The sequence below is a fragment of the Emys orbicularis genome, chromosome 15, assembly GCF_028017835.1.
Source record: "Emys orbicularis isolate rEmyOrb1 chromosome 15, rEmyOrb1.hap1, whole genome shotgun sequence".
NCBI classification, from domain to species: Eukaryota; Metazoa; Chordata; order Testudines; family Emydidae; genus Emys; species Emys orbicularis.
The window spans coordinates 29,147,072-29,253,495 of NC_088697.1; the positions used below are offsets into that span (position 1 = coordinate 29,147,072).

General features: G+C 47.4%; 5 protein-coding genes across 6 annotated transcripts; 3 read left to right on the forward strand and 2 right to left on the reverse strand.

Moving 5' to 3' along the window:
• Positions 1–4,924: 4,924 nt before the first annotated feature.
• LOC135889185 (alpha-1,2-mannosyltransferase ALG9-like) lies at positions 4,925–59,068 on the reverse strand. The gene is made up of 18 exons (XM_065417008.1): positions 59,009–59,068; positions 58,018–58,204; positions 57,011–57,167; positions 56,573–56,776; positions 50,169–50,307; positions 49,832–49,966; positions 48,243–48,313; positions 47,019–47,107; positions 45,654–45,789; positions 45,004–45,091; positions 43,974–44,079; positions 36,637–36,759; positions 34,169–34,323; positions 31,318–31,447; positions 29,897–30,044; positions 27,457–27,586; positions 18,061–18,191; positions 4,925–5,569 (listed from the first exon to the last, which is right to left on the reverse strand). Exons 2-18 carry the CDS (start codon positions 58,190–58,192, stop codon positions 5,446–5,448), a joined length of 2,241 nt encoding a protein of 746 aa, XP_065273080.1. The 5' UTR covers positions 58,193–58,204; positions 59,009–59,068; the 3' UTR covers positions 4,925–5,445.
• A 7,503-nt stretch (positions 59,069–66,571) lies between these two features.
• CFAP68 (cilia and flagella associated protein 68) lies at positions 66,572–69,620 on the forward strand. The gene is made up of 3 exons (XM_065417452.1): positions 66,572–66,796; positions 67,761–67,827; positions 69,445–69,620. Exons 1-3 carry the CDS (start codon positions 66,572–66,574, stop codon positions 69,618–69,620), a joined length of 468 nt encoding a protein of 155 aa, XP_065273524.1.
• A 2,359-nt stretch (positions 69,621–71,979) lies between these two features.
• Positions 71,980–78,346, reverse strand: CRYAB (crystallin alpha B). Of its 2 annotated transcripts, none has more exons than XM_065417201.1 (3): positions 78,149–78,346; positions 73,126–73,248; positions 71,980–72,183 (listed from the first exon to the last, which is right to left on the reverse strand). In XM_065417201.1, the coding sequence occupies exons 1-3, from the start codon at positions 78,344–78,346 to the stop codon at positions 71,980–71,982; spliced, it is 525 nt and encodes a 174-aa protein (XP_065273273.1). The 2 variants fall into 2 exon arrangements, with proteins under 2 accessions (XP_065273273.1, XP_065273272.1); XM_065417200.1 differs by having other exon boundaries at positions 73,126–73,263.
• A 5,603-nt stretch (positions 78,347–83,949) lies between these two features.
• On the forward strand, positions 83,950–86,072 carry HSPB2 (heat shock protein family B (small) member 2). The gene is made up of 2 exons (XM_065417437.1): positions 83,950–84,043; positions 85,633–86,072. Exons 1-2 carry the CDS (start codon positions 83,950–83,952, stop codon positions 86,070–86,072), a joined length of 534 nt encoding a protein of 177 aa, XP_065273509.1.
• A 12,120-nt stretch (positions 86,073–98,192) lies between these two features.
• C15H11orf52 (chromosome 15 C11orf52 homolog) lies at positions 98,193–104,562 on the forward strand. The gene is made up of 4 exons (XM_065416922.1): positions 98,193–98,227; positions 100,428–100,468; positions 102,029–102,075; positions 104,311–104,562. Exons 1-4 carry the CDS (start codon positions 98,193–98,195, stop codon positions 104,560–104,562), a joined length of 375 nt encoding a protein of 124 aa, XP_065272994.1.
• The last annotated feature ends 1,862 nt before the right edge of the window (positions 104,563–106,424 follow it).

Here is a 106,424-nt window from a genome sequence, read left to right on the forward strand (position 1 = left end):
TGGTAGCACACGTGAAACAAAGGACCTGACTTGAAATGCACCTAAACTCCCGCCTTAGGACACAAGGAGAAAAAACTTGCTTTGCAGAACCAATTATTTCCATCAGTGTATTCTGGAACCTGTATCTCTCTCTTCCCCAGCATTCCCCTAGTCAATGCTCCATATCCTGGCAAACAAAGGAAAACTGGATGATCTAATACAGAATTAAGCTACAGATAGAGAGCTGTTGGCACATGCCTTGAGTGTGTTGGGAAACACTAGGCTAAAAACACAAATGGATGAGTGAGTCTTTTAACTGCAGGGCACCCCGAGATTCCTTTTGCACCCCCTTCTTCTCCCCCAAATACCCAGCTCTTCCAGCACGTTTTAAAATGGTGGATAGGGTCATAAACCATTGCTGTGAATGAGCAGCTTGACCCTTCAAATAAAGGGGCAACAGTAAAGTATTGCTTTTTCTCCTTCACCCCTGCATGTCCCCCACCACCAGCCATGATGACCTCATCACCTCTCAGCCTCACCAGGCGCCCTGTCTTTCGCTCACTCACCACCACCCCAAATAGACAATGAAGATACAATGGGATTTTGTGGGTGTGAAGCCATGCACTATTGAGAGTTGACACATTACTGTGACATCTTGTGTCTCAAATCAGCCAGTCAGAATGCAGCAGAGAACCTCAGTCTCCCAAGCCAGATTCCAATGAGTTCTTTCTCCATCCATAATATCTATGAAGTATCCCTTCCTCATCCTGAGACTGGAAACGGACCAGGGAGTCAAACTCAGATTGTCTGCATGGCAGGACAGAGCATTAACCTGTGAGGCAATGGGTCTGGCCTTCCCCCCCCCCCCCCGAGTCCTGGTTCCTGCCTGTGAGTTGCTGAACCTACCGTGACTTGATAAAGACTTGGGAATTGGATGGAAGCAGTTTAGCAATTTGCAGGTTTAACCCTTCACCCCTAAGGCTTGCAAATCAGAAGACCTTACTTTTTTTTTAAATGGGTCATAAATTAACCATATGAAAACTGTCTAGCCCACAACTAGATCGCAAAGTTAAATTTTATTAGGGTCAAAGGGGAAAAAAATTGTATAAGTACCAAGCAATGAAACCTTTTACAAAGGGAAAGCCACCATTTTTGAAAATCTCTGCAAATCCACATTTCAAAAGCAAGATAATTTATCCTGAGAAAGCAGGAAGGTGTTAGGAAATCCTCAGTACTGCTCTTTCCCTCCCATCCCAACACCCGCCACCCCATTACACATGAAGACACAAATTGTGCAGCGCGGCTTCCTCGGGCAGCTCATTCCACTGAATGCATTTATTTAGAAGTAATCTTCTCATTATTGACTGTTATTTGCTTAAATGTCAGCACCGTGCAAAGCCCAACAGCTCTGACCTATGAATTATTAACAGAAGAAGGGAGCCTTAACATTTTCCTATCAGAAAGTTCACCTGTTGCTCTGTATTCCCCATGATGAAAGCACCGCTAAGAGCAGCGTTACCTTTCCAGAGCAGATGGCCTCGTGTGGGCATTCCAAATGCCTCTGCGCTGCATTACAGCTGCAAAGGAGCTTCCGGAGACTGCTGTGCTAGGTGGATGTGAGAACACTGCTCCAGCAGGAAAGGAAGTGAGCGAGACCTGAGGTTTCCTAGACTCTGCTTTCTGGGCCGTATGTGCAGAAAGCAGCTATAGGGTTGCTGTGCTCTCCCCGGTCCAAGGAAAGATGGTTTGGGGGTTAAACCACTGGACTAGGACCCAGGAGATGTGGATTGGATTCCCATCTTTCCCACTGACTCCCTATATGACCATGGGCTAGTCCTTGATCTCGCTGCGCTTCCCCTGTGAAATGGGGATAATAATGCTTCCTTTGTCTGTTTAGGTTGTAAATACTTCAGGACATGGGATCAACCAACACAATGGGGCCTCTGTCTTGACTAGAGCCTCTCGCTGCTACTGTAAAGCAAGTCTGATACCACCACCTATGAGTGTGCCTGGCTTCCCCTTCCATTAGATGGGAAATCAACATCTGTTAACATGACCCAAGTGCAGTTCTTCATACAGCAACAGGGTAGTTGCTGCCCTTTTCTCGGAGATGCTGATCACTCCTATTTAATGTCAAGCTGTCAGGGTCCATAAAAAGGAATTAAAACAGTGGAAGAAAGGGTGGAGCAGCCACAATCACTGAAAACAGATGTTTCCTGGACTATCTTTTCACAGTAAACATGACAGTAAAGGCTGGGACAGTGAGACAGCACCAAAGAGAGGTACGCAATAGACTTTGACTGTGTTCCTTGTTTCCATTTATAGATGGAAACACTGGGGGGAAGCAGATAGGAGGGCAGTTTTGGTTTAGATTCACTGACGTGACACCACAGAGCCTTATTAAAGGAATGTTAACATTTTGGGTGGGGAAACCATTCAAAAGAAACAAATAGGAGCATTAAGCAGACATTCAGTGTTGACCTGCAACACTGCAGTTTTGTCTCCCAGGCAGATTTACCTAAAACGTTTAAGACGTTAGTTTACTGTAAAGACTGGGATTTTTAACAGGGAAATTCCAATGTTGTTATACCAAAGACGCTGTAGGGAGAGAGACTATGTGCACAGGACAAAAAGCACCCCTCTACAGAGGGCAAACCCAAACCCTGTCTGCCACGTATGTCCCACGTAAGCCTTCAAAACAGGATTTAAATAATGCAAAGGCTTTGGGCTGCTCCTCTGCACAGAGGAGAATTTCATCCTCAATGTATCAATCACCCAGGCAACCAAAAGGCATGCAGGGGCTTTTTACCTACCAGGCTTTGTACAGTCTAACATTTGCCTTCAATGTAGTGAAGTTGATTAAAAAACTAACCAAATACAAAATAAAATCAAAACACTTGATGCCATTTCACAGCAACCTCCACCTGCATTTCAACTGCATGTCAGTTCAGTCTGGAGTCCCACATGCCATCTTTTCCCCAGCCAAGTGACAGACACTCCATATGCCTTGCTGTTGATCACAACGGGTACATTGTCAACCTGACTAAAGAAACAAGATCTAGAGAACTGGTTTGTCTAAGTGTGCTGAATGCTAAGCCAAACCTGGGTGGAGGGAGGTTCTGTACCACCAGCTTGCAGGGTGACTTTTACCTAAAGTAACAAGCTCCTCGGGCGTGAAATTACAGCAAAGCAGAGAAACAACACTTACAGCATTTACAGAGTCAACAAGGGAGTCATTGTGGCATTCAGACCTTAATGAGAGCATTAAGGCTCTGAACTGATTGGCCAACCTGCTTTCCTACTCGCTAACCACATGGAAACCTACACATCCACAGCAATAACTAGACAGACTTACAGAAAGACAGAAAGACTCCTTGATGTCATCACATATCAGAAGGAGGCCACTTACTAGCTCCCACAGTCCTGGAGCCCAAGAATCGCCCCCACCTGGCCAAGAGTTTCAGAAGTGACTAGTGATTTTGGGTGACTAATCTGACGCACCTTGAAAGGGCCTGTTTCTCAGAACATGCTGAGCACCACATACGTATTGTTACCTCTCCTTCTCCTCTGCTCCCTGCTGCAGAGTTACCTTTTTTTTTTTTTTTTTTTAAACAAAGAGTTAAATAAAATATCCGGGGAAGCAACCAGCCAACCCTGCAACTGTGCAGGAGGAAATGTAGCCGAGTGGTGACCTAAGCATTTCATCAATACTCATCCCTAGTGAGTGCACGGGACTCAGCAGACAAAGGGAAGTGCAGTGTCCTCTACTACATTTCAAATGTAATTTTCCAGATTAAAGCCATGCATGGTTCTCTCAGGGTTGCACTATTTCCTTTCCTGGCTTCTCCGGCTCTGACCCAATAGTGTCATGTTAAATCAGAGCCACACTGCTGCACTGTCTGCCCTTTTGACCTTGCTACAGCAGCTTGCTCAGCTATTAACCTGCAAACGTGCTGAACGATCCACCTGCCCTACACAGCCACTGGCGTATGCTTTCCATCACATACACTCACTGTTCAACCACCGCAGCCCCCCAACTTCAGCACTGCATCCCCACACATGGACAAACCTATTCACAGACCATTCGCTGCGCCACTCTCTCATACAGCCACATCTCCTCTGCTCTCTCTGGTGTGTGCTATTCACACAGGATGAAATCATAGAATATCAGGGTTGGAAGGGACCTCAGGAGGTCATCTAGTCCAATCCCCCTGCTCAAAGCAGGACCAATCCCCAGACAGATTTTTGCCCCAGATTCCTAAATGGCCCCCTCAAGGATTGAACTCACAACCCTGGGGTTAGCAGGCCAATGAGAAATGGCCATCTATGTGCAGGGGGCCAAGCTTCTGCACCACTAAGTTCCGTTTTAACCCTCGGAATAGGGCTTAGGTTGGGCACAGAGCTTGTGCTGTCTGTCCCTCTGCACTGAGGGAAAGTTCACCCACATTCCCCCTCTCAGGCCCCTGCACAGGTTTCTACGAGACTGATGTAAACGTCATTTTTAATCTGGTTCATAATAAAACTTGGGTATAGTTCAATACTGCATCATCATTCTGGAGGGTCTTTGACAAAAGGGAACTTGTACACATCCTTGTAGATCTGGGCAACTGAATCACAATAATTATTAACCTTTTTTACCCCATAGGCGGTTTCCAGGCATTTTACGCATTGGAGACAAGAATTCAAAGGACATTAAATGTTTCTTTAAACACACACGCACACACGCACACATGCAAATAAATAAGATTAAACAAAGCCCGTGTTTTCACAATATCTAGGATCATAACAAGGAAATCAGAACTCAAGGCAAATGAAATCACATCCCATTAAAACAGATAACTAACAAAAATCACAGTTTGTTTGAAAGTGCAAGTTTCTCCTTGGAAAGTATCTCCTGGACAGGGTGATCCCAGGGATTTTTCTCTATGGTATGGACTGTCTTGTTTGCTGAGATTCTCAGCATTTCAGAGAGTCATTGTCTCTGCTGTGCTGCTGTTTTTTGGGGTTTTTTTTTCAAATGCTGTTCTCTGCAAATAATGTTTCCTAGGAGCAGGCAAGCAGCTATTTAGCAGATGAGGAATACTGAGAGAGGCTGTGAATTTTCCTGGTGCCAGGCAGTATCCTGGCGCACAGTCTAACACAGTCATTTCTTGTTATTTAGTTTTGCTCTTCTCTAGTCTAATAAATAATAATGCAGGGAGCAACAGGGATAATATATTCGTAGGCAGCTGCTGGATTTTCAAACTGTTTCTTACCAAGACGTTCTGAAAATGAGCTCACAGGCAGAGCAGAGACTAACAGAACTGAGAGCAGATGATATACTCTTTACAGCTGGAGGCTTGCAGAGTGAAATCACTGGGTGGGAAACCTTTATTAGTGAATCTTACAAGCATTTTTTTTTCCTAGGAAGGTTTAAGCAGCTGGCCGACAATATTGGTTGATCCTTTTTGGTCCGCAGGTGTGTTGCTAACCTCCTGTTTTTTTCCTGGCTTGCTTTGACTTCCGGGGTTTAAGGATGGTGTAGTTTGCATACGACGTATGCCGCTCGGACAGGAAAGGGACATAGAAAGCACGCAGCAGCTTTGAAGACCTGAAATCAAAAGGGAAAACAGACTGGTTTTAAAGTGATCATTTAGAAGACGTGTTTTGAAGTGCCACAAAAGAACAGCTGATGCCTAGTACAGGGCCTGGGACTAGAGCCTCGTGTCAGTAAGGTGGGAGAACAGCAATGAGACAGACACACCAGGCTCCATTCTGCCTTTTCTTCATCAGTCAAACCAAAGCTGTTTTGTATCAGGATTACCGGCTTTAGAGCAATCAGCCCTACTAGCTCAGAACTCTTTCCCCACTGTATTGGCAGTGATTATGAAAAGATGGTTACTCCTAGATGTTATGGGCCAAAAGGCAGACAGTTCAGCCATGATGAGGTTGCACAGGGCAGTTATTCCAAAACTCCCCGCCCTGGAAGAGCAGCAAGGGAGATGCTAAGAGGCAATAAGTTAGCTGTTTTGCACTTGGCTTTTCCGTTTTCCTAATGTCTACTCATTTTAGGAAGCATGCTCTTCCCCCCCCCCTCCCCCAACAGAATCCCTACAGCAGAGACGGAAAGAACCCCAAATGGCTCTAGGGTTTCAGCATATCGCTCTTCTGCTGCAGCACCTCAAATTAGAGACGGGCTGAACCATCCTGTGTCCTGCCAGGTGACTTGCTGCAGGCTGTCAATCTTCAGAGAGATGTTTACCCCGACCCTCTTGGGTGGGGAACTAGTGTTTAGCAGCAGCACTTTACTACAATTGGACCAATAGAGCACTTGTGTGAGACAGGCTTGATGGCTGTATCAAATTAGTATCCTTTTGTTTGGCTGCTAATTGTTGTAGCACTGCTAAGTTGGTACATTTTAAGTGCATGTATTCTTCCACTGAGCAGATAACTTAAATCCTTGTTTAAATAAGGAGTGCCAAAATAAGATAATTTCCTTCATCATCAGCGCCGAAAATTCCACTGAAAAGACATGCAATCTTTAGCAATTTCTAGAAATTGGTGCTGGGGCAAGGGTGTTTCATTCTGAATACCAAAGCTAATTTTAAGACTTATCTCTTTCAGATTACATTGCTGGGAAACCATCAGCCTTGATAGATGTATAACTAATGCCATCAATGCAAATGCCTGCCAAGTAGCAAAAGGCTGGATAAGCAGCAGCAACGGTCAAATCTGTGATTTATAACATGCTGAGAGGCCAGGGACAGCACACAGATCCAGTGTGTGTTATCTGGACACTCCTGAGATGCTCTATAATTCGAGTAGCGTACTGATAACACAGCCGAGATTGTGGAATCGAATGGAATCTTACTAGTGCTGCTTGTGCAGTGTTCAATTCACTCTATTTAAGGAAAAGGCGGTTGGTGGGTTTGCTTTTGTTTAGAAGCAGCATGAAACATATTTCGAAATCAAAGATGCAGCTGAAAAACAATGACAGGAACTGCCATTGTGAACATAGGCTCCACGTGGATTCCAAAGGCACTTGGAAAATTCAGTGCGTCACACTACTTGGGATCTAATGGAGACCACCAAACTCGTGATCTCTTGCTACTTGGAATACAGGTTTCCCGCAGGGAAAGGCATCACTTATTATTTGTATTAAAGTAGAGCCCACTGGCCCCAATCAAGATCAGGCCTCATTTTGCTTGGTACTGTACAAACACTGAGTAAGAGACAGTCCCTGCCCAAAAAGTTTACAATCTAAATAGACGACGGGTAGGGGAAAGGGAAGCGTCATTATCTCCAGATGGGAAACTGAGGTACCAAGAGACTTGACCAAGCTCTCAGAGGCAGAGCAGAGGATTGAACCCAGTTTTGCCTTAACCAAAGGGCCACACATCCTCTCAACACCCACCATCCCTCTTGTCTGCTTTTAGCCAAGCCCAAAGACTGCCTTTTGGGATGTAAAATGACATTTACTTCATTTCAGAAGGGTGAGAACCAAAAGTTCCATTCATTTTCTGCAATAACATTGGGGCCCTTTGCAAATTATAAAGCACCCCGCATGATCCCTAATGTCTATCAGGGATGGTCTAGACAGTATTTGGTCCTGCCATGCGGGCAGGGGACTGGACTCGATGACCTCTCAAGTCCCTTCCAGTCCTAGAATCTATGAATCCCAAAATAAAAGAACCATTGGAAATCCTCATTCCTCGTGAGATCCTGAGCTGCTGGAATGGGAATGTGTTCTAAGCACAATCGCTTAGTAGCAAATAACTAGGAGGAAGATGGTAATTTTCACATGTTTTGAACAAGGAGCATTCTTTCCAGCTGTCATTTCTCTGTGCTTGGAAATTAAAGCCCCCCCCCCCTCCGTTAAACAAGAATGGCTGGAGGCAAAGGCAACTTCCTCACAAAGCAGTTCTTGCATTTCCTTCTCCGCATCTTGGAGCTAACTAATGAACACCATGTCATTGCTGCGCTTTGCACTGGCATCTCCCCACCGCGGCTGGCAGCCCACTGCCACCCGAGCCAACAGTAACACAACGCTTGGCAGGCACAAACACTGAGATCCCACTATCCTGAAGCTTGGAGCTCACTGTTGAACGGCTTTAGTTTCACTTCATTTGACTCAAGAAAAAAGCAATTTCAAGCTGTTTTGGATGCTTGTTAAAAAACAGGAGCATGAAAAATGAGAGTGAGGAAATTGGCCTGCTGAGCTAGGAAAGTAGCGGAGACCAGCACAATCCCCCAAGCTCTGGGCTTGATCGGGGTAGGGGAGAGCAGCATGTGTTAAAGTGAGGTTGTTTCTTTAATTTCCCATATGAAGCTGGGCTAGAGGACAGAAAGGCAGGGGGCACCCCTGACTGCACTCCTTTGCACACCGTCTGCAGCACAGGGACAGCCTTAATTCATGCAGCCCTCTCCATACTCATGTCATGGTGACAGCAGCTCGACAACAGAGTCTCGTCCTCTGACTCAGAGCCACGTTGACACAATGGGAGCCCATTTTGCCCAGCAGCTGGGGACAGAGAGACTGGTTTTTGAAGCAGCAACGCTCAGTAGCTGAAATCCCCAAGTTAGCACCGGCATAGAAGCATAAAAAGGTAGGGCAGGAAGGGACCCCAAGAGGTCATCAAGTCCAGCCTCCTGCGCTGGGGCAGGACAAGTAAACCTAGACCATCTCTCACAAATGTTTGTCCAACCGGTTCTTAAAAAACTCCAATGAGGAGGATTCCACAACCACCCCTGGAAGCCTGTTCTAGAGCTTAACTGCACTTAGAAAGATTTTCCTAGTATCTAACCTAAATCTCCCTGGCCCATTACTTCTCCTCTTACCTTCAATGGCCATGGAGAAGAATTCATCACCATCCCCTTTTTAGAACAGCCCTTTAACATAGCTGAAGACTTAACAGGTCCCCCCCCACACACACCCATCATCTTTTCTCAAGGCTCAACATGCCCACTTTGTTTAACCTTTCCTCATAGGTCAGGTTCTCTAAACCTTTTAACGTTTTCGTTGCTCTCCTTTGGACTCTCTCCAATTTGTCCACATCTTTCCTCAAGTGTGGCACTCACAACTGGACCCAGCACTCCAGCTGAGGCCTCACCAGGGCCAAGTAGAGTGGGGACAATTACTTCCCATGTCTTATCTAGGGCACTCCTATTAATATGCTTTAGAATGTTCGCCTTTTTCACAACTGCACCACATTGTGGACTCAGATTCAATTCGTGGTCCACTATAATCCCCAGATCCTTTTCAGCAGTATTATCACCTAGCCAGTTAGTTCCAATTTTGTAGTTGTGCATCTGATTTTTCATTCCTAACTGAAGTACTTAGCACTTGTCTTTATTGAATTTCATCTTGTTGATTTCAGAACAATTCTCCAATTTGTCAGGGTTGTTTTGAATTCTAATCCTGTCCTCCAAAGTGCTTCCAACCCCTCCCAGCTTGGTGTCCATCTGCAAATTTTATAAATGTACTCTCTACTCCATTATCCAAGACACTAGTGAAAATATTTAATAGGACCGGAGCCAGGACTGACCCCTGTAGATATGCCCTCTCAGTGTGCAGCGAACCACGCTTTGAGGACTGTCTTTCAACAAGTTGTGCACCAACCTTATGGTAATTTCACCTAGACCACATTTCCCTAGTTTGCATATGAGCATGTTATGTGAAATTGTGTCAAAAGCCTCACTAAAAGCAAGGTATATCCTGTTTACTGCTTCCCAGCATCTACAAGGCCAGTAAACCTGTCAAAGAAGGAAATTCGGTTGGTTCAGCATGATTTTTCTCAACAAATCCATTTCAGCTATTCCTTATTACCCTATTATCCTCTAGGCGCTTACAAACTGATTGTTTAATAATTTAATAATTTGTTCCAGTATCTTTCCAGGTATCGAAGTTAGACTGACCAGTCTATAATTCCCTGAGTACTCTTTGTTCCCCTTTTTAAAGAGAGGGACTTTATTTTCTCTTCACCTGTCCTCTGTGACCTTACCTATCCTCCATGAGTTCTCAAAGATAACTGCTAACTGTTCCGAGATTCCTTCAGCTAGTTCCTTAAGTACCCTAGGGTGCAGTTCATCAGGCCCTGCCAATTTGAATATATCTCATTTATCTAAACATTCTTTAACCTATTTTTTTCTCTGTTTTCCCTATTCTGCATGTCTCAGAGTCATGCAGAAAGACCACTAGCAAGTCCTTGATTCCTATCCCCTACAGCTGTTGACAAGAACTATTCTTCCTTCTACCCCTGCCACAATGTACCTGTCTAAATTACAGAGATGTCAAACTCATGGCCCAGGGACCAAATACAACCCACAAAATGTGTTTAAATGACCCTCATGGCATAATATTCAGAAACTGCACAATCCAAGGTTTTCATTTAAAAACAAAAGTACACTGCTTGGCCTAAAAAAGGGTAGCAAAAACCTTCCAAACGGGATCTAAGTGTAAACCACTGCAGTGCTGTCTTCCTGAGTCTGCTGACAGAAACACCAGCTTAGAGAGACGTGAACTTCCACACCTATTCAACTTCCTTGGGATCTCAGTGCCTAGAGCATTTCAAATGTGAGCAATAACTAGGAATTGTTGCAGGGAAGGAGATGGAGATGACAGAGAAGAACAGAGGATGGGAGAGGAAGAGAAACCAAGGGCAGAATGTCAAGCAGCTCTTTCCACTGGGTAATGCTGGATGCAACAAAACGTGTGCCAAACATAATAAATAATGATCAATTTAGTTCTAGAATAAAGGCCACATTCTACTCTTAATCTCCATGCAAAGCTCTCATTGTGTGTGTGGGGGGGGGGTTGGGGTCTATGTCCCCCTATGACACTTTGTACCTCAGGGGAACACCCAGTACCCCCATGTTCGTCCTTGTAAAATGATTGTGTGGTATCCAACGCAAAGTTTGTCATGTTGGGTGTCTTCGGAAGGCTCATGATGCACTGAAAGCATTGTTGTTATAGTAATGTTATAGGTTATAATTTCATGTATATAGTTATGAGGCTGAAAATGTATCCTCATAGCTTAAAGTAAGCCCAGGCAAAAACTCTCCAAGAGCAGAGAGGCAGTTCACACCTCACCAGGGCAGGTATGAGACAAACCCAGCCCAGCCTCGCCTCACAGGAACAAAGGACGCTGGCCTAGACAGCAACAAAAGGATCTGTTCGAGTGAGTCACCCCCCTTTGTTTGGTCAGTATGGGACCGCGATGAGGTAATGCTCACCTGACTCTCGGGGGGGGGGGGGGGGGGGGAAGGGGGCAAAACCAAGAGGGAAAAAAGGACATGATAAAAGGGAGAGACGTTTGCCATGGTCGCTCTCTCTTCCACCTACATCTACAGACACCACACCAAGCGACTGAAGCGCTGATCAAAGGGGACAGCCTGGCTGAAGGGCAACCCGCCAGCCTGTGGTGAGACGCATCAAAGTTTGTAAGGGCACTGAAAGTGTTCAGATCAGCTTAAAATGCGTTTTGATTTTATTTCATGTCACCAAATCTTATTTTTTGTGCTTTGACTTATAATCACTTAAAATCTATCTTTATAGTTAACAAGTCTGTTTGTTTGTTCTACCTGAAGCAGTGCGTTTGGTTTGAAGCGTGTCAGTGACTCCCCTTGGGAGAACAAGCCTGGTACATATCAATTTCTTTGTTAAATTGACGAACTCATATAAGCTTGCAGCATCCAGCAGGCATAACTGGACACTGCAAGATGGAGGCTCCTAGGGTTGTATCTGGGACTGGGGATATTGGCAAGTGTCATTCGGTTGCACAATCCAAGATGCAGCTTACATGCCAGAGGCTGTGCGTGAACAGCCCAGGAGTGGGGGTTCTCACAGGAGAGCAGGGTCAGGCTGGCTCCCAGAGTCAAGGATTGGAGTGACCTATCAGCTCACCAGTCCAGATAACACCAGAGGGGAAGGTCACACACCCCGCCCCCAGCATGGACCATAACTGTGGAATTCAACTCTCTCTGCAGAGTGAATTTGACATCAGGCCTTTAGGGTCTTTAGAGCAAGGTGGTGTTTGTGCCCACCAGAAACGTGGGGGTTTTAATACATGTTTGCTAATGGAGACTGCTGGCTCTGCAGGGCCGTTTTAGGATCTTAACAGAATTAAGAAAGTGGAAAGGAGAGAATTCACAGTGACTCCAGTTATCTAGCCAAAACTAAATGAGGAACCCTAGAAAAAAGAACAGCTTTGACACCAAGAAATCACAGCTTGGCGCTTAAGAGGCTTTCCCCAACAAGGCCCGTCTCTTCAGACCACTTACTTTTGCCCGGCAGGTGGCGGCACCAACGTATCTGGCCCTCAATTACAAGCTAAGCTTTCATGTTCATTAAGCCACAACCAGTTTCTAGCTCAAGGGCACTTTGTACGATACGACACTGAAGCACAAGGCTGCTCTGTGCTAAATAGCCACACGCACTAAGGCAAGTCTCAGAGGCTTTGTCTACAACAAAGAAAGCAGGAGTTGTAATTCACGGCTGGTGCAGTTCCATTAGAAACTTAATTTAGATAGGGCTCAAGCATCTTTACCATCTGTTGTCAAACCCAGAGCTTCTAAGACAACAGGTGACATGTGAAGGGTGGGGGGAAATGGATGCAACTGAATCTATACCATTTTCATATATATTTGCTTCTCTTTATTTGTCCACCTGGAGTTTGTGGGTGTGGCCTTGATCAGCACAGAGCTCCTATTCAGCAGGCCACTAGCTAGATCAAACCCATGAATTGTTACTCTACAGTAGAGGATAAAGGGTCTAATCCGATGCTCGCTGAAGTCAACGAAAAGCTTCCACTGACTTCAATGGCCATTGGATATGGGCCCGAAGTGTGAATGGCTACGTGTGTGCTCCCCTCCACCCTTCAGAGATTTGTCTTGTTTTGAGGGAGGAGATTAAATACTTTAGGAAAGAAAAAGCTTTTTTGCTAACACATCTGGCAGCCTGAATCTCTCAGCTCAACTGAAGGTCAAATGCCTGCCAAAGATGGAGTTTCTGAAGTTAGCACTAGTAGGAAGAAGAGAAGGTAATGGAGGGACAGGAGGCAGAGAGGGAGAAAGGAAGCAAAGTTGGAACTCTGCCACAGATACAGGGGTTGGGATATTGTGGTTATCTCTGCACACAGGGAGTCCAGGAGCAGAGGCATAGCCATGACCGAAGCTGTCTGTGCCCTACTGCAAACCTATTAACATTTGCATTTCTTTGAGGTGTAGAAAATTCCACATTGACCGTGAACTCAAAAAAGGAAATAACCTTTTTTAAAAAGCCTCATACTTGATATTGAGGAAAGCAGCATTAAATGGTATAGGAGAGTCTCTTACCTATCAAACAAGGGATATAATATTTTAGCACAAGGTGACTGGATCACTCATCTTGCATTCAGACTATTTTACAATGGAAAACATAAGGGCAAGAGCAGGAGTGCCTGGAGCTAGCAAACGGCTCAGCCTAAAGAGCCAGAAAATATATGCTCCTCAATTGGGAGCTTTAATATATTTCCCCTTTTCTATGCCAGAATGGCAGCACTCAGCCAATACAGAATTAAATGGACCTGGACAAAGCAGCTGCCTGAGTAGCATAATTAGTTGGTGGCTCGGAGCGCTCTCTAATTCAATTAGCAACACCATTTATCAGAGGGAACTGAGATTTACATTTGCACTTGCTGACGTCAATGTGAGAATCGCAGCGAGTCCCAGAAGCCTGCAGTTCAGCAGGCATGAATTGAGCTGCTGGGGTCATTTATTTTCAAAGAATAAGAGCTGGAGTTGGAAGGGTTTTTAATATGCCTCGCTCCATGGCCCTGTGCTGCAAACCTGTAATCTGAGCTGACTGCTGCTTCCCTCACAGCTCAGCTCGAGGTGATGCCTTTTTTTTTTTAAGCTGCATTTTAATCATGCTTTTTACACTTACTTCATGTTTAGCAAGGGCTGCTTCAGCATTGTTTGTGTGGAAGCAGGTGCCGGATTTGATACACGCGTCATTGCACCCGGCTGAGGGCAGGGAAAATGCTCGGAAATGAGCAGTTTGGGTTTATAAAGGAGGCTCCTGAAACACCTTCTCTGACCCCGTGCACAGGCCTCTGTGCATATATGCGCACGTGGGCTTTTCTGCACAGACTTCCCTGTGCTGCACTCAGTTGTGCAAGTTTTTACACAGAGTTTGGAGGTGAAACGTAGGCAGCTCCTCTCTGGAAACTGCCCATAACTATCAATAGTCCTGCTTGAGGTGGTCATTTTATAGCCAGATGTTTTTAAACCCAGCCCGACAGGAGAACACCACCCTTTAGTGACCTGCTAGAAAAGATGAGGCGCACACACATAGCTCATGTCACCAAAACGGATTCATCAGCCTGCGCTGTCCCTACTCTGGGGAGCCTGTACCTTCCACCAGTTCCAAGTGCCTTCAGGGCCGAGTGGCAGGAGGAAGGCTGCATTAGATTCTATTTAAGCTTTCTGCAGGGGCATTCACCTAACCTGCTGGAGCTCCTATAACCCGCACGTCACTGCTCCTCCTGTGTGGCGAAGTTCCCAGTCCTGATAATTACCCTCTCAACTGCAGCAGGGACAGCACGAGTTGGATTTGTCACTTCAAACAAATAAACAAAAAAATTCTGTGCCTTCAGGAGCAATTGCCACAGCTTCTCACCCCCAGGGAGGATGCTGGCACCCAAGATAGCAGACCTGTGTGATCTCTCACATCACTCCCATCAGCACTAATTCACAGGACTGGTTAGAAAACATGCACTGCATCCCTGGAATAGTCCCTTGTTGCATTGCTCTGGTGCCTACAGTGACATTCACAGCTGGCACAGAGAATGGGCAAGATGAGACACTTGCTTTACTGGCCAGATCTGCTCCCCAGCAGGCTTGGTGTTCAGCAAGGCTAGGCATATTATGTCCAAGACCAGTGAGAGCGAGCAAAGGAAAGGCCTACTTAAACAGCAGGCAACGTAGCCACAGAGTCGCAGAGAGTAGGACCCACCAGGAGTGCCCTCTTTGCAAAGGGGAAAGTGTAAAGTGGATGCTCCAGTCTCCACTCTAGGCAGTGGAATGTAGGGGCCACACCTGGGTTTGCAAGGTGGAATGGACTCCATCTCCTGGAGACATTCAACCCTCAACAGATAGATCTGCAGATCTATGTTAGCAATTAGTTCACCAGCCAGTTGGTAACAACCCAGCTCCAGTCCTGAAATGAGCTAGTATCCAACTGGAGAACCAAGAGCAAAAGCATGGTGCTTCCTAGCCACTCCACTGATATTATAATGAATGCCTATAGTGTGAGCCAAACAATACTATCTATCTAAGGCACATGTCTGGTCCCCCTCACTGCAGTGTCTAAGCATATCACAATCGCTTACCTATTTATCCTCACCAGACCCCTGTGACGCAGGGCAGTGCTATTCTCTCCACTGTACTAATGGGAAACTGAGGCACAGAGGCTAAGTGACTTGCCCCAAGTAACACAAGAAGTCTCTGACAGAGCAGGGATTTGAAACCAGCTCTCGCAAGCTCCAGCCAATGCCCTACCACCTGGACCATTCTTCCTCTCTGACTAGCTTATGACTGGGAGGTTAAGATGTAAAAACTTTACAAGCCAGCAGGACAAAACCAAGAGCTTTAGAAAAGGCATTTGCAAAGCCTTTTCCTGCCAGCGCACTAGGGCCTGGCAAGCGCAGCAGGGCCCTGATTTTGGCTGGGGCTTCTAGGTGCTCAAGTGATACAAGTCAATAATGGGAATGGAGTAGATTTAGAGCTAATAAGCCTTGTTCACCTCTCTGTGCCACAATCACTTGAGTCAGCTTTGCAGAATCCATACTTGAATCGAACATTTCCCTGGTCAGGCAGGCCCTGGTTCAGGGCACAGTTTAGCCTGGTTCCCTCAGATTAAGTCTTTGGGGTTTTGCTGTAGGGTCTGTATCAGGAGCCTCTATGGTGCTCAGAACAGTGTGTGAAGTACTTCAAAACTCCTGGGAAAAGAGTGCAATCAATAATGAACACCATGCTCGCTGTGGGGAGGAGTGCTGGAACTGCTGGCTACTCCACTCACACCCTGCTGAACGAGACCCCCTCTGCTGCCCATTCCCTCCTTTATGTGCACCACGCACTCCAGCCGCACAGACTCTGACACTCTAAAGTCCACTTAATTGGTGGGAGGACTGCCTGGCACAGCGCATCCTGAACCATGTGAGCCATCAAGGTGCACAGCAGGCATGCAAATCAGACCTGCTGCTATGGCAACCTGGCCTTCTGCACACACAAAGGCACCGCACCTCCTTTCTGCTCAAGCTGTGAGACGCTGATAGGGAACAGCGCGGAGAATTTCAATGCAGCAGGAGCGCAAGCAAGAGAAGGGAGGCTGCCCAGAGACACACATGGGGCCAAGACTCCCACTGGCTGATTATTTCTGATCCCCTGTCAGTATGTGCTGCACGAATCCCTGGCACCACTGCAGTCCCCTCCCAGGTGAAAAGAGCTCAATAAAGAGCAGTGGGGTCCTTTGTTATGGGGTGAAGGAAGCCAATTACCCCCCTGCCCCGCCCTTAGACAATCTGTGCCTTTGTTCTAAACGCTCAGTAACTTCTCAACCAGAGCGCGCAGGGTCCAGGCTGAAGCAGGTGTCGAAGCGCCAAAGAGAGAAGAGACACTGTTGTTTTACCTGCCTCAAGAGGGGCCTGTCTATTCTTTATTATTCTGCAGTTTTACCTGATTGATTGATTGCTAAAGAGACCGTGACGCCGCGGTTACCGTGCTCCACAGCTTCCATGAGTCTCCCCCTTCTTCTGGCAATGTCACAACAAGTCTCTGTCTGCTGCTGCGACGCTGCCATTCCTGTACTATGCCACCCCTCCCAATGGAAACAGCATAGCACGGCCTCTCACTGCAAGCTGGATGCAAAGCATCATTTGCCAATCAACAGTGACCCATGTTGAAACTGTCCAAGTGAGCCTACCAGGGCAAGGTGAGCACTCAGTCATTCCATCTAGTTTAAAACCCTGAACAGCTGACTGATCTGATACCCAGCCTCTGGGCTGCCATGCCGTACGTCTGGGTTTGTTACTTGTCCCCTGGTGTCACATGGTGGCTGGCTCTCAGGATTAAAATAGGCCCAGATCCCCTATGCCAGAGCAGGTGCTCCCAGCCGAACCAGCTAAGGTGGTGGGGCTGCACCTGGGCTATAGAGGGTGCAGGGAAGTCCAATGAGGTCAGCACTAGAAGTGGCACTGCTGAGTGAAGCTGCAGGAAGAGAGGGTCTCCTGCAATGGTCCCAGAGGAAGGGACAGTACCTCAGGGAAGAGGGGCTATGCCTAACCTAAGGCCGAGTGGAAGATTGTTTGTTTGTTTATTAATTTAATTAAAAACCGAGATCCATTGGGAAAAGCGCATTATTGCAGCTTCCCATCACCCGACTGCGTTAGTTTAGAAAACTTTAGCAGATCATCTGTCTTGTGCACCAAACCTGTCCTTACTAGAGAACCATGGGCCAGCATGTGAAAATAAGAGGGTACTGGATTCTGGGTTGCTGCTTTTGAATGGATCTTTCCAGCAAATCCCTCTTTCCATCGCATGACAGCTGCCTTACCACACCTTTATAAATAAGCATCCAAGAAGCATTTAGAACAGGGAGCTACTGCCCCATAGGGATTGCACGTTCACTTTCAACCTAATATAACCAAACACTTCCCACCCCAGAGTAGCCTGGAGGATGCTGATTTCACGCATTTCTTCTCCTCCCAACAGCTTTCTAACAATTCTTGTTCAAATAAAAAAGAAAAATACATTTCAGCCAAAGGCGGACGCTGAGCTTTCATTTTAAAAATGATTTTAACCCATTGAGGTATTTCACCGTAGAAAGCAATATTGGCCACGAGCACCAAAGCTGTATTAATACCACGCAGACTTCCCCATGTAAATGCCTGTCCCCATGTGTGGAAAGGTGCCTTTCCCAAGAAGATCATTTCAAGGTAACTCCTACCATTGCATTTCTCCTACCAGTATATGGATCGCTTCTTTCATATGCAGAAATTCAAACAGAATTAGCTTATGCACCTTTCTGCCCCCGTTCTTCCTTCCCAAACTTGTGAAAACACTTACCTGGAAGTATCCAGGAATGGTTTGTAGGCAATGCTGATCCATTCTTCTTTGTTGGCGGAGTATCTCGGCTCCCTTGATGTTTCAATCGCTCTATCTAAATCCACCAGGTAATGGCATTTGGAAATGTCAATCTGCAGGGAGAAAGGAAACCTTATACTTTATGTAGTGAGGTGCATTCTTCACTTCCTATCCTAAACCACAGTGTAAACATTCTCATGCACTGTTGAACCACTACCACGTTTCACCCCAGAGCTGGTGGCATTTCAGTGGTGGGGTAAATGCTCTTTCAAACACAGTTAGAAAACTTGGTGAAGTGTTTTGGATCTATTGAGATGAAAGATTCTATAGAAATGTAAGATATTACTACTACTGCTGCTGCCAGGGGCTGCTTCTCTAGAGCAAAGAATACATACCCTGTGTGAGCAATTTCAAGGAGGATGACCTCCCTCAGGCCACTTATTACCATAATGCAGAGTGAAGCAAGCATTCAGCAATGCAGCTCAAACAAGTGCACGGAGCAACCAGAAATATAGCTCACATGAGCGCACGGGGAAGAGAAGTGTTTTTCGGGAGACCAAAGAAACAATAAATGTGTGGAATCTGGCACGTGCACCAACAGTTCCTGCGCTGAAGAACTTACAATCTAAGTGAAGCCAACAAAGTCTTGATTCAACACCCAATGGAAAGCCTTCCAATGGCTTCAATGGGCTTTGGATCAGTTTGCATGCGAGCACAACACCCACCGCAGTGCCACATGTACGACAACTCATCTTCATCCAGAAAACATCACGTCTGCCTGCTCTCAAGAAACAAGATTCTCGCCCTCAAACTCACTCTCAACTGGCACGCACACACAAAAAACGAGCCAGAAGGGAACAAGGACTTCAACACAAAGCCAAGGTGTTAGGAAAGCCCCGCTGTCTCTGGGCACACGCAGTGCTTGCCCTAGGTCAAGCGATGCAATTACTCAGGGTCTAAAACCCCACCTCAAACATACGTCGCCTTTTCAGATTAGTAGCGGAGTCATAACGACACAAGGAAACACCAGGGGAAAGGCAATGAGAGAGAGTGAGAAACTACAGGCAGCAGCAGCTGTGGCCAAACTAAACACAGCCTGTTCTCGGAGGCTGGCGGGAGAGGGATTTCATCAGAAAGTATCTGAACAAAGCCTCTTCCTTAACTGCTCTGGGGGCTGTTAAACACCACACCTCACCATTCACTGGAGCCCGCTCCAAAGCCAGTGGAGCTGTGTAAATGTTAAAACAGGCAGGGACTGAACTCTGCACTGCGACTGCAAGGACCAGCCCTTTAGGCCTCTCCCCTCTGGCAAGCTCAGCCTGACTAGTGAGCGAGGGAACTGGAAATACCCCACTGTGGGTGGCTAAGCGGGTGTTGCTGAACTGGCAAAGGTGAGTTACCTCAGAAATTAATGTGGGGTCCATGGGCCGTGATGGGGCAGACCAGGCTGGTTCGGAAGGAGGCAGAATGAGGCTCTTGGCAGCTCCGCTGTTTGCAGGAAGGCCCAGGGAAGTTGAAGTGGTCATGGAACCGTCAAGGGAGACAGAGCATCTAGTGACTAAAGGCTCAGAGACTTGGGGGACCCCGGTTCATTTCCCAGCTCAGTTAAAGACTCCCCATGTGACCCTACGCAAGTCACTGCCTCTCTCTATGCCTCAGTTTCCCCTCTGTAAACTGGGGACAGCACCTCCCTACCTCACATGAGGATACAATCTATTCGTGTCTGTGAGGTGCTCGGATCCTACCGTGGCTGGCAGTTCGAGGAGGCTGAGGTTCATCAGCAGGTAATTGCCCCTGAGTAAGCCAGAGTCTGACCCCCACCTCTGGCAGATCAGGAGGAGCTTTCACTGAGGCGGCTCTTCCAAAGCCATTTCTCCATCATCGCACACTCCACTTCCCAGCTGTGACAGTCAGTGGGGGATGGTCGCTGTGTCTCCTCGGAGTAATATGGACCTCAAACAAGGTGAAACCCAACTGAGCAGCCACTCTTCCCCGCTTGCCTACAAACAGGGCGAGAGCCTCAAATCCGTCTGTGCAAATGGGATGCTCCTCCTGCAGAAGGAAGCACGTCGTGGGCTGGCATCGCAACCCAACTCCTCACTGCTTAGTGATTTAAACGTGTATTGCCCCCTTCCTCAATGTATAAGAAACGGAATTCTAGAGTTCAAATGCTCGCACAACACTAACTCAGCTATATTGCACAGTCAATATAATTCACGAATCACAAAAATCACTACATTACTGTTTATTGTTTACCATGCAGGATGTGCTATGTAGCTTAGCTAGCACAGTGGGAGCCACCTCAACTCTAGGAATTTCCTAACTTTTGATTTCTCAACTTTAATATTTTCGCATTTTCTGGGCTAGATTTGGGGAGTTATTTGCTATTCAGTTCCACTCACTGTTCTAACTTGGCACCAGCTCTCAGATTCTTGGGGTTTCCAGTCTTGCTAATTCTCATGATTTTACTGTGAGCACTGCAGTATTTGGTACAATATTAAAGTCCCAGATGCTGGAGTTGGATGAGTATGAGAATCTCAGCCTTCGCTTAAAAAAAAAAAAAAAAAGGTTTCAGAGTAGCAGCCGTATTAGTCTCTAAGGTGCCACAAGGACTCCTGTTCTTTAAAAAAAAAAAAAAAAGTTTCTAGGTCTCACGGTTATGAAGAGAAGCTTGGAAACGACCTGAGTGTACTCTAAAGGCTCAAAATGTGTAAAGTAAATAAAAAGAATCCAGTATTTACTATTTTTTGAAATCTCATTTTTAAGATAGACTCGTGATTTTTGTTTATGCTTCCACTTGCAGTGGCTCTTTACTAGCACAAAATGTCAGGCTGACATTTCCATTTCATGCTCTCTAGTCTGGCCTCCCGTAAGTATGTATGTTGCAGTTACTATCATATTTGCAACATATCTGATTTTATGCAAAGAGACCATGGCTGCCCAATCGATCTCACATGTACACAGTAATCCGTTAACCATTTCAAACAGCCAGACATTTGTGCTAATCCACAGGTACATTTGGCTGGAGCTTAAGTGGATTCACAGGAAATAAGAAGTATTTCTGGCAAGATGCTCGCAGCCTGGCATGACTGTGCTACAACCTGATGGGGTTAATGCATTATTAATACCACCCTGCCTCGCTGCTGATCCTCATCACCACATTGCTTGGAGTGGACATCACACTGCACTTCCAGGATCATATGGACACAATATTGTTGCATTCATGCCTTTATCAGCAATCAATGATGCAAGCAGCTGCTTTGCCCTTACAGAAAAGTTTGGCAACACTCAGCTGAATTATGAAATTGTATACAAGGAAGCAACACAACAAAACTGAATTACATTTGTGACCTCCCAGTAAATGAACTGCAGGCAGTGTCCTCAGGGGGCCTTGGTTATATAAAGATCCCCTTCCTGCTGGGAAGACCACTCCCTGATACGGACTGGCTGTGCTGTTCATTACGCCACTGCTGCTATTCCCTCTTGCGGCATCTCCTACAGGCACACTCTAGAGGCTGCAGGCAGAGAAAGGTTGGCTAACGCAAAGATGAGCTATCAGCTATGAAAGTTCTTTAGCACTATGACAAACTTTATTTAATAAATAATCCTAGCTCACGAGATATGTTCTATAAGAGGTAGTTCAAAGATTAGTTACACTGTGTAGAAAACTAAAAAGGACGGGAGAGCGGTCAAGCAGTTAGTGCGAGAGACCAGTAATAAGGACCGATGGGTTCCATTTCCAACTCTGAGAGGGGAAGCTTATCTAGACTAGAATTTTCAAAAGTGCCTAAGGGATCAAAAACTTAAGTCACATTCTCAAAAGTGACTTAGGAGCCTGAATGTCACTGAAAGGCAATGGGACTCAGGCTTGCAATTGCTCAAGTCACTTTTGAAAATGGAACTTAGGCAATTTTTAAAATTCTACTTCTAGTGTTTAATACAGAGGACTGAAAATCAGGACTCCTGGGTTCTGTTCCTGGTTTTGTGACCTCTGGCATGTCATCCAACCTCCCTGTTTTCCCCTCTGTCAAATGGAGTTAGCAATACCCAACTATCTCTTGGAAGGGCTGCCAGACTTCATTAATTAAAATGTATCAAGTGCTTTGAGATTCTTGATAAAAGATGCTATAGACATAAAATCAGTAGTAGTATTCTGCAATAGTTTGGCTGCTTGAATTGGGAAGGAGGCAACAGGAGGCTTAAATACAGTTTATATCTAATATGTAAATTGCCAGAGACTTCCTCAAACTGAGCAGAATCAGAGGCAGAATGCTGTTCTGCTCAATAAAAAAATTTGCAGTGCATAGTACCATTTTCACTAGACAGCTGGGCATTTTTACTGTGGTGAAGCCTGAGGGGAAGGGGAAAGACACACAAGAAAGGTATTCACGTAAAAATGTGAACTTTCAAATGATGACAGCAACAGCTCCGTTGTGATTAACTGTCATCATCCATGCACCTGATGGGATAAAAATATTAAAAGGCTGCTATGTCGCTCCATCTAATCTGGGCACCATTAGATCAGCACAGAACAATGAAATTGACGAGCAATTGAAAATGGCAGCTGATTCCTCCTGAACGCCTCGCTGATGTCTGAGCCGGTGCGCAAAATCCCACAGCTAGATGAACAGGAGAATAAAGCAGTCTCTCTCACACTCTGCCCCCACCAATACAAATAAGGGCACCTACCACCAAAATGTAAAGAATGCACTATGGAGTACAAAGCGACTTCTCGGGGCATTTTGTGCTGGGTCAAAGTCCTACTGTGTTTATCTTTCTGTACAATTCGATAAGGACCTTTACAAAATACAGCATCCAAGCCACAACTGTTCTGATTTATTATCCAGTGCAGAAAGGCGCCAGGTGCCTATTACTGGCAACTGAGGGAAAACACTGCCCAATTGGTGGCATAAGATCCAGCTCCCTGTTTAACTCCCAGCAGCTCTGCTTAGATTCTACACTGTAACCTCATGTCCATCCCACGGCACATGAAGAGGACTCCATGGCAGAATTCCCTAAGCATAGATATCCATGGGATAATGGCCCCCTGGGGATCCAGACACAGTGATCTGAGAGGGGCTTACTGCAGCACCTGCCTGAGACACCAAGGTGGGGTGGGCTGGAAGGGACAGATCAAGGAGTCAGTCAGCAGAAGAAGGAATTTTTCTGAGGGAGGACAAGTCTATTTGAAAGAGCTGGGGAAGGAAAGAATGAGTTGGAGAAGAACAACAGCCCGGAGGGACTCAGCGAGATCAATGTTTAAAGGACGTCCCTTGTTGAGCAGGGGCCTTAATAGGAGTCGGGGCAATAATCGCAAAATTCTGGTAGATCTGGGCCCCTTTCAATCTCAGTTCCTGCCACCGTATAGAGGGAGGTCTGTATGTAGTACTAAGGGTGTCGCTGAGTGACCTCTCTTTAGCAACAATTTCTCTTCCGATTAAAAGCAGCTGAACACAATCTGAACTATCACTGCTCAACAGCGAACCAAAGTAACAGAGTGCAGGAGTCTTGTCAGCTCAGGGAAACACAAAAGGAACAAAAATGACATAAGAATCATCAGCTGTTTTAGGAAAGGAGCAAATACCATCAGTCACTATGGGAGTTTGTCTTATTAAGGAAGATAAGTGATGAATAGGGAAGTGTAAATAGATTTTTCATTAATCAAATCAAAGGCAAGATGCGCTAGGCTGTGTTTTCAACAGCAGCTCCCCATGAATTAACCTTCCTGAATAAACTTTGTTAGAGGCAGCAGAGAGCAGGTATATGTTGCCTTGGAAGGCTGGGTTTCTTTTTCAGTTTTAGTCCCTGAACCGATCCCTTTCTGGGCTTTCTGCAGTGTGCTGCGTCACAAGTGTCTCTTGCAAACTTTCTTGAACATTTTAGAGTCACTTTACTGGAGAAACACTGGGGTTTGCAGTGAATTTATGTTGAAAACAATTTAATTAAGGGGAGACCAGATGGCTCAGTGGCATCACACTGGCGCCCCAACTGAAATTACACTGCAGGAAACTCAGCTAAGAAGAATATTGAATCAACTTCTTGCATTGTCAGAGGGGAGAATAGAGATTTTTGCTTGTTAGATATTTTGTTTTTAAAGCTATACAGAGTCCCTTTGAGAGAAACAAACTGCCGCATAAAACAATCCGAAAATACCAAGATCTAACACTCCCCTTCTTTTCCTGGATGCTCCTTCAATAGGACTGAAGCTTCCAGTTCAAAAGATTTCTCAGAGACACACAATATATTTCCCCTCTACAATCCTGAGTGGCTTTTACTTTATTCTGGTAGGTTAAGCATAAGCTAAGGGTGAAATCCACCTGTGGGCAGAGGGACAGCACAAGGCCCATGCACCCTATTTTGGGGGCTTAAATGGAACTTAAGTGGTGCATAGACCTTAAACAGGCCCTTTCCACAGGGAAGAATTTCACTTTCAGTGAAAAGAGCCAGGGGCAATTTTAAATGTACAACCTCCCCCGCTCCCTTGAGTCTTTTTTTATCTGGTGCAGCTGCTCTGTAAAGTGATGCAAAAGAACTGGGTTTAACCACTTCCTGAGTAGCAGCAGGAGACAAAGCATGCTAAACAGGTGGAAGACACCAGACTTTTGTCATAATGCTCCAATTGCACGGTCCTCGCTGGCTAATGGATGGAACAGAGCGGATGATGGTCTGACCACACAGCGCAATACAGGAGCTCGCTCGCTCTACCATAGGCAGAGCGGAGTTAAAATGTGTCCTGCAGAACCCAGAGACACCCTATCCAAACAGCTCAAGTCAACAACTTTAACATGAGGCTAGCTTAGCCTTTAGGTCCTTGATCCTTTTCTAAAGATGGCCAGGCACTCGGTGGGGAAAGTAAAAACAAAATATAAAGAAGTCTTCTCCAAGGTCAGGAACTTCAAACAAAAGTTCAGCTTTTAGGCCCTGTCTATGGTACCTGCCAACACCTCCTTGTAAAAGATGGTATCAATCAGCTTCACCTTAACCCACAGTTTCAGAGAGAAATGCATTTAGGATCCGACAGGACAACTTGCATGAGTAAGTGCTACTCAACAAGAGTAAAGGAAGCAGACTCAGATCCTTAATGCCTGGGAATTTTGAAAAACAAGATGGTTAAATCCCTCTTCTCCCAGGCACCATAACAGAAACCTATGACATGCCTTGTGATTTCCATGCAATTCAGCAACAGGAACTTCCACTGGAGAATGAATAATCTAATTACTCCAACTGCACTAAATTCCTTGTCTTGTCCGTAGCTTGGATAAGGTCTTCATGAAACTGTCTGTCTTTAGAATCTGGGCATGCCACAGCTACTGGCAGCTCATTTAGTTCTAGAGACATCCCAGTTCTCCTGGTATTATTAGCAGCTCAGAATCAAAGGTTAGTTTTAAAACCCCACTTAAAATTTACATCAAGTAGCTAATTTCTGTATTTCTCAAAGTGGCTGCATTGAATAAACATATCCCAGTCCTTCTTCCTTGCATCAGAAATAACAAAATTGTAGGGTGACATTAAGAGACAACCATGAAACAAAAATGTGTTTTGTTTCATTAGTCACAGACTGTGCACCAGCCAGCTGTCTGCGCTAAAAATATGCCAGAGTTAAAGATTTTGTAAATTAAATGCACTGCAGTAGACAGCTCCTCTCAGGTGGGAATCCGCCTCCTTCCCATTTCCAATAACCATGTAATAGATCTTAAAATAACAGAGCCTGAATCCTGAAGATTAATTCTTGCTTTGTTACCTATACAATTTCCTCTAATGTTGTCCTATCAGATTCAACCCTACTCTCGAGATCAAATCTGCAGACTCTGCCATGCTGCCATTGTGAGCCAAGATCCTCAGCTGGTATAAATGAGCATGTGTGCATTGACTTCAATGGAGGTATGCAGTTTACATCTGGTCTGCTAGTCTGAGTGCTTCCCACAGAGTCACGGACTGCACCGAGGGCACCCTTCAAAGAGCTGAGAATGGAGGAGGAAAGGCATCCTCTGCTTCTTGGCAGTTCATCTTATTCACCCCTTTCGACAAGAGAAAGGATGATTCCATGGTTAGAGCAGTCACCTGGGACCCAGGTTCAATTCTTGACTGTCACAGACTTTGAACAAGTCATTTAGCCTCTCTGTGCCTCAGTTCCTTGTTTCTAAAATAAGGCAAGTAGCATTTCCCTACCTCGCAGGGGTGTTGTGAGGATAAACACATTAACGATCACGAGGCACTCAGATACTTCAGTAATGAGTGAGGGATAGGAGGGATAGATGGATGGGCAAACATTCATAATGCAATACTCCAGGCATTCCCACTCGTAATGGTCAGGTGAGACAGAACTGTATTTATCTACGCTCAGAATTATTCTGATCTCAGAAAAAAGGAATAAAAAACATATTTAGCTTGGCACTCCTTTCTAGACAACATTTCAAGTAAAAGGAGATAAAAAGGTCAGCTGAGCAGCCTCCCAACTGCACCAATATATATGGTCACTACAGCCAGCTGCTTGCAAACACACAACAAACTAAAAGCTCCAGCCCAAAGCAAAACATAACCGCAAATAAAACATGCAGATTATTGTTCAGATACTATGGAACCCTAAGACAGAGACAGCTAGTACCTGTATCTATGTCACTTAAACACTCTAAGCTGTGCCTCCAAAGAAGCCTTGAGGGGGGAAAAATGGGGAAAAGGCTGGGTCCTCAGAAAATTGCTTCTGTACTTTGACTTAATCTGCTAAAGAATTCTACAACAGGCCAGCTGGCAAGTGGTATTTTTGGTTAAGTAACCCGAGACAACCAGGAAAAGGAACAAATACACCATACTGATGCAGGTTATCTTAACAGATTCCTTCTGAAATCAGCGGTGCCAGGGTCCCAATTGTTTCAGGTGACGCTCTGGACTAAACAGCTATTTCTTCTGTTACAAACCTCTCGGGCAATTTTATTTACTTAGTTTTAACAGGTCCCAAAGTGCAAAGGAAAATGTCACCCACTCACTGCTCAATGACCAATACATTTCATTGGTGCGGGTGGGGAGGTGGAAGAAGAATTTGAAAGTACTGGATCAATCTGAGCTGTTATCTGGAATCAGAGAGTGTAACAGTACAATACATCAGAAATTGTAACTACTGGGAATTTTCTGGTTTGTTTTTTTAAATAATCACTTCAAATGAAAACTAAATAGAGATGATTTACAAGTAGAATTCAGACATCTAAACAAACAGATTTTGTTTTGGGACACAGCCATGCAAACAGATTTTTGTTGTGGGTTTATACAGCCCCAGCACAATGGGGTCCTGGCCCAGGATGAGGATTCCTGGGCGACTACAGCACTACTACTATTACTACTACTAACAATGATGAAAGAAAAAGACAAGTGTGTAGCTCTTACATATCTGGATGGCTCTTCCCTGTTTTGGTCATTCATGTCTGCAGGAATGCTCCGTGTGGCCATTGGTCCCTTGGCAAACGGTTTCGGTAACTGGCCCCTGAACTCTGATGGGATGAACTGGAGCTGCCAACTGCAGGAAACACAGAGAGAGGAAAACCTGAAATGAAACTCTGGGAACCACCAGAATTTTGTAACGAGAAAACAAAAAGCGTAACTAGAGGCTTTCCAGTCTACAGAGCAAACAGTCCTGCTAGAAAAGCAGCAATGGGTTAGACGTATGCACAGAGCCAGCCCCCCACCCACCAAATTCAGTTGCACCTAGGCAAGATGACCCTGTTTGCAAAAAGACTTAAGCACATGGGTAAGAACCACTGAGGTCAATGGGAATACAAAGAGAATATACCCTCACTCTTGTAAATTTCACTTACAAGATGCACTCAAACTTAATAAACAAGTGAACCATAGCTGAGCCATCAGTGGAAACACAAGTGGAACTCCCATACATTACTGCGGCTCATGAAAGATACACAATGCACAAAGGGGAACACAAACCCACCCACGTCCTATGTCCAGACTTCTGTTCCCCAAGCTTCCTTAATGATAAAAACCGTTACAAGACATGGCGGGCATGGGCCAGAACACTGTGTCGGGGAAATGCATTTTGATTGCGGTGACCACTCAAGGAGTCCTGGAGGCGTACTGTCAGGGAGCTGAACTACATTCAGAAACAATGGACTGAAATTGGCATCAGGCCTTTTCCATCCACATTTAACTTTTGAACTTCATTTAATATTTGCAAGTCAAATAATTTTGGCCACATCTGCTAGACCAGAACCCACGCCAGCCAGGAGCAAGGCACTTCAGCTGGTGAAAGGAAGAGCTTTGTTCAGCACGCTCTTGAATCAACACTCCAGCGGTTTTAAGGAATGCAGGATTCTGCAGCCACTTGTGCCCTAATAGCTTGTATTTCAGGCCTTCAAGGACTAATCCCAGTACTCATCTACTGCAACTGCTTCACTGGGGAATCACAAACTGCTGTCTGCAAGCCCGGCAAAGCAGTGGGACGTTTGCCCATGAACACAATCTTTGTAAATAGAACTGTACTATCTTGCAGTTCTGCAGGTTGGACGGAGGGCGGGAGGGCTGTTTTGTTTTTTACCCTTTCCACCTAAAATTAAGGGACATTACCTAAAATTGCTTGGCAAGAGTAGCTGGGATTTTTGGGACACATTCCCAAAGCAGTACACAGGGTTCTGGTGACTAACACCCTATGCTGTTTTGAAGATATACCCCTAAGATGGATGCAGAAAGCCAACTGACAGTGTCAGGAAATGAAAACAATTGGATCTTCCTGACCTCCTTTTAAGTAGCATATATAATCCTGCCCATTTCTTAGTCAGAGGCCCATCATAACGGGAAAAAATCCCCTTCTCCCTTTACAGATGTCCAAAGCTTTTTTCCAAAGCAAAGGCTTTGCTTCTTAAGGAAGCAACAGCTGCCCATTGCTCATGAGCAACACTACAACAACAACCCCGTGTGCCTGGGGGCTGGAAGACCACTTCAAAAAGTAAAGCATAATTCAGTTTCAAGCTCCCAAACAGAATGGCTGTGAACTAGAGTAACTGAAAGTACATCATTTCAGAATGAAGAAAACAACCTTGACAGGACCCCTGTAAGAATCTGAATTGCACATGGCTCAACGAATTAATTAATTTAAAATATTTTGAACATCTGAAAAGCAAACAGATGAGTCACTCTTTCCAAGATCGCTGGTACACGTGGCACAAGTCTGAGGGCTTGGCATTATGGACAGCTTGTGAGATGAATTCTTGTCAAAACTATCCTACAAACTGCATCCTGAGAAGCATATTCTTAAAACTAATGGTTTTATGATATTTCCATGCAGCCCTGAACTTGTGCATTAACTACATCTGATGCTTTGGAGAACAAATTGAGACTGTAGCTGTACCCTGTGGCCTTGAAATTTTATTTCAGGATGATAATTGTTGCCTTTGGGTCTCCATAAAGTTTAAAGGAATGCCGTCTGCAGTCTAACCTGAATTCCTATGTTTCTAGGGAACCCTGACCACAACAGGTGAGTCACCAACAGCCTCGCCCCTAAACATAGCCAAGCAGACATGGACAAACAAACCAAGATGGAGAATTTGCATAGAAGGGATTCAGTGGCTAAAAGACCTGGAGAGAGGAGCCATCAGTCGGGTAGGGCTGATAAATCTGCCTGTCATGTAGCGTCACTCGGAAGGGCAGGCTTTGTTTCTGAAATTACCGCCATGATATGCACATCTTGCTCTCACTTTGGCCCCAGTTCAGCAAGAGGCCTAACTTCAGGCACACAAGTTGATGTCAGTGGCATGAGCTTCAAGCCGGGCAGCTGCTCAAGTATCTTGCTGAATCAGATCCTTTATGATGAGCAACTTACTTATCTGGAAGGAGAAAGCTGCTCGGAAATCGGTACCACTCCTTCCCCACACAGACATTAACTGGCCTCCCCTCTGGCACTGTGTGAATAGTCGGATCAGTGGCAATCCTATGAAATTCTGGATACAGGTCCAGAGGCCCATGGTAGCCTACAGAGGAGGAAGATAGCGAACAAAGAGTGAAAAGGCAGGTGGTATTCTCACGGCTTGACTTGTTTATATTTAAGCCTCCCATCAAAATGCTGGGAGGGTTTGGAGTACATACCCAGCTACCTAGCTCTGGTATCTAGAGAGCACCCATCCCAATGGCATCATGTTCCATTAAAACTAACGCCAACCCACTTGCGATATTACAGCAAGGCCAGCTTCAACTTCTGCCACATTGTCCACAAGAAGCTGCCAAAATCATGAACATTCCTGTCCTCCTTGTTTAATAACACGTTGATTTTATTTTAGGACTTTCCCAAGCCACACGTTTCCACTGTTCAAGGAGTTTAGCTTAACTGAGAACATAAAAAGGGAGATTCCACAAGGGCTTTGTTAAAGTATAAAAGTTCATATCAATCACAAGCCAAGGTTTGCGAACCTTGGCTTAATGAACATAAAGTGATTGCTGGATGACTGTAACTGAAATATTGCATGTGCACCCAGAGCAAAGGATGGGCATGTAGTAAAATTAAGAAATATAAAAATAACACTATAGATAAATATTCATACAAAGCCTCAAGTGCTTTCAGGGCCTTCTTAACTGATAGCTTCATAAATAAATAAAATAATCTACACTAAAATGTAGTTAGGATCCAAATCCCATTTCAGTACCTTGCTATAACATGGCACTTTTATCACCACTCTCCTGTCACTACTGTATATGGCTTCAATCCTGCAAATACATATGCCCAGGCTTTACTTTATTTAGGTGAGAAGCTCCAGTGAAGTTAACAGGACCACTCCTGGCCCCAATTCCAGAAAGCACATACATGCATACTTAACATTAAGCACATGCTTAAATCCATCTCCATGCAGGAAAGCACTTAACCACATACCTAAGTACACGCTTTACATGCTGAAGTGCTCTCCAGAGTATGGCCCCACATGTGTAAGGATAAGTACATATGTAAGCACCGGTCTACACACAGATAGGATACTGGTATAACTATGTTGGTTAGGGTGTGATTCTTTTTTTCTGATATAATTATACCCGTACAAGCCCTAGTGAGGAAACCGTTACACTGGAATAACGGTGCCTTATACTGGTACAGCTTATCCCCTGAGGTGGAGGGTTATTGCACCTCTATTACTATATTGTATGATTAAAGTAGAACAACTTTTATGCACAGAACAAGCCCTAATTCTTTGTGAAGTGCCCTCTGGACTGTCTTGCAACTGTCTGGGTTCAAGAACAGGACCATCCTAAAACACCAACCTTTGAATAAAGCCACAGAGCGCGAGAGTGACAAGAGTCCAAAGAGAAAAACCGTCCCCAGAGCCAGCCAGTTGGAGGAGACTGTGTAGTGCTCCAAACGGTAACGCTGGAATGCGAAGTGGTAACATTTCTGAGGGGACAAAAAAGTATTAACGTCATTAAACCTATGATGCAGCTGAACAGAGATCCAGCCCAATGCCCCTGGGGAGAGAGCCACCTGCAATGGGGAGAACAAGGGGTTCCAAATAGAATGCAAGATGTGATTAATTTAAAGGGACACTATCAACTTAAATTCTTTGGAAACTAAATTTAAAAAAAAACATTTTCTAATAAATCCTCTATAACTGACGTAGCTTCCACAGTCAGTGAATGTGTCTGCGGTCTCAGTTTCTCAAACTTGGCGCCTCAAAAAAATGCCTAGAGATTCACTTGCTTCAACCACATCCCCTTCTTGGGAATTTGGTTTATGTAAAGAATTGTTCAACTGAACTCATCACAAATACTTTTCAACCCTCTTTTCCAGGAGTTCTTCCTTACTGGGCATCACAGCCCTCTCCAAACCAGGCCTCCCGCCTGGCAATTCCCCCAAACCAGTCCCAGCTGAGATTTCTACTACTGCTCTCTGTGGGTGCCTCTCGCCAGGCCTTCTCCCAGGCCCTGGGTCTCTCCTTTCTCCATCTGGACTGGCTCCCTCTTTAAAGAAGTTCCATTTCCAGGTTTCTGTCACACAATACTTGGGCACCTGCCTGAACAGCAAGCCACAGCCTGAAATAAGGTACAGGGATGTGCAGGACCAGCGCATTTGCAGCAGTGTTTAAATATAGCCCTGCCTGACCTTTTCTGTTGTTGTTAACCCCTCTAAGGGCTTTTCTGCTCTTCTATAGATGACCTAACAGGTCCTTCTGGGCAGACCCAAAAGAAACAGTATGTAACACACTCGAGTTCTGCCCCTCCCCTCTCTCCCCCATGCAGGAGGGATTATTCACTTCCTGTCCTAAAATGGTCTCTACTCCTCTTGCATCATTTGCTTTCATCTCATAGCAGCCGTGGGATTGTTATTTCACTGTCAAGCTTGTATGGTTAGCAGGGAAGCAGTTTAAATTCTCAGATGGCTCCTACATACTGAAAGTAAATCAAGTGGTGTTAAAATATGCAGAACAGAGATACACACCAGAGTATCCTGCAGCCATGTTTGGCAGGTGTCCCAAACCACTGCGTTCTCAGGGGCCTTCCTACTGCACATAGCAATCCTCAGCCAGGGCTATAGAACTGCTAGTATTACAGGGCTTGATCCTGGGAGCAGGTAGCTCAAGAATTGCACATTAGCAGAGCTTGCGCGTGGGAAGAATTGCAATAGCAGGGAGTGCTGCAGGTCAGGATTGTGGGACACTGGCAGGGCTGGATAAGGGGCCAGGGACTGCAATAGCAAGGGATACTGCAGGTCAGGGTTACAGGGAATTGGCAGCACTGGGTAAGAGGCCAGCACTGCAGTAGCTGAAGGTGTGTTAGCAGTATTGGGAGTGGGGCCTGGGACTGAAACAGCAAGAGGTATTGTATACCAGGACGGGAGGTAATGGCAGAGCCAAGGGGAGCAGCTGGAAGAGTCTACTATAGAGACTAATGACTGCAAAAAATAACTAGATAAATTCATGGAGGAGAGGTCCATCAATGCCTGTTAGCCAGGATGGGCAGGGATGGTGTCCCTAGCCTCTGTTTGCCAGAAGCTGGGAATGGGCGACAGGGGATGGATCACTTGGTGATTACCTGTTCTGTTCATTCTCTCTGGGGCACCTGGCATTGGCCACTGTCGGAAGACAGGATACTGGGCTAGATGGACCTTTTGTCTGAACCAGTATGGCTGTTCTTATGTTCATTCATATGTATTTTTTGTGGGTAAGAAATGAATAATTTCAGCTCTGTGAAAGCTTCTACTGATCTGGAACATTTTACTCTACAAAGTGTTTTAATCTACATTTATTAAACACTTTTTTAGCTCTTTAAAAATAGCAATTTCCTCATGCCTAAACAATACCATTTTCCTTTTAAATAAGGGAATGGTGAAAAACTTGGGTTACAACAAGGACTTCCGAATAGCCCAGCCACAAAGATCAAATTTCATGGCTTTATAATGCGATCACATGAGATGCTTGTCTGGGATTGCATCAAATGATGAATCTTTCAGAACATTTGGGCCACCGACTATTCCAGATTGGGCAAGGGTTGTTCTCACACCATGTGAGAGAATTTCTAATGAAGGGCCGTTGAGATGTTTCAGTGCTAACGCAGAACACCCAGGAAATGTCATGCATATTAATATTTGGTGGTAGCACTTGACATCCATAGCCTACTGTTCAGGCTAATCCAAGATTTTTACATCATTAGCACATTCTATTCATACATTTATGCCATTTGGGGAGGGAAATCTCCCCAATTTTGCTCCTGCATCACTGCTTTATGGGGATCGAATGATTCTGCACAAGTTCTCAATCAACCAGAACTGGAGGATTATGTTTAGCCAGCTACTTTGTAAAAGCAGCAAACACATACACATTTTAACTTTAGAACGGTTGTGTTTTTTCAATCCCAGGGCTTTATGATCAATCTATGTGCCACATTCTGAAAACTCAAACCCCGCTAGCTAACAATCAGAAACAGCTGACTACACATCATGCTCTTGGAGTTACACTACGGGCACTGCAGAACTATGCAGATTACTGCAGATTATGTTGCAGCAGCAGATGTTCTGCAGATGTTTCCAAGCCTTCAGGAGCAATGATATAGAAGTCAACTGGTAATTAAACCCCCGTTAGGTACCAGGTTATAAAACGCAGCACTTCCCACTGAAACCCACCTGAAGGGCAGAGAGAGCCACAGCTCCACAGAGACAGATGAGAGGATATATGGGAAACAGAAACCTCTCCTCTTTGTGGGGTTGACTGAAGAAAATCAGGATCCAGATGTACATAGGAGCTAGCGTAAGCCAATATGGGCGACCCAGATTCTGGACTGAAAGAAGAATAAACCAGTGAATCAAAGCTCATGAGACTAGTGAAATAAAGACAAGGGCTTTCCCTCAGTTTTCATTCTCTCTCTCTCTCTCTCTCTCTCTCGCTCTCAAATGGAATGTTTCACTATTCAATCCCAAGCAGCACTTCCACTCTTCATATCATAGCCAAAATAGCAAGAAATCAGTCAGGAGTAAAGCTTGCTTAGTGCATTTCTGTAGGCTTCAGATTCCTTAAAGGTCCCAGAATGCAGGGAAGCCAGAGCCCAAAAGAAGAAGCAGGATCTGGATAACGAGCCTATAACTAATCCCAGGAAAAAAAAGACAAAAATCCATCATGACCTGAAGCTTCTGAACAGGAAATCAAAAATTCCTGATATTTGTTTTGTTGTACTATACTAGCACATCCAGGGATCAGAGATAGAGTCCTATGAAGCTTATATTCCTAATTGAAGTGGTTGTTTAGGTACTTGTATTTCCAAAACCCTTGTTGCTTCATTACAAAAATAACAGTGCATGTAAGATCTCTCAAGTAACTTTTGTGTGTGTAAAACAGGAAGAAATTAATTCAAAAATAACAATAATTACCCTGAATTTTAGTCTGACGAGATTGCTCAGTGCAACTTTAAATCCTCTCACCCCACCCCTCCAAAAGCTGTAGTGTTAAACAAATAAGCATAGAGGCATTTCACAGACAATAAGAACAAAGCACCCAGAAGAATGGCTTCTGCTGTTAGGTACACATGTGTTAGGTGAGCAGCAGGAAACCTGCATTTATAGGATCTCCAACTGAGCTTTTACTGGTTTCTGACAGTATGTCAGCCACATTCAAGGAACAGACACAAGCAGCACCCTCTAGTGTATGCTTTTAGGAAGATATATTACAATGCCATTTCTTAACAGAATTCCATACATAATCAGAATCCTAACAGGAGACGCTGATCACAATGCTGCTATCTGCCCCTAAAATTTACCATGTGTCTATCCTTGGGAAAAATGTGTTAGCAGCAGCCAGGGGAAGATGCAACCACTGGGTTTTTTCTTCTTCCACTCCCCCGCCGCCCTGGTATTTTAGAAGAGCATCTTGCCAAACTGCATGAGTTAAACTGACATCCTTCGATTTAAGAGAAACCCAGTATGAACTGGACAACGTTTTGTTTTTTCACAGTGTAATTTATGAAGTGTTCACTTTGAAAGTGATCACTTTGAAAGTCAGATGTCAGACTATCATAATGGTCCCTTCTGGCCTTAACATCTATGAATCTAAAATCTACCAAAATGGGATTTAATTGTATAATTTTGTAGCAGCAGCAGCACTTGACATGCCATATTTTGGGCTACAATAAAATTTATGGCCACCCCTACTAGCCCTTAGAGCAGGGATATGTAATAGGACTGAGAATTTAAGCCTCATTTGTTCTCTTATGAAGGTAAATATTCAAGTATTTCAAGGAAAAACTATCATTTCAATGGCATAGCTGTGAAATGGTACATTAAAGTGCAAGAGACTTCCTAATTCAGGAAGAAGTTTTTCAGAAATCTGCCCTACGTGGGCTCAATCCTGAAAGGTGCAGAGTGCCTTCAACAATTCATACAAGTGCTCACTACTCAACTTCTTGCAAGATCATGTTCCATATGGGCAGCATCAAGGGAAAGGGGTAGCTTGTAGGGATTAGAATGGTTTATGAAGAAATAACCCGAAAAATCCAAACTAGATCCAAAAAACCCCCAACCCTGTTCTCTCAAAGCTCTCTTCTGAAATGTCCTGGCAGTTGCATTTAAAATAACAGTAAAAAAAAAAAAAAAGTGTAGAGAACTGAGGGCTGACACTTCCAGTCGAAGATAAGATGGAGATAACTATGAGTATTTTTTTTCCCCTAAAATTTCTGTCAGGGTTATTTCTATAGCATTTGCATCTGTGGCTGAAGAGTGTGCGGTTGTACAATTTGTCATACTTACTCGGCGTACTTCAGCCTTGACAGCACAATGCTCTTCAGAGGAGAGGGAGGCGCGGGGAATGAAAGGATCATCCTTAAAGAGTCATGACCGTGTTCCATCCCTTGCCGGATGCTACTGTGAGCTCAGGTGTCATTTGCAGCCTCTGTCTCCAGCCTGCACCCATTGTAGGGTAAATAGTGCAGTGCAAATAATGAGCTCCTGGAACCAGGCTGTGTTTTTGTAAAGAGTTCCCTGACCCTGATTTTGCTTCCAAGAAAGAAAAGCTGCATATACAGCAGATAAGCTCTCTCCTAATTTTCAAGGATCTGGGAGACATGTGCTGTTGGAGCTCAGCTCTCAAAGACCGCAGCACTCACCGTGAAATTTCTGTAGCAGACATTCCATGAGGGAGGTCAGCGGCAGGGCAAGCAGGGCCAAGGCAAACGCCACGTTGAAGTTCAGGAAACCATTAATAAAATAGAAGGACCAGGGCTCAGTACCTGTGGGGGAGGAAGGGAGAGAAACAAAAGATAATTAGCGTGAGTGCCTAAAAGGACTAGATGTTATGGCAGCCCCATTCTCTCTCTGCCAGACCATGATCAGTGATCAGCAGCTTCAGAGATCGATTCTCTCTATACCCCATGGAGCTGAAACCAAAGAATGGGGTGAGGAGCATCTTACAGTAAGAGAACCAGTGTGGCCTAGAGGAATGAGCATGAATCCGATTTGAGCAGCTCCTGGGTTCTAACCCTAGCTTTGCCACTGATTTACTGTGTGACTTTCTAAGTCACTTCCACCTTTCTTTCCACAGCTAAGAAATGGGATAATGATGCCAGGAGGATTAGTCAATAGTGATTTGAAGGTGCTAGAGTGCCAAGTGCCAAGTATTACATCGCTCCATGCAAGTAACTTCACTGCTTTTACCTTTGGGGATTAACTGAAAACACATACACAACATACTGTCTCTTCCTTTCCCCTTATTAACGGTTAAGCCTCAATGTTATACCCACTGCCTGCTGTTCATGAATCCATGGGACATTCTAACCATCAGCCCCAAAAGAATGGGCGCCTCTCAAAATGCAAATGCACGGCAGTGCTGCCGTGATGCAGGACAGCCACCATCCCATTCTGAAAGCCTATGTGATGAGAAAGTGGCAACTAAAACGGACAAAGTCAAGAGATTCTGCTTCTCCAAACCAGCACCCACTGCAGCATAGAAGCTTCTCAAGTGAGAGGCAGCCACAGAAGCCCTGGATGTTAAGAGACTGTTACTGTCGGGAGCGATGCTGTCTCACAGGCCGCCAGAGATATAAAACTTATTTCAAACAAACAAGAGCTTGCATTCACACTTTATCCACCCAGGACACCTGCTGTAAAGTTCATCTACCTGCTAGTTACATACATCTTCAGTCGCTAAAGTTTCGCGGTGTCAATTTGTTTTTCCGACAGTTTAGCTTTAAGAATAGGACACAAAAACATTTGTTCAGTAAACAGTTCAACCCCTCCTACTGGTTGTTGCAAGCTTCGAAGGATGCAAAGTGACAGAAATTCCAGTCTGACTGTCATTCGTTTGTACTCTTAATTCAAGATGCTTAAAATCCTGAACAGTGGGGAATGCCAGTTCCTCTCTGCACGTTTGCCACCTTCTTGGTATGATTAGCGCAATCAGTCAGTAAATGACACGCGGGGGCTTTAATCAATGCACTGTTGTGACATGTGTCACATGCCGTGGCAATTTCCTGCAATCAGAGCCACTTAAAAAGGGTCTGTGTTGAAATTAATCAGACAACTGAAAAGCAGCAAGGAAAACCTGACACCTCTGCAGCTTGTACAACTAAATACGACTAGAAGCTGAACTCATAATGTCAGCAACAAGGAGCAGGAGTTACCAAGGCAAAGCCCAAGCAACTCACTTTATTTGGGAATCCTACATCCATTAGCACAGCAGCACTGGAAGCAAAATGAAATTAATGTTCTGTAGTGTTGTTGTTTTTTAAATGGGAAAGGTTATCAGAAATTCACCTTCAGTCCCCATCCACCCACATCATCACCTTCAAAGTCTCAGGTGAGTATAATTCTCAGCCTGCTGCCAAAGCCCAAACATGGGACACAGAATGTGACCAAGACTCAAAAGGATGAACACACAACAATTATCCATGCAGCAAATTTGCAATGGCTATGGGATTTCTTCCTCCAGTGTAAATAACCCTTTCCATGACCTCTGTTTTAGGATTCTTTATTTCTGATGTCTATAATTTTGAATAACCAAAGTGAAAGGGAAACCAAATGTGTGCAGAATGTAGATAACTTTGAGACTAAAATGAGTGGCTCCCCCTTGGAAATCGGGGACATTTGAGAGGTATGTACGTAAGAGAAAAGCCCGTAACATGGAGGGGAATTAAATTTAAACAATATTATTTGTATTACTGTAGCTCCTAGGAGCCCTAGTCATAAGACCAGGATCTCATTATGCTAGGAGCTGTACAGACACAGAACAAAAAGACAATCCCTGCCCCAAAGAGCTTCCAATCTCAGTATAAGAACACGACTTAAGCTGTGTTGCTTATGTCCTACTGCTCTGAACTGTGGTTATAGCTGAAGCATGTTAGTTAACATTCAGGTAACACATTGCAACGTGCCTCAGTTTCCCCAGAGGTAAAATGGGGATAACAACTTACTTTCTTTGTAAAGCACTTTGCGATCTACTGATGAAAAGAGATATATAGGAGCTAGGTATTAATTAACTGAAATGATTACACCTTGTGAGAGGGAATCTTAAAAGGAAACTCTCCGATTTCAGGGGGAAATTTAGAAAACGTGGGAAGAAGAAATATTCAGTATACTCAGAGTGGTGAATGGACTCCCTGTGGGAGAACTCTATGTAAACAAGGGTTCAGTTTCTTCCCAGCCCGTCGGCTACTGGACTCTGTACTGCAGTAGCAATGCTGATGTGGAAGGAGTTGTGACATACCAAACACAGGGCTGCTACTTCAATGTTGGATGGAGCGCCAGGGGCATGGGCAAGCAGGGTGGGAGGAAAGCCCCTCTCGAAACACACCTCTTCTCTGCAAGGGGGTTGTGTGCCTCTCCAGTGTCCTAGCATATCATTGGCCAACACTGCAGCAGCCTCCCCTCCTGGGATCTGCTTTAATAACCCTCTTTAGCACACACACTATCTCCGAGGAAACCCAGTCCACCTGTCCATGCCTTCCCCTCTAGCTTAATTTATCCATCTGTACCAGACGCTATGAACCGTCTTTTAGGTGTTCACAGCCCACCGGCCAGGGCCAGGGCAATGTTAGCCCTCACCCTCAGGGTTCAGAATTTCTTCCTCTAGGTCACAGGGGTTCAGGCAGTTGTTAGGTTTTTTCAGGCAATGGCCCAGGGAAGGCTAACAGCCACCTGTAGCTATTTCCAATGGAGAGATGCCCTGTTCTATTCAGGTCTCTCCCCGTACCTGGGGAGGACAGGACCTGCCTATTACATCCTGTTTTTCCCTTCCCACCAGGCCTTGCTTTAGCCCACAGTCACAGGATTTGGGGGGAAACCAGGGTCAGATGAGAGCTGGGCCTAGACTCCTCTTAGAAAGGCACGGCCACCTCATGACAGACCCCAATGACAACGCAGAAGACAAATGGCCTGGAGCAGTGCTTTGATGTAGAGGCCCTTTCCCTAAGTTTGCCGCAGCGTGACTGAACTGCCTCTTAAGGACTAAGAGCTAGAGCCTTTTCTCCGTGTCCAAGGGCACATTTACTGCTGTGGCTCAGGAAAAAAAGCCAAATCAGGCAGGAATAATGCGTCACACGGGCTAGTTAAGTGACCCGCTGACGCACGATTTTATGTAGAAAATACAAGCTTGAGGCATGGTGGCTGTGTTGACTCACGCGTTCAGAGACATTCAGTCTCTCCGCCTCCCAGTGCAAAATGCCTTTATTTTTGTCATTCACAAAGGCACAAGGTGACTTGAGACACGACAGCAATGAAAAGAACACCACACACAAGGAGAAATCCTGCCTCTGTTGGTGTTCTTCGGGGATGGGGGAACTATCCTTCCACAGAACAGTAGGAATAAGCTTCCCCAGCGTGACATTCGTAAGACAAAGGACTGGAAGGGATCTCCCAAGTCATTCAAGCAGAAACAGAAGAATAAACCATGCAAATCATATGGACTCATTGTGCCACGTCCAGTTTATCAGTGGTGGATTAAGAGAGAAAAGCGACTGCAAGTGGTAGAAAAAGAACAGTGCAGTATTTACAGTAGGGCCCACTGATGTAGCAGGCTGCATATAAGGAGAACCCACAAGAGTGATTACTAAGCATCCCAGAGCCAGAAAATATTCAGCCTTGTGCTCTACTTCAGGGGCCATTACAACCTTTAAACTCAACGAGCCAGATAAAATAGGTGGTTCTTATTAATTTGTACTCCAGTAGCACCGAGGAATCCTAGCCGAGGACCACGATCCCATTGTGCTAGGTGCTGTACAAACAGATGCAACTCCAGTGAATTCCCCAAATGCTTCCGAAGTGTAACCGCCTTACAAGTCACAACCAACGCTCCCCACATAAATGGGACGGGCTCAGCAGACGAATCCACAGGGCCAGGGTCACGAAGGAATAACTCTCATTGTTCTCGGTACTGCTCAGCTAATAGTTCTAATGATTTTCTCCAACTGCTCATCATCTTAGAGCCTCGAGAATTCGGATCAGTGACATCTGCATATGAGCCACTGTCCCCACGGACATAGGAATCTGATAACTGACAGTGGAATCTTCACTACAGTGAGTGCCTGCATCGGGGGGGAAATAATATCTAGAAAAAGGAAAGAAAATGCTCTTCTTGCCTGCAGGATCCCAGCTTGTAAGCAAGAAAGATATACCACCATGTCCAGATACCACGTTTATGGATGTGCAGAACAGGAGTCAGGTTAAAGGGAAGAGAATGGTGATACCACTGTTCCCTGTCATCTGTCCCCACCCAGAGTGTAACAGCCTCTCCCTCAGGTACTATGTACTAAAGGGGTGTAGCCTGTGATCACACAATCTGGGAGGAAACCAGAGTCTGAGGAAACTGAACCTAGACCCCTCATAGGGTATGTCTACACTGCAATTAAACACCCGTGGCTGGCCCGTGTCAGCTGACTCAGGTCACGGGGCTCAGGCAATAGGGGGTATACAACTGCAGCAGAGACACTAGGCTCAGGCTAGAGGCCAAGCTCTGGGACCCCTCCAGCCCAAGCCCAAACATCTACACTGTAAATTTACAGCCCAAGCCCTGTGAGCCCGAGTCAGCAGATACAGGCCAGCCATGGGTGTTTAACTGCAGTGTAGACATGCCTTTAAAGGCCCAGCCACCTCATGAGAGACTCCAATGATATCAGCAACGGGAATGCAGGGGATGATAGGCCAGGAACAGCGCTTTAGTCCTGGCACTAAAGATGGTGCAACCTGGTGCTTCATCAGCTCCCAGTAGATTTTTATCCTGTTCCCATGAAAGCTGGGACAGCGTTCCAAAGCCGACAGAACTTGCCTGGCCTTTTCATCTCCCTGCGTGGCGTGACTTTTCCTTACAAATAAACATTATAAAGCTTTCTAAACATATAGCATTATGGCCACACAGCATTAAGCAGACATTTCACTGAGGCTCTTTTATTCATATGAAGATGTTATATGAGTGTCACTGTGCACAAATACTTTAGAATGGATTGGTTCCCAGAGGACACCAGAAATAGCTCACACACAAGCACAGAAAGGTCGAGGATGAGCCCGGCCAAACCAAACCCCATCAGCAAAAGTGTCTGAAGTTTCCATTACATAGGAGTCACTGCAATACATTTCAGATCGTTATTGCAGAGACCAAGGTCCCTGGCAATACTTGCCCTGTTGTACCTCAAGAAACCAATCACCGGGCTGCCCCACCCAGAAATGCCCTTCTATCTGAGTGATACTCCCGGGACCCGTCAGAAGTTGCCAGAGGCAAAGATGGCATTAGAAACTATTCACTGCCGCAGTCTGGCCCGAGCAATATCAGATGTGCAGTGGGATCTGTATGACAAGGGCAACAAGGAGATCTCGCTGCTTCCTCAGACACCCCCCAGTCTCCTCTAGTCAGGCTATTTAACTGCAGCTCTGTAAGCAGTCTCTTTAATGATCCCTCATTTGAACTGATCTTAACTCCCTCACAAAAAACTCTCCCTTCATTTCTAATAGCACCAGGTCAGCTGGGAGCCAGGAGCCCCCTTCTGAGGAACCTAGGAATTGCCAGACTGGCTCAAATCCCACATCCATCTAGCCCAGTATCCTGTCTCTGACAGTGGTTAGCACCAGATGCTTCAGAGGAATGTGTAAGAACCCCTTGGTAGGCAAGTGTGGGGTAATCTGCCCCAGGCCCCAATTAGGTCTCAAATAGAGATCAGCCTAAAACCTGATGCAGAAAGTTTTATTACCCTTCCAAAATTTTTGTTATCTTTAATTATGACAACTCGAGATGTTCTTGATGTCCAATCCCTTTTTGAATTGTGCTAAGCTATTAGGCCTCAGGAACCTCCTGGGTCATTCAGTTCCACAGACTAATCGCACCTGGTGTGAAAAAATTTGCTTTGATCCGTTTTGAATTTTTATCACCTGAACGAAATCCTAATCCTGTCTCTGCCACTGACTTCCTTTGCGATCTTGGGCAAATCACTTTCCCTATTCTGTGCCTCAGCTTTCTGATCTGGATTCTTACAGTACCAACCTCAAAGGAAATAGGTGGGGAAAGGTGTTATAGGCTCCATGAAGAGCTATATTGGGCTAAACATTATTATTGCTCCCCTTCCAGAGTCAATGTCTGCCACTTGTCAGGAGCAATTTTTCACCCCAATTCATATGTCTGAGAGAAACGAACAGAGTAACTCAATCAAGAGTAACTCATACAAAGCCAAAGCCCATCCTAACTCCAGCAAGACTGTCATAACAAACAGCAACATGCAGAATTAATTAACCTTTATCTTTCTCCAGATTCCTGCAAATGCCCTTCTGGTAACCTCTCTTCTGCTGCATGTCAGCAAAGCTCAGACCATGCATTGTCACAGAAGCAAGGAGATCCCCAAGACACAGAGTCTGTGAAGAACTGATGAGAAGCGAAAGGGCTCAGGGGCTGTGCTCTCAGTTACACGCCAGACGGACTCCGCACCCTGTCTGGATGAGACCGAAACAGCCACAAACAGGATTAAAGCTGACAAACAGACTCACGCAGCACTCTCTTGCTTTGGTTTAAGAGTGTAACCAACATTACTCAGACAGATAATGAGTCACACAGCTCTTTGGTACAAACAACCACTTTGAATAACGCTTATAAAACATGTGGAGGAAAACATAACTGTACCTTGGGGAGAATCTGAAATTTACAAAATTGGGCACAAATGAAATACGATGTAGTCACATTGGATCTCAAACAGGTTTGCTGCTAAGAGTTCTCTGCTGTGAAGCGTAGGCTGCTGAGACATCCCGTGATGTCTTTGTGGTGCACCAGAACTTCAAAGCTAGAAACTCATCCAAAGCAACTTAGCTTAGAATTCAGCAAAACAAACAGGAAATATAAAAATGCGCGTGGTATTCCTGACTCAAGAGAGACATCCAGTGGCAATAGACAGGAACTGCCTCACTGGTGAGCTTGCTTAACTGCATCAAATGAGCCCTCACAGCACACCCCGATATTTTGTTATAACGCACTCACCGTAAAGATCAGGTCCGTGAGGTGTGAAGACATTGTATAAAACAATGTTGAGAGGAGTGATTACCAGCTTCCCATAGTAATAGCTGTCAACAATCACAAGGGGAACCTGGAAGAAAGCATTTAAAATTCATGTAGCACTGGCAGCTTTGGCCAGAAATTCCAAATCAATGAGGGGCTGCCCAGTGTAGTGTCTCTGCCAAATTTCCATATTTGTGCCAGGGAATAAACAGCCTCCCAGCCCCCATGCTGCACAAACGATAGGTATATGATGCCTGGCTCTAACTGACAGGGCCCCTGCAAGACAGGCACAGCTATTCGGTGCTGCAGCTTCTTCCAGGAGTATAAAGGGTTTAGAGTCCACACCAGACTGCATTCATCATGCAGCAATGAACTGGAGATGCTGAGTGCAAAAGGGGAGTTTGGTTCCTAAGCCCCTTACCCCTCTGAGACTGGACAGTGAATGGCAAAGGCTTTGAGCAGTATCTCATTAACCAAAACAGCCTTTAGGGCAGAGCATTCAGCAGCAGCAGCCAGCATTGGCATGTGCTGCTTTGGGCAGCGGGATACGTGTTTTGTCCATCCCTCTGCGAATCAGGTAACAAGTACCATACCTGGCAGGATGCCCCCGCTCTACACCCTCTGTACAGGTACTAGAGACTGACTTTCAAGTTCTGATTAAGACTGATTCAGCTAGAGACTGGAGGAACAACAAGCAGAGACTAAAAGCCCTCTGGGAGCAGCAAAGGGAGGTCAGTCCTCTGCAGGAGAGGCAGGGTGAGGGGATCATTGCATGGAAGCTACACAACTTCTCGGCCTTTGAAATCACCTGTAAGAACGAGGGGAGTGAGCCAGGAACAGAGATGTTCTTAGGAGCAGAGGGTGAGGATATTGAGCTCAGGGAGATTCTTGTTAATAAGAACCTCAGCAGACACTGGGCAAGTCCTCTGAAAGGGCTCTCCCTGCAAATGAGCCCTGGCTCTGTTACAACCCCAGCCCAGCTCCTCCATTGGGCTTTATTACAGGAACTTACCAAAAACAGGATCAAGGCCACCAGACACCAGTTCAGGAAGCTCTTCCACCTCCGCTTTATTATCAGCAAGTCAATGGCAATAGGTAGCCTGGAAAAGACAACATCTGCATCAGGGACCCTTTTCAATCCAATAATCACCCACCTGCCTCACCTTGAGAATCCTTACCCCCTCCTCCCCCCAGGCCCAGGAAGACAGTTAATGGGGGAGAGGGAGGGAACAACGGACTCTCTCCCATTAGTCTCAAGCCAGGAACTGACTTCCCTGCCAGTCAATCAAACTGTTCCTTTTTCCGAGGGGACTATTTCAGCAAATCTAACAAGACACCTCTGAATGGATTGTCAGCAGCAGGGATCAAACCTGAAACGTCTGGATATTAAAGCACAATCCTTGATTCCTAAGCTAAAAACCCCAGCTGTGTTAGCCCAGTCCATGGCAAGCACATTAAACCTCTGTATGTGCCCCAGATACCACCCCAGCACTATTCTGAGAGCATGTGGGTTATACAAACACCACCTAGACTCTGAATAACATGTACCACATGGAGGCAGGGTTTTCCTAATGGTGCCACAGCCTCCCAGCCAGACAACTGAGCACTCAGCTTTGAAAAGCACAGAACCTCTGTCGGGCCTCTGAGCTTTTCTCTCCTTACCCAAGAGCTGCACTGAAAGGCCAACCCACGATGGCTCCAGCTGCCACGCCCAGCACGGCTATAGAGGTCTTATCCATATACCAGCCCGTCATGGCAACCACTGTGGTGTACATACAGAAACTGCTGGGGAGGAAGGCTACAAAGCAAAGAAAGGAAGAGGTCAGCTAAACTTTCACGTAGGTAAAATACTGCATAGGGTCAACTTAAGGCTCTGGAACAGGCAGAGTACAGTCTGCTATAAACACTGGGAATGAAATCCTGGCCACACTGAAGCCAATGGCAAAATTCCCACTGATTTCAACCGAGCCAAGATTTCACACCAGAAGTCCTCCAGTTAAGCGCCTTCTCACTCTATTCTGCCAAGATTAAGACCAGAAATATTTCCTCCAAGTACTAAGGTCCCTTTGCTCATAACCTTCCACATTCCACAGTGGCAGCCCAGCCAGACCACCAGCATTTGCAGATATATGATTACCCATAACACTTGCTCTATTATCTGTGTCCTTTCTTAATCGGAAGGACAATATGAACTTGCTCACAGGGCAAATGGAGATTGGGATGGACTGGGCACGGGCCTCGAGAAACCAAGTCGGAATATGGGGAAATGAACAGGGAATGAATGAGAACTACACGAATGGTGCTGGAAAGGGCCTTCTAGCCGTCATCGTAAACAAAGGCAGTGCAGAATAGATGTCAGACATCATCTAGCTGTGACGCCTCCCCTCCTTCTGAGGCCACGTCAGCACCAAGTGCAAGAAGCCATTGCTCGAAATGACTTCCAATTGCCACCTTCGCACAAAATGTCCCTTCACATGCACACAATACCCACCCCAGGCATTTTACAAACCTGGGTTGCAATGGCTGGCTTGGCAGAGACCATTTAAATGATGGGGGTACATTAAGGCACATTATAATGCCAGCCTACCGCAAGATAATACCTTTTCTCCCCCTGGTTAAAACTGGGCCACAGGCCCACGTGGAAATTTCAAAAACACTTAAGGAAAATAGTCCCAGAATGACTAAGACCCAGTTTGAGAGCAAAGAGGTTTGAAAGGCATGGCTCACTGAGACTGGGGACTGCAGCCGAAACAAATACAGCCAGGGAGGAGGAAGATAAAGGAAAGAAGTGAGTGGTACACATCTGGGACAACAGCTGCTCTCTGGCCAGGTTTCCCATTAGAAATGTCTGAAGCAGGAGAGCAATGGATTATCCATGTCAAGCACTGGGCATTGAGTTATGGGAACATTTTAAGGTAATGCTTTAAAAAAAAAAAAAACAACCTGCAGTTGAGCTTTTCCCCTCCGGACCCACCCAGGCATTACTGAGAGTGGGTCACTCCTGCACCTGCTGCTGAGCAAGCCTACCTGCAGTGGAGCAAAACATCCCAGTGCTGAGAATTAAGAAGGCCAACATCAGCCGGCTCACATGCAGCCCAAATTTCTTACACACGGCCCTAGGGAAGCAGAGAGAATATCAGACACAGTGCCATGGAAACATCTTCTGTGCACGAAAGAAAAAAAAACACTCTGCACAAATTAATAGCTACTGCATGCAAGGCTGAAAGCAGCTCTTGGGAACCCCGAGCTGGAGGGCTCTCACTCCTCAGCCCCTGGAGACAAATGGACGGAGGAAGAATGGATACTCTGAACCCATCTACACTTGGATTTCAACCCCCTGCATAGCTACGCCAGTGCAAACCACTACTGTAGAGACGGTAGGCACCAGGGTAAGTTGCACTTGTGCGAATCATAGGAAGATAGGAATTGCCAGACTTGGTCAGACCTGTGGCCCCATTGAGTTCAGTATTCTGTCTCCACGTGGGCTTCACCAGTGTACATAGCGTCTGCACTAAGGGTTTGTATTGGAGCAGCTACGCCAGTAATTGCTATTCCAGAGTACACCAGGCCTCTGTTTTACCAGTCACAGTAGCTGGCCACCAGTAGCACCATACCAAACAGTGCAGTTTGCTTCCCAGAATCAGGATCAATGCCATCTCATGGCTGCTGCCAATGGAGATGCAAAGTGGGACAATGATGGCTCGAAAAGAAGTGGCAGGCTAAGACTTCCCACTTGGACCAGCTAATTGCATGTTCAGGCTACTGCTTTATGGAGCTGCAAACTCCACTGGAGTTACCCCTCAGCTGGGATCAACAGAGCCAGGAGACAGAGAACTTGGGGGTGATACTGAATTTTGAAGCTTTCCAGTGCATCCCAGCTGAAATCACCTACATAAAATGAAGTCCGCTATTTCCCCTCTTCGACACACCCAGTACAACTCAGCTCTGACAATTCTGCTGATGTCAGTGGGAACGCTGTGCACAGAGCCTGAGCCAAATGCTGGAGTTAAGACTTACTCCGTGGACCTCAGAGCAGAATTTGGCCACAGTGGCAGGATTCTAACCAATGTTTCCCTATGAATCTTTGCTGGATACGTATTTTGACAGATTTCAGTGTGAAGCACTATAATCCACGTGAGACGTTTTTATATGGGTTTGTGGGTATATTTTCAGCCCTCATTGTCAGTAGCAATAACCATCCTTGTTGTTCACACTGGGCTATTCACTGAGCAAATAGCTTCATCTACTCACTTATAAAAGTAAAGCTCACAAATGCAACTCAAGAAGGCCAAGAGACATCGCAGGAAATAAAAGACGAGAACCTAGGAGAAACATTCAGAGTCAGAAACGGAATTTATAAATGGAACTGAAGTGCCTGCTGGTAAACCGTGCAGCAAAAATGTGAAAGGCTAATACAAGATGGAATAACTACTGCCATGGTGAGAACCCCACAAGATCTACTTGTTAAATGATGGAGCCAAAGTCCACTCAATGTGGTGCCTGATCCCATACCCACAGATATCAATGGCAAAGTTCCCACTGATTTGAAAGACACAGGATCTGGCCCTTTGACACTAAGGCCAGGTCTACACTACCGCGGTAGTTCGACGGCTGGCAATCGAAGTTCCGGGTTCGATTTATCGCGTCTGGTCTGGACGCGATAAATCGATCCCAGAAGCGCTCGCCGTCGACTGCGGTACTCCAGCTCGGCGAGAGGAGTACCGCGGAGTCGACGGGGAGCCTGCCTGCCGCGTGTGGACCGCGTCTGAACCGCGGTAAGTTCGAACTAAGGTATGTCGACTTCAGCTACGTTATTCACGTAGCTGAAGTTGCGTACCTTAGTTCGAATTTGGGGGTTAGTGTAGACCAGGCCTAAGTCCTTTATGGCAAAACGGTGAAAAAGAAATGACTCCATGGAACGGGACCCTGGGCTAGCCTGCCCTTTCCTCTTTCAAGTCTTGAGAACCGAAGCCTTAACTGCAACATTACAAAGGGAAATTATCCCAAATATCCACCTGCTCTATCTTATCCAGCGATCACACACGCACACAAGAGCATCTCGGTACTAAGGGGTGGCGCTATACATAGTGTGGCAGATAAGTACCCAAGCAACATGTTTTTTTCAAAATGCTTCTTTTTCACTTTCTCATATCTACGTGTTATGCGAGAAGTGCAGCATACTGACATTTATATTTTGATTTTAAAAATGAAACCATTAAAAAAAAAAAAAACATTGCAAAAGCACTACTGGATGAAATTTCCAGAGCATACAAGTGAAATCAGTTACATATCTTCCAGGAAGCTTAACAGCAGGTTTGAGACTATGGTTCTCTTAGACCAGTGGTTCTCAAACTTTTGTACTGGGGACCCCTTTCACATAGCAAGCCTCTGAGTGCGGCCCCCCTTAAATATATAAAAAAGCATTTTTAATGTATAACACCATGATAAATGCTGGAAGCAAAGCAGGGTTTGGGGGTGAGGCTGACAACTCACAACTCCCCATGTAATAATCTCACAACCGCTTCAGGGGTCTCAACCCCAAGTTTGAGAACCCCTGCCTTAGACTGCTTTGAAAAACACAGTCTTTATGTCAAAGTCTGTGTCCTGGCCTGAATACATGGCTACTTTCAAGAGGCACCTTTCAAACAGTTTCTAGCCTGCCTTTGGTTCATGAACCCTACTAACCCTATTCCTTCTGCACCCACTTAGACACCCCTGTGCATGCACAAGCACGCTAATTAAGAATTCCAATGCCCTTTGTGTCAAACAGTTGCTTTCTTTGATACAGACGAAAGGCCAGATGATTTCTCACAAGCAAAGCTTCGACACAAATGATTTACCTTATTTGTCCGTAGAACTCGAGCATGGAATAAGGCTGGCAAGGCATGAAGCCACAGATAAGCATAGGAGCGAATGGCATAGACTGGAGAGTATTCCCATGTCTGGAACCCTTTCCCATAGACGAGGTAGTGCATCTACAAATCCCATTTAAAAAAAATACAGGTTAAAAAGAGGACACATTTTTGCTTTAGCCATTAGCAAACAATAGCATAAAAAGATTGATATGTTGAGGGCACAGATCAGCATGAGGCAGCTGTAGGCAAATCCATATCAAGAATCTGAGCAGACCAATTACAAAGCCTCAAATTCCTCTACTAAGGAGAAGAAGCCACTCACCGGTTCCCAGTAGTTAAACGTCTCATCACAATCGGAGATGTTACTCAAGAGGGCAGCGCAGAACCGAGCTGAGATTAGACACTTGAAAGCTGTGGATCCTTCAGGTGCCCAGACCTGACCCGCCTTGTTCCCGGATGGCCTAATCAAGAGCAAAGAACTAGTGTCACAAGGACTTATTGGAGTGGATGATATAAGGTAACAGGATAAAGAGCAGCAAGATGACACAGGACAAAGAACCCAAGAAACTGGGAAATCCACACAGAAAGAGTTAAGACACTCTGGGAAGCAATGAATATGTCTGTACTCCCTCTTCAGTATCCTTAAAACACACACTGAGCGAATCTAAGTCTACAGCTCTTTGCACCCTCCTTTCAGATCCTTCTGCTCAGGGCATGATAGGCATCCTGTTCATTACATTTAAATTCAAGTTGGTTTATCCATTTACACATCTAATTAATGTCACTTCTTAAGACATTTACTTGGTTTAACTGACCCTCACCCAACCAGTGACCCTTTAAAGACATTTTCCTCAGTCTATTTTATGTACTTACGTGGCCCCACCACTGTTGTATCTGAACAACTCACAATCTTGAATACATTTATCCTCACAACAAACAGGAGAGTGTTCTTACCACCATTTTACAGATGTGGAGGTGAGGCACAGAGGAACTAAGCGACTTGCCCAAGGAAGTCTGTGGCAGAGCAGGGACTTGCACCCAGGTCTCCAGAGTCCCTGGCTAGTGCCCTAATCACTGGACCATCCTTCCACCCCTTGAATCCCCGTCCCAGCGCTTACCAGACCCAGCCCTACTAGGCTGTGAGGTTGGATGGCACCCTGGCACCAAGTGATACAGCTACATTTCTAACTATACTGAGGAAATGTACATGGCCAAAGGCTCTGTTGGGTTTTTTTGTATTTTTCGTTACTGCTGTTATACTTACTACAGATCAAACCTAGTTTTGATGTCAGTGAATCCATTCTATTGGGGTCCTTGTACCGCACCCACCATTGTGGCATCTCAGCACCTTTATGTCAAGGATAGTCCAAACAAATGCACGCCAGATCAACTTCTACCCATTGGGTCCCTCTGGTATAAGGGGCGGCTAGAGCTAGACTCTGGTGAAACCATCCTGCAATGTTCAACAAGTCTAGCTAGATGCCAGGCTCTGCTTGCAGAAACTGAGCCCTGGTGCATTCACCGAGCAAAGCCCATGCTAATGCCCCAGTCCCAGGCTACCCAGGGCCACCCCACAAGGCTTTGGAGACTATCAGGTCCGTTCATAGGGAGACAAGATGGGTGTGGTAATATTTGGGTCCAACAGAATGTATTAACTCACCCAACCTGTCGCTCTCATATCCTGGGGCCAGCACGGCTACACCACCATTGCATGGGTCACCATCATGATTTCTTTATCAGGATAGTGTGTGCCGTCTATATGCAGCCCACTCGCCAGGGGTGGTGGTAGGGTGTCCACTCTGCACCTGGTCCATGCCAGCCCCAGGGGGCCGGGCTCCCCTGCACAAGGAGGGGGCTGGGCTCCAGTGCCCGGGGGGGCGGCTGGGCGCTGGGCTCCCGGCCCGGTGCCTGCCCCTTGCACCCCGCGGGGACAACCCCCCCAGCGCACCCCCTACCCGCGCCCACACGGCCGGGCCCCTGCCCCCAGCCGCCCGTGGGCAGTCAGCCGGGCCCTCAGCCGCGCCGCCCGCGTGGCACCTACTCCGCCTTGGCCTCCTCCGGGGCCGGCCCCTCCTCTCGCGGCCGGACCGGGTCCCCGCCGCCTCCCCGCGGCCGCTGCCGGGTCCCTTTGGCCGCCATGCCTAGCTCGGGCAGCAGCGCGCCGGGCTCCCCCTGCTGCTCGCGGGAGGCACGGGCTGAGGCCGGCCGTCGCCATACTTAGTGCGGGCAGCCCCGGGCGCAGGCTGCAGCCGCAACTCCCAGCCGGCCCCGGGAGGCTCTGTGCTCACCTCAGCCGGGCTCCGGTCCGCTCCCTGCAACGGGCACCGGAAGGCGGGGGAGAGCGCCCCGCTGTGCACTGAGCGTGCAATTCTCACCGTGCAACGGGGGGGTGCATAGGAGAGCAGCCCCCCCGGGCACGGAGCATGCAATTCTCATTGTGCACGGGAGAGTGCGCAGCTGTGTGTAATGTGCGCCATTCGCTCCGTGCAAGGGAGAGCGCACAGCTGTGTGCAATGTGCGCCATTCTCTCCGTGCAAGGGAGTGCGCGGGAGAGCGCGCAGCTGTGTGCAATGTGCGCCATTCTCTCCGTGCAAGGGAGTGCGCGGGAGAGCGCGCAGCTGTGTGCAATATGCACCATTCGCTCCGTGCAAGGGGGTGCATAGGAGAGCGCGCAGCTGTGTGCAATGTGCGCCATTCTCTCCGTGCAAGGGAGTGCGCGGAGCTGTGTGCAATGTGCGCCATTCGCTCCGTGGAAGGGGGTGTATAGGAGAGCGCCCCGCTGTGCATTGAGCATGCACTTCTCACCCTTCAAGGAGGTATATAGGAGAGCACCCTGTTGTGCAATTCTCTCCCTGCAACGGGGGAGGAGGGTTGCATAGGAGAGAAACCCCACTGTGCAATTCTCATCATGCAAGGGGGTATAAAAGATGCCCCACTGTGCAATGAGTGTGTGCAAGTCTAACCCTGCAAGGGGGTGTAAAAAGAGCACCCCTTTGTGCAATAAGTCTAACCCTGAAAAGGGGTGCACAGGAGCACATGCTACTGTGCACTAAGTGTACAACAGTCTGTGCCAGGGGACAGGTGCAAAGAAGAGCACCCCATGAAGCATGGAACTGAGTCTCCCTAGGCCAGAGGTGGAGGTAGAATGCCTCTTAAGTAAACCACCCCCCTCATGAAATTGAAAAATGCTGGGAAGATTCAAAGCAAGTTAAGGTTGTTTAGTGAGAACTTTGTCTTTTATTATGATTATTCTAGGCACCATAGGATGATGCTACCAGTGCTAGAAATCAAGTGATTTCTTCCTAAACCTGCTGCCCCCAAGGTTTGTTGTTCATGTGTCATTCTCCTTGGCACTCCCAGTCTTGCACCTGTTATCAATTCCTAAACTGTGAACAAAACTGTCAAGAACTAGGATCAAATAGGGTGTCATGTTTCCAGCTCCTCCCTGCAGGGGCTGCACCTCTTAGAGACTCAAAAGATCCAACTTCAAAACCCTTAATGTACCTACCACTGCCTTAGATGATGTAGCTTCTGCTCTATCCCTTCTATAGAAAGGGATGCTACAGATCTGAGGCACTCTTGGGTTCAGATATGTGTTGACTTCCTGTAGTGAGACCCCTTGAGCCTCCATGGCTTGACAGAAAAATGGTCAGACATTTTAAACAAGTAATGGGCAACTGTTGAAGTTTTCCTGATAAAAGTGGCTATCGATAAGTGGTTCCAGCTCAATATAATCAAGCAACATTTAGCAGACTTGTCCAGAAAGTTAACGTAAACCCACCTTTGGCACAAATAAGCAGAGTCACTTCCAACTCCACCTTTTTATGGGAACCTGGTAAAAGAAAACACCTACTGAGATCTGGCATTTCAACAGTCACATACAGTCAGACAAGGGGAAGGCAGCTGGACTTTATTTTTTGAGAGCAGAATTAAAGGCAGGTATAACACATTTTAAATTAATCTGCACAGCCTTTATAAGAGGCAGAATTTGGCTAGACATAATAGTAACACACCGTGTTTAGACCACACAATATGAAGTCCAGGCTTCCCACAGCAAAGTGAATTAAGGGTGCTGTTGATGAAGGTCTGAAAATAGCATACAGTGATCTACCTAAGAGTTATGTGCAAACATTGCTGTATCTCCTTTCTAAACTGCATCTGCATCTCTGCCACCTGCTGATGAGTAAGAGCCTTGTCACAGGACTGGAAGGTTAGTCTGTAGCAGAGGCTGGTTTGTCCAGTTTGTGGATGCTGAAAGCTGTCAAGGAGCTGGATGGACACGACAGTTTCCTGTGACACACACCTGGCAGTGGTGTGAAATGCAACTTCGTCAAACTGTTCCCACTCAGAAACCCAGAAGCTGACATCATGCACATAGGAAGGTGGATGGAGGGAAAAGCTCTTGAAAGGTCCTAACTCTCCTCCAATAAACTGATTTAGGAAACGCTCATCTAAGGTCCACAGCATTCGCCAGTCAGAAATTCCACAAATTTGCATGGTTAGCAGGTCAAGATTTACTGATGCAAACACAATGCCCACTTCACTGTTTATTGGCCCGCAGGGAGCTGCTGATATGGCTCCTACGCAAGAGCCATTGGCTTTGGAGTCTGAAGTGTCACTTTTCACACAGATGAAATATTGAGTTTTATCAAGCTGAAGGTCAGGCATGACTGAATCATTTAACTCAATTGTTTCAGAGCTTTTTGCTTCCTCTACTGGGGAGTTCAATGTAAAACACAAAAGAGATGGGAGCAGAGAACTTACAGTATTTTTAATATTATCCATAAGCATCTGGATACAGCTGCCCTCTGTACCCTTATCAACTGCACACACAAAAAGAGTCTCATGAAAAACAGGTAGAGTGTGAGGAGAGATCAGACACTTCCTAAAGACAGGCCCACTGAGAACATGCAGAGTCCCAGGGAGAAAGCTCAGCCTTTGTATCACATCCGGAACATAAACCAGAAGGGAAGATCTAAGGTGATAATGTTCTGAGAGCTGGTCTCCTTCCTGAGCCTTCATTCTGTCATCTTGGTCTATGTCCCTGCAGAAATGAAGGCCAGGAAATAAGACCCCTCTTGCTGTTCCCTTACCTATAGGTTCAGAGCTTGGATTTTGCTCTGTGTTAGGAATGATCCAAAAGGCATTTGACTGAGAAACAGTGCTTAGGTGGCCGTGGTGCAGGAGAGAAAGGGAGCGGTCAGCCCTTTGTAATGGGAAGGTTTGGCTGAGTTGAGCGATGAGCTTTTCATTTATAGTTCTTACAGGATGATCTGAATTGGTATCTAGGAAACCCCTATTAAAAACAAAACAGCAGATTACAAGTATAAGTACAGTGATTTTTATAAAAACATTTTCTTTTGTTTATAATTAAAGACTTCTCCAAAGTGATCTTAATGTTAAGTTTGCTTTCAATAGCCACTTGGACAGGGAAAATCTTTAGTCATGGTGGCATAGTTATTACCAAGACATCTGCAGGACATAAGGGTGTGGGTTAAGAGTTGCAATTGAGGATTAGTTGCACTTCAGCTGGTGGAAGGGGGAGGACTTTCCTAGCAAGTATCAGCTGACTTCCACTATTAGAATTACAAGCTTATTTAAGGACACCAATCAAAAGTATGTTAGCTCTGGATATTTTCCAGAATATGAACCAGTTTAGAGAGACTAAAAACTTGGTTATAGTTTTTAATCCTAACTAGCCTTACTAATATTAGCACAGACTAAACCACCTACAGGACTGCTCCCAAATCACTGCACAATGTGTAATTAAAACTTCACTCTTCTACTCCTGTAGATAGGAACAGTAACATCCGCTCTTCTGAAGCCTTACGCTAAGTGGACCATAAATATGAAACCAACATGTAAAAAACAAATGACCAAATTTGCTCTTTCCCTCTAAGAGGAAATGGAATTTGGAACATTTAATGATTACCTGTCTCAGAGATGCAAACTGATCATTCATGCAAGATTGTGGATTAAGTTAGCAGTGGACTCAACCATTGTCTGGTTTTGTTCAGCATGGCCCAAATGCAGCCTGGTGAATAAATCACAATCAAACCAGATATTGGACTTGAACACTTACCTGTTAATTTTATCCACAAATATTCCTGGAACCTGGAAGGAAACCCTCTTGCCCTCCAGTTCAGTTTGGCACATCACAGGCCTGGGATGTGGAAATGGCAAGCCCCGAGTGAAGATGTGGTTTAATGCACCTTCTACAGAGAAGGATTTATCCTGACTCCTGGCAACACACACACACACACAAATGCACCATCTGGTAAAGTAACTGATATTTGACCAATATTAAACACAAAAGCAAGTGACATTGAATGACTAGTAAACTGATAAGATTGAGTCAGCATAATGTTGTCTACATTGCAGAAGTTCTAGCGTGCAATCTTTATCTAAGCAAATAGACCAATCATAGGATGTGGACTCTCCCCATCCCCTTAATATTACTGGTTCCATTTGGAAACAGAAATGCTAATCCTGAGATTGAAGATACCATTTTTCTGGCAGATACTCTCTCAAAAGGCAAGAATTTCACTGTTTCTTATCTATCCTACTAAGAGATAGAAGAGAAGTATATTGTATTTTTATAGAATAAAAAATATTAGAGGGGGTTTCCTCCACAAGACAATGCTCTGGACTATGGTGTTGGGCACTATGGAAATACCCAAGGAGCAGCATGAATATCAATGACTTTTTGCAGTATCTATAAGTTACCTGTAGCCAGTGCACTTATATCCATGAACATCCTCTAAATTGAAGGGATGAACATCACTCAAGATAAATCCTGCTCCCGCTGCCATAGCCACAACTTGCCAGCTGTTGTGCCACTCTCTCGTTGGCTGATCAGCAGGCGTCCCTCCCTGCCCTTTGCAAAGAGCCACATGGACCTCTCCCTTCTCTGCGAGCACATCTGTGCAGCTAGAACAAGAACCAGCTGGTAATACTCTTGCAGGACACTTAGAAACAGAACAGTGACAGTAAAGTACATGGGGAAAAAGGGCCCTTTCTAAACAATGGTTTTTAAACAGTCCCAGAAAATTGCTTTGAATTTAAGGCACTAGTTTCAGGAACCAGCACACAGCTTCTAGAAAGTGGCTCAGCAGACCACCTGGTAAGAGATAGGTCTGTGCTACTTAATTTCACTTTACTCACCTACAGAAAAATTTTGTAAGAAGCTCTCTATTCTTTGTAACCCCAGCTTTCCTCCCACAGTGAGGGAAATTGAAATAAATGCAATCAAAATTTCTCTTTGCTGGCAAAAAATAGTCCTTCAGTTTGGTACAGTCCACACAAAAACAAACTTCAACCCCTGCAAAAGTAAAGAAAAGCACGAGAGCAGGGGATTTAACATGATAGAATCTTCATTGAAAAGCCCAGAATATATACATAAGTAACCAGGTAGAAAGGGAGAGAGTAGGGTTGGGTTATTTTAATGGACCTTTCAATCTGTCAAACAGCTTCTACTGTTGGTCATAAAGGTGACAAGTGAAAAGGAAAAGCAAAATCATAGACATTAAGAAAAGTCCTACGTAGTCCCATCTAGTTAATCCCATAGGGGCCAATGCAGGATTGTTCCCCCATTATATTTTCTAGTACTTTGCACAATCCAGTTTTAAATATCACTTGGCATTTCCTTTCTTCTTTCCTTACCCCCACTGGAGGTGATGTTAGGAAGTTAAGCCCCCTTTTACTTCTGCTGCTGGTGGTTTTTGTTGTTTTCTTTAGTGTGATTCTGATTAGATTTGAAGGTATGAGTATTTGGAGGGTTCTTCACTCCTCTGAGGGAATTTCTCTAGAATCCCCCTCATTTCTTCTGGGGAAATGTTCTCTGGTCTGAAATTGATATTTGAAATGCCTTAATTGTGCCTACAAAACCATCTCCTGTTTTAGTAACTTTGTTCTTTCCCCAGAGGCCCTTTATCATTGTTATGACCAATAATATTGTTCAATACAGGGATCTTGTTTCAATAGCTGTTAAAATGCATTTCCTGTGGAACAATTCCACAGCCTGATAAATCTCACTGTCTGGAATAATTTCACTGTATTTTTTCCTTTTCATAATTTTATCCACTCCCTCAGTTACTCACCCAGACAGCTGTGGGGGATACTTAGCATTCAGCACAAAATGGCAAAGTGATTTCCTTTGGGGATTTCTTTACCTTTCCCTCTCAGATGCTGTATGTTAGTTTTAGCAAGTGCCTGTCTGGAAACTCTCTCTTCGCTCTCATAGCAAGTGGCAGTGATACGAGTCTCACGATCGCTGGCATTGCACAAGGAGGCAGAGAAGGAGAAGTTTCCTTCCCCGACTAGAAGGAGTCGGCGGGTGGGTCTCATGGTATCAAAATCCTATGAAGTAGGAAGATGGGTCAGGGCCCCCTTGTGCTGTCACAGTTTCAGCCTCTAACAAGAGGCCTGGTAGCCTCATGCATTACAAGGGGCTGCCAAAGTGGGGGGGGGTTTGAGGCCGTTTTGGGACCCACCATTTCATCCCCACCGTCCCCCGTAGAAAACAGACCTTCGACCTCTCCTCATCAAAAAAGGCCCCATCTGCACCATCGCCCACCCCACCGCAGCACTGGGACGGGAGACGCCCCCTTGGCCCACCCCACCGCAGCACCCGCCCACACTGGGAGGTGAGACGCTCCCCCCTCCCCGCCCCACCGCATCGCGGCGCCCGCCCCACGCTGGGCGGGAAGACGCCCCCGGCCCACCCCACCGCAGCACCCGCCCACACTGGAAGGGGAGACGCCCCCCCTCCCCGGCCCACCCCACCGCGGCGCCCACCCCACGCTGGGAGGGGAGACGCCCCCGGCCCACGCTGGGAGGGGCGGCGCCCCCCCCTCCCCGGCCCACCGCATCGCGGCGCCCGCCCCACGCTGGGAGGGGAGACGCCCCCGGCCCACCCCACCGCAGCACCCGCCCACACTGGGAGGAGAGACGCCCCCCCCTCCCCGGCCCACCCCACCGCGGCGCCCGCCCCACACTGGGAGGGGAGACATCCCCCCGGCCGACCAGAGCCCTGGGCTCCCAGAGAGGGGGTAGGGCGGGCACCCTAAATTGAGAACTCTCAAGGAGCCCGAACCTCTCCCAGGGACCCGTCCCGGGGCCTCTCAAGGGGCCCTCATCCTACGACGCCCCCGCCCCACTCACCAGTGCAGAGGCCGTCGCTCCCCTGGTCTGCCAGTCTCTTCGCGGTGTGATTTGCCTCACTTCCGGCGCGCAGCTAGTGACGTCAGACGCGTTTCCCGGCTTCCATGGGAACAGGCTCGGCTCCGCCTCTCCAAGCCGCGCTCGGTTGTCGCGTCGGGACCAGCGGGCGAGTCCGCGCAGCAAAGCGGAGCCTCCTCTTCCCGGGCGGCGCGTAACGTCCCGCCAGTGACTTCATCGCCGAGGGGCTACGGGGCGTGGTCTGTGACTTACGGGCGGGTCAGGGTGAGCCCAGAGGAGGGGCCTGTAGTACAAGTGGGCGGGGCTGGACCTAAGAGGCGTGGCCTGGCTGCGCGTGGGCGGGGTTAACTCAGTGGGCGGGGCCTGTAGCCCAAGGTCATGGGGTTGGGCATAGGAGGTGGGTCCTGGGTGCAAAGTGGGAAGACTGAGCTCAGTGGCAGAGGCCCAGGTTGCAAATGGGAGAGGCCCCTATAATGCAAGGGGGAACTGGGCAGAGATGTGGGAGGGGCTTGTGGCACAAGTACAAGGATCTTCCTTGGGTGCAATGGGCAAGTGGAGCGTTGTATATGGCAGTGACCAAGTAGCTAATGCTGGCAGCCTTGAAGCCCTGTGCTAAAGTCAATATGACTGGCGCCTGCAGAGCTTCTGACCTTGCGAGGTAGGAGCTCTGTGCCAGGAGAGCAGTCATTGCTGCATGGGCACAGCTCACCTTGCAGTTCCTAGGGACTCAGGTGCTTGTGGCTACTTAGTGTTTTCTTTTCTCTACTGCCCCATTGGTTTTGTTTTATTCTTGGTTCATGGTTTTCTTTACAAAGCAAAGAGGGAAATTCAGCACAAAACTCTCCATTAAAGTAATATTGTTAATGTTACATCTCTAAACGAACCAAATTGTGCTCTAGTTCCCTTCCCATTTTAAGGCTAATTTGGCTATGTTGCACATTGGAAATATTTCCTGGCTCATTGTGTAGCTCTGTGACTGTTCATGCTTGTGGCAGGGTTTGTACCCCATTGACCCCCTGAGTCAGGAGGGGTAGGAGGTAACCCTGCCTATCTATGCTTTGGTCCGTTTTCCACACCCTCTCCGGTAGGCCACACAGTGTGGCCCAATGAGCCGGGCTCATCCACTGCTTCTTCCCAGGTGGGGTCACGCAGCCTAGCAGCCAGAGTCACTTCAGCATAGCCCTTGGGCACTATGGCCCAACAGCCAGAGTCCCCCTAAGTTTCTTCCCCTAATGGGTTAATGTGGCCTAGCAGCCAGAGTCACTTCAGTGGGCCCCCAGGACAGTAGGGTAGGGTGGCCTGGAGGTCATCCCACAAAGGTGGCAGCCCAGGCCTACCCAACTCAACCAGGCCCCAACCCAGGGCCCTAACAGCAGGCAGCACAGCTGGCTACAGGTCAGCAGGGAATCTCACCAGAACACACTGCCCTCATTGGGACAGGAGGTACCACTCCCTCACCCCCAGGTCACTTCTTACCTGCTTTCTTGCTGCAGCAGTCCCTGTAATATCACGGTCTCCAGGCTCCTCAGCACCATGCACTTCCTGGGGTTCCAGTAGCAGCTGGCCTCTGGTCCTGCTTTTGGGCTCTTCAGTTCTTGCAGGTAAAGGCTACAAGGGCTCCTGGGCTAGAACCTCTGCCAAGCATCCTTCTTCCTCCACAGTCAGGGCTGACAGACTAGCTCTGCCAGCTTTTATACCTGAGCATGCCCAGCAGCACCTCAGGGGTGGGGCTTTCTCTGCAAGGAGGGAAGAGTTAACCCTCTCATTCCCAATGCGGGGCCGGTCCGCCCCGTCACAGTGCCGGTCCGCCCCGTCACAGTGCCATTAAATGTATCCCATAAAACATGGCAATTTATTATTTGCATTTCCAGAATTTTCAGCATTTCAAGTTGTAACCTGAACGTTACACTAACTTGTGTTTCAGATTTGGTTAAACAATAGTCCTTAGCCCTGCGGTAGCACATTTCAGCCTCAAAGCACTGTATAGACACTAACTTTTCAATGTAATAATCATTCTGTAATACAGAAATCACATGCCTGTTTGGCCTTAGGTTAATAGAGTTTTGCTTCATATAGGGCCTAATCCAATGCCCCCTGAAATCAGTGGAAGTCTTTTAACTGATTTCAATGCGCTTTGGATCAGGTCCACGCTGAGGGGGAGTTAGTTATCTAACTCAAGTGATACATTTTTGAGGATAATCACCATACATGAGGCCTTGTAATGAGTATTGGGTAGTATTCCGGCACTTGGAGATAGCTACTGAGCTAAGCAATAATAGCTGATCTGGCTGCTGATCTGGCTGTCCCTGTGGGTAGCTTTTATGCACCTGTTTAATTTTTAGTCATTGCTAAGTGTCCAGATGCTCACAAAAATTTTCAGAAAACAAAGTGTTACAAGTGTCTCACTTCACAGCTTCACAGTAACTGGTGACATCAGCACTAGTTGATGATAAGGACATGAGCTCATAAACATGATCAAATCAGTTTTTCTGGCTGCCTGCCACAGCTCCTGGTCCCTGCTCCTGCTCCATTGGCACAGCCTTTGGAGTGTTTAACATCAGCTACACCAGCCCAGTAAGGTTGCTGCACTCATGTCCACACCAGTGTGCTGAGATTCCTGTGTGGAACTTTTCTCTGAGACCCTTGGATGAACTGCATAGTTAAGAGTGGGACACGGGGTTTGTGATTCCAGAACAGTTGTGTGCCATGGAGCAGAGTCTTATGTCACTGGGCCCATCGGAGTCCACGGAGTCTGAGGTATTTTTTGTACAGGGCTAGTATCCATGTCTCCCTTGGCTCTGGATCCTTTATAGTGTTCTTTTGAAAACATTAGGCTACTTGATTCTGTTCATAGACTTTTCTAGATTCATTTCCGTTTTCCATTCACCATCCACACATTCTTCGAATTCCTTCTCAAAGCTTCCTTCTTCCAAGAACCTCAAATACTAAACCATCTCTGAAAAGTCCAGCCACCAATCTGTGTGTGTGTGTGTGGGGGGGGGGGGGGCGTTATCTTAAGCACCCAGGTGAAGATCACTGCAGAATCAGGGCCGAGGTTAGCACCACCCTTTGGGCCTCCTGTTGTGTTCATGAGCTGTCCAGCTATTGGACTGTGTCTTCCTTTGTATGTTGTGTGGAGCTGAGTCCATTGTCAACACCTTACAAATAAATTGTAATAATAATGATTTATTTTCTATGTCCAAAACCTCTTTTCTCTGCAAAAGGGCCCAAACCAAAACTCCAGATCCAAACATTGGGATGTTTGAAATCTTCAGCCATGTCCCAAGATTCCTGCTCAGAACAATGTGGATACCATCTGTGTATTTTGCAGTTCTGAGGACACTGTTACTCACTAATTACAAAGACTAGAATTCTCCAGTGTTGGAATTCAGCTGCCTGAATTAGGATCCACTCTCAATCCCCACTCTTATTCACTATCACAATAAAATATCTGGAGACCTCTTCCTGAACTGTGGGGGCAGAGCCCTGGCAGATTCCAGCAGACTGTACCTATAATAATTATAACTATAATTCCATCTGGGGGGAGGAGGGTCTAGCCATATATGATAGTACTTAAAGCTTTCTGTGTGGATTACACAGTATAACAAGAATTGATTTTATGACAGCAACACAGTTACTGTCTGCTATTCTGTTTTGTGTAGCCTTCCAGCTACTATTCATAAGAACGGTCATACTAGGTCAGACCAAAGGTCCATCTAGTCCAGTATCCTGTCTTCCGACAGTGGCCAATGCCAGGTGCCCCAGAGGGAATGAACAGAACAGGTAATCATCAAGTGATCCGTCTCCTATTGCCCATTCCCAGCTTCTGACAAACACAATCTAGGGACACCATCCCTGCCATCCTGGCTAATAGCCATTGATGGACCTATCCTCCATGAATTTATCTAGTTCTTTTTTGAATCCTGCTATAGCTTTGGCTTCAAAACATCCTCTGGTAAGGAGTTCCACGAATTGACTGTGCGTTGTGTGAAGAAATACTTCCTTTTGTTTGTTTTAAACCTGCTGCCTATTAATTTCATTTGGTGGCCCCTAGTTCTTGTGTTATGAGAAGGAGTAAATAACACTTCCTTATTTATTTTCTCCACACCAGTCATGATTTTGTAGACCTCTATCTTATCCCCCCTCGTCGTCTCTTTTCCAAGCTGAAAACTCCAAGTCTTATTAATCTCTCCTCATACAGCACCCATTCCATACCCCTAATAATTTTTGTTGCCCTTTTCTGAACCTTTTCCAATTCCAATATATTTTTGTTGAGATGGGGCGACCACATCTGCACGCAGTATTCAAGATGTGGGCATACCATGGATTTATATAGTGGCAAAATGATATTTTCTCTCTTATTATCTATCCCTTTCTTAATGATTCCCAACATTCTGTTAGCTTTTTGACTGCCGCTGCACATTGAGTGGATGTTTTCAGAGAACTATCCACAATGACTCCAAGTTCTCTTTCTTGAATGGTAACAGCTAATTTAGACCCCATCATTTTATATGTATAGTTGGGATCATGTTTTCCAATGTGCATTACTTTGCATTTATCAACATTGAATTTCATCTGCCATTTTGATGCCCAGTCACCCAGTTTTGAGAGATCCTTTTGTAGCTCTTCGCAGTCTGCCTGGGACTTAACTATCTTGAGTAGTTTTGGATCATCTGCAAATTTTGCCACCTTACTGTTTACCCCTTTTTCCAGATCATTTATGAATATGTTAAATAGAACTGGGCCCAGTACAGACTCCTGGGGGACACCACTATTTACCTCTCTCCATTCTGAAAACTGACCATTTATTCCTACCCTTTGTTTCCTAAGAACATAAGAAAGGCCGTACTGGGTCAGACCAAAGGTCCATCTAGCCCAGTATCTGTCTACCGACAGTGGCCAATGCCAGGTGCCCCAGAGGGAGTGAACCTAACAGGCAATGATCAAGTGATCTCTCTCCTGCCATCCATCTCCATCCTCTGACGAACAGAGGCTAGGGACACCATTCTTACCATCCTGGCTAATAGCCATTTATGGACTTAGCCACCATGAATTTATCCAGTCCCCTTTTAAACATTGTTATAGTCCTAGCCTTCACAACCTCATCAGGTAAGGAGTTCCACAAGTTGACTGTGCGCTGCGTGAAGAAGAACTTCCTTTTATTTGTTTTAAACCTGCTGCCTATTAATTTCATTTGGTGACCCCTAGTTCTTGTATTATGGGAATAAGTAAATAACTTTTCCTTATTCACTTTCTCAACATCACTCATGATTTTATATACCTCTATCATGTCCCCCCTTAGTCTTCTCTTTTCCAAACTGAAGAGTCCTAGCCTCTTTAATCTTTCCTCATATGGGACCCTCTCTAAACCCTTAATCATTTTAGTTGCTCTTTTCTGAACCTTTTCTAGTGCTAGAATATCTTTTTTGAGGTGAGGAGACCACATCTGTACACAGTATTCGAGATGTGGGCGTACCATGGATTTATATAAGGGCAATAATATATTCTCAGTCTTATTCTCTATCCCCTTTTTAATGATTCCTAACATCCTGTTTGCTTTTTTGACCGCCTCTGCACACTGCGTGGACATCTTTAGAGAACTATCCACGATGACGCCAAGATCTTTTTCCTGACTCGTTGTAGCTAAATTAGCCCCCATCATGTTGTATGTATAGTTGGGGTTATTTTTTCCAATGTGCATTACTTTACATTTATCCACATTAAATTTCATTTGCCATTTTGCTGCCCAATCACTTAGTTTTGTGAGATCTTTTTGAAGTTCTTCACAATCTGCTTTGGTCTTAACTATCTTGAGTAGTTTAGTATCATCTGCAAACTTTGCCACCTCACTGTTTACCCCTTTCTCCAGATCATTTATGAATAAATTGAATAGGATTGGTCCTAGGACTGACCCTTGGGGAACACCACTAGTTACCCCTCTCCATTCTGAGAATTTGCCATTAATTCCTACCCTTTGTTCCCTGTCCTTTAACCAGTTCTCAATCCATGAAAGGACCTTCCCTTTTATCCCATGACAGCTTAATTTACGTAAGAGCCTTTGGTGAGGGACCTTGTCAAAGGCTTTCTGGAAATCTAAGTACACTATGTCCACCGGATCCCCCTTGTCCACATGTTTGTTGACCCCTTCAAAGAACTCTAATAGATTAGTAAGACACGATTTCCCTTTACAGAAACCATGTTGACTATTGCTCAAGAGTTTATGTTTTTCTATGTGTCTGACAATTTTGTTCTTTACTATTGTTTCAACTAATTTGCCCGGTACCGACGTTAGACTTACCGGTCTGTAATTGCCGGGATCACCCCTAGAGCCCTTTTTAAATATTGGCGTTACATTAGCTAACTTCCAGTCATTGGGTACCAAAGCCGATTTAAAGGACAGGTTACAAACCTTAGTTAATAGTTCCGCAACTTCACATTTGAGTTCTTTCAGAACTCTTGGGTGAATGCCATCTGGTCCCGGTGACTTGTTAATGTTGAGTTTATCAATTAATTCCAAAACCTCCTCTAGTGATACTTCAATCTGTGACAGTTCCTCAGATTTGTCACCTACAAAAGCCAGCTCAGGTTTGGGAATCTCCCTAACATCCTCAGCCGTGAAGACTGAAGCAAAGAATCCATTTAGTTTCTCCGCAATGACTTTATCATCTTTAAGCGCTCCTTTTGTATTTTCATCGTCAAGGGGCCCCACATCTTTTAACCAGCTACCAATCCATGAGAGAACCTTCCCTCTTATCCCATGACTGCTTACTTTGCTTAAGAGCCTTTGGTGAGGGACCTTGTCAAAGGCTTTCTGAAAATCTAAATACACTACATCCCCTGGATCCCCCTTAATCATATGCTTGTTGACCCCCTCAAAGAATTCTAGTAGATTGGTGAGGCATGATTTCTCTTTACAAAAACCATGTTGACTCTTCCCCAACAAATTATGTTCATCTATGTGTCTGACAATTTTGTTCTTTACTACAGTTTCAACCAGTTTGTCCAGTACTGAAGTCAGGCTTACTGGCCTGTAATTGCCAGGGTCACCTCTGGAGCCCTTTTTAAAAATTGGCATCACATTATCTATCCTCCAGTCATTAGCTATCCTTCCAGTCAGTGGAAGGAGACTGTGTTAAGAATCACTCGACTAATAACAGTAAAAGACTTCAAATAGGAGGTATGGTCTGAGCAGATGACATGGAGTTTGCAATTCACAAATTCTAATCCCAACTCAGACAGCTCCCTGTGGCCTTGGGGAAAATGAGGATAATATTATTCTGAAGGGTCTAGTGTAGTTTTTGAAGCTTGATGAAGCTGAAGAGAACTAAGTGTTATTATCTAAGTAAGGAAAGATAAATTACACACACACAAATTCAAACTAAAGTTTTTGCATCGATAAAATTAAATGGTGCTCTGCTAAGTGAAGGGTTGGGAGCTGCATGCCCAGCTGCCAGGGTGGTGGGGAACGTCTTTCCAGAGCACTATTTTGTCTTTTCAGATATCAGGGACATCCCCAATGTGTTTTGGGGTTTCTGTTCCTAGGTCATGTCCCTATCTTGTTTCTATAACCCTCACCATGGTTCCTTGATACATGCCACCGGACATGCAGAAGTGTGGACGGACTGGAACAGCACTTCCAAGTTTAGCCAGTATGGCTGGAGATGCACCACCAATGAGGATGCTTACTCCAACAAAACCCTTATGGGGAATTGGAACCAGGAGCGGTATGATATCCGGAAAATCGTGCAGCCCAAACCGCTTCCTTCCCAGGTACAAACTTTCTGTTCCTCCTGTCCTTTCTATTGGCCTCTAAGGCCTTGGCTACACTGGCAATTCACAGCGCTGCACTTGCTGCGCTCAGGGGTGTGAAAAAACACCCCCCCTGAGCGCAGCGAGTGCAGCGCTGTAAAGCGCCAGTGTAATCAGCGCCTGCAGCGCTGCACGCTCGCTCGCAGCGCTGCAAGCTATTCCCCTCGGAGAGGTGGAGTACTTGCAGCGCTGCGAGAGAGCTCTCGCAGCGCTGGTGGCGCGACTACACTTGCGCTTCACTGCCGCGGCAGCGCTGTGAATCCGCGAGTGTAGCCAAGGCCTAAAAGTGAAATAGCAGATACCATCAAAAGCCCCAGCCCTACAGCCTCTTTCATTCACTGTATGCCCCACCCTTACTCCATTAGCAGGAGCAAGGACTTGAGAAATTTCCTTTTGCTCTCCAACACCCAGCCTCTAATCCATCACTAAAAAGGCCCAGTCTCACTCAACTCTCAATCCTTTGGCCATTCTCAGTTCCATTACTTTCACCTGGTTCCTGGTGTTCTTTCCTTTGCTGTAAATGTCCTGCCCCTAGCTAGTGACTCAAGGGCAGAATCTATAAGCCACAAGTTACTGTGCAAATTCTGTTACTCCCCGGCAAAGCCATTCAAGTCAGTTTGTGCCATGGTACGAGCCACGCATAACTCAGCAGTGTTTCACAGGCCAGAGCTGTTTCTGCTTTGGACTCATGGTCCTTCCCCTCACCATATCACTGGGCTCCTTGCCATTAATGTTATCAGGTTTCATGTGACACAAACTATAGGCATGTCAGTTCTGCAGTGGCTTTACCCAGAGTGTAAAGAGGGATTATGATTTCAGATGCTTTGGTGAGCAGGCTATTCCTTTAACAGATACACAGTATTTTTTTTATTAAATGTTTGTTTACTTATATTTTGCTGCACTAAACATGGGCTTTTCCTTTCAGTATGCTCACTACTTTGAATCAGTTTATTCGTCAGATTACAACAAGGAAAGGCATCACGGCTCAAGAAGTAGGTGCATGGAACTGAAGTGTAGTCAGTTTGATCTGTGCGGTAGCTAAAAAGAAGTTTTTAAATGACAATCATATGCTCAGAGAAGAAAAAAGAGTTCCAGCGTGTCCGTTCCCTACTGAGTCATGCCCCTAGATCTAAATAGGAGCTCGTATTTCCAGTCCCTCAGGGTCTGTGGTGTTTGTATTTCAGGTGTTCTCTTTATATTCTTCAGACTGAGAGGCTAACAAAATCCCTATTTGTTGCTCCTGGCTCTCTGCCTCATCAGTTTTAGACCCTTACAAACATCTACTCTGCAGAAAACAGCTCATCCCTCTATCTATTCAATCTCATTTTCTGGTTGTGTTTGACGGCTACAAAGACATTTCACTCCAGCTAGGGACATTTTGCTAATCTCTCACCTTACCCGTGACATTGTAGAAGGGACACAAGGAATATTCATATGGGCAGGGCCGGTGCAAGGAAGTTTCGCACCCTAGGCGAAACTTCCACCTTGCGCCCCCTGCCCCCCAGCCCTGCAGCAGCTCCCTGCCCCCCTCCACCCTGAGGCGCCCCTCCCCCCGTGGCCGCTCCCCCCCCCCCCCGCCCTGAGGTGCCCTCCCCGCGGCACCTCCCCGCCCTGCCCAGGGAGCCCTGCGGCAGCTCCCTCCCCACTCTGAGGCACCCCCCAGCGGCAGCTCCCCACCCCCTGGCCCGGGGATCCGTGCAGCAGCTCTGACCCGGGGGAACCCCTGGGCTGCCGGCGGCGCGCTGACCCAGGGGAACCCCTGGGCTGCCTGCCAGCGGCTCAGACTCCCTCTCCCTCCCAGCGCAGCGGCTGCTGTAAAAAAAAAAAAAATTGGGGGCGCCACTTTTTGGCGCCCCCAAATCTTGGCGCCCTAGGCAACCGCCTCGTTGGCCTAAATGGTAGCACTGGCCCTGCATATGGGTATAACATTTTAAAGCAGAACATGCTTACAGTATCATCAGATTAAAGCATAATGGATAAAAACACTGACATTATGGGCCAAATTCTCTCTGGGGAGAGAGATGGGAAGGGAACAGAATTTACAAGAACAGATCAAACTACTACTCCATCTAGTCTGGAATCCCTGACTCCTATCTGTCTCAGAGCACACCTGGCCTTTCCATTCCAGTACCCAACTTCCTGCCCTGCCAAACCAGACCATGGCTCTGTCTAGTCATGTATCGCATCTTTGTCCATGGCCAATACCTGATTCTTCAGAGCAAGATGTAAAAGCTCCATAATGCACCTGTAAACCTGGCAATGTTTCCAGAACTGTTGAGTGGATTGTTTGGCTTTCCGGACTTAGGATGGGATAGCACTTAGGTGCTTTCAAAATCCTATGCTATGGGACCCTAGCACTTTAGATAGGATCTTTCCAATGTGTTCTTCTAATAAAGTAACATGTCCAGGATTTATGATAAAACCCTGGACAGTGCCAACTGGCTGAGAGTGCATAGAATCCCTTCAACCCGTGTTCAGCTTCCCTATAGGCTGGTAGAGGTTGGGTCTGCCCCTGGGTTTGTTCTTCCCGTTGTCTCAGCTGTTCTCCTGACAATAGCCTTCTCGTTGCTTTGCCTTTAACTCATCAGTTTTCTCCTTTCTGCTCTCAGGATTTAAACTAGAACCTCATTGGTTTCCTGGACACCAGCCTGAGCTGGAACCCCCTCCGCTCAAACCGACTGCACGGTCCTGCTACATGATAGATTACGGACCTCCTCAAGGCAGAACTCCCCTCATTTGTGACATGCTGGGGAAAGAACAAGCGGGGGCGCAGCAAAAGCAATAGGAGCAGAGAGAGGCTGTTAACCTGAGATCAGCCATGTGGTTAGAATGACTCCAACCTGTCTGCTGCTAAGGGGCCATCCTTCAAGTTGTAAAACATTTCTGATATTAAAACACAGGGCATCAGAGTGACAAGTAAATGCTTTCTGAGGCTTATGCCCTATTGTTTGTTGCTCCATATGTTATTTCTGCCTTCTGACATTTTAATTTTTACCTTGTACAGAGGACTCTGACATTTCCTTTTGTTGACCGAGTGTGGCTTGACGTGGCATGGTACCAAGACAAATAGACCCAAGAGTGTTTTAAAGATGTAACCGGGTTTCATCAGCAAGTGGCTGCTTATAAGTGTGACCAGTTATTTTTCCATAAAATCTGATTAATTTAATTTTAATTTTATTTCTGTCATTTTAAGACCCTAGGGAATGGCACATTTGGCATCAAAATCTGTCACTTCTGAAATGTTTCGTGTGTCTAGTGAGGCGAAGATAATGAACTATCTGAGAAAATGAAGTTTAGGCTCTAATAGAAATGTCACCACTCATACATCACAGGACAGATCTGCACGTGGCAATTCTCTCCACTCCCTTCTGTGCTAGAGTTACAGACAAAACCGGATCAATGCTACCACTGTTTTCCCTCTGTCAGCATCCCTCAGGGTTGAGCTGCTGGTGACAATTGAGTAAAACTCTGTAGCATTTTGTATCACTCTACAATCAGCTGAACATTTTATACATCAGCTGCTATTTATTGTTTGAAGGGCACTGGCTGCATAGTTTCAGCGTGATGTGATTTGTACCGTGAGAGCAGGACATTTTTCTCTGCTGTTGCTGTAACTGAGTTTACGGCAGCTTTGCAACTGTAACCTGTGTCTGCTCTGAATTAGTTGCAGCTTTTGGACATTTCCTCACAACATGGGCCATTCTAGAGATTTCAGACACAATTTTCCTCCCTTAAGTGTCATCTAATGCCCATAACTAGAGTGCGTTTAGGCCGTCCTGGAGTTTTCGAACCAATTAAATTAATTTCCCCCAGAGCAACTTTTCTGATGCTTGTAAGACACATTCAGCAGGAATCTGGGATTTGTAGAGCTTTGATCCAGACAGAAATATTGAGGAAAAATGGATCGTGCAACCAAGTGGTAGCAAAAAATGACTGCATAAAAAGCGAAACCAGCGTTGTGAAGTGTTCCTTAGTGCCTCAGGCTGGGGGAGACTGGTTTCATGAAGCCTGATGTCCTCTGAGCCCCCACATGCTCCACCAGCTCCTTGAGCCTCCCATTCCTCCATTGTCAGCCTGCAGGAAAGGGGCTGGTGGGGTATATTTAGCTTCAAACTAAACTCCTGCCCTCTCTGAAACTTGCAGCTTGCAGAGTCCTCTGGAGGCAGCTCTCTTCTCAGCTTCCCACTACCCATGTGCCTCACTGAGGGAGAGAATGGGAGCCTGGGGCTAACGTCAGAGGTTCAATCTCCTAGCCTGTGGCCAACACAAACTAGAGAAGCTACTGAGGAGCCCGGAGAGAGATTTTGCTTATGCTGCTGGTTCCTTATCTCCATGCTCAGTAGGAGGATTCACTTTTGTCCCAGTAAGCACAGCAATCCCTTGGGCCTGGCCTAGAGCAGGGAGTTGATGCAGTTGTGTATAATGCAGATCTGTGTCCAGTCCCCCCCACCAATACCACTGTGCCAGTCATATTTGTGAGCATCTAATACAGCATCTTGCCATTTCCAGCTCTCCGGGTTTATTATGCAGGGATCAAATCCTGCAGTCCTGACTCAGTCAAAACTCCCACTCAAGTCAAAGGTGCAGCAAACACCAAGTAAGGGCTGAGCAAACATCAAATAAAATCTTCAGGATTTGGCACCAGAGGTATATGAAGACATTTTAGAGCTGGCTTGGTTATGGGGAACACCTGGTTATGGGGGGCTATGGGGCAGTCTGTCTAAATCAGGCTATGTATGCTTCTTCCTACAGACTGGACACTAATAGTATCTTAGATTGTAAGCTGTTTGGGGCAGGGACCATCTTTTTGGTTCTATGTTTCTACAGCGCCTAGAACAGCGGGATTCTAGTGCATGACTGAGGCTTCTAGACATTACCACAGTACAAATAATAAGTAATTGCATGCATATATTCCAGATGCACAGTCTTACCAAGCTTTTCTATACTAGCAGTGACACCACAAAAAAACCCTAACATTCAAAGACAAAACCACAAGATGCTTATTTATGTTTTATTTGTTAGCAAATGAGCTTGTTCTCTTTCCTTAGCATAAATAAATAAGTATGGCCAGTCAGTACAGCATACGCTGCTTGCATCCAATGGAAAGGTTTTCCTGGATGGAAAAGTCGGTTTCAAACAGCTTCCTACTTCCTCTGGGCCCCTGCGATGGCAGATTTCTCCTCGCGGGTGATGGGAATGGTGCGCTCGGGAACATCGGTTTGTTTCCTTGGTCCATTCACTGTCAGGACTCCATCCGAAGACAGGGATGAGGTGATGGACAGAGGATCCACATCCGCTGGGATCCTGTATTTCCTGTTGAACTCCCTGGCAACGGAGCCATGCTCATCCTTATCGAAAGGGAAGGAAAAGAACAGCCCTGGTTTGATGTGCCAGCTTGATTCCAACTAACAACGTCCCCCCTGAGCTGAGGTCAAGTTTGGGAAGCTCTCGCCCAAAAGGAAAACGTTTCAGAAAGTTTGGAGCATCCCTGTCTGGAGAGACCTTGGCAAAGCGGCAGGGCTAAACTGAATTCACACACTGCACTATGCTGTCCAGGCTTAAACTGGTAGCAGGCTTGAGAACCCTACAAACTTCATTTCATGGTGGGGCTTGTGCTTCCTAATCTCATTTAATCAGATGGCCCTTATTAGTCGGAGTTCTACTGTAGTCTCCAACATTCCAGGCAGAGCAATGGTCAGTACCACCCCCCAGCCATTCCCCAGGCTCTCAGTGTACATTACGGTGCACAGATTCCTAATTGTCTGATCTCCAGTACAGCACTCTATTGGTCCTTTGCTCCTGGGAAGTTTTGACTTCACCCTCCTCCCCAGCTGTCACATGGGTATTAAGGGCACTCAGGTAACCAAGAGCAAAAGTCGACTCTTTGAGTTGAGTGTACAAGCTGCTGTTATGGGGCTTTGCCAGAGTAACATATCATGAATATTAACAATACAGTTAGAGTCTGATACATCATTTGGTTTAATTATTTAAAGTTCTTTTAATTGTTAACTGACTCAATGTTAATTAGTTCAATAATGTCCAAACTCGGGCTTTCCCATCTCTGCGCTCCTGGCCCCTTCCCAACAAGAGAGAGGCTCAGAAATGCTCATTTTATGAATGGTTTTCCACAGCAATAACCTCTGCCCCGCTACTGCCCAGGGTTAAATGATTAATGAAAATGAACAGAAATTATTTCAGAGTAGCAGGCAACAAGGTGGTTTTGCCATCTCGCTAGATCCTTGCTTAACAGGCGCAGGGGCAGTTCAGACTTTACCACAGGGTAGATATACCTGGCGCTCCTCGTGTTTCCCATGGACCTCGATCACATCCCCCAAAACCTTGACTTTTAGGTCCTCAGGAGAGAAATGCTTCACGTCGACATTTACGGAAAACTTGTCCTTCTCCAGTCGCATCTGCAAACCAAGGGGCTGGTTAGAGAAGAGCAGCTCCAATGCTGGCTGTGGGTGTCACCCTGCATCCAAGCAGGTCAATGGAAAAGCGCCTATGAATTTTAATGATGTAGGACCAAGCCCTAGATTGGGAGGCCAACATGCCCTGCCCCTCAAGGGCTGACTAAGGCAGCAGCAGTCTGTCTAACTTGCCCCTTTGTTTCAGTTTTGGATCCCAGTCATGCCAGGTTGTCTCTGTCTACCTAGGTTTTTTTACTGCTGCCCATCACAGTATTATCTGAGTGCCTATGCCTTCTTGTCTTGACTAGTGGAGGATAAATACTTCCTTGTGGTGTGTTAAAGGGGCACACTATAACTGAACTTTTAGAAATTGATCAATAAATTTGCATGTGACCAGTTCTTATTATTTGTTTGTAATTTCTTTTACAGAATTATTTGGGGCTTTCTGCTCCCCTTATTGATATTTACAGCGGTCTTCTCAGCACTGGAGACAATGACTGTGCCCTTGACTCCACCTTGTGTATAGTCAGTTAACATTTTCCCCTGTATAGTCAGAGTCTTGACTAATGAATGTGTCATTGCCAAATTTTGCCACCTAAGCACTCATCCACCCATTTCTAGATCACCGATAAATACATTAAACAGGATTTGTCCTGGTATGAAATGCTGAGACACCCCCTGCTAATCTTTTGCCTTCTTAATTTCCTTTACCAGGTATAGTAAGTGCTGCATTCTGTTGGATGCTCTAGGGTTGATGTCCCATTTCTGAAGTGTACCTGTTTGACTTGAATAACCTCTTGGACCATGCCATTTAGCCAAACTGTTTTCCTTCTTGCCTTCCTGCTTAATTCATTTTTCTTTTGCTGAGGGAGGTACGTGCCTTCTGAGACTGTTATGGGATGCTTCAATAGCCTCCATGCTGACTCTAAGCAGTTCAGTTTCCTCACTTTTGACTTGGGGGGTCTCTGCTTCCTCAACTGTTTGGATTTCCCTTCCTAAAATGTAGTTCCATCCAGAGTGCTGAACCTAATTACACTGAGCTCTCTACACTTCGGTGCCAAGCAACACACAGAAGTTGGTTCAACAGGTAACTAGGTCTGAGCCACTAAGTCAAGAAAATGAAGAGAAAAAAATATTTCCCCCAATATCTTTCAGTTAGAGTAATCCTAGATGTTAGTTGTACCCCGGGTCTGATGCAAAGTCCAATTAAGTCAGAAGATGACCTATGTCTCCAATGGGCTTTGGATGAGCCCTAAAATAGGCACAAACTTTCCAGCCAGCAATGGGACTTTCAAGAGGGCAGTGCCCCTTTAAGACTCTGTTAGTCACTAGTTCTTCAGACTGTCCCTGCATTTTTCTTCCTTCACAGCCTACTGCTCTCAATGCCCTTGAAAACTTCAGACACCCAGGGCCTGTTCTGCCGCTCACAGCCACGTAACTTCAGCAGAGCGACTCCTGGTTTACACCAGGCTGAGAAGAATCAGGCCTGTTGTTTACTAACTCTCCAGTGTGTTTCAACTAGGGCATTGCTATCAAAGCAGCTGTTTTTTGCCTCCCACTCCTAACTGCAAGGCCGGGAGGGATGAATGGGCACTTGTCATGCAGCAATTCAGAGCTGGAGCTGAAGGACATTTACATAGGAATTGCTGCGTGGAGGCGGGATGTTTGTGCGGGCCCCAGGCAATGTGAACTTGGGGCTCTGCCAGCTTCTTTAGTGATTTGTCTGTGAAATTCCCTGGGAGGAAGGAGACTTAGACAAAGGCTTGAGAACTAAGGGACCTAGTGCTTAACAAACGACAGGGGGAACCCATGGAAGATGGCATGGGGGAAAAGGCAGAGGGGATATTGAGGGTCAGGGAATAGGCAGTTTTGTGGGAAGAATTTCCCTGGCTCGTCTCTTACAAATTAACTAAAAAGATTCTATGCATAGTTCTCCTCCGTGTTCTACTGGAGGAACTCCAAGCACTTCTCTGAGCTGAGACGATCAGAGAGGAAGTTGCCAAGTGCTGGTGGGAACTGAGGGTCTGGTGATTCATCATTCTTCATGGCTTCTTTGCATCAGCTAGGCTGCCGCAAAGGGGTTGTAATGTAAGACAGGCAGAAGCTGCCTCTACTACACAACACCCCTGGCAAAAGGAGCTGTTATGCCCAGGCTCTGCCAGCTCTGTGCCATCCCTGCAGCAGCCCCCAGTGCAGGGGGAGTTCTGGAGGTGGAGGGGTGTAGGTCGGCGTGTTCTGACCTCCCAGGGATTTTGAACCTCCCCATATGGGGCTTTTAAGCAAGGGCACAACTTGGACTGTCCCAGCTTGCACCGGTGGTCAGCAGCGCCTGAGTAAGGAAGGCACGCACTATCTCCCCTGGTATGTATCCATGCAGGGATGAATCTGACCTCAGGTGCAGGAAGCAAATGGTCAGAGAGGGGAAATCAGCAGTAGATATGCCCACTGTGCTGCTGGAGCTAGCCAGATCCCATTCTCAATAGACTTCCCAGGAGTCTCTCCAGGTCCTAGTCAGACAACAGCAGGGATTGTGCCACCATCGTTTGCAATAAAGGCAAAGCTGGTTCGTCCCATTGGTTTGATTCCTCTGAGAACTTTCCCTCTAATTATTGGCCTGTGTTATTGTACCAGGTGCCAAGTAAGAAGGCATACCCAGGGGTATATGATGCCTGAACTAAATACAAATGGGGCAAACTTGTTTCTAAAGTCCCACTGGGATCTCTGCATTTACTACTGTCCGAGTGGTGCTAGGTACACCAGCCATCCACTGACACTGTTCTTGGAGCAGATTGGTCCAACAGTGACATATTCTGGGGTGCTGGAGTCACACTGATCTCCTGAGAGGCTACGGAGAGTTGTTCTTTACTAAGGTTTTCCCTACAGCACCCGTTCCTGGATGAAGGCATTCTTCACATTCGGGCTCATTAGAAACATGCGAGCCGAAGACGCAGTGGAGCAGGGAAGCGTGGGAGGACTGTTTTCTAGCTCAACCTTGAGACTGAGAGGAAGATGATCCTCCAGGTGCAGGGGAATTATTTACAAGGTGGGGATGGGGGGAGGGGGGTTCCTTTTGCACCTTTCTTAAAATGCAGTTCTACTCTGCAAAGTGAGTCTGTGCAACTTGGCCCTTGTTATCCAGCACATCTGCCCCACATGCATCCACATCTGAGCTGATTGTCTTAGGAACAGTTTTTAGGACTATCCTGCTTTTAACACCTGTTAGCCCTACAAGGTCAGCACACCCCTGGGAAAGGGAGCCAGAGAGTCTGTTACTATTTATTTCTAGTGTGGTAGCACGTAGCAGTCTCAGTCGTGAACTAGGATCCTAGTGTGCTAGGTGCTGTACAAACACAGGGTTCCTGCAGCATCACCGGAATTATCTGAGCTAAGTCTCAGTTTCAAGACCCTCCATTACACAAGGCAGAGTTTGGCCCACAGAATCTTTGACTGAGGATTATGCATGAGCCCAGCATGACTCTCAGATCTCAGACTTTGCTGGGCCAGCAGTTACAATTAACACATTTTTCCTTGTACACTGGGCAATTTTTCTCCATAGATATCGAAAGAAGAAGGACATGGAGCCAGCCCATCAAGCCAGCTTACAGTCATTTTGCAGAGCAGAACCCCAGTCTGCTTGTCCTTCTGGACTACATTCCGCCAGAAACCTGCTCATACTCAGTTCCCTGCAGATAGGTGCGACAATCTGCTCTCTTCTGTTCAACTAATTAACCCTTTGTGCAGATAGCAGAGACTCTATGGCTTGGCCAATGCCATTCCCAGTCTGATTGTTCACAATTCAGACGCTTCTCAAATGCCTGGCAACCCACAGGTCTCCTAACCTGTGTGAGGAAAGTGAAATCACAGGCACTGCTGTACGGTATCATGTCACTCCTAAGCCTGAGAGTCAGGCACTAAACTCTCGGGGGAGAGGGATACAGGTTTGGAAGTGAGCTCAGCACCTGCACCCCCTGTGCCAGTGAAACTCAGGAGCTGAATTCAGGCTCGAAAAAGGAGTATTCATGCATTAGCGCCTCCTGCTGGGCACTTCACAGAGCAGCGTTGTTATGGTTATAGAGGGGGTGCAGATCTCACCTTCCTAGCCAGAATTAAAACACAAGAGTGAAACAGGGCCCAAGAATGAGGCAGTGGAGTAAGCAGGAGCATCTAGTCCAGTTTGGCAATCAGGCCAGGGAGACTCATGAATCAAGAGGATGCCTGGAGACCCTCAACATCCGTAAGAGAGAAATCTCTACTTCTCCCGTGTGATTCAACAGAAGTGAAGCCCACGCAGAGAAATGGGAGATGCAGATAAGGAATTGTGCCATGTAGCAATGGCTGAAAACTGTGAAAGGAAAGAGGAAGTGTGATCAGGATGGAACAGCAGGGGATGGAGAGTCACAACTCCGGGGCTCTATTCCTTTCTCCCAGAGGGAGTGTGGTGTAACAGTTAGGTAAGTGAATTGGGAGTTCAGGGCTCCTATGTTCTGTTCTCTGCCCTGCTGTGAAATTTCAGGCAAATCACTTTGCCCTCTGTCCCATGGCTATCATAACACTTACCTACCTCACAGGGGAATGGGATGCTTAATTAATTGACATTAGTGAAGCTTTTTAAGGTGCTTGATTCACAGATGCAACTGAGGCACGATAAGTATTATTATTTCACAAAGGGTTTTGCACTGGTATAATGCCAGACAGCGCCTGCAGGGCTGAATCTTGCCTGACACAGGGAGCAGGGACACAAGGATGGCACCTTCAGGTGCTCCCTCCCCAAGGTTTTTTTCTAATAGCGATCTATGAGCAGCTTTCCAGGGGTTCCCGGGGGAGGCAGGCTGGGCTCTCGGCTCCAGACCCAGCCAGAGCCATGCGCAGCAGACCACAAAGCATGTGAAGAGAGAAAAGTTACCTCTGAGAATCCCGTCTCTAGCCAGCTGGGTGTCCTTAGGAAGGGGGATCTCAGCAGGAAAGGGCTGAGAGCGCCCGAGGTAGGGAACAGCTCAGACTCTGAGAGATGCTCTCCGAAGCTCTGGTCAAAGATACGTGTTGGTGTCAAGAAGGAAAACAGGGGTCTGCGGATCAAGGGATGGTGAATGGCGATATCCATCTGTGTTTATCTGGGAGAAGAGTAAGAATTTAGGTGCAGCAGAGTTCTTCAAGGACTGGTATGCCAGGGCTTTTTATACCCACTGCCGTCCAGGCCTCGCCCCCCCCGCTGAACTCTCTGGAAGGGTGATGTCAGGAGTTTTATTATCCCGGCTCTCCGTCTGCTCCATTCAGTAGCGGCCAGTCAATTATCTAGGGGATTTGAAAGCTCTGCTAAGGAGGAGGGGAAAAAAAAGTCTAGTGGGGTCAGCAAGAATCAGAGCTGCCCAGCCCCGCACCCCCACACACTGTTTATCTGTAGAGTCCCCAGGCTTGGCTGATGTTCCCAGCTGCTTCAGATGCCAGGAGGATCAATGCAGCTCCTATCTTTGGCTCACACAGAAAGTGACAAGGGCCCGTTGTCTTCCTCGTGTTTGGAATCTGGTTCCTGAAGTTACACATGAGCCTAGAGATGGCTCTGACGATCCTTACAGAAGAGCAGCTGCTGGCCTGCTTTAGTCACAGGACTTACAGCCAGAAAAATGCTGTTAGATCACTCTGTCCGTCCCAACCTCCCGCACAGCTGGTATGGATCTGTCTGTCCTGACCCCTCCAGCCTGTACAGGTCTTCCCATCCTGACCCCCTCACATGCCACCTGGTGCATGTCTGTCCGTCCTGACCCCCCTCCCTCCCTCCCAGCTGGTGCGGGTCTGTCCATCCTGATCCCCCTCCCTCCCTCCCTCCCAGCTGGTGTGGGTCTGTCCGTCCTGAACCCCCCTCCCTCCCAGCTGGTGCGGGTCTGTCCATCCTGACCCCCCTCCCTCCCACTGTCTGCCCCAACCTGCCCCTCCCACGAGCCAGTACAGATCTGTTACCTCTCATGTATTAATGGGTATCCAATTTTTAGCTCTGTCTCTATTTTGCAAACCAGGAATAAAAGTAAGGTTTGAATCTAAAACGTTGATCATCCTCTCAGCAGTTTTTACTAACTGGCCTCTTCCCTTCTCTCTCTCACCCCATGGAGGGGAGGGAGGGGTACCTCAGGACACAGGCAAGACACCCACAGGGTGGAGGGGCAGTCAGCAGGCAAAGTGTATGTGTGAAGCTTCAACAGCTGCTGCTCTGTGCCTGTTCTAAGGACGAACAGAGGATCTCAGCCCCCCTGTGTATGTCAGTCCAGCACCTTTGTCTTTTCCCCAACGCTAAAGCCACTTGAATGGAGATTTAGAGAAAGGTGAGAGCTCAGCACAGTCTAGGTGTGAGTTCAGACTCACATACAGAAATGGCACCACCTATATTGTGAGAGCCTTTAAAATGCACCACCATGCTCCCCAGACATGCAAGCTATGTGTAAGGGGACTGTTGCCCCTTACTAACATTCAGTGGGGGTGTTTTGGTTGGCTAGCTCCCAGCACTAAAAGGGGAGGGGTCGATGGGAAATCAGGACCCTGAGACTGACAGTCCCCAGGAACAATGGCGAGAGGCCAATGCTCCAGGTCAGCCTGATTGACAGGGCGGGCAGGCTAATCAGCATGACAGGAGGCCAGGGTGGGTCCCGTCCTCCTCCGTGTGAGTTGGAATTGCCTGGGTCAGATTGAGGGGGGCCGAGCTAAGGAGAAAGCAGGGGCCCAAGCTGAGCTGGGGAGCAGAGCTGTGCCAGATCCAGAGGGGCCAGAGGCGCAGCCACCGAGCCAGAGACGCAGCCCAGGGAGAGCAGATCCTGTGCTGGGAGCAGAGACGCAGCCACAGAGCCAGAGACGCAGCCCAGGGAGAGCAGATCCTGTGCTGGGAGCAGAGCTGCAGCCACAGAGCCAGGTGTGGTGAGCAAGTGGGGCCAGCCAAGGGGGGACCTTGGGCAAAAGGCCCAGCACAGAAAGACACCCCTAGCCAAGGGCCCTTGCAGGCCAGACCGGGAGGGGGACCTTAACCTGACGGGGGGCTGACGCTGGGAAGAAGGGTCCCACCACCCAAAGCCCGGAGGTGTGTGGCCACCACCATTGCAAGTGTCCAACCCGCAGCATACCTGCAGCACAGCCAGGGCCTGAGAAGGAAATCTGGGACCTACAAGGAACAGACTGTGAAGTGCCCTGATGTCCAGAGACACTGTTTGTGATGTTCCCTGCCACAGAGCAGGGTGATGTGTTTTCCTTTAACCTTTCCCATTTTTCCTTGTTCTTTTCTTTAGATTAATTGTTAATTAAACAACTTGTATTTGCTTTAAATTGTATGGAATAATCAGTGGGTCAGGGAGGTGCCCAGTGCAGAGAGGGTACCCCGGAGTGGGGACACCCTAGCCCCTGTCCTAGGTGACCACAGTAGGGTTGGGGGTTGAGCCCCCCAGGAATCCTGGGCCCAGCCTTGTTGGGGTTACGAGGACTCTGCCAGACAGGAGAGTGGAAGGGGAGTCCTCAAGGGCAGGGAGGCCTCTGGGTAAAGGGAGTGGGAGCGAGGACTCAGATCCTTTCGCTAGCCCACTTCACCGGGGTAGTGCAGAAGCCAGGAAAGTTCCCCACAATAGCGGGACCATTCCCCCGCTTACATATGCATCGATCTATCGATCGATCTATCGATCGATCTAAGGGCTCCAAAGAGCTGACAATCTAAGGAACGCTTATTGGATGAAAGGCGCTGTAGGGGAGCACGTTATTATTCCTCATAGTGATAAGCCATCTTCACAGACAGGCTCCAGGAGACACTCCTCCTGCAATCTCTCTGCTTCCCCGGGGGAGATGGAATCTCATGAGTTTTAGCCAGCAGCAGCTATCAAGAGCACAGTGGAGGGAAGACCAATGGCACATCCAAGGGCCCTGCTCTTCCCTCTCTTCCTTCTTTGTGTTAGTGACTCCATGGTGTGCATGCAGCTCCTTGGGATGGATGTTGGGAATTAATGTGCAGCACCTAAAGAAACTCCCACAGTGAGACCCGGCTATGGCACAGCTATGTGCCATCCAGCCAGCAGAGCCACTGTGCCCAGAAGCACTGAGTCCCAAAGGAACAAGGAGAAATGCTGCCTGGGCCCTGGGCTGACGCAGGAGCCTTTCTCCTGTGCAGAGCTGTGCTCTGATCCTGCTTAGTTCACAAGTGAAGAGAAGGTGGAAGGGGACCTTCCAGAGCGGGAACATCACAGAGAGCGACAAGAGTGAGAATCGAGCCCTGCCACTGCCTCCCTATGGATCTGCTGCTGCCCCTCAAGCCTGACCTACAGAAGCCCTTGATGTGCCAATCCTGAGCAAATCACCAGTTACCTTGTCCTGTGCACGTGTTTCTGCTGGTACCTCACCCAGGTTTACATCCAAATTTCCTGGTGCATTACCCCTGCCCATCCCTGAGCTGAGCCCTATTTGTATTCCTAGCGCTGCTAGGAATAAAAAGTGACTCATATAAGCCATTGGGTTAAATTTAACACTGAGTGAGTCTGATTACTAAGACTAATCGAGGAACATGCAGTGATGGGACGAGTGCAGCCGCCTGTCATCTCGCCAGCTGCCGCCGAGCGTGACATCAATGCTGTATTTCTGGTTTCTATCCTTTCTGTTTGGGTGCCACACTTGTTCCTTCCTCTTCCCCTTCTTTCAATGGGTGTGGCTAATGTATGCATGCTGGCCCCTCCCCAAGGCACTACTGGGAACTTCCTCCTGACAGTGCCCTGCCTCTGGTCTGCACACTTGTGCTCTGATGGGTTGGCCACCAGACGTCTCCCCAGAGACACTCGGATCTCCCTCAGTAAATCCCAAGGGAAGAGCGTCCTTCCGTTACAACTGAAAGGGTTCTGCTGGGTGAGCTGGGGGCTCTCCAACACACCTCATGTAGGAATGGACAGGTAGAGCCCTAGGTATCTTGTCAACTCTTTGGGGTGGGGTCAGTGGTTTTGTTCTGTGTTTGTACAGCGTCTGGCACAGTGGGGTCTTGGCCAATGACTGGGGCTCCTAGATAATCATATTAATAGGGAGCAGGCAGCCCTGCCTATGAACTTCACTGGCTCCGATTCTGTGCTCACATATAGAAACTGACATAAATTCCATTGACTTTAGGTGACCGCAAATTCACACTTGCTCTCTCTGACTTATAAGTGAGTGGAGGCCATGCCCCCATCCAGTGCTATTTTCTGTGCTGGGTGCTGAACCACAGGGGGGGAAAGTTTCCCTCACAGCTCCATAGTCTAGCTACAACTGTGCGGGTGGGGGGAGGAGGTTGCAGTCAATCCTACAGCTCTTGGCAAGAGGGACAGCAGGTAAAGGGGGCAGCAACAACCCAGGCTGTAGGTGTCTCCTTGAATTGCGTATCATGTAAACAAGAAAGACTTGACACTGGTGCACCTGCTGCTCTGCGCTTTGGAGACTTGGAGCCTTCAAGGCAGCTCTAGTTTCCTAGCACAAGGATCTTATGTGGGGACCAACCCATTCAGGACTTTAAAAACTGATCTAGGACAAATCCAGCCCCCAAATAACTAAGGCCTGTCTGTCGCAGGCATTTCCACTGCATCCATCTCTGTGCTGCTGAAACCCTGACACTAGAGTAAGGCCAGGGATCATTTTAGCCCATTAGTTTTTAGAGGCTCGTTTTCAAGTGAGCGGGGGTGGGGGTGGGGCTGGGGGAAGTGTTCAGACTATTTAGCACATGCACACAGAACTTTACACCTGCTGAGTGATGAAGAATCAATCCTGGCTGGTGGCTGCTCAGCACCTCTGGAAATCTGTCTCCCTTAGATTTTGTTAACCAGAGAACGATTCATGAGGAAGCGAATTGCAGAATGGCCTTGCCACTTCCCACAAAATGCCCTGTGTCCCAGCACAGTTCTGAACTCCTGGCTAATCAAGCCCAGGTGGAGGCTAGAACATTTGTTGCGACAATGTATCACTTTTTATTTAAACTTTTAGCCAATAAGAACACAACAGCCTGTTTGGATGCCAGTCTAGAGGTGTGTGGTATGTGAAGGTACTGGACAAAAATGTAACACTCTGTAAAGCATCTCCCAGCATTAGCTAATTAATCCTTACAGGGTGGAGGGGCAGGTGGGTGTTATTAACCCCATTTTGCAGATCGGAAGGGTACAGCACAATGAGGGGAAAGGCCACAGAACACATCATTGGTCAGAGATGGGATGAGAGCTCAGGAGCTGCTAGCACCCAGCCCTGCATTCAGCATCTAGTACATGCCCTCCCCTTAGTGAAAACCCCGTGTAATTCTGCCTAGGCTGTGCCTCCATTCTCTCACCTTCCCTCGAGCCCCCCTTCAGCCTGTGCCTCCCACTTCCAGTCCTGCAGCCTCCCCCATTCCACTTCACTGCCCCAGCACACCCAGTACCCTGGAGCAGGGAATCCTTGCCCTCTGGCTTTCAATCCATCATGACAGCACGTTTCATTTTCGGGAGCCTTAAACTTAGCCATCCAATAGCTGCAGACCCTCCCTGTCTGCAAACTGTGGCTAGATCCCCAGCAGGAATGCGGTGAGGCGCTTTCCCTCATCCGCCTGGCTAAGCGTCCCTGGGCCTGTGTGTCTATTTTGGTCTGTATCTTTATCACACACACCTCCCTATGGAATTCACCCGATTAAAACTTTGCGATCGGCAGCCTTCTCACTCTGAGAGGCAGCGAGCACGCTGAAGGTCCCTTCCCCGACAGACCATGGCTGAGCGGACGGTCCCCCATGCCTACCCCATGAGCACGGAGTACGAGTTCGCCAACCCCAGCAAGATCTATGACCAGAACTTTGGGGAAGGTAAGAAAGAGGCCGGGCTTCCATCTGGCTTCACTTTTGCTCTCTCCTAGTGCAGGAGACTGGAGTGCATCCCCTGGGACATCACCTCCTGCAGTGCAGACACAGAGATGCTGGAACTATGGGTGCTGGGGATGCTACCGCACCCCCTGGCTTGAAGTGGTTTCCATTATATACAGGATTTACAGTTTGGTTCAATGGCTCTCAGCACCTCCACTATACAAATTGTTCCAGCACCCCTGCACAGACACATAAGCAACTGCAGTGGGGGGATTGGAATCATCAAGAAAGCTGATGGGGGGCCCAGGATGGGCCAGGGGGCATCAGGAAAAGCCTCCAGAATAATTAGGAGCCATCATGCTCTTGCTCTTTCTCCTTCTAGTTCCCTCCCTCCATGGCTGCATGTTTCATTCCCGCTTTCCTTGCCCCTCCCTCCCTTTTCATCATTCATGCACACACAGCGCATGGGGAGCAAAATACTCCCCTTTGATCCGGACTGCAGGTGGGGCCCCTGCTGCCATCAACAGCAGGGCCGCCCAAAGGATTCAGGGGGCCTGAGGCAAAGCAATTTCGGGGGCCCCTTCCATAAAAAAAAGTTGCAATACTATAGAATACTATATTCTCGTGGGGGCCTGGGGCAAATTGCCCCACTTGCCCCCCCCCCGGGCGGCCCTGATCAACAGCCAATCCACGTGGCACAGCCCATGCCAAAGAGGTCATGAAGACACTGTGTAGATACCAGAGAAGGGTCTTGCTCTTTTATTGCAAAGTGTCGCCTGAAAATTGTTAGGAAATACTGGTTCTCCCCTTAAAGACTGGATAGCCAGCAAGCTCTCTGCCCCTCGCCTGGTGCAGCGGGTGCTGCAGACCTTAGCAGCAAGGGAAGCTGTCCTAGCCCACTCCCCGGGACGGGCTGTGGTGGAATCTGACTGGCAGGAGTTGGATTAAGGAGCTTTTGAAAAGAGCTGCTGGTGGTGGGAGATTTTGCATCCCCAGTCAGCGCAGGGAAAAGCTGAGCTGGTGGGTTCTGGACAAAGCCAGAGCAGCAGCAGCTAGAGGGGAAAGAATGCAGGAGGCAGCAGAACCATTCACCAGGCTCAAAGCGCTAGCACAACAGTGTGAAAAGGCAAAAGCCCCAAGAAAACCCTGATGTCAATGTCACACAAAGGGCTTTAGTTCTTCATGCCAGTTTCTCCGCATTCAGTGTTTTCCACGTCCAGCTCTGGCTGTGGGCTGCTCTCCTCACAGCACCCACGCCACCCATCACCTACTCTCTCTCGCTCCTAGCTTAGACCCCCAGATGGATGTCAGCCTCTGGCACAGCTGGTGGGTGCAGCTGGTGTGTGGCATGGGGTAGCACTCAATGGGCTGCATGCAGCATTTCAGTGACACATGGGTGGGCCAAGCTGGTGACTCAGTTTCCACTGTACAACAGAAGTGGTGGGTTTGCACAGAGCCCACACAGATGCCTGCCAAGTCCCAGACTCTGCCAGTCCTGCTAACATTCCCCTTCGCCTCGCTTGGTCTCGTTGTTGCTCTCCTCCATCCCAGGATGCAAAGCAACCCTATGCTCCTCATTGTGTCTCTTTCAGGTGTGTCCCCTGCAGAGATTTTAGCCCCCACCTTGTATCATGGGTACTACATCAGGCCCCGGATCAACAAGCAGCTGGACCGGGGGATCTCTGAGATCAACCTCAATGAGCACAAATTCCAGGTGTTTCTGGATGTCTGCCACTTCCTGCCTGATGAGATCGCCGTCCGCACGGTGGACAACCTGCTGGAGGTGACAGCTCAGCACTCCCAGAAAGCTGACCGCCATGGCTTCATCTCCCGGGAATTCACCAGGACATACATCCTCCCACTGGATGCTGACCCCCTGCGAGTTAAAGCCACGCTGTCCCATGATGGCATCTTGAGCGTAGAGGCTCCCCGAACTGGGGGGGAAGTGGAGGCCAGAATCAAGGATGTGAAAATAACTCACCAAGATCAGCCCGTGGGGATGGATAAGGGGAAGGGACAAGCTGAGCCCTAAAGCACCCTGGGTCTCTGCTTCAATTGGGGGGATATGTGATTGTGCCAGAACCTTATTTCTCACCCCCAGTGCTTAGCTTTGGGGGAAGACCACTGGTTGGAAAAGAGGTGGTGGAGTTGAAGAAAGAGAGTGCGGGGGGGACCATAACTGAAGCCTTTTCCCAGTTCAAGCACTGCCCAGAGGAAGGTAGTACACGCTGCCATCGCTACTCCGTTATCCAGAAATAACAGGGGTCACCTCCTGCCATAAACTGCTGTGCTGTGTTGCTGTGGGCTGTTAACCAGCTGCTGTGTTCCACCCCGGAGGGGGCTGCATTTCAGTGGTGGGTGGAGTAATCCAGTGCATCGTTTTTAAACCTGTCGCTAACATTTGTGGAGAGCTTTGGGGGTGGAAGGGGCTGTAAGTATGTAAAAACAACAATAGTTCTTAAGAGGAACGAGGAATAAATCTAGCTCTAATCTCCTCGCATTTGCTTTGAATTTCAGTTGCTCACATCATAGTTATTCTGCATTGAAGAATCTGGACAACGCCTTAGCCTCTCTTGATGCAGTGAACCAGGAAATTGTTCTGGGCAGCATATTTGATGGCATCAGATTATTTAGAGTTCATTCGGAGTTCATCTGTGAAACCAACATCAGTGCCAACCCTGAGAGTGACTAACCGCAGGGGATCACCCTTATGGCAGATGGGTGCACTTTGCAACCATTGTGCCAGTCCCCTTTGGATTCCCAGAATAGTTCTGATGCCATAGGCCAGGGGTGGCCCTCCGAGCCACATACAACAATCTTCAGAAGTTTGAGAGCTGGGGCACATCTGCTGGGAGCCTGGGCTCGGGGCTTTAGCCCCATTCCTGCTGAAGCCCCCGGCAGGTGCATCCCAGAGGGCTGAAGCCCTGACACCCCTCCTTCCTGCTGGACAGAAGCCCCTACCCCCACCACCCCATTGCAAGGCAGAGGTCCCGAGCCCCCTCTCCCCCCCCCCGTCTGGTAGGGGGAGAATGGGGGGGGGGGGGGGCTTGTGGCTCGCAAGCCTACAGTTTGGCCACCCCTGCAGGAAGTTTCAGGGATGTAATGGCTTCTGGTACGTAGGAACAGACTGAAAGATGCCAGGGGATCATTGTCAAAAATACACACTCATCTCCAGGGCTGGCTTTAGGGGTTCTGCTGACCTAGGAAACTTGGCCAAGGCACTCCTCTGCCCTACCTACTTCAGTCCACGGGAAGTTGTGCCCACCCAGGTAGAGACTCATCCTGCGTCCTTTGGGGGAAGTGAGCCATGAATGTTTCAAGGTCCTGTACAATGTTGAAGACACAGAGCTCAGTTCAACTGGCTTCAGTGGAATTACATCAGGGATGAATCTGGCTCTAGGTCCCCCTTCCATAACCAAGTGCTTCATCAACCCGATGCTACAGGGCACCAGGGGAAAGTCCCCTTACTCTGATGATGTCAGAAGCGGGATTGTGTGTGTTACACAGTCTGCTGCAGCAGCTGCTTGGGCTGGCTGTGAGGAGTCAGCAGATGGCAAACTCATTCCTCCCCTGAGCCGATTAAGGCAGTGAGGTGCTGTGTCATTGACCAAATATGGGATCTCTGGCACATCCTGATGTGGGGATACGAGTCCTCCCCTGGCGTGGCAGAGAGTGAAGGTTCCAAGACACTCAGTGAGGAAGCTGGAGGATTCGTAAGTCCCTCCTTTGCATTCCTTCTTAGGGCCTGATTCTCAGTTACACTAAGGCCCCAGTGCACTGATCTGGAAAAATAAAAGGGGCCAGGAATGGCACCCTATGAATTCCCCTGTGCGGAGGGACTGAAAGCAGGGCATAAGGACTGCTCCCGGCTGCCAGGCAAGTCCAGAGTCTGGCTGGAATGCACCGCTTCCTAGAGTCATAGTGAACTATGGGAATGAAATTCGGAGCGGCCTTGAGGCTGCTACAACGTACAACGGGCCCTCACCAACCTCAGAATACAGGGAGTGCAAAGGTGGTAGCTTGCTATTCTATACCTGCCCCAAGTTCAGGGAGAGGGCCATTGAGAATCAGTTTTGGTCTTTATGGTTTAGGAACAGCCATTCTCAGTGCAGGGAGGCTGGACGGTTGCTCACTGGTTCTGATCTGCAGCTCTGGTTGTCAGTGGTTGAGTGTTGCTCCCGTCTGCGGAATGGCCTACGTGGTTTGGCTTGGGAGGGTCTCTCAGTCCAGTTCCTGGTAGGCTGATCCTCCCATTCCAAAAAACAACCAGCACCACTGGCACTAACTGTCCACTTGGCTGTCACTCCCAGCAGACAGGCCACGGAATCAATAATGAACCATTGTCCTTGCTTTTACAGGTGCTCTCTCCAGAGCAGGGATGATGTGCATTGACAGGGAAGTGTATGGGAAACTCACCCTGCTGCTTCTTGGGTGGTGGTACCTGCTCTTTGTATAGAGGACTTTAATCCCTCGCCTTTCACTTCTCTCCGGGGAGTGGTGTGTAAAAGGATTCGTGCTTGCATAGACAGGATGCTCTGGTGAAACTGCATGGGTGGAAAGCCTGCTGGAACAGCTCACAGGATCATAGCTGTTTGATGGCCCCCCGTGTTGACTGGGAACTCCAGGGGACTCAGATTAACTCTGGACAATCTGTGTCTAATTCCTTTTTCTTTCATTTCTTTTCTGCTGAGATGGCGGAGCCCTCTGGTGAATCTGACCTGAGCCCTTCAGCCAGAATGGGGCTTTTCCTTGGCTTAGATCCAGCATCTTCAGTACTAATGGCAAAAAGTAAAGGTCCCCTGCATTTAATGGAGATACCCATATCAGGGCATTTGGGTATGGCAAAGACATATATTGGGTTGCGTACAGTATAGACATTAGTACAGAATGAAATGTTCATATACCATGGTGATGAGCATTGTATAAAACCCAAGACTGATAGCCAGATGTACAAGGGCTTGTTAAAAACCATGATCAGTGCGGAGGGTATTTATTGTATACTTTCCATGCCCATCAGTTTAAAAGAGAAAAATCATGAAGCCCTATTAATGGGGTGTTTGTTGGCTTCTGGCTAGCACCCAAGATTTGACAGCTCCTCCATGAAAGAAATAATTGTATCATCTGCAATTTTAGTTTAAACTCACTTTCCACAACCCTAGAAAAAGAAACCTCACAACTCCCCCATCTTGTGTGTGTGAGGAAAGCAAGGCGGGTAAGCAACAAGACCTAACAATGCCATCCCACCAGAATGGCAGGGGGAAGCCTCTGTAGTGACCTGAGAATCTAGTGACCTCCATTGACAGGGAAGCAGAATGAAAGCTCCAAATTGTCTCTGATGCAGCATAAAGTGCAGGTTGCACAGAGTGAAGCAGTTCTGTGATAAAAGGGGCTTTGCTCTAACAGGGCTGGGCTGCATTTTCACTGGAGGTGGAACCAATTCTGCTTCCAAAGGAGAAGTTACTGAACCAGTTCTGAGCTAATTTTTGGTACACGCAATGCTAAAGCATTCTGTGTCTGCAGAAAGACTGGGACACCAAGGTGTTACCGCAGTACAAATAATAAATACAACAACAACAATAATAATAATAATGGATAATTCTGTTCCTTCGCTCTCTTTTAATATCTTCTAGCTCTAACTGGCAGGATTTAGTTCTCTGTTGTTGGGCGCCAGCAGCCCTCTCCAATGCCAATTTCACTCCTGGTTACAAAGCCAGATTCCATTCCAAGCGTCTCAGACCACACTAAAACAACTGCCCTGAGCGCTGACGCTGGGAGACGCGGCTGACACTGACTGGTGTGAAGCAGCTGATCATTATCTGTGGACTCTCGCTACCTAAGCACAAAATAGCACAATCGCATTGCTAAGCTTGAGTGCTGGAACCCGGGCTCCCTTTTATTCCTGCAGACAGAGGATAAAAAGGGAACGCGGAGCAGCAGCCAAATGCTTCCCGGAGATGCCAATGTTTTCAATGGCTTTCTGTTTCTCTGGTGACACTCAAACCAACAGCCCCAGTGTTTGTCCAGAGGGGCTGATGGAAGCAGATTCTCAACCAGGTTTTTTTGTTTTTCCATAAGGCAACAAAGCCTGAGTTAACTCTGAAATAAAAACAGATTTGCTGTCTAAACAAACAAAAGGATCAGTCTGTGGCATGTCCAGAGATACACAAAGTCTGTGACTGCAGACAAGAGATGAGCAAGCAGCTGAGTGTTACCCAGCCACTGGGACGTTGGTCTCCGCAGAATACAGCCATGCTGGGCTTCAGGATTCAGTCTGGTTTTCCTGCTTCCACCAGCCAGATACCAGATTGGATTAGATTGCAAGCGTAACTCGCTGGTTCTTTAGCTCAATGAGTGGCGACTCCTGCTTTGAGTTCGGGAGGACCCTGGTCAGTCCTTGGGGAGTCAACCAAGGTAGTGGGTGTTACACAAGTTCCACAGGGCAGGGGCCTTCTCCTCATATCTCTGCTGTAAGGTATTAAACACCCCTCTGTATGTCATCAGATTATAAACCCTGTAAATGGTAGTGTGCACTTTGGGAAGAGGCACAGAGCTGCCTCCTGATCAAGCCCAGGAACTGTGTGGTTTGGGCAGTGGCTGAACCAAAGAGGAGAATTCTGTTCTGGACAGGTTCTTCTACCATGCTCATCACTGTAGTACTGCCTCATGGCTAAGATCAAGCGTATTGCTTCTTGGTTCTCTATGAGCTGAGGGGTGAAAACATTATCTAAGCGCCTTTGCATAGTGCCTTAGGAGTGAACCCGCAAAGGCTGCATATGTTACAATAGTTAAATGCAAATTATTAATTCAAACATATTCAATTGTCAGCTACAACCCACAAGGTGAATTCAGAAGCAGCGTGAAGAGCTGAAACTCAGGGCCGGGCCTTTGAGTGCAGATAATTCCCACAACAGGGTTATGTTAAGATAAGAGCATTTATTATTAGTTGTCATTTCTATTGCAGAAGAACCTAGTGAGCAGGGCCCTGCTATGCTAGCTGCTGTCACATACATAGCATGAGACAGCCCCTGCCCTGAAGAGCTTTATAATCTAAGTAGACTAGAAAGGTGAAGGAAGTAGTTTTATCTGCATTTGATAGATGGATAACTGAGGCCCAGATCGGTAAAGGTATTTAGGCTCCTAACTTCCACAGCAATCAATGGGAGTTAGGAACCTAAATACCTTTGTGGATCTGGGGCAGAGAGACTAAAGGCCCCATTTTTAAAGGTATTTAGGAGGTTAACGAAGCAAAGAGGTGCATAGCAGGATTCTAAAGTGCCTACATGCTTAATTCCCATGGGAGGTCCTTTGAAGATCCCACTAGGCACTTATCTGCATCTTTAGGCACCTAGATACCTTCAAAAATCTGGCCCTAACCGACTTGTCCAAAGTTACACAAGGAGCCTGTGATAGAGGCAGAAAATTGAGACCCAGTCCACTGCCTTAGCCAGAAGACCAATCTTCCCTAATGTTTAGCATCCCCTTGGACAAAGCCTCTCAAACTGACTCCCCAGGTAACACCGGTCTTTGTTTTAATGCTAGACATTTTTCTGACACTCTGTCTGAGATGAGGATGATCAGAGCATGAAAAGCCCTGACAGCTCCCTTCCCTCTGGGGAATTGTCCCCGGCCGTCCCCCACCTCCCTAACTGCTCAGCATGGACATTTCTGGGGTGTGCCGATTCCCTGATATCAGTGGGGCACACTGGGGGAGCGCAGAATATCAGAGATGAGATTTGTCCTGTTGGCTCAAACAGGAGAATTTCCTCCCCAGGGTTCAGGCTGGAGACCTGATCCTAGCTCCCCATTTGCCAGGGAGAGCTGAGTGTGGGGCTGGCAGGAGCAGCCGCCTCTAGAAATCCCTCCAGCAGATGGCACACACAGGCCTGGCGAAGTTTCGCTTCACTGATGGAGAGAAATCTGACACTGCCAGACACTCCCTTGGAGCTGCCAGGGGCTGAACAGGGAACCAGGAAATACAAGCTCTGCTCTCCCTGTGACTTCAGAAAAACATTTTCTGCTTCATGGAGGCAGGAGCGACATGGGCAACTCCTGCAGCTGTGCGGGACGCGGGTGAGTACAGGCTTTGTAGGCGGTGGAGGGATCATGCAGGGGAAAGGAGGCGAGGCTGGGGCGGCTGAGGGCTAAAGTTTTGGCTGACTTTGCCAACTGTGTGGGAAAGCGAGTGTGCTTTCCTGCTCTGAGTTCCCAGGGCTCCCATCTGCCTGGGCAGCGGGCAGGCCTGTACCACAGGCAGAGTGCTAGCAGGTGCAGCCAGCGGAGGGTTCGGAGTGAGCAGTAATTGACACCCACCGGGCAGGGGGGTGAATGTCACAGGAGGCCAACAGAGAGGCAAGGTGGGCGAGGTAATATCGTTTATTGCACCAACTTCTGCTGGCGAGAGGGACACGCTTGCACAGAGGAGGGGAGACTCGCGCTCCCTGGGTGGGGCGGGGAATCTGTGCCTGTGCTGGTGCTGAACCTGGCTCAGGGCACTGGGGTGGGGAGGTGCTTGGGTCACTTTCACCTCTCTCCTGTGCTGAGGGTGATTCCTCTCCAGACACAGTTTACAGCAGCCTCAGGGGTAGGCCTAACTCATGCCTGGCTGCTGCCACTGCCCCTACAGGTCATTCCAGCAGCTGGGAATAGGGTGTAGGAAGGCTCTGGCCACACTCCCTGCAGCTGGACCTGCAAAGCCAGTGCTGCACCTCCCCGAGTCTCCCTGCCCTCAGGGGCCATTCTGCATGGGGGGGCCCTCAGGGTGGATTGGTGGTGCCTTTACTCTGGCAGGGTCCTGCGGATCAGGCCCTCTGAGTCCGGCTTTCAGCATCTCCTACCCCTATCTGCAGTCCGCTGCTCTGTCTCCATCCTCCAATCCGCATGGGCTTTATTTCCAGTCAGGAAATCCAGAAAGTGGCCCTGGGCACATTTGTAGATGCTGTTTCTGCTTGATCCCTCCAAGCTCATGTGGGGCCCAGCCCCACCCTGCCTACTGAAAAGGCATACGATAAACCACCGTTTGATGCCATGTGGCAATATTTGCTGGCCTGGGTGTGAGATCATGACAGGGAAAATCTGGCCAAGGTGAAAGGGAATTATGGGAAGTCAAGCCCCTGGCTGGGTGGGGTGCGGGAGTGGGGGTGTCATAATATAGAAATATATAGTTTTGTTTTCATTTTGTAATATTACATTTGCTAAAATATTTGAATATTTAAAAGAGACACAGCATCGCTTAGTGAATGGAACTGGGAATCAGGACTCCTGGGTTCATTTCCTGGCTTGGGGAATGGCACGTAGGTTATTGGTTAGAGCGCGGTGGGGACTGGGAGTCAGGTTGGAATGCAAGAATCTGTACCTGCCTGAGGGATGGGAGCTAGGGGTAGTCTAGGAATCAGGGCGTGTGACTCGGTTACTTATCCTTGCTCAGGTACCCATGGTGGGTGTTGGCTTCTCCCCTTGCCAAGGGCTCATTACAACCCCTCATCTCCATTACAATCTCTCCATCTCCTGCTCTGAGGGTTTCCCCTGCCATCCTTTGCTATCTGTTAATGTTCGTGAATTGCCTGAAGAATGAAGGGTCATGCTCTGCTGTAGTCCCTCCCACAGTCTGCAGGGAGGCCAAGGACTCCTGAGGATAAAGAAGATCGTTATCATTGTAATTCCTGTTAGGAAACATCACAGGCCCCAGTCGGGGTCAGGCCCCTATTGTGCCAGGCGCTGTACAAACAGAGAAGTAGACACAATCTCTGCCCTCAAAGAGAAACAGAAACCAGAATCTGGAGGCCATGCACCGCTGAAATAGGGGTGAATCTCTGTGCTTAGGAGCTCACCTTTCTAGCCTTCCCCTTAGCAGGAGGGCCTGGGGCAGCCTATCTCCTGAGGGTCCCTCTGCGCAGTGATTGTTCTGGGATAGATGCTGCCAGTTCCCCCTTGGCTTTGTATCAAAGACTGCCTGGAAAGTAGGGGGCCAATCTGATGTCTACCAGCTGGATAGCACTAAGAGCCTGATTCTCCAAATGCCAGGGATATTAGGGTCTAATCCTGCAGAGAACTGAGCCCCAAAAGACTCAGCACTCTGCAGGATTAGTATGTATTTGTGTTATGGTAGCACCTAGAGCCCCCAGCTGAGATCAAGGTTCCATGTCATAAGCACTGTACATGCGTGGTGAGAGATCACTAGCCAGAGCTTTGTGAAAAAGGCATTTAAGTTTCCTGAGAATGACAGCAAGATAGGAATGATCCAGGGAACAAAGGATCCCAAGCTTCCTTCCTGCTTCAGTTTTATGTTGGTGCCTTTTGGTCTGTCCTAAGCTGATGCCATCCTCTTGTTGCTGCCCCCTGGTAAGGTCCTTGTGTGGTGGAGAGGGCTTTGGCTTAAAGACTCCTGGAAGCCGTGACCTGTCTTTTGCCCTCTGCTACCATGCCTGCGTGGCCTGTGAATTCAGAGCAAACATCTACCTTAAAGGCTGCATCAGGGAGAAAGAAACAGAGAAGTGCTTTCCTCCTGAGAGTCTACAAAGAATGGGGGGAAAGACACAGCAAAGGGGAGAGCTCCAGTTCCACATTCCGAGTGGCCACACCCTGCATGGCTGGTTTGAAGTGGCTGCTAACTGCAGAGCGGTACGCTAGGTAACAGGGGCTCTGGAGGGTTCGGCAGAGGAAAGAGAGCAGGAAAAGAATGGGCTCCATATAATCTCTGCAGCAGTGGGTCAGATGTGGCTTTGACTTAACTGCCAAATAAATAATACCTAGCTCTTCTATAGCACTTTTCATCAGTGGCTCTCAAAGCCCTGCACAATCTCTAATGTAGTTATCCTCACTGCACTTCTGGAAGCAGGGAAATATTATTGTACTTGTCTTTATTTGTATAGACAGGGAAAGTGACTTTGGCAAGGCTCACCCAGGAAGTCTGTAGCAGAGCAGGGAATTGAACACAGGTTCTCCCAAGTCCTAGGTTAGTGCTCTAATTACTGTGGACAATCCTGCCTGTCATCCAAGAAGAGATGTGTTTTTATTGCAAGTTATCTAGCTGTAAAAAAAACTCCACACACCTGTTTTGCCCGGCTAACCATCAGTATCACTTTCTTTGACATTTAAGTATCTTATTTTAGTTTTGCTATTTCAGAGTGTGTAAATTGCTGTTATTCCTGCATATTACCTGCCTGGCCAGCACCCTAGGTGCCTCAGCAGAGAGCAAGGCTTTTTAAATAAAGGCTGAGGTTTTCAAAGGGACCTAAAGGAGTTAGGCACCCAACGCCATTGAAAATCCTAGCCTAAATCATTATTATTAACACAGACGACCTTGGGAATGGAGAGTAGGTGGCAAGAAATTCAAATGGTTTCTGGAGTCTAAGAAATAATTTTTAAAAAGAACCATTAGGGCAAAAATTGTAATAGAAAAAAAAGTTTTACCTAACATCTGGACACATCTGGGGAGTGTTTCCACTGGGACTGCGTCCCCTAGGGACTGCCAGTGACTCTCAACCTTTTCAGTCTACTGTGCCCCTTTCAGGAGTCTGATTTGTCTTGCAAACCACCCCCATGTTTTACCTCACTTAAAAACTAACTTGCTTACAAAATCAGACATAAACAAACAAAAGTGTCACAGCCCGCTATTACTGACAAATTGCTGACTTTCTTTTTACCATATTATTATAAAATAAATCAATTGGAATATAAATATTATGCTTACATTTCACTGTATCACATATAAAGTAGAATAAACAAGGCATTGTATGGAATTTGTTTGTATTGACTTCGCTAGTGCTTTTTCTGTAGCCTGTTGTAAAATAGGCAATTTTCTAGAGGAGTTGATGTACCCCCTGGAAGACCTCTGTGTACCCCCAGGGGTATGTGTACCCCCTGGTTGAACCACTGTCCTAGGCCACATACTCCTTAATTTCTCATTGAAGGAAGGAAACATTCAGCATCAGATTATTCTCTGCAAACAAGGATGTATAGAGCCTCTCGAACTTTGCTGTTTTCTCAAGCTCTATTAAATGCAACGAATAGGAAAAAAGGGAATATTGCCATCATAAGGTGTTTGAACCTGTGATGGCGTGGTGGGGTGTCACACAACAGAGAGAGAGTTGATCGGTGGGGTGTGTGATGGGCAGTAAGTGGAGATATGTGATGAGTTTTAGGATGGGGGGGGCTGTACAAACAGATTTGTGTGTGAGTGAGATGGGGTGCAGCGCAGAAATCTGTGTGAGGTACTGAAGCAGGTCTGTGCCTGTGTGATGGGGTTTAGGATCCTGGGTGCTGACGGGGTGGGGTGTAGGAGCAGGTGTATATCAATGGGGTGGGGGGATGTAGGTGTGTGTGCATGCAGGGAGTGCAGGCCCAGATGGGCATGTGACGGAGTGTGATTTGGGCCGAACATTTATGGTCTCTTTGAATGGAAATGGGGAGAACTGTGTCCTGTTCTTGCTTCCCTTCCCTTGTCCATTCTAATTACAGCAGATCTGAGGTGGGGAGATTGTTAGCCTGCAGACAGCCTCAGAATAACTCCCGCCTGCAGACTGGCTGCTAAACTCCATCCACAAAGGAGGGCAAGCGAAACAGGTGAAAGCAGCTTGGAAAGCTGATACTGAACCCTGCATCTCAGGGAACTGGCCAGAGACTCTGCTGATTATATTTAAAGTTGAGCTATTTTAATTACACGGCCGACCTTCCTGCATGCTGTGAAGGATCAACCAACTCCAGAGCCCAGGAGCTGGGCAAGGCAACTCATAAGAGTCAGTGAGCTGGAGCTGCTCCCCTTTTGGGGCTGGTGCCATACACGGGAGGGCATGGGGAGCTGACAGGGCAGTGCAGGAACCATTTCAAAATAAAACAGTGTTGCTCAGAGCAGCAGCCCTTTTCCGCAGGATAAACTCCAGCCTTGTCTTGGAAGGAGCTTGGCCTCTTCTTGTTTGTGCTAACAGCATCTTCGGTGACCTCAGCACAGCTCTTGCCACAAGGTACAGCTCCTGCTGTGCTGGTCACATACACAGGGCCTGGCTGGAGGAGGGGGGTGAACTGGAGTGCAACAGTGACAGTAGCAGGGCTAGGTATTTATAATAATAACCCATCTAGTTTCCATAGTGCCTTTCAGCTCACATGGCGCCTGAGCTGTTTGCAGATGATGGGCCAAACTCAGCCCCAGGGTCACTGGGTGCAAGCCCACTGATTTCAGTGGGAACTGCCCTTCGTCCACCTAGGCTGATTTTGCCTCCCTGCGCCCCAGCAGAACGATGGTTAATCACTACTGCCCATTATTAAAACCTCTCAGTGCGTAACTCCCTTCCTTCCTTCATATGGTTGTTACAGAACCAAAGGCCATTCGGGTCTTTAAAGCTAGAAAGCACAGAGCTCCTTCAGGTACTGCACTGCCCCTGGGCATGGCTGGGGTGGTAATGCAAATACAGTGGGGTACACAAAGCCACATGCTCCTTTGATACTCTCCAGTGATTCTCTTCCATTCTTTAAAAGTTGTAGCCCCGTGTGTCCAGCCCCTGTGCTGCAGCAGAGACATAGCCCAGCTCTGGGAGCCTCCAAGGCCTAGCATGCTGGACAGAGTCCAGGGCTGGATGTACGTGCTAGCATGTTACTAGCCATATAAGGATTGGCACCTGCTTTCCTCTGGTCCTTCTAGCTTTACGGAACGATAACATTTGCTTCATGCATCGGGCTCAGAATGTGACACATATCTGCACAGAGAGACAGCGTGTGCTCCTGGGGCCATATTCAGACCCTGTGTAACTCTGCTAACGTCAGTGATGTTCCATTAGGGATAAATTTGGCCCTTGTTCACTGCACTACTAGGATGTCTCTATGTTTGACCTGTCTCTCTCTCTGGTTCTAATGGGGGAGCTGAGGGCAGGATTTGGCTCATTGTCTGTGGAGCGCACAGTTTTGTTTGCTCTGGTTCTGTTTAGTCCGAAGACTTGCAGAAAGGGGGAAATTACCTGGGATCCTTCGGAAGCGTATGTTCCAGATGCGCCTGTTTCTTGAATCAGGGAGGAGCTGCAAGGTTTGGAGCTGTCGGGGCAGCAAACTAGCACCTGGCCCCAGGAGAAAATGTTTTGTGACAATCCTAGAATTATCCTCAGCACCCAGAGCCTTTGATCTCATATCAGTCCAATCTAAATGGTTCTCGCTCGTTCTTGGGGATATGTGCATATTGGACTGTCCGAGTAGCTGCGGGAGGTGGGTACATGTTTGAGGGCATCTGTAGGGTACAGATGATGTGGTACCAGGCTCCACCAAAGATCTCTCCCCCCGCAAAGGCAGAAGGCAGGTTTGAGGTGCACAAATTTCCCCCTGGGGCCAATCTGGCCCACTGTGTCTGTACTCCGAGTCCTGCTTTGGGGCAGTGAGCAAGCCCTTGGCTAGACCCTGCTTCTCTCTGTGACTGCTGTGCCTCTCCCCGGCTGCCAGGGCTTCCTGGGGAAAGCAGGGTATATGCACAGCAGGTCGCAGAGCTGCTAACTCTGGAAGGGTGCACTGCAGGCCCTGGCATTTCCAACCCTTCCACAAAAATGGAGTTGTTAGACTCAGGTATCTTAGCAACAGGGACTCCTTGTCATTCTCCTCTCTCTGTTTCTCTGGCTGCAGCTCTCAACAGTGTTACTATGGTATCATTACAGCTCATAAAGGCATTCCCACAGCAGTGTCACGCCAGCTCACGGGGGCATCCCCACAGTATTGTCCCGTCTCTGGGTCGTGTTGCTGTGGCATCAGGCCAGTTCTGGGCCATATCATTGTGGTATCTCCTGAGCTCTGGGCTGTGTCGCTATGGTGTCGTTGTGGCTTTGGGCTGTGTTGCCACAGTGTCACCCCATCTCTGGGCTGTGTTGCTGTGGTGGCGCTAAGGTGTTACTTAAGTGTTTGGGCTCTTTTCTGTAGAATGTAGTTGTAATTTTAAAATAGCAGAACCTAATCAGTGTCTCCTGCTCCTCCGGCCAGTCAGGAACCAGCTTCTCTACACAAGTAGAGATGTTATGATCTCTGCAGAAGCTCCTTTCTGAGTGGCTGTCATTGCAATTGAGACTTCGCCTGCCATTCCATTTGGGCCACCCAGAGATGGCACGTCTTTGCACGTTAGGGGTGATAGTCCCATAGATCTGTTTGCGTTAGACCTATCCTAACAAGAGACAATTCCTGGCCCTCGGAAATGGGGAGAGTGCAGCAAAGGCAGAGATGGCTGGTCACACAGGCAAACTACGGAGCTAGGTGTTTGGCTTGACATGTTAGTCACCATCAGTGCTTTAGTTTGGTTCCATGGATCGGTGTGGATTAGACAGTTGTGAGCCTCAAATCTTGCCTCCCTGTTCTGTGCGGGGACAGAGAGTCAGGTGGCAGAGGGACAATACATAAGAGTGACCAGCACCTACCCTTGACACATGCACTCAAAAATCTCAGATCCACATCTGGTGTCCCCTGGAGGAGCCCCTCTTTGCTCAGGACATAGGGACAGTGGGAGTCCGTGTCATCACTTCGTGCAGGCATTTTCCATCCAGGGAAAGCTGCTTCTCCAAGTCTTATTGGGGGGCACAGCCCAGTGAGTTCCTGCACCTCCTGGAGAACCTCAAGCCCATCAGCTAGTGGGAGATGTGTGCACAGAATCCGAGGGACCATTGTGTTCACACTGACCACTGCAGGATCTCCAGAGTATAATTCCCTGAGTCAGGAGAACTGGCAGAGATGCCTCATCAGAACCACTCTCAGGAGAGCTGGGGTCAAATCCTCATTAGACCACAATAGACAAGGAATTTGGTGGGTCTCACACAACCTAAGGGAACACTAGGAAGCAGAATTCATTTAGCTTTACAGACTTGGCCCTTTTTGAAATCCTCCTATCTTGCAGGGCGAATTCCACTGAGTACCATTAAGTTTCTGTAAAAAACAAAACAAAACTTCTTCTGTACAGGGAAGTTAGGGTCAAGACTAAAACTCGAACTCCAGTCTGGGCTTCTCGCATGGCTGCCTCAGTTCTAAACAGGAGTCCTACAGTGAGAGGGCTGTCTCAGACCCTGCAGTCTTCTGGGTTAATTCAGTAACACTTTCCACTGGCCAGCTCCTAGGGAATTGCAACTGGGAGAGTCTTGCTTGGACTCAATGGCTCTTAGGGTGTGTCTACACAGCTACAGGGGTAGTAAGTGTACAACAAGCTGGGGTATCCTGCTGCACGCCTACTGCACACTAAGCGGCCATGTGGACCCTGCTGCTGCGCACTGAAAGTTCCCTAGTGCCCACTGACGTACTTCCAGGGAGCTTTCAGGTTTCTTTCACGTTGTTCCCAAACGCAGTGTCCGGGCGACATGTGTGTGTTTGTACATGTGCATGCAATGACAATAGGAGAGACTCAGGCCTTGCAGTGTTAACACGCCTCTCTCTCTGATTTCAGGAGATGTCCTTCACCTTTTAAAAGAAAAAAAGAAAAGCAAGGTAAGGGTTTGTGAAACATCTGTGGAGAACAGTGACAGAGTCCCACAGGCTTGTGGCTTCCACTCAGAACAGCTACAAATCTGGATTCTCATCCAGACTTCAGAGGCCCCATCCCCTCCAATGGTCTGTATGCCAAGTTTCCCTCCCTATGAAGCTGTGCCGAGACCGGACACAAGCCAACTCTGAGACCTGATAGAACCACCTGATCAATGGAACACAAGTTTCATAGAATTTATTGCCAAAACAGAGAGGAAATTTCCTGGTCTGATGCACCCTCCTAAAGCAGGGAAGTGTATGTGCTTGGCACATAGGGGGAATGGGCATATGAGGAAGGAAAATGACATGGGGACAGACAGCAGTGCCAAACTCTGGCCTTGAGGCAGCAGAATTCCCATAGCCCCTGAGAGATGCATTCTCTCCTGTTTTTTTTTTTACTTCTGCAGGCCTCTGGAGTTGCTACCTGCTGTGGTGCCTAAACTGGCAACATGGCAAACACAAGGAAAGTCTGACAAACACCAAGAATAAAACATAATGCCCAATGCAGCTAAGAAGCTTTTGAAAGCCAGGCAGGGCATGATCCTGCCCCACTGAAATCAATGGAGCTTTACCATTGACTTCAGTGGGCGCAGGATTCAGTCCCCAGTTATTCCTTATGATCATTGCTCCCTCCTAGACAGAATTAATGCACTTTCTAACAGGATGCACACCTGAACAAAGTTCTCCAGGGAGAGGGTGTGTCCATGCTGGTGTAGATACCATACCAAAGGGGTGTGTGTATTATAAATATGATTCACAGACAGACGCCGCTTTTGGGTTTGGGAATTTGTTATTGTGCCTTTTGGTAAATGGCCACATTTGTGCTAAAGTACCCACGAAACAATTCCAGCTGGACAAGGACAGCACAATGTTCGGGCTGTGCGAAGCTGGTCGTAAGGGATTCGTGTGTCACTCCTAGTCTTTCACCTAAAGTGCCTTAGGAATGTTATAGGATTTTGTGAGGGAGCTTCTGAAAATTCTAGATATGTTTAAAATGACTAAATCTCATGCCAAAAAGGACTTAAATTGCCGTCTTGCTGCAAACCAAAGGGTGTGTGAGCACTCTCAGCTAGCTGTGCAGCATCTGCAGCTTAGCACCCTTCCTAGAGCTGCAAACATCAACTAGGAGCACAGAGAAATAAACAAACCAACAGCCCTAGAACCAACCCCTGCAAAACATGTTTGCCAAACAGCAAAGAACAAAATGGATACAGACAAACCGTGGATCTGAGATGCTCAGAGGGCCTGACGCTGTCTGTGGTGTGTACCTCCTGCTAGGTACTGCGTGATCCACAGCATGTTGTCCTCTCTGGGAAGCTCATTTTCCAAAAAGAACAGGCCTGGGCTTTCTTGTGTGAGGCATGCTCCGAAGACATGATTCAGTGGGGACTTCAACTGGGCTGGAAATTTGAAAAGGGCCCAGTGGAGAGAGCCTGTGTACTGGACACCGTTGCTGTGATATGCATAAGAAGGAGCAATACCCAGCAGTTAAATCACCCTGATTCTCTGGTGTTTCTTTTGCAGGCACTAGAGCAAAACAGATGAGCCAACCGCACCAGGATGACAGGAAGGTAAATGGCCCCTAAAGCAGGGCCGGCTCTAGGTTTTTTGCTGCCCCAAGCAAAAAAATTTTTGACTGCCCCCCACCCCAGCCCTGGGCTCTCCCCCTCCCCCGCTCCCCCAACTGCACCCTCCTGCCGCCCCAGCCCTGGGTCACTGGTAACTCGCTCCCAGGGCGAGTCATTCAGCAGGAATTTTGGATGTGCACAGAACACAGACAGGATTGGTTCCCATATGGTTACAGAACTGCAGTAAAGTGGAACAATTTTCAGCTTGTGTGATTGGAGGATATTTGGATGCATATTATAAGACTGTCCTACATAAATGAGAAAAAGTTGAGGTGCCTTTATTATTCTTTTGTTCCATTCTTTGTTTCTATGGGGAATGCACTATCACGGTCTTCCTTTTAAACAAATAAAACTAAAACTTAAAAAAGCAATGGCTGTTGAAAATAGCAATTCCAGTCCTAATAACCACTGGGAAGCATTTCTTGCTCAATTTATTCTACTTTTTCTACAGCAAGTTACAGTGGATCAGTATATTTGATTTGGGGGAAATGAAGTAACAGCTGCCCAAATTGAGCTTGAGCACTCCTGAATTTTGAGGGTGTTCAAATCTGGAAGGCAGGTGCTAGATTCCCTTTCTGAATATTAGCTATATCTGGAAAGGAAAAGTCTATTTCTGCTTCCATGGCTCAGAAGTGGAAATCCTCCTAAGTGCCTGGTACTGTATCTAAAGCTGCCCAGGTCCAGAGCCTCCTCTCCCTTACTTTTCATTTTAAATTCTAGTGGGATCCACATACCTCCCTTGCTAGGCTTCAGATAGAGAGGTGCACCGTTCATTTAGTCCCCTCAATTCCTTCTTTGGGGGAGAGCCCAGGGCTGGGGCAGCAGGAGGTGCGGGTGGGGGGGAAGAGCCAAGGGCTGGGGCGGCAGGGGGTGCGGGTGGGGGCCAGAGCTGGGGCGGCAGGGAGTGTGGGGGAGGGAAGAGCCCAGGGCTGGGGGAGCAGGGGAGTGCGGGTGGGGGCCAGAGCTGGGGTGGCAGGATGTGCGGATGGGGGCCAGAGCTGGGGGGGGTGGGGGGGTGGGAAAGAGCCCAGGGCTGGGGCGGCAGGGGAGTGCAGGTGGGGGCCAGAGCTGGGGCAGCAGGGGCGGGGGGGAAGAGCCCAGGACTGGGGCAGCAGGAGGTGCGGGTAGGGGGAGAGCCCAGGTCTGGGGCAGCAGGGGAGTGCAGGTGGGGGCCAGAGCTGGGGCGGCAGGGGGTGTGAGAGGGGACGCCCAGGTCTGGAGCAGCAGGGGAGTGCAGGTGGGGGCCAGAGATGGGGCGGCAGGGGGTGTGGGCGGGGGAGAGTCCAGGGCTGGGGCAATACAGGGGTGCGGGAGGAGCCCAGGGCGGGGCGGCAAAAAACCTAGAGCTGGCTCTGTTCCTACCATTCACAGCAAGCTGCAGATTTCAGTTCCATGCTCCTTCCCCCACCCTTTCCTGTTGCTAGTGGCCAAGGGAATGCTGGGAAATGTAGTTCTTTCCCTGCTCCAGGGCTGGCTCTATAGGCAGGGAGCTAACCAAGGAACTACAGCTCCCAGGGCCCCCTGTTGGTTCTCAGCTCCCATGCTGGATTCTTGCGCCCCTTGCAAATCTGCTGCCCCAAGCAACTGCTTGCTTTGCTGGTGCCTAGAGCCGGCCCTGCCCTAAAGACATTTTACTAAACAGACAAGTTGAAAATACAGTATTCAGCCTCTTAGGGTACATCTGCATTGGAACTGGGACAGCCAGGGTAGACTCACACAAGCTAGTTTTGATTGAGCTAGCTTAATAAAAATAGCCGTGTAGCATCAATGGCACACGCAAGCCGCTCAAGTACATTCCTAGGATCCCGGGAAATATTGTACTTGGGTGGCTGCATTGCTTTTTAGCGAGCTAGTTCAATCGAAGCCAGCTTGGGTCTGCCTCCACGTGCTGCAGTTGTGCTTCCTGATTGCTATATAGACACACCCTTACTTCCTGGGCTAGGGGGGCTGGGAAAGCTTTGGGAGCAGCATGCTCAACCCCTAGGGTAGTCCCCATTGCCAGGCTGGCAGGGACTGAGAATGGTTTGGAGGCAGCATGTTGCAGTCTATGGGGAGCTGGCATAGCCTTTTGGCTGATGCTAGGTGCAATACGGCAGTGGTGTTCAGCCCTCCTGTGAGCCCACAGTGTGGGATGGGGGGAAAGAATGGGGAGCTGATTCTCTAGCACTCTTTTTCCAGAAGGGCCTGCAGGCTGCTCACATGTACGATGACGTCTCGGAGTTTCCAGTCTATGCTACTGTGAACAAGCCCAGGAATGTGAAGCGTGATGACAGCGTGCACTATGCAGATATCCAGGTATTCACCAGGGCCCGGGAGCGCTCGGCCCAAGAGGTGAAGAACTTGCAAATGCAGAATGCAACGGAGTATGCCACCCTTAACTTCCCCCATCCCAGACTGAAATACGACAGCAGAAATGGGACCCTGGTGTAAGAGGTGCAGCAGCCTCCTCCAGCAAAAGTGTTTCACAGACTGAGATGCTGTAGATTCAAGCCTGTACCATGGACGCATGGGTCTCTCTGAGAATGTGCAGAGAACCTGGATCCTCCAGTTGTATTTGGTTTTGAAGGACTCTAATATTTGTCGTAACTGAATAAAACTTTTCACTGGGTTTTGCTGAGAAAATCCAACTTACCCCTTTAGAAACATCAGGGATGTTTCTGAGGCTGGAAGGATGTCTCCTTTGGGCCCTTCTAGAAGGTAAAGCTGCTCCTTGTCTAATGAAATCATAGCCCAGTGCCATGGGGAGGTGGTTCATACCATGGCAGGAGGATTAGCCCTGCACCATAATACAGGCAGATCTGGAAACCCAGAACAAAGGATTAGATAAGTTAGAACAAGTGAAATGTTTGCCACTGGATTTTGTTTCAACATTAAGAAAACCCTGCAGCTGTTACAGAAAATGACAGGTGGGTGATACTGTGAGGAAATTGCATGGACCATATCACTATATGCATGCTGCAAACACTAGCCCTTCCACTTGGCATGCTTCAGACACTAACCCCATACCATTTCCTCAATGAAGCAGTGTGTTCCCACCATGCACAGTGCTCTGCAATGCTAAGAGCAGGAATGCAGGGTCTAGACATGGCTAAGCAGCCCTTTCAGCAGTAGGACGGTTATAGATGTGGATCCTTGCCCCTGAAAGGGAATGAGAAGCTCTTAGCCATGGTCTGAAATGAAAGCGACTAACATTTACAAATTAATTTTTGAACAATAATTTTAAATCCTCTGTTAACACTTAAGGGTGGGTCATCCAGTCCTCAGACACGCTGGCAGTTTGCATGTCTATGGGATTGGGGATGAATCATAGCCAACCTCAGATAGGGTTTAGGACCCTTTCTTCTTCCTTCCTGTGTCATGGTAGCAGACGGCGCGTAGCACAGGGCTCATGCTAGACACCCCCTCACCAATACACATTTGAGATTTTGTTTATAGATTAATAATATTGATTATTAATAATGTGGTTTAGCAACAATCCAGTAGGTTCCTGCATCCCTCCATGGCAGGGGTTAAACTATGGGCTGAATTTCCAACGTTGTCACCTAAACAGGGTTTCCAAACTTAAACCAGCACTTTACACTGTTAAATGAAACTTTGTGCACCTATATGCTGATCTGAGTGGCTCAATGCAGGATTTGGGACATCCTGGTCAAATACCAGTGTTTGAAAATGGGGAGTTTCGTAAAGTTTATAATCAAATTGCATTTTGCTTACAACAACTTTATTAACTAAAGACCTGAGTGTGGTCAGTATGAGTTACTGTTCACTAAAAAAATAAAAGAGGTACTAATATCTGTATGTTACCATGGAGATATTTTGGGGACCAGTCTTGCAATCTTTTCGCCTGAATGGCTTTTGCTAACCTATGAAATCCCACTGACTTCAGTGCAAGTGCTATGCCTATAGTCAGGTTTGTAGGTTTGTAGGCTTTAGCCCTATATTACTGTGAGGGCTAGTTCTTCTGACTCCCTCCTAAAGCTCCAAGGATTCTCCCTTTTCTCCCCCAGATCCCCACACTCTCCAGGCCCTGCATGATCACCCATCCTTCTGACCAAGGGGGAATGGATGGCCTTTGGACAGTGCGACTGTGTGGCACCGGGCACTCCCTCATTACAAGAGAGAGGCTGAGTGCTTTGCCCCTGCTGGCCCACTATTCAAGGGTGGAAGTGGGGTCTCAAACCCAGATCTTGTGCATGCTAGACTGTGGGAGTAGCAAGCAACTACATCTTTTCATAGAATCACCAATATTAGAACTAGAAAGAGCCATTAGTTCACCATTATCTAATCCAACC

Coding starts and splice junctions, on each gene's coding strand:
- LOC135889185 (XM_065417008.1), bottom strand. CDS start 58,192: ATGAGACCCACCCGCCGACTCCTTCTAGTCGGGGAAGGAAACTTCTCC. Junction 56,777..57,010: donor CTTACAAAATTTTTCTGTAG/GTGAGTAAAGTG, acceptor TTCTTGTTCTAG/CTGCACAGATGTGCTCGCAG. Junction 48,314..49,831: donor GAGTTCTACGGACAAATAAG/GTAAATCATTTG, acceptor TGTTTCTCCTAG/GTTCTCGTCTTTTATTTCCT.
- CRYAB (XM_065417200.1), bottom strand. CDS start 78,346: ATGGATATCGCCATTCACCATCCCTTGATCCGCAGACCCCTGTTTTCC. Junction 73,264..78,148: donor TAGAGACGGGATTCTCAGAG/GTAACTTTTCTC, acceptor TTCTCTAACCAG/CCCCTTGGTTTGCAGATGCG. Junction 72,184..73,125: donor GGAAACACGAGGAGCGCCAG/GTATATCTACCC, acceptor CCTTTCGATAAG/GATGAGCATGGCTCCGTTGC.
- CFAP68 (XM_065417452.1), top strand. CDS start 66,572: ATGTCCCTATCTTGTTTCTATAACCCTCACCATGGTTCCTTGATACAT. Junction 66,797..67,760: donor CCAAACCGCTTCCTTCCCAG/GTACAAACTTTC, acceptor TTTTCCTTTCAG/TATGCTCACTACTTTGAATC. Junction 67,828..69,444: donor AAGGCATCACGGCTCAAGAA/GTAGGTGCATGG, acceptor TTCTGCTCTCAG/GATTTAAACTAGAACCTCAT.
- HSPB2 (XM_065417437.1), top strand. CDS start 83,950: ATGGCTGAGCGGACGGTCCCCCATGCCTACCCCATGAGCACGGAGTAC. Junction 84,044..85,632: donor TGACCAGAACTTTGGGGAAG/GTAAGAAAGAGG, acceptor TGTCTCTTTCAG/GTGTGTCCCCTGCAGAGATT.
- C15H11orf52 (XM_065416922.1), top strand. CDS start 98,193: ATGTGCATATTGGACTGTCCGAGTAGCTGCGGGAG. Junction 100,469..102,028: donor AAGAAAAAAAGAAAAGCAAG/GTAAGGGTTTGT, acceptor TTTCTTTTGCAG/GCACTAGAGCAAAACAGATG. Junction 102,076..104,310: donor CGCACCAGGATGACAGGAAG/GTAAATGGCCCC, acceptor CTCTTTTTCCAG/AAGGGCCTGCAGGCTGCTCA.